This window comes from Mobula birostris, chromosome 29 (genome assembly GCF_030028105.1).
Source record: "Mobula birostris isolate sMobBir1 chromosome 29, sMobBir1.hap1, whole genome shotgun sequence".
In the NCBI taxonomy this organism is placed as follows: domain Eukaryota; kingdom Metazoa; phylum Chordata; class Chondrichthyes; order Myliobatiformes; family Myliobatidae; genus Mobula; species Mobula birostris.
The window spans coordinates 35,563,019-35,707,197 of NC_092398.1; the positions used below are offsets into that span (position 1 = coordinate 35,563,019).

Below are 144,179 nucleotides of genomic sequence, written 5' to 3' on the forward strand. Positions count from 1 at the left end.
GTAATGCCACCCCTCCTCCTCTGGCACGTCTAAAACAATGGAATCCTGGAATATTGAGCTGCCAGTCCTGCCCCTCCTGCAACCAAGTCTCACTAATGGCTACAATATCATAATTCCAGTGTTGATCCATGCCCCGAGCTCATCCTACGATACTTCTTGCTTTGAAATATACAGGACACGAATTGCACCATGCTCAACCTTTGATCCCTGACTTTGTCTGTGGTCTTACCAATATCTGTCCTCACAACCTCTTCACTAACTGTTCTGACACTCTAGTTTATATCCCACTGCAAATGTAGTCTAAACCCTAGCAAACCTTCCCACTAGGATATTAGTTCCCTTCCCGTTCAGATGCAAGCTCTCTCTTCTGTACAGGTCCTGCCTTCCCTGAAAGAGAGTCCAATCATCCAAGAATCTTATGCCCTTCCTCCTACATCAACTCCTTAGCCACGTGTTAAACTGTAATCTTCCTTTTTCTGGCCTTACTAGCACGTGGCATGGATGTCAATCCTGAGATCAAAACCTTGGAGGTCCTGTCCTTTAAGTTAACACCCAACTCCCTGAATTTCCTTTGCAGAACCTTGTCTCTTTTCCTACCCATGTCATTAGTACCTATGTGAACCACAACCTCACCCTTTCACTGAAGAATGCTGTGGACCTGATCTGAGATGAACTGGACCATGGCACCCAGGAGGCAACATACCCATCTGGGAATCTAGTCTTCGCCCACGGAACCTCCTTTCTGTTTCCCTAACTAACGAAACTCCTACCACCACAGCTCGCCTCTTCTCCCCCCTCCCCCTCACCTTCCCTTCTGAATCGCAGAGTTAGACTCAGTACCAGAGACTTGAGACTCGACTGCTGTAACTTTCCTCTGCTAGGTCATTCCCCCCGCCCCCCATAATATCCAAAGTGATATACCTGTTGGTGAGGGGGTTCTCTGCACTGGATCCTTAATCCTTTTCCCCTCCCTGAGTGTGACTGTCACCCAGTTTCCTGTGTCCTGCACCTTGGGTGCAATTGCCCCTCTCTATGTCTTACCTATCACTCACTCAACCTCCTGCATGATCTGGAGTTCATCCAGTTCCAGCTCCAGCTCCTTAACGTGGACTGTTTGAAGCTGCAACTGGATGTACCTCTTGCAGGTGTAGTCATCAGGGACTCTGAAGGTCTCCCTGCCTTCCCAAATCCTGCAACAGGAGCATCCCACCATCCTGCCTGGCATCTCTATTGTTCTAACTGCGCAAATGTAATGGAGAAGGGGAACTCGACCCACAGCCCTTTTTTTTTTACCTTCTATCACACAAACCTCTCCTTGCTGAAGCCCAGAGAGCAAACACCTCAAAATCTTCACTCTAACTCTGACCATTCCAATGTTGGCTGTTGCGATGATGTCTCAACCTTATTTCGATTCGTTTTTGCTGATCAGTCTTGAATGGTGATTGGCCACTATTCAAATCTCGAAAACTGTTGTGAGCCACTGCCTTTTCTACTCAATTGGCGAAGCTAAGTGAACTACATCTCCTTGGGCTTCCAATCTCTCTGATGGGCTGCTGCTCAAAGCTCCATGCAGATCTGTCGGCCAGAAGAAATTACAGTCTGCTGTTAGTGGATTTAATGAGTCAAGGACAGGAGGAGCAGACAAACCAAATGTCTTTGTTCTCCCTCACCCCACCCCCATTTTCTGGCCTCTGAATTGATTCTTGCCCTGGGATAAACTAATTAGAGCATTTGAATGTGGTCATAAGGAGCTTCAGGTAATGACTTGCTAAACCTAGGAATATTCTCAGATTAGCTATTTATTATGTAAAATACCACACCTACCAAGGAATAATTTGTTATCTCATTAGACTTTGGCATTCATTTCTAGAGCAATAGAGTATAGGAGCAGGGATATGATGTTGAGGCTCTATAAGGTACTGGTGAGACCTCACTTGGAGTACCGGGGGCAGTTTTGGGCTCCTTATTTAATAAAGGATGTGCTGACGTTGGAGAGGGTACAGAGAAGATTCACCAGAATGATTCCGGGAATGAGAGGGTTAACATATGAGGAACGTTTGTCCGCTCTTGGACTGTATTCCTTGGAGTTTAGAAGAATGAGGGGAGACCTCATAGAAACATTTCGAATGTTGAAAGGCATGGACAGAGTGGATGTGGCAAGGTCGTTTCCCATGATTGGGGAGTCTAGTACGAGAGGGCATGATTTAAGGATTGAAGGGCGCCCATTCAGAACAGAAATGCGAAGAAATTTTTTTAGTCAGAGGGTGGTGAATCTATGGAATTTGTTGCCATGGGCGGCAGTGGAGGCCAAGTCACTGGGTGTATTTAAGGCAGAGATTGATAGGTATCTGAGTAGCCAGGGCATCAAAGGTTATGGTGAGAAGGCGGGAGAGTGGGACTAAATTGGAGAATGGATCAGCTCATGATAAAATGGCGGAGCAGATTCGATGGGCCGAATGGCTGACTTCTGCTCCTTTGTCTTATGGTCTTATGGCCTCTGTCTGGGTCACCTCATTTAACTGGTTTGGACCACTCAGAGTTGAAAGACACAAATACACAAGGCTGGGATGGGCAGAACGATGAGACAATGGTGGTTGTAACCCTGGACTAGAACCAGTAAGAAGGTGATCCAGGTAGGTCAGGTGACCTTGAGCCAGTGGGATGCAGATCCACCAGTTCAACTGATGAGTTAGCACTACAAGAGTTAGGAACTCCAAATACCTAATGGCAATAACTCCCCAGCAACCGGAGACCAGCCATCGCCGATGAGGAGGACTCCACAGACACATGGAGACCAGGACCACAAGGAACGCCTGGTCAATGTAGGATCCTTTCCTGGGCAGATGGAGTTCAACCCAGATAAGTGTGAGGTGTAGGTCAAATATGATGGCAGGATACAGCATTAATGGTAAGACTCTTGGCAGTGTGGAGGATCAGAGGGATCTTGGGGTCCGAGTCCATAAGACGCTCAAAGCAGCTGCGCAGGTTGACTCTGTGGTTAAGAAGGCATACGGTGTATTGGCCTTTGTTGATCATGGGATTAAGTTTAGGAGCCAAGAGGTAATGTTGCAGCTATATAGGACCCTGGTCAGAGTCCACTTGGACTACTGTGCTCAATTCTGGTCACCTCATTACAGGAAGGTCGTGGAAACCATAGAAAGGGTGCAGAGGAGATTTACAAGGATGTTGCCTGGATTGGGGAGCATGCCTTATGAGTATAGGTTGAGTGAACTCGACCTTTTCACCTTGGAGTGATGGAGGATAAGAGGTGACCTGATAGAAGTGTACAAGATAATGAGAGGCATTGATCCTGTGGATAGTCAGAGACTTTTCATAGAACATAGAATAGTACATCACAGTATAGGCCCTTCGGCCCACAATGTTGTGCCGACCCTCAAACCCTGCCTCCCATATAAGCCCCACCTTAAATTCCTCCATATACCTGTCCAGTAGTCTCTTAAACTTCACTAGTGTATCTGCCTCCCCAGGGCTGAAATGGCTAGCACTAGAGGGCATAGTCTTAAGGTGCTTGGAAGTAGGTACAGAGGAGATGTCAGGGGTAAGTTTTTTTACGCAGAGAGTGGTGAGTGCATGGAATGGGCTGCCAGCGGCGATGGTGGAGGCAGATACGATAGAGACTCCTGGATGGCTACATGGAGCTTAGAAAAATGGAGTTTATGGGAAAAGCCTAAGTAGTTCTAAGGTAGGGACATGTTCGGCACAGCTTTGTGGGCTAAAGGGCCTGTATTGTGCTGTAGGTTTTCTATGGTTCTATGTTTCCATGTAATACCTTTCTCTTCATTGACTGTTCATGGAGGGTCAGGGATTCGAGTGGGTGTGCACACAGGCAATTAGTTTCTGAACCCACGTGCTTTTTAGTTGAGTCGATAAAGGTTACTTGTCAGTAAATACAGATTCTCTGTGCCTCACTGATCAGTATAAACAGGAGTGATCCATAATTCCTTGAAAGTGTTCGGGTAGGTAAGGTCATAAAGAAAGCCTTTGGCACATTGGCCTTCATAAATCCAAGTATTGAGTACAGGAGTATTAGTCTGGGAAAAATCTCTGGCTGTCCACTCAATCTACACTTCGTATCATTTTGTACACCTCTATCAAGTCACCTCTCATCCTTCTCTCCAAAGGAGAAAAGCCCCAGCTCACTCAACCCCTCCTCATAAGACATGCTCTCCAATCCAGGCAGCATCCTGGTCAATATCCTCTGCACCCTTGCTAAACCTTCCGTATCCTTCCTATATTGAAGCGACCAGAACTGACCACAATATTCCAAGTGCTGTCTAAGCAGGGTTTTATAGAGCTGCAACATTACCTCACAGCTCTTGAACTCAGTCCCCCCGACTAGAGAAGGCCGAGAGGAATGAGGTTTATTACCATTGACTTATATGTCATGAAATTTGTTGTTTTTTGGCAGCAAAACAGTGGAAAGACATAAATTACAAAAAACACAAAGGAAAATTATTAATGAGGTGGGTTTGTGGGTTCATGGACCATTCAGAATTCTGGTCACAGAGGGGAAGAAGCTGTTCCTGAATCATTGGACTCCTGTAATGAAGAAAGAGTGTCTCCTGGGTGCTGAAGGTCCTTAATGATTGCCGTTGCCTTCTTGAAAAGGTAGCTGGGGTTAGGGCGGGTCCTTTTGGGGTAATGTCCACATGGGGGGAGTCATAAATGATTACTTCTCATATGTGCTCACCAAGCAGATCAGGGTAGGATTACAGGGCTGATCCAGTTGGAGGCCAGTATTAAGAGGAGGAAGTGTTGGGTTGATAAACCCCTGGAGCCCAATGTGATATATCCTCAGTTTCTACCTAAAGCAAAGGAAAAGATAGCTGGGAAGATATTTTTCAAGGAATACTGTAACGTGTACATGAGCCATACCGCCCCAGCTACTACCAACAGAATCTCACTGAGACGGATTAACTCTACCAATGAATATAGGCCGACTCTTGGATTTTACACCCTACACAGAGGGAATAGACTTCACCCAAGGAGAAATACGTCCAGCAAATTGACTCACATTGAGAGAGACCATGGCAGAATGGATTACGACACTGTACCAAATAGCTGAGCTGACTGAGATTTACCAGGATGCTGCCTGGTCTAGTGAGCATGTCCAATGAGGATAGGCTGAGTGAACTGGGGCTTTTGTCTTTGCACTGAAGGAGGATGAGAGGTGACTTGATAGAGAAGTGTACAAGAAGGTAAGAGACATGGAGTGGACAGCTGGAGGCTTCATTATTCCAGGGCAGAAATGGCTAACACAAGGGGGCATAATGTTAAGGTGACTGGAGGAAAGTATAAGTGGGGGGAGGAGGTTAAGTCAGAGTTAAACTCTTTATACAGACAGTAATGGATACATGGAAGGCCCTGCCTAGAGTAGGTACATTCGGGGCATTAAGAAACATGAATGAAAGATGGAGGGCTATGTGGGAATGGCTTAGAGTAGATTGAAGGTTGACACAACATTGTTGGCCACAGGGCCTGCAAGTGCTGTAATATTTTATGTTAAATGAATGAAAAACAAAATCCCAAACACGAGGAAATCTGACGATGCTGGAAATTCAAGCAAAACACACAAAATGCTGGTGGAACGCAGCAGGCCAGGCAGCATCTCTAGGAAGAGGTACAGTTGACGTTTCGGGCCGAGACCCTTCGTCAGGACTAACTGAAGGAAGAGTTAGTAAGAGATTTGAAAGTGGGAGGGGGAGGGGGAGATCCAAAATGATAGGAGAAGACAGGACGGAGAAGGGATGGAGCTAAGAGCTGGAAAGTTGATTGGCAAAAGGGATACGAGGCTGGAGAAGGGCGAGGATCATGGGACGGGAGGCCTAGGGAGAAAGAAAGGGGAAGGGGAGCACCAGAGGAAGATATAATGAGAGGGACAGAGGTGGAGAAAAGGGGGGGGGAGGAGAAATAATAAACAAACAAACAAACAAACAAACAAATAAATAAATAAATAAGGGATGGGGTAAGAAGAGGAGGAGGGGCATTAACAGAAGTTAGAGAAGTCAATGTTCATGCCATCAGGTTGGAGGCTACCCAGACAGAATACAAGGTGTTGTTCCTTCAACCTGAGTGTGGCCTCATCTTTACAGTAGAGGAGGCCATGGATGGACATATCAGAATGGGAATGGGACGTGGAATTAAAATGAGTGGCCACTGGGAGATCCTGCTTTCTCTGGTGGACAGAGCGTAGGTCTGTCAAAACAAAATCCACTGACTTTGAAGAAAAACTTGAAAACTCTGGAAATACGTGGGTATTTCAGGGACCATCTGTACAAATAAAAACAGTAACATTTCGGACGGAAGGTCCTTGTCAGAATGTTCCCTTCCTTCAGACACTGCCTGACATTCTGAGTATTCCAACATTCCAAGTTTTTGTTTCAGACTTCCAGCATTTTCACGCGTGACCCTCAGTGAAGAGAAAATACAGGAAGTTTGTCATCAAAATAGAGTGCCAATTCCTAAACCCTGCCCTTCATTTTACTTCATTTCAATTTATTTAGAGATACAGTGTGGAGCAGGTGCTTCTACCCTTATGACCAACAAGTCCAGCAACCCACTCGTTCAACACAAGCCTCATCCCAGAACAATTTACAATGACTAACCAAACGGCACATTTTTGGATGGTGTGAGGAAGCTGGAGGACCTAGGGGAAAGATCCATGCGTTCTATGGAGAGGGCATTCTTGCCTTGTCTTGCCTTGCACCTTTAACTCCTGGTGGAGTCATCGGGGCACTGTCTTGACAAGCTTTGCACCAGTCTGTTCCCTCTGTCGCGGTTGTGTGCCAGAGCCTGGCTCACCACAAAAGTTTTCCCTGTCTATTCTTTAATGTTGTCCACCCATCTTTTCCTCTCTCTACCTCTCCTTCTTTTCCCCTCCACAGTTCCTTGTAGAACAGTCTTTGCAAGGCCACTGGATCTTGTTACGTGGCCGTACCATCTCAGCTTTCTTTTCTTCACTGTTGTGAGAAGGTCTTCACGGGGGCCAATGTGGTGCTGGATGGTCTTGCAGACCTGCTCGTTTGTGATGTGGTCCAAGTATGAGATGCCCAAGATGTTGCGATAGCATCTCACTTCCAATGCCTGTATCTTCCTCTGTAGCTCTGCTGCGAGGGCCCATGTCTCACATGCGTACAGGAAGATGGAGAGTACCAATGCACGCATTCTTACAGAACTCTAAACTCTGGAACTCCCTGAGGAGAGAAGGGGGAGAAGGGGCAGTGGGATTAGTTTGGGGACCGACACAGGGCTGTGGGGAGAGAGTGGGACAGTGGGATTAGTTTGGGGACAAACCCACAGGGCTGTGGGGAGAGAGTGGGACAGTGGGATTAGTTTGGGGACAAACCCACAGGGCTGTGGCGAGAGAGTGGGACAGTGGGATTAGTTTGGGGCCAAACACAGGGCTGTGGGGAGAGAGTCAGGCAGTGGGATTAGTTGAGGGACTGATGCCTGAAAGATGTGTATCTTTCACTGTCACTCTGCGTTCAGGAGTTAGAGCTGGAACTGGATCATTTGGGAGGTTGAAGGGGTGATGGACACGACATATAGAGGTAGTTACAGCCAAGGTGTGGGACTCAAGAGACTGGGAGACAGTCAGAAAGGGAAAAGGTATTAAACAGTCAGTACAGGATACCCCTGAGGCCATCCATCTCAACAACAGTTTGAATATTGTTGTGGGGGGAATGACCTCTCTAGCTCTGTGACTCAGATAGGAAGGGAGGGAGAAGAGGCGAGTTGTGGTGATAGGGGATTCGTTAGTTAGGGAAACAGAAATGAGACTCTGTGGACAACAATGAGATTCCTAAATGGCACGTTGCTTACCGGATACCAGGTCTGGGACATTTCAGATCGAGTCTTCAGTATTCTTAAGTGGAAAGGTGAGCAGCCAAAAGTTGCAGTTCACGTAGGTACCAATGACACAGGTAGGGAGAGTGATGAGATGCTGGAGAGTGAGTTCAGGGAGTTAGGTGCCAAGACAGGACTTCCAGGGCTGTGATCTCAGCATCGCTACCTGTGCCACGTGCTAGTGAGGCCAGAAATAGGAAGATCATACAGTTTAGCACGTGTCTCATAAGTTAGTGTAGGAGGGAGGGCATTAGGTTTTTGGATCATTGGGCTCTCTTCCAGGGAAGGTGGGGCCTGTACAGAAGAGATGGTTTGCACCGGAACTGGAGGGGGTCTGATGCCCTAGCAGGAAGGTTTGCTCGTGCTGCTTGGGGGTGTGGGGGGCGGTAAACTAGAGCTGCATGGAGATAGGACCAAACTGCCAGACAGATAGTAGAGAGGTTGTGCAGACAGATGTTGATAAGAAATCTAGGACAAACCACAGGGCCTAAGGGTCTTTTAAGAGAATCTTAGAAGAGAATCATGTACATGGAACTTAGGAACAAGAGAATCATGTACATGGAACTTAGGAAAATAGAGGGCTATGCAATAGGGAAATCCTAGACAGTTTCTAGAGTAGGTTACATGGTCAGCACAACAGTGTGGGCTGAAGGGCCTGTAATGTGCTGTAGATTTCTATGTCTACACCAGGGTAGGTCTTACACAGTAAATGGTAGGGCGCTGAAAAGTATGGTAAAACAAAGGGATCTGGTAATGCAGGTCCATAATTCATTGTAAGTGGTGACACAGGTAGATGGGGTCATTAAACCTTTTGGTACATTAGCCTTCATAAATCAAAGTACTGAATACAGGAGATGGGATGTTACGGTGAAGGTGTCCAAGACATTGGTGAGTCCTAATTTGGAGTACTGTGTGCAGTTTTGGTCACCTACCACATGAAAAATAGAAATAATATTGAAAGACTACAGAGAAAATGGACAAGGAGGTTGCCGGGTTTGGGGGAACTGAGTTATAAGGCAAGGTTGAATAGGATGTGGCTGTATTCCCCGGAATGTAGAAGATTGAGAGGAGGTTTGATAGCGGTGTCCAAAATTATGAGGAGTATAGGTAGGGTAAATGCAAGTAGGCTTTTTCCACTGTGGTTGGGTGGGACTACAACTAGAGGTCATCGGTTAAGGATGAAAGGTGAAAAGTTTAAGGGGAACATGAGGGAAAACTTCTTTCACTCAGAGGGTTGTGAGAGTGTGGAACAAGTTGCCAGCACAAATCAGTGCATAAGAGCTTGAATTCAATGTTTAAGAGAAGTTTGGATAGGTACATGGATGGCAGGGGTAAGGAGGGCTATGGTCCCAGTGCAGGTTGATGGGACTGGGCAGTTTAAATGGTTTGGCATAGAAAAGATGGGCCGAAGGGCATGTTTCCATGCTGTACTTTTCTATGACCATATGACAGAGCTGTAGAGTGTGGAGCTATGGGATCAGTTTGTAGAGGGTTTCGGGAGAGAGCAGAGCAGCGTGGTTTGGTGGCTGACACAGGGCTGTGGGGAATGAATGGGGCAGTGGGATTATTTCTGAGACAGACACAGGGCTATGGGGAAAGAACTGCAAAGAAGGATTAGTTCGGGGACTAACACGGTTGTGGGATTTGTTTGGGGACTGATGCAGTGCTGTGAGGAGAGAGTAGGACAGTGAGATTACTTTTGCGACTGACACGTTCCTAGTGAGAGACTGGGGACTGGCACATAGCTTTGGGGAAAGAGTGGGGCAGTGGGATTACTTCATGAAGTGACAGGGTTGTGAGGAGAGATCAGGGCAGTGGGATGAGTTCGGTAACTACAACAGGGCTGGAAGGAGAGAGTGGGCAGTGTGGTCTGCTTTCGGAGTGACACAAGGTGTAGCAAGTTCAAGGAATGACACGGGGCTGTGCAGAGAGAGTAAACCAGTGGGATTAGTTTAGGGACTGAAACATGGCTCCAGGAAGAGGTCAGGCATTGAAGTTTGTTCAAGAACTGACACAGGCCTGTGGGGAAGTATGGTGCAATGGGATTAGTTTGGGACTGATACAGGGGTACGGGAAGAGCAGGGGTCAGTGGGATTAGTTAGGGAATGATGCTGGGTTGTTAGGAGAGAGCAGTATCGTCTGGTTTGTTTCGGGAGTGCAGAGGCCTGTGGCAAGAGTGGGGCGGTAGAATTAGTTCAGGGACAAACATGGGCTAGGGGGAGACAGCAGGGCAGTGGGTTTAGTTTAGGGACTGACAGAGGGCTGTGGGAGAGATTGGAACAACTGGATTAGTTTGGGGACTGACACTGGGCCGTTGGGAGAGAATGGGGCAGCGTGGTTTGTTGGGGGGTGATACTGGCCTATGGCAGTACGATTAGTTTCGGGACAGACATGGGGGCGTGAGGAGACAGTGGGGCAGTGGATTAGTTTAGGGTCTGAAACAGGGCCCTGAGTAGAGAATGGGACATCTCCTCCTGCTTGAGCAATTCAGGTTCAAAGTTGATGACCTGGAATTTAAGCTTTAATAGTGTGATGCATCAGAGTGGGGAGAGATACTTGGATACCGTGTTTCAGGAGGCAGTTACACCATTAGGATCAATTATTTAAAATTGCTGTGTGGCTAATGATACAAAGTGTGACTGCGAGTGAGGTGGGTCTGAGTTTGTCGTTCATCCAAGGATGAGAGTGGGAATCCTGTAGGGATGTAGACTCAAAATTCTCAACAACAGTGTTGGCAAATTATGTAGAACAGTTTCTATTATGAACAATATATGTCATCTGTCACCCATTCCATTAGCTGACACACATACTACCAGACTCAAGGACAGCTTCTTATCTTGGATCATAGAGTCTTCGAGAGTCAGAGTAATCCAACAGGAATAGGACCTACAGCCCAGCAAATCCATGCCAGCCACGGTGCCAACTCAGCTTTTCCCAATTCCCTGTATTAACCATAGAAACCATAGAAACTACAGCACAGAAACAGGCCTTTTGGCCCTTCTTGGCTGTGCTGAATCATTTTCTGCCTAGTCCCACTGACCTGCACATGGACCATATCCCTCCATACACCTCCCATCCATGTATCTGTCCAATTTATTCTTAAATGTTAAATAAGAACCCGCATTTACCACCTCGTCTGGCAGCTCATTCCATACTTCCACCACTCTCTGTGTGAAGAAGCCCCCCCAATGTTCCCTTTAAACTTTTCCCCCCCTCACCCTTAACCCATGTGTAGCCCCCCTGGCCACCCTCAGGGTTGCTCGGCTCGCTGTCGTCTAGGGAAACAGCCTCGGCCCCGCCAAACTGGGTAATTAGTTTGTGTGGATGCTGTGTGATGTACCCCACCCCGCCCAAATAACAGACAACACACCAGATGCAATTAAATGATTTACAGTTTATAGATATTACTGGAACTATATAATTAAGAGAGAATAAAATATAAAAGGAAAATAAAAGGCGCCACACTTATCAAAGTTCAATCTCTTCGTGCACAAACAGTTGGAGCTCAAGAACCTTCTTCTTCACCCTGCGACCCCCTCGGACCACCTCGACCGGCCGCCTGGGACCAACAACGGTGGTCGACCAGACGCTCCACACGAGTCCGTCTCCGTCTCCTCGCCGAACGTCCCGCTCGGGGTCCAACCCCGTTAGCGGACTCACAGCACCTCGTCCATCCTCTGTCTCGCTCTCCCGCCTTCTCCCCCCAAAACCCCGCGCATACAGTATCTTCAAATAAACCAAAAACATAACAACTATCCCAATTGGTTAATACATGTTTCTTATCACACACTAAACCAAAACAAACTGCTAGCGCAAACCTTCTCAGCGCTTAACACAACAAAGCCGCATTCCCCAGATTAACATAACAAAGACGCCATTTTAATTAGCCTCCGCAGTAACATAAAAGTTGAAACCCCCTTACACTCTCCCCCCACCAAATAAAGTCATGTCCTCATGACTTCTAAATAACTCGCCAACCAGTCCTGCAGACACACAACACACACATACACAGATACACACAGTGACAGTGCTCCCCAAAATGTGGACCTTACTCCCATCCCACGGGCGCTACATAGGCCAACCTATCTGGGAGCTTCTTAACCCTCCGAAACCTCCGTACCCCCTCACCTAAACCCAAAAGGCTCAGACACCACTAGGGATACCTCGGGCCTGCTTGCCAACTCCTCTCTCACTCAGGCCACCACTACAGCTTGGAGCCCCCTGTCCCGTGTCCGGGGCCCTGCCTCTCCTCCTTCCTGATCCTGCCGTGCCCACAGCTAGCCCTCCCCACTACACCTGACTCAGTGGGAGAAGGGCCAAAGGTCTCTTCCTCAATCACAGGGAAGTTAGCGAAAGGCAGCATATACCACATGTGCAGCACATCATCCTTCGAATCCGTATCCTTCCTCATTCCTTCGATCGGTAGCTGCTGTTCCAGTTTCTCCAGCCTCCTGCAGTCGAGACGTCAGCTTCTTCGGGGACTCCTTCAAATCTCGCCGCAACCTCAGCAGTTCTGACTCAGGGTTCCTGGCCATCTCAATCTGGGACGCAGTTACCCCACCAGCTTCTTCCACCCTGACCTGAAAAGCAGCAGTTAAAGAATGTTCAGCCTCCGGTTGTTTCTTCCTGAGGACGTCTTCCAGGTCAACTTTCAGTCTTTCCACTTCATTTAAACTCGCGATAGTCACCTTCAGGTTCCTTTCAAGCGCCCGCCTCCCTTTTCCGAGATCTGTCCTCCATTTCTTCACCTCCTCGGGAGTGTAGTCAAACTCCCCTCCCTGGGCTCTCGGTTTTCTGTTGACCTTAGTCAGAACACTTCCTTGATCTTCCCCAACTTGTAAGTCTTCCAATCTGTTCTGAATGGACATCTTGAGTTTCTGCTGATCCTTTCGAAGGTGGGTTTCTTCTCGCTGGATTAATTCATCAGTATATGACCGCAGTGCGGTTCAAATCCCCTCTCTTCCCTGTGTCTCATTCAGATTGACGACCTGGGTTTCTATCCCCCGGTCCACCACCGTCTGTCCCAAAACCAGGAAGTTCAAGTGGTATGTCGGGTCATTTTTCTCACATTGCACCAAACTCCTCCGGCCAAAAACTCCTCCACATTTGACACTTCGCTTCGTTCGCCCAGGCTCAGCCACTCGCCTCGCCTCATAGTCCCCCCAGGCGAATCCAAGCTCTAGGCGGTCATCCACATATGTCAAAGCTCCACATACCTTCACTTCCCCCCTGGTCTTCCTCATGCCCCGCGGGAAGGATGCAGGGGCTCCGGATATGCCCTTGGGCATCTTTTCGGATCGGAATAATCCCAGGGAACTAGTAACGGCCGTCTTCGGCTCAACAGCCGCACTCCTCAGGATCTGGCAACATCCACCCCTCAGATGCAGCACATTAAACCACATCGCATCATCCCCACACACGCTGCCTTCATCTTCCACGCCGCCAGGGTCCAGTTGCCGCAACCTCTCTCTCACTGAGGTGTCTTCAGCGGTCAACTTCCCTCCCTCGTGGTGGTTCGGAACGTCTACTAAGAGAGTCTCACCCTCAGCTACTTTCCCCAAGCCGTACCACCGCCAGGTCTTGTTTAAATTCGGTACCGGCTCAAGGCTGCTACACACGTCCTCAGAAGCAACTCGACAGGCTGGGTGCCCAGAAAATGCCTCCATGAACTCCAGGGTCATTAACCAATCATCGTCTTCTGGATAACTCTTGCCACTAGTACCCAAAGTCTCCGGTGCCCTTGCAGTTGTCAAGGGTAAATGCTTCAGACACCGGTTGTAAAACGAACTGTACAACAACTTGACCTGCACCCCGGGGTCGAGGATAGCTTTAGCATCGCTTCCCTCTATCCATAGCGACACCCTGGGGCGCAGCCCCTCTAAGCCTTCAGGAATAGGGTCTTTTCCTTTCGGAAGTTCATCGGTACATTGCTGGGAACGTGCGTCCCCTGAGACCCCAAGCCGTTCCCCCACTGGGCCTCCACTAAGTTTCCCGACACCTCTCTGATCAGCTGACAACTGAAGGAGGGCTGACCCCCCGGCACTGCAAGCAATTTAGCTGCCCTCCTCGCCAGAGAAGACACTACGGTGTAAGTGAACCTGACAGCTCTAACACCGTCACCAGCCCGCCTACTCAAACTTTCAACCAATCCCTGTCGCTCTCCCTCAACCAAGCACTGCCACTCATCTAACAACTGAGAGATCCGCTCCGCCCACGTCTCACACGCCTCCGCCCCTCTTGGTGTGGACACTATCCCAAGTGCCAGGCAGAGCCTGCCAGAGCTAGAACATTTATTCGCAGACCCTACCTCCAAATCAGACCACTCTTTCCACTCTCTCCCAACCGCATGGACAGCCCCGAGTGCCACCTCCAACTCGTCAATGCTAGTCTGAACTCGAACGAAGACCTCACCCACCACACATACAGCACTCACCAGCAAATAACCCACAGAGACACACATTACAGATTTAAACAGGGCACCCACACAGCATACCAGCAGACTCAATCCCGGACGAGCCCCCACAATGTAGCCCCCCCGGCCACCCTCAGGGTCGCTTGGCTCGTGGTCGTCTAGGGAAACAGCTTCAACCCCGCCAAACTGGATAATTCATTTGTGTGGATGCTGTGTGATGTACTCCACCCCGCCCAAGTAACAGACAATACCCCAGATGCAATTAAATGATTTACAGTTTATAGATATTACTGGAACTATATAATTAAGAGAGAATAAAATATAAAAGGAAAATAAAAGGCGCCACACTTATCAAAGTTCAATCTCTTTGTGCACAAAACAGTTGGAGCTCAAGGACCTTCTTCTTCACCCTGCGACCCCTCGGACCACCTCGATCGGCCGCCTGGGACCAACAACGGTGGTCGACCAGACGCTCCACACGAGTCTGTCTCTTCTCCTCGCCGAACGCCCTCCTCGGGGTCCAACCCCGTTAGCGGACATCACAGCACCTCGTCCATCCTCTGTCTCGCTCTCCTGCCTTCTGCCCCCAAAACCCCGCGCATACAGTATCTTCAAATAAACCAAAAACGTAACAACTATCCCAATTGGTTAATACATATTTCTTATCACACACTAAACCAAAACAAGCTGCTAGCGCAAACTTTCTCAGCGTTTAACACAACAAAGCCACATTCCCCAGATTAACATAACAAAGACGCCATTTTAATTAGCTTCCGCAGTAACATAAAAGTCGAAACCCCCTTACACATGTCCTCTGGTTTTTCTCTCCCCTTGCCTCAGTGGAAAAAGCCTGCTTGCATTCACTCTATCTATACCCATCATAATTTTATATATCTCTATCAAATCTCCCCTCATTATTCTACACTCCAGGGAATAAAGTCCTAACCTATTCAACCTTCCTCTGTAACTGAGTTTCTCAAGTCCTGGCAACATCCTTGTAAACCTTCTCTGCACTCTTTCAACCTTATTTATATCCTTCCTGTAATTTGGTGACCAAAACTGAACACAATACTCCAGATTCGGCCTCACCAATGCCTTATACAACCTCATCATAACATTCCAGCTCTTATACTCAATACTTTGATTAATAAAGGCCAATGTACCAAAAGCTCTCTTTACGACCCTATCTACCTGTGACACCACTTTTAGGGAATTTTGTATCTGTATTCCCAGATCCCTCCATTCCACTGCACTCCTCAGTGCCTTACCATTAACCCTGTATGTTCTACCTTGGTTTGTCCTTCCAACGTGCAATACCTCACACTTGTCTGTATTAAACTCCATCTGCCATTTTTCAGCCCATTTTTCCAGCTGGTCCAAGTCCCTCTGCAGGCTCTGAAAACCTTCCTCACTGTCTACTACACCTCCAATCTTTGTATCATCAGCAAATTTGCTGATACAATTTACCACATTATCATCCAGATCATTGATATAGATGACAAATAACAATGGACCCAGCACTGATCCCTGTGGCACACCACTAGTCACAGGCCTCCACTCAGAGAAGCAATTCTCTACTACCACTCTTTGGCTTCTTCCATTGAGCCAACGGCTAATCCAATTTACCACCTCTCCATGTATACCTAGTAACTGAATTTTCCTAACTAACCTCCCATGTGGGACCTTGTCAAAGGCCTTACTGAAGTCCATGTAGACAATATCCACTGCCTTCCGTTCATCCACTTTCCTGGTAACCTCCTCGAAAAACTCCAATAGGTTGGTCAAACATGACCTACCACGCACAAAGCCATGTTGACTCTCCCTAATAAGCCCCTGTCTATCCAAATGCTTGTAGATTCTGTCTCTTAGTACTCCCTCCAATAACTTACCTACTACCGACGTTAAACTTACTGTCCTATAATTTCCCGGATTACTTTTCGATCCTTTTTTAAACAACGGAACAACATGAGCCACTCTCCAATCCTCCGGCACCTCACCCGTAGACAGTGACATTTTAAATATTTCTGCCAGGGCCTCCGCAATTTCAACACCAGTCTCCTTCAAGGTCCGAGGGAACACCCTGTCAGGTCCCGGGGATTTATCCACTTTAATTTTCCTCAAGACAGCAAGCACCTCCTCCTTTTCAATCTGTACAGTTTCCATGATCTCACTACTTGATTCCCTTAATTCCATAGATTTCATGCCAGTTTCCTTAGTAAATACAGACGCAAAAAACCTATTTAAGATCTCCCCCATTTCCTTTGGTTCCGCACATAGCTGACCACTCTGATCTTCAAGAGGACCAATTTTTCCCCTTACAATCCTTTTGCTCTTAATATACCTGTAAAAGCTCTTTGGATTATCCTTCACTTTGACTGCCAAGGCAAACTCATGTCTTCTTTTAGCCCTCCTGATTACTTTCTTAAGTATTTTCTTGCACTTCTTATACTCCTCAAGCACCTGATTTACTCCCTGTTTCCTATACATTTCATACAACTCCCTCTTCTTCTTTATCAGAGTTGCAATATCCCTTGAGAACCAAGGTTCCTTATACCTATTTTTATTTTATTCCTCACCATCCCAATGACATACAAGACCATAATGCATAGCGGCAGGATTAGGCCACTCAGCCCATTGAGTCTGCTCTGCCATTCCACCATGGCTGTATTATTATCCTCTCAGTCCCTTTCTCTTGCCCCATAACCTTTAATGCCCCGATCGAGGACCTATCAAACTGTGCTTTAAGTATTCTCTAAGATTTGGCCTCCACAGCCATCCGTGGCAATGAATTCTGCAGATTCACCATCCTCTGGCTAAAGAAATTACTTCTCTGATTTAAATGGACATCTCCCTATTCTGAGGTTGTGCCCTTTGGTCCTAGATTCACCCGCTATAGGAAACATCCTCTCCACATCCACTCTATCCAGGCCTTTCAATACTTGATAGGTTTCAAATGAGATCTCCCTTCATTTTACTGAACTCCAGTGAGTACAGGCGCTCCGCATATGTTGTGACACGCTCCTCATACGTTAACCCTTTCATTCTCATAAACCTCATCCGGACCCTCTCCAATACCAGCTCCTTATTGTGAGCCCAAAACTGCTCACAATACTCTAAGTTTGGTCAATGCCTTATAAAACTTCTTCACCCAGAGAGTGGAGAATCTGTGGAATTCTCTGCCACAGGAAACAGCTGAGGCCAGTTCATTGGCTATATTTAAGAGGGAGTTAGTTATGGCCCTTGTGGCTAAAGGGATCGGGGGTTATGGAGAGAAGGCAGGTACAGGGTTCTGAGTTGGATGATCAGCCATGATCATACTGAATGGCGGTGCAGGCTCGAAGGGCCGAATGGCCTACTCCTGCACCTATTTTCTATGTTTCTAAAACCTCAGCATCACATCCTCGCTCTTGTATACTCTTGAAATGAATGTTAATATTGTATTTGCCTTTCCTACCACCAACTCAACCTGCAAGTTAACCTTTAGGAGATCCTGCACAAGAATTCCCAAGTCCCTTTGCACCTCAGATTTTTGCATTTCCTCCCCGCTTAGAAAATCATCTGTGCCTTTCTGCCTCCGCGACCATACACTTCCCTACACTGTATCCCATCTGCCACTTGTTTGCCCATGCCCTCCAATCTGCCCAAATCCTTCTGCAGACTCCCTACTACCTCAACACTATCTAACCCACCACCTACTTTTGTATTGAGGAATTATATGCAAAATTCAAAAGGCTACAACCTAACTGGCTTATTGGCAGCTTGACAAGTCGTTCTGTGAGAATAATGTGTGAACAAAGAAGGAATGTGTGAACAAATTTTTTCACGGGAAAGCTTCTTGCTCTACCCTTATCTGCATGTGATAACAATGTACAACAGCAGCTCCACGCAGTATTCTGGGCTCACTTGGCTACAGATTTTCTCAAGTTCCGTGAGCAGACATTCTGTGTTACCAGCTGAGAATGCAAGCATGCTAACAAACAGTATGTACTTTTAAGTAAACTGTGTTTGACAATTATTTCCTGGGTCTGGTAGTGAGGCAGATTGACATCTTTGGCACTGCGAGCGGGGTCCCAATTATGTGGTAGACCCCACGCCAAAATTGAATAAGAGGACGGACGGACCGTTGGGGTGAATCAGAGATGAACGGGCCCACAAGGTAAGCTTTAACCTTGGTCCCTCTCTGCTCTCTGACGACTCTGTTCTCTCATTTTGGCAGGGAAAATCCACTGACGGGACCCAAAGTTAATAGTAAGTTAAGACGGGTTGTTCGAGTCCTTCGGAATAGTGAATCAAGACGAACGTTTCGAGTCCCCCGGAATAGTAAGTTAAGATGAACGGTTCGAGTCCACCGTAATAGTGAATCAAGATGGGTGGTGGTTCGAGTCCCCCAGAATACGATGGAATATGAATAATAGACAAATATCCAGACAATGAAAAGAAACTGAGACAAACATCTGGGAAAAGACAATTGGCCTGCAGGAGGTACATTTGCTTTAAATTTAATTCGGCAGGCAGAACAGGGACTATGGAAAGGGAAGGCAGGGAAAGAGTATGGTCGCCTGATTGGCCTATGGTGACAAGAGATAGAAATAAAAGAAGACAGACATAAATTAAATTGTTGGACCGATAACGCTAGGCGAAGAGTGATAGACATACGTGATAAAAGAGGCAAGAGTTGAGAACAATTTGTGAAGAATGGGCTAGGGGACAGAAACAGACAAAGTAGACAGGGAAAAAAATTGTATCAGAGACAAAACGTACTGGCCATGGAAGAACGAATAAAGGGAAACGGAAACTAAAAATAATTCTGGGGTACTCCGCCTCTATCCAGACATACCGACCGATTCCTCAAGTGATACTGATAATGATTGGGAATGGGTAAGGCGACCTAATAATAGAACATAGGACATAGAATAGTACAGCTCAGTACAGGCTCTTCAGCCCACAATGTTGTGCTGACCCTTAAACCCTGCCTCCCATATAAACCCCCACCTTAAATTCCTCCATATACCTGTTTAGTAGTCTCTTAAACTTCACTAGTGTATCTGCCTCCACCACTGACTCAGGCAGTGCATTCCACACACCAACCACTCTGAGTGAAAAACCTTCCTCTAATATCCCCCTTGAACTTCCCACCCCTTACCTTAAAGCCATGTCCTCTTGTATTGAGCAGTGGTGCCCTGGGGAAGAGGTGCTGGCTATCCACTCTATCTATTCCTCTTAATATCTTGTATGCCTCTATCATGTCTCCTCTCATCTTCCTTCTCTCCAAAAAGTAAAGTCCTAGCTCTCTTAATCTCTGATCATAATGCATACTCTCTAAACCAGGCAGCATCCTGGTAAACCTCCTCTGTATCCTTTCCAATGCTTCCACATCCTTCCTATAGTGAGGCGACCAGAACTGGACACAGTACTCCAAGTGTGGCCTAACCAGAGTTTTATAGAGCTGCATCATTACAATCGTGACTCTTAAACTCTATCCCTCGACTTATGAAACCTAACACCCCATAAGTTTTCTTAACTACCCTATCTACCTGTGAGGCAACCTTCAGGGATCTGTGGACATGTACCCCGAGATCCCTCTGCTCCTCCACACTACCAAGTATCCTGCCATTTACTTTGTACTCTGCCTTGGAGTTTGTCCTTCCAAAGTGTACCACCTCACACTTCTCGGGGTTGAACTCCATCTGCCACTTCTCAGCCCACTTCTGTATCCTATCAATGTCTCTCTGCGATCTTCGACAATCCTCTACACTATCTACAACACCACCAACCTTTGTGTCGTCTGCAATCTTGCTAACCCAACCCACCCCACATCCAGGTTGTTAATAAAAATCACGAAAAGTAGAGGTCCCAGAACTGATCCTTCTGGGACACCACTAGTCACAACCCTCCAATCCGAATGTACTCCCTCCACCACCACCCTCTGCCTTTTGCTGGCAAGCCAATTCTGAATCCACCTGGCCAAACTTCCCTGGACGCCATGCCTTCTGACTTTCTGAATAAGCCTATCGTGTGGAACCTTCTCAAATGCCTTACTAAAATCCATATAGATCACATCCACTGCACTACCCTCATCTGTATGCCTGGTCACCTCCTCAAAGAACTCTATCAGGCTTGTTAGACACGATCTGCCCATAATCCCGCCATACTATCCACAGCAGTGTTGGCGCCTGTTTTACCACGGTCGGGTTCCCCACCCCCACATGCTTCTCGCCCTGGTGCCTCGGTCGCCCGCAAGACAGGCATTGCATCGCCATTGACTGATGCAGTTCCTTTAGAATGGTTGGGAAGCCCGTTTCTGCCCGCACGCACGGTCAGTTTGAGCCTCTCCCGGACTGAACCCCGAAACAAGGACCATTGGTTTCACCGGGACCGATACAGACCCGATATCAATTACCCATAGCCGGAGTGGCGGAGTGATGGAGTGCCCATAGCATTCCTAACCCACAAGCCGGAGTGGCGGGAAAAGCCTACTTACTATGCAACTCCATAAGCCTTCCGAACTCTGTGGTTACTGAATGCTGCCCCTGTCACAAAGGTCGATCCCCAAAGCTCCTGTAGTTATTTAAGAACATTCCTGACTATTTATTCTGCCAGCTCCCGAGATCTGTTCCCTCTGGCTAAGGCTGCACTTACTCCTACTGGTCAGACACGATTCACCACTCGGCTGGGACATAGCAATTACGACCAGCAAATCACGACCGGGCAAACAAATCCGCGGATGATTGAAAATATATCGGACACCTTGTCCCCCTCCGTAGATGTAACTAAAGTCTTAGAGTACAAATCCAGGAAGCATCCTCTGGGCTTTTTCCCCCCCCTCCCCCTTTTCTTTCTCCCTTGGCCTTTCTCTCTCTCTCCTTATTCTCCTCTGTCCCTCTCACTATACCCCTTGCCCATCCTCTGGGCTTCCCCTCTCCCCCTTTCTTTCTCCCTAGGCCTCCTGTCCCATGATCCTCTTATATCCCTTTTGCCAATCACCTGTCCAGCTCTTGGCTCCATCCCTCCCCCTCCTGTCTTCTCCTATCATTTCAGATCTCCCCCTCCCTCTCCCACTTTCAAATTCCTTACTAGCTCTTCCTTCAGTTAGTCCTGACGAAGGGTCTCGGCCCGAAACGTCGACTGTACCTCTTCCTAGAGATGCTGCCCGGCCTGCTGCGTTCCACCAGCAACTTTTACGTGTGTTAAGATGAGACCCTTGATGATTTCCTAGAACGCTTTAATGCCGTTTATTCTGCACATTCGGGAGATCAGCTGTACGCAACAGCAAACCAGTCCCCACGGTACTGTGTTCTCCTCCTCCAAGTCTCACCCAGCAAAGTGGCCGACAAGGTTAAAGTCAACAACATGAACTGTCCAGCATCCACTCAAGCTTCAGAAAGCCACTTAAAACTAGTTTGTAGTTCACAAAGACAAAGTATTTCTAGGAAAGCTGTAAATCAGATAAAGACATTCATTTAAATTTTCAGTGGGTGGCTCGAGCAATCTTCTATATTTTAATATTTGTTTTCTTTCCTTGTGAGGAAAGGTTAATTTTTGATTTTGTCCAATTCTAAGCAATATAAGGACACCACATTATACTTTCTTTAAAAAAAATCTAGTGTGTTAGTCTGTCAGAAAAAAAAGATTTGTTTTTAAAAGGTTTAGTTATCAAATGTGGCACCAATATACTGCAGATGTTAATAGCCCAGAAGGTACCAGGTTCAGCCCTTGACCTCTGCTAATTTAAGGCTGATTTATACTTGTGCGTCAACACGACGCCATAACCTACGCAAATGGCCTACGTGCGTTGTGAGCATTTATATTTGTGCGTTGGTGTGTCTGCGTCGCTCGGCAATTCGGGCACGTCGCGCATACGCACACACCCGCCCGCGCAAGGCTTCATGGTCATGGTAGTTGACGCACAAGTATAAATCAGCCTTTTCTTGCGGTAAACAAGTTTAAAACCAGAGTCCTTTTTTGTAAAAGCGAAATGTGTCCTCCATAATTTCGGAGGTCTGTAAAGCTTTATGGAAAGCATTGCAGCCAGAGTTCCTTCCCTGCCCTTCAGTCGCCCAATGGGAAGCCATTGCAGTGTAGGAGGAAATGCGATGCTACCAAGTGGACCAATCACAGTTGTTGCGGTCTGCGTTGCTGCGACGCGTAGTTACATTTTGGGAGAGGTGCACGTCAGGCTACAGCGTAGGGATCCGCGTCGGCTCTGCAACACACATAAAAGTTGCTGGTGAACACAGCAGGCCAGGCAGCATCTCTAGGAAGAGGTACAGTCGACGTTTCAGGCCGAGACCCTTCGTCAGGACTAACTGAAGGAAGAGATAGTAAGAGATTTGAAAGTGGGAGAGGGAGGGGAGATCCAAAATGATAGGAGAAGACAGGAGGGGGAGGGATGGAGCCAAGAGCTGGACAGGTGATTGGCAAAAGGAATATGAGAGGATCATGGGACAGGAGGCCTAGGGAGAAAGAAAAGGGGGAGGGGGGATAAAGCCCAGAGGATGGGCAAGGGGTATAGTGAAAGGGACGGAGGAAGAAAAAGGAGAGAGAGAAAAAGAATATGTGTATAAAAATAAATAACGGATGGGGTACGAGGGGGAGGTGGGGCAGTAGTGAAAGTTTGAGGAGTCAAGGCTCTGCGTAGGATTCGCGGTGACGCTGCACCTACAGCGTCGAGTTGACGCAGAAGTATAAATCAGCCTTAACCCCATTGTTAATACACTACACAGACTCAGATGCATAAATTGCTGGGCCTTGTCATTTCCACCGCACTAGATATGACATCCTTCTCCTACAGAAACCCCTTCTACTGTGAACCCAGTCGCCTTTTTAAAATGCCCACCTGAGCGTCTAGATTCACCGCCCCATGATTGTGCAACAATAAATCACCAGTTGGCAGAAGTCCGACCTGAAATGACTGACGCCCCCTCGCTAACCCGGATTTAGTCTTCTATGTAGATGGGAGCTCCTTTATAGACAACCAAGCTGTTGCTTCCGGTATAGAAACCGCGGAGTCTGCTTCCTTTCTTCCTCCTCACTTGGCGTAGCAAGCTGAGCACTCACTAGAGCATGCACCCTAGCCACTGGGAAATAGGCCAATATTTTTACAGATTCTAGATAAGCCTTTGGAGTCTCTCATGTCTTCAGCCAACTTTGGAAAGCTAGGGGTTAGTCCACCTTCTCTGGTGTGCCCACCACTAATAAAATTTACATCGACAACCATCTGTCTCCCTTCACAATTGGCCGTTATTAAATGCTCTGCACACTCTAACAGTACTTACTGAGACTGACTGTGGAGACAACAGAGCTGATTCAGCTGTGAAACAAGCTGCCCTTACTGGAGCGCTGATTGTTCCCCAAATGACGAATCGCTGGGGGAAACTGAATCCCCGTTTCCGAATCAAAGGGTACGCCAGGAATTGAAGATGAGCGTGTTTTACAGGGGGATGCCTCTGAAACAGAGAAGGCCACCTGGGAATCAGCTGGATGTTTTTACTCAGTGACCGAGGACCTCTGGTCTGCGTACCTGAACCTATACTGGGCTCTATTGTAGATTTTGTGCATACCAATACTCACCTTGGCAAGGAGGGAATGGTAAGGCAATGTTTGGAATCGTGGTGGAGCCCGGACCTGGAGAAAGAAGTAGAGAACATTGCTAGACAATGCCTGATATGCCAGGAACATAATCCAGGAAAAGGCAGCCCATGCCCAAAGGGATAACCCCAGTGCCAAGATACCCTTTCTGCCAACTACAACTCGATTTTATCAAATTACCGGGCATGCACTGTTATAAGTATTGTCTTGTAATTCTTGATGTTTTTAGTAGATAGATTGAAGCATATCCCACCACAGATAACAAAGCCAATACTGTGGTGCGTATTTTGTTGAAAGAAACCATTCCCAGATTTGGGGTTCTGGAGCAAGTTGTATTTGACAATGGCCTTCATTTTGTGGATGAGATTAATACCCAACTATGCCAGGCTCTGGGTATTAAACAGGCATTCATTGCCCCCACAGACCGCAGGCCGCCAGCCTGATTGAAAGGGCTAACGGAATGGCGAAAAACCAAATTGGCCAATTAGGACACGAAACCTGTCAAAATTGGCTCAAAGTGCTACTGTTAATCTTGTTCCAGGTGAGAACTCATGATCAGACCAAACATGGTCTGTCAGCAGCTGAAATAGTATACGGCAGTCCATTAAGAACCCCCTGGGTTGCCTTGCCAACCCCGAAATTACCTGAGATGGACCTGAATCAAATGGCGAATGAAATTATAGGGTATATCCTGGCACTAACCAAATCTCTCCAGGTGTTGCATTCTCAGGTGAAGGAGGCTCACAGGGAAAGAAAGGAACCGGAAATTGAAGATCCAGTTCGCCCAGGGGACTTTGTTCTTGTAAAGAACCATCTTAGAAAGAAGCTTCAGCCTCTTTGGAAAGGACCCTGCCAAGTGTTACTGACCATTCCGGCAGCAATCACACTACAAGGACTTTGAAATGGACGTATCTAGGACACGTCAAATGTGTGCATTCATGACTAAGCTATTACTGTCTATACTTAAGCACTTGTATTGCAGTAACCAAGCCAAATGCCTTCCTGTTGCTTTGCCATGGTTATGCCAGGAAAACTAACTCATCTGCCTGCTGGGTGCATGCAGTTATTCCTCCCCATGGGAAGATAGGGGTTCCTCTAATAGCCATTCCGCTGAACAGCAATGAACAACAGTCAGTCTGGGCCTTTTCTAATGCCTCTCAGACGAGTGAGTCCCAAAATTTTACCAGTGGTGTGATTAGAGACTGCGGGTGCCACTGCTTTGATGGTTGGTACATTTGTTCCCCCCCCCCCAGAAGAAGCCATCCAGTGGGGGAGGTCAGACATCATGGCCCTCCACCATTGTCAGATCTGACCAACCAGCAAATACTACCTACTGTAATTTCAAAGGTAAGGGGACTTACTCTCTGGGCAATAGCCGGACCACCACGCCCCCTGAACGGAACTCAGTGGGTTTGTGGGGAAAGAGCCAACTTGTGGCTCCCAGGAGAGACTATCTGATGGGACACCCAACAAGAGAGCAGGAATTGGATGGGGTGCTGCTTCCTGGCTTACCCTGTACCCCACATGCGAATGCTGAAAACCCTGGACCAGCGCCCTTCCCTCCCATGGCAAAAGTGAGGAATCTCACAAACGGAGTGCTTCTGGATGATAGCTTTCCCCTTCTATGGGGCGGCCCACAATTCAAGGGAAATCATTAACCCGGCTGCAGGTTTGGAGGAGCAGCTCAACAGCACCGCTAAGGCCGTGGATGGTGTCCAGGATCAGGTGAGGGCCATCTCCGCTGAAATGATGGCACTCTACGACAGACGGTTTTACAGAACTGAACGGCCCTCGATTTTGTTCTGGCTGAAAAAGGAGGTGCATGTGTCGTTATAGGACAAGAACGCTGCACCTACATCCCAGATGAATCAGAGAACATTACCTCTCTCTCCGTTCACATTCAAAAGGGGGTAAATAAAATCTGGGAAATCGGGACTGACCTACATGGCTTTTTTTTTTTTTTTTTATTTCAAAATATACTTTATTCAAAAATAAATATATACAATAAACCATTCAATAACTTTTCATCCTTTACATACGTTTCCATTATACTCAGTAAAATACCCGTGTTTATAGCCACCCACGTGGCACTCCAGTAGTTCAGCTTAGCATCTCATTGTTGAGGGGTATACTCCCCTCCCACCGACCCCTCCCACTCCCACGGGTGGAGAAACCTATACTGTGGTCCTTCCCCACCGGGCCCTTGCGGTGGCTGCACCGAGTTTCAGTGCGTCCCTCAGCACGTACTCCTGCAGCCGAGAGTGTGCCAGTCGGCAGCATTCTCCCACAGACATCTCCATGTGCTGGTCTTTCACCGAGTTGATGATCTGCCAGCAGCACCGGATGTTGGTCTCCGTGTGCGTCCCCGGGAACAGCCCGTAGATCAGAGAGTCCTCTGTCACGCAGCTGCTGGGGATGAAACGTGACACTAGCCCGTCCATCCTCCTCCATACCCTCTTTGCGAACTGGCAGTGTGCAAAGAGGTGGGTCACAGACTCCTCCTCACTGCAGTCCTCCCGTGGGCAGTGGGGTGCGGAGACGACGTTCCGGGCGTACAGGAGGGCTCTGACTGGGAGGGCCCCTCTCACCGCCAGCCAGGCGAGGTCTTGGTGCCTGTTGGTGAGATCTGGCGATGAGGCATTTTGCCAGATGAACTGGACAGTCTGCTCAGGGAACCACCCCACTGTGTCCATCACGTCCTTCTCCTGCAGTGCCTGCAGGACACTTCGTGCCGACCACTGCCTGATGGCCTTGTGGTCAAAGGCGTTCTCCTGGAAGAACTTTGCTACGTGGGATAGGTATGCCGGCAACGACCAGCTGACTGGGGCGTTGCGCGGGAGTGGGGCCAGACCCATCCTTCGCAGCCAGGGCGACAAGTAGAACCTGGGCACATAGTGGTACTTGGTGCCCACATACCTGGGCTCTACACACAACCTGATGCAGCCACATACGAAGCTGGCCATCAGGGTGAGGGCGACATTGGGGACGTTCTTGCCCCCGTTGTCCAGGGACTTGTGCATGGCGGTCCGTCTCACCCGCTCCATCTTGGATCCCCAGACGAATCTGAAGACAGCCCGGGTGATTTCCGAGCTGTAGGAGCGGGGAACGGGCCAGACCTGCGCCAAGTACAGCAGCCCTGAGAGCACCTCACACCTGATGACCAGGTTCTTGCCCGTTATCGACAGGGAGCGCCCTCCCCACAGTCCCAGTTTCTGTTTCACCTTGGCAGTCCGCTCCTGCCAGTTCTTGTTGCACGCCTCCGCCCCTCCGAACCAGATCCCCAACACCTTCACGTGGTCAGACCTGATGGTGAAGGGGACGCTGGATCGGTCGGGCCAGTTGCCAAAGAGCATGGCTTCGCTCTTCGTGCGGTTGACCCTGGCCCCCGACGCTAGCTCGAACTGTTCGCAGGTGCCAATCAACCTGCGAACTGACCTCGGATCAGAGCAGAAGACGGTGACGTCGTCCATGTACAGGGAGGTTTTCACTTGGGTCCCTCCACTGCCTGGCAGCGTCACCCCTCTTATGCCCTCATCCCTCCTGATGGCTTCCACAAAGGGTTCTATGCAGCAGACAAACAAGACAGGGGAGAGGGGGCAGCCCTGCCTGACTCCAGACCTGATGGGGAAGCTGTCTGTTTCCCACCCGTTGACCTGGACTGCACTACGGATGTCTGTGTAGAGCAGTCTGATCCAATTCCGGATTCCCTCCCCAAATCCCATTTTGGAGAGCACGTCCGCCATGTACGTGTGCGATATCCTGTCGAAGGCTTTCTCCTGGTCCAAGCTGACCAGGCAGGCGTCCACCCCCCTGTCCTGCACGTAGGCGATGGTGTCCCTCAGCAGCGCGAGGCTGTCTGAGATCTTCCTGCCCGGTACAGCACAGGTTTGGTCCGGGTGGATCACCTGTCCCAGAGCAGACTTGACCCTGTTGGCGATAGCCTTGGACAGGATCTTGTAGTCCACATTCAGGAGAGAGATGGGTCTCCAATTCCTAATGTCCTCCCTTTCCCCCTTCTGCTTGTAGATGAGGGTGATGATGCCCTTCCTCATGGACTCAGACATACTGCCGGCCAGAAGCATAGCGTTGTACACTTCCAGCAGGTCTGGGCCCATCCAGTTCCACAGAGCCGAGTACAACTCGGCCGGTAAGCCGTCGCTTCCGGGAGTCTTACCCGACCCGAAGGAACGGATGGAGCCTGTCAGCTCGTCCAGGGTCAGTGGCTGATCCAGACTCTCCCGCTTGCCGTCGTCTAAGACCTGCGTGATAGACGACAGGAAGTTGTGGGAGGCTGTGGATTCTGTGGCCTTTTCCTCGTACAGACCGGCATAGAAGGACTTGCAGATCCTCAGTATGTCGGTCTGCGAGGACGCGACTGAGCCGTCCTCTTCCTTAAGGTTGTGGATCACAGAGCTCCCCCTGTGCACCTTTTGGAAGAAGAAGCGTGAGCACGTCTCGTCCTGCTCCACGGTTTGGACCCTTGATCGGAAGATGATCTTGGAGGATTCCGCGGCGAGGTGCTGGGCTTGCCGGCCCTTCACCTCTCGCAGTTCCTCCCTGACATCCACCCCCTTCGACTGCAGAAGGAGAAGTTGCTGCAACTCTGTCTGGAGTTTACGCAGTTCCCTCTGCTCCTGCCTTGCCTTCTGAATACCCTTGCGGATGAAGAACCTCTTAATGTTCTCCTTGGTGGCTTCCCACCAGTGAACCGGGGAATCAAAGAAGGCTTTCAAGGTTCTCCAACCTGTGTACTCCCTCTCTAGTTCCTCGATGTTCTCTGGGGTCAGCAGCTTTACGTTCAGCTTCCACGTCCCCCTGCCTGCCTTCTGGTCCTCCCGTAAGTGACAGGTGGCTCTCAGAAGGCAGTGGTCAGAGAAGAACACCGGCGTGACGTCGGTGGACCTGACCGTGAGGGACTCAGACAGGAAGAGGAAGTCGATCCGGGAGCGGGCTGAGCCGTCCGATCGTGTCCAGGTGGCTTGCGGCTGTGCTCCACCTGTGGGGGTGCCAAAGGCGTCGCGCAGCTTGGCTGTCTTCACTATTTCCCTCAGGAGTCTAGAGGTACTGTCTAGCCTGCCGTCGGCACTGCCGGGTCCTCCAGCCGCATCAATGGTGCAATTGAAGTCTCCGGCCAGAACGACCGGCTGGGTCGTCACCAGCAGCCGTGGGAGCTGCTCGAAGACGGCCAGCCGCTCGCTCCGCACGGGGGAGGCGTACATGTTGATCAGCCGGAGCGGAGTGCCCCGGTATTTGACGTCTGCTACCAGGAGGCGCCCCGCAACCACCTCTTTAACTTGGGTGATTGAGAAGTTGCCTGTGGTCCTTCAGTAGCATCTTTGCAAGATGGAGCGGTATATTGCTACATTACACTATCATCATTGCAGGACCACCTACCGAACTTTTCCAATTTTTATGGCCCCTCGTCAGCCGGTGCTTTTGCCCTACACCCACAAGATATTTATACAAGGAGTCCCCCTAGGAGGACAGGAGCCCTGAGAAAGAGTGAGGTGTAAATGATGAGAATGGAGACTATGATAATGTGGAAAGCCCTTTGGCCTATCCCAAGGGTTACTATCCACCCTTCCTACACGGATATGAAATTAAGATGTGCAACAACCACAACATTGATAATCCTAGTTGTCATGGAATGACAAAAGGAGGGAATGGGGAACTATATGCAGAACTAAAAGGGCTAGAACCTAACTGACTTACTGGCAGCTTAACAAGTCGTTCTGTGAGAACAAAGAAGCCTTTTTGCATGGAAAAGCTTCTTGGTTTACCCTTACCTGTATGTGATAACAATATATAACAGCAGCTCCATGCAGTGTTCTGGGCTCACTTGGCTGCAGATTTTCTCAAGCTCGGTGAGCAGAGACTCTGTGTTCCCAACTGAGAATGCAAGCTGATTAATAAACAGTTTGTACTTTTAAGTAAACTATGTTTGACGGTTGTTCCCTGGGTCTGAACCTAAAGACCTCTGGTAGAGAAGCAGATTATTGATTTTTTATCATTATTACTTTATTTTGTTTTTTTCCCCTTCTATATCATGTATTGCATTGAATTGCTGCTGCTAAGTTAACAATTTTCACATCACATGCTGGTGATAATAAACCTGATTCAGATCCTGAACTGGAATTACATCTTTAGAAAGAGGTAACGTAAGTTCAGGGAATGTTGAATCTTTGTGGGTGGAGTAAGAGACTGCAAGGGTAAAAAAAAACCTCTTATGGGATTAGTATACAGACCTCCAAATAGTAGCCAAGATGTGTAATTGAAATTGCAAAGGAAGCCGGAAAAGGCATGTAATAAGGCTAATGTCACAATTGTACTTGGAGACTTCAAGGGCTTTAAGAAAATCAGGTTGGTGTTCGATTGCAAGAGAGGGAATTTGTTGAATGCCTACAAGATGGCTTTTTAGAGCAGCTTGTGCTTGAGCCTACCCGAGGAAAGGCCATCTTAGATAGGGTGTTGTGTAATAACTCAGATCTTACTAGGGAGCTTAATGTAAAGGAACCTATAGGAAGCAGTGATCATAATATGATTGAATTCATACTGCAATTTGAGAGGGAATACTATAAGTCACATGTATTAGTATCGGAGCGGAATAAAGGGAATTATAGGGGCATGAGAGAGGAGCTTGCCCAGGCGGATTGGAGGAGGACACTGGTGGATATGACTGCAGAGCAGAGATGGCTGAAGTTACTGGCAATAGTTCACAAGGCGCCGGACAGATATGTCCCACAGAAGAAATTCTCAAGTGGAAGGTATAGGTGACTGTGGCTGACAAGGGAAGTTAAGGACTGCATAAAAGCCAAGGAAATGGCATATAAGGTAGCAAAAGTGAGTGAGGAGATGGATGATTGGGAAGCATTTAAAGTCCAACAGAAGACAACTAAAAAGTGATATGAAAGGATAATATGAGGGCAAATTAGCCGACAACATAAAGCAGGATGCTAAAAGTCTTTTCAGTTATATAAAGAGTAACAGGGAGGTGAGAGTTGATATTAGACCACTGGAAAATGATGCTGGTGAGATAATAATTGGGGACAAAAAATGGCAAATGAACTTAATGAGTACTTTGCATCAGTCTTCACTGTGGAAGACACTAGCAGTGTCCCAGAGGTCTGTGAGTGTCTGGGAGCAGGAGTGAGTGCCATTGCTATTACAAAGGAAAAAAATGCTAGACATATTCAAAGGTCTTAGGGTGGGTAAGTCACCTGGGCCAGATGGATTACATCCCAGAGTCCTTAGAGACGTTGCCGAAAAGATAATGGATGCACTTGTCATGATCTGTCAAGAATCACTTGATTCCGCATGGTACCAGAAGACCGGAAAATTGCAAATGTCACTCCACTCTTTAAGAAGGGAGGAAGGCAAAAGAAAGGAAATTATAGGCCATTTAGCCTAAACTCAGTGGTTGGGGAAGTGTTGGAGCCTATTATTAAGGATGAGGTTTCGAGGTACTTGGAGGCTTATGATAAGTCAAAGTCAGCATGGTTTCTGTAAAGAGAAACCTTGCCTGACAAATCTGTTAGAGTCCTTTGAGGAAGTAACAAGCAGGGTGGACAAAGGAGAGGCAGTGGATGTCATTTACTTGGATTTTCAGAAGGCATTTGATGAGGTTCTACGCATGAGGCTGCTTAACAAGATAAAATCCTACCATGTTACAGGAAAATTGCTGGCATGGATAGAGGAATGGCTGACAGGCAGGAGGCAATGAGTGGGAATAAAGGCAGCCTCATCTTCAAGCAGTCCTATATCCCCACTCACAGCTCTCTTTTACTTATTACGTTCTTGAAAAAACTTTTACTATCCACTCTGATATTGTTTGCTAGCTTGTTTTCATATTTTGTCTTTACCCTTCTAATGATTCTTTTAGTTGCTCTCTGTAGGTTTATAAAAGCTTCCCAATCCTTAATGCTCCATTTTTGCTTGTTGTATGCCCTCTCTTTTGCTTTTACGTTAGCTCTAACTTCCCTTATCAGCCATGGTTGTACTATTTTACCATTTGAGTAGTTCTTCATTTTTGGAATACACATCCTGCACCTTCCTCATTCTTCTCAGAAACCCACACCATTGCTGCTCTGCTGTCATCTCTGCCAGCAGCTCCTTCCAATTTACTTTGGTCAACTCTTCTCTCATACCATTGTGATTTCCCTTACTCCACTGAAATACTGCTACGTCTGACCTTCCCCCTTTCAAATTTCAAGTTGCACTCTATCATATTGTGACCACTGCCTCCTAAGGGCTCTTTTTCCTTCAGCTCCCTAATCGCCTCCGGTTCTTTACATAACACCCAATCCTATATGGCTGATTCCCTAGCAGGCTCAATGACAAACTGCTCTTAAAAGCCAACTCATAGGCATTCAACAAACTCTCTCTCTTGAGATCCATTATCAGCTTGATTTTCCCAATGGACCTGCATGTTAAAATCAACCATGACTGTCATAACATTGCCCTCTGGACTTGCCTTTTCTATTTCCTGTTGCAGTCTGTGGTCCACATCTCAGCAACTGTTAGGAGGCCTATAACTGCTGTCAGGGTCCTTTACCCTTGCAGTTTCTTAACTCAACCCACAAGGATTCAACATCTTCCGATCCTATGTCACCACTTTGTACAGGCATAGATCAAGTGGCTATCCACTCGATATCATCTTGTACACCTCTATCAAGTCATCTCTCATCTTCCTTCAATCCACAAAGAAAAACTCTAGCTTGCTTAACCTTTCTGCATAAGACAAGTCCTCTAATCCAGGTAGCATCTTGATAAATCTCCTCTGCACACTCTCTGAAGCATCCACATCCTTCCTATAATGAAGCAACCGGACTCAACACGATACTGGTCCAACCTACTTTTGATGAGGGAATTCACATCTGGAAGGCACAGCTTCAGTGTAAAGTATTGCTAATTTAGAATGGAAATGTGGAACTGTTTTCTAGAGGATTGTGAATCTTTGCTCTCCAGAAAGCTAGGATCCCCAGCCATTGAATATATTAATCTATAGATAGATTCTTTAATCTATAGGTGAGTCTTGAGTTTGTATCACATGCAGGAAATCAAGAAAAAAATCAGTTGTTTTGGATGATAGTAGTTGGATAAATATTGGATGCCATATCTTGAGAAAAATTCCCCTGCTCTTTACGTGGAGTGTATAATGTCTGATGATGTCTCACCCAAAATTAAAGCACCTTCGACATTGCTCAATGAGTGCACAGCAGGCACTCACTATATACAAACGTACATGCACAACCACACTGTCCCACACTATCTATGTGAGGCAAGCTCTGACTCTGGGTACATGGCAAGATCCCACTCAACGGTCACACAAGATCCTAACCGTCCCATGCACGATGAAAACAAGCTAGCATAGGTTTCAGGTCAAACGGAGTTTTTACTAGGGATCTGAGTGATACATTTTATTTTCTTACACAGAGAATGGCTGATATCTAGAATGAGCTGCCAGAGGAGGCTGTGGAAACGGATGCGTCACTGCTTTTAAAATGCATTTGGACACACTTAAATAGGCAAGGTACAGAATGAAGTGTGTGAAGATAAGTCTTCACCAAGCACCATAAGGTATAGGAGCTGAATTAGGTCATTTGTCTAAGTCCTTCTGTAGTCTCTCTGCTTCCTCAAAACTACCTACCCTTCCACCTATCTTTGTATCATCCGCAAATTGAACCACAAAGCCACCAATTCATTCATCCAAATCATCCACATACAATAACTATGAATTAGATGAACTATGAAAGGAAGCTAGCAAATAATATCGAAGAGGATACTAAGAGCTTTTTCAAGTATATACAGAGTAAAAGACTGGTGAGAGTAGATACAGGACCGATAGAAAATGATGCTGGAGAAATTGTAATGGGAGATGAGGAGATGGCGGAGGAAATGAACAAGTATTTTGCATCAGTCTTCACTGAGGAAGACAGCAGGGTACCGGACACTTAAGGGTGGCAGGGAAGAGAAGTGTGCGCAGTCAAAATTACGACAGAGAAAGTACTCAGGAAGCTGAATAGGCTAAAGGTCGATAAATCTCCTGGACCAGATGGAATGCACCCTCGTGTTCTGAAGAAAGTAGCTGTGGAGATTGCGGAGGCAGTAGCAATGATCTTTCAAAAGTTGACAGATTCTGGCATGGTTCCGGAGGACTGGAAGATTGCAAATGTCACTCCGCTATTTAAGAAGGGGTCAAGGAAGCAAAAAGGAAATTATAGACCTGTTAGCTTGATGTCGGTGGTTGGGAAGTTGTTGGAGTCAATTGTCAGGGATGAGGTTACGGAGTACCTGGAGGCATATGACAAGATAGGCAGAACTCAGCATGGATTCCTTAAAGGAAAATCCTGCCTGACAAACCTATTACAATTTTTTGAGGAAATTACCAGTAGGCTAGACAAGGGAGATGTAGTGGATGTTGTATATTTGGATTTTCAGAAGGCCTTTGACAAGGTGCCACACATGAAGTTACTTAACAAGATAAGAGCCCATGGAATTACGGGAAAGTTACATACGTGGATAGAGCATTGGCTGATTGGCAGGAAACAGAGAGTGGGAATAAAGGGATCCTATTCTAGTTGGCTGCCGGTTACCAGTGGTGTCCCACAGGGGTCCGTGTTGGGTCTGCTTCTTTTTACATTGTACATCAACGATTTGGATTATGGAATAGAGGGCTTTGTGGCTAAATTTGCTGACGATACGAAGATAGGTGGAGGGGCCGGTAGTGCTGAGGAAACGGAGAGTCTGCAGAGAGACTTGGATAGATTGGAAGAATGGGCAGAGAAGTGGCAAATGAAGTACAATGTTGGAAAGTGTATGGTTATGCACTTTGGCAGAAAAAATAAACGGGCAGGCTATTATTTAAATGGGGAAAGAATTCAAAGTTCTGAGATGCAACGGGACTTGGGAGTCCTTGTACAGGATACCCTTAAGGTTAACTTCCAGGTTGAGTCGGTGGTGAAGGTGGCGAATGCAATGTTGGCATTCATTTCTAGAGGAATAGAGTATAGGAGCAGGGATGTGATGTTGAGGCTCTGTAAGGCGCTGGTGAGACCTCACTTGGAGTACTGTGGGCAGTTTTGGTCTCCTTATTTAAGAAAGGATGTGCTGATGTTGGAGAGGGTACAGAGAAGATTCACTAGAATGATTCTGGGAATGAGAGGGTTAACATATGAGGAACGTTTGTCCGCTCTTGGACTGTATTCCTTGGAGTTTAGAAGAATGAGGGGAGACCTCATAGAAATATTTCGAATGTTAAAAGGCATGGACAGGGTGGATGTGGCAAAGTTGTTTCCCATGATGGGGGAGTCTAGTACGAGAGGGCATGACTTAAGGATTGAAGGGCAGCCTTTCAGAACAGAAATACGAAGAAATTTTTTTAGTCAGAGGGTGGTGAATCTATGGAATTTGTTGCCACGGGCAGCAGTGGAGGTCAAGTCATTGGGTGTATTTAAGGCAGAGATTGATAGGTATCTGAGTAGCCAGGGCATCAAAGGTTATGGTGAGAAGGCAGGGGAGTGGGATTAAATAGGAGAAAATGGATCAGCTCATGATAAAATAGCGGGGCAGACTCGATGGGCCAAATGGCCTACTTCTGCTCCTTTGTCTTATGGTCTTATGGTCTAATATAAAAGGAATCAGTCCGAATACAGACCCCTGTGGAACATTATTAGTCACCAGCAGCCAACGACAAAAGGTTCCCTTGATTCCCGCTCTGCCTCATGCCAATCAGCCAGTGCTTTATCCATGCTAGTATCTTTCCTGTAATACCATGGCATCTTAACTTGTTAAGCTGCCTCACATGTGACACCCTGACAAAGGCCTTCTGAAAATCCAGATACACAACATCTATCCTCTGTCTATCCTGCTTGGTATTTCCTTAAGAATTCCAATAGATTTGTTTGCTGACTTTGGCTCATGTGCCTTCAAGTACCCCAAAACCACAACCTTAACAATCATCTTGAATATCTTCCCAACCACTGAGGTCAGAGTAGTGGGCTTATAAATTCCCTTCTTCTGCCTTATTCCCTTCTTGAAGAGTGGCCTGATATTTTAATTTTCCAGTCCTCCAGAACCATCATTGCTAATGTCTCCCCAATCTCTTCAGCCACCTCTTTCAGAACCCTGGGGTTCAGACCATCTGGTCCAGGTGATCTACCTTCTCACTTTTCAGTTTCCCAAGCAACTTCACCCCAGTAGTGGCAACTTTACTCTCTTCTGACCCCTTAACACTCTCGAACTTCTGGCATACTGCGTGCAAATACTTATTCAGTTCATCCATCATTTCACCCATTATTACCTCTCCAGCACTGTGTTCTGTGCTCCGATATTTCATCTCACCTCTCTTTTACAATTTATTCACAAGAAACTTCTGTTATCTTCTATAATATTATTTGTTAGTTTACCTTTGGTATTTCATCTTTTGCTTCTTTTAGACTTATTTAGTTGCCTTCAGTTTGTCTTTAAAAGTTTCCTAATCCTCTAATCTTCCCACTAAATACTGCTGCTTCTTTGGGATGCATCTATCCTGCACCTTCTGAGTTGCTCCCAGAAATTCCAGTGATTGCTGCTTTGCTGTCATCCCTGCCAGTGTGTCCTACCAATCAATTTTGGCAAGCTCCCCGCTCATGTCTCTGTAATTCCCTTTACTCCATTCTAATACTGATATATCTGACTTTAGCTTCCCCTTCTCAAATTTCAGGATAATTGAGCATATTATGATCATTTTCCCCTAAGGGTTCTTTTACCTTAAGCTCTTTAATCAATTCTGGTTCATTGCACAACACCCAATCCAGAATAGCTGATCCGTTGGTGGGCTCAATCATGAGCTGCTCTAAAAAGCCATCGCATAGGCATTGAGAAATTCCCCCTCTTGGGATCCAGCACCAACCTGCAGATTTACCAATTTACCTGCATATTTAAATCCCTTATGACTGTCAAAACAATGCCCCTTTGACCTACATTTTCTATTTCTCGCTGTAGTTTGTAGTCCACATAAGACCATAAGACAAAGGAGCAGAAGTAGGCCATTCGGCCCATCAAGTCTGCTCCGCCATTTTATCATGAGCTGATCCATTTTATCCTATTTAGTCCCACTGCCCCGCCTTCTTACCATAACCTTTGATGCCCTGGCTACTCAGATACCTATCAATCTCTGCCTTAAATACACTCAATGACTTGGCCTCCATTGCTGCCCGTGGCAACAAATTCCATAGATTCACCACCCTCTGACTAAAAAAATTTCTTCGCATTTCTGTTCTGAAAGGGCGCCCTTCAATCCTGAAGTTATGCCCTCTCGTACTAGACTCCCCCATCATGGGAAACAACTTTGCTACTATTCAGAGGTCTGTATATAACTCCCATCAGGGTCTTTTCACCCTTGCAGATTTTTAACTCTACCAACAACTCTACGCTTTCTGACCCTATATCATCTCTTTCTAATGATTTGATTTCATTTTTTACCAACAGAGGCACCTCACCCCCTCTGCCCACCTGCCTGTCCTTTTGCCTTGGACGTTAAGCTCCCAGCTATAATCTTCTTTCAGCCATGATTCAGTGATGCCCACAAGGTCCTACATTCCAATCTGTAACTGTATTAAAAGTTCATCTACCTTATTCAGCACACTCTGTGTATTCAAATATACTTTTTCAATTTTGTCCCCCTTTTTCATTGCAATTCATCCTGTTGACTGTAATTTTGCTCTATCATCAATCTGTCCTTGCTAGCAGTCTCACTACACTACTGCCTCTTTTGTAAACTAACTGCCCCATTCTCAACCCTAACACTCTGATTCCCATCCCTCTGCCAAATTAGTGTAAACTCCCTCCAACGCTCCAGCAAACCTGACCGTAAGGATATTGTGCCCCCTCCCCCCCCGCCCCCAGGTTCTGGTGAACCCGTCCCTTTTGTACAGGTCATACCTTCCCCAGAAGAGATCCTAATGATCCAGAAATCTGAATCCCCATCCCCGTTCCTCAGCCATGCATTTGTCTGCCAAATGCTTCTTATTCTTACCTTCACTGGCACCGGAGATTACTACCCTGGAGGTCCTGCTTTTTAGCTTTCTGCCTAGCTCCCTAAAATCTCTTTTCACGATCTCCTCACCTTTCCTACCCATGTCAAGAATTCTAGCTGATCACCCTCCCACTTTAGACTGCTGTGGACCTGATACAAGGCATTCATGACCCTGGCACCTGGGAGGCAACATACCATCCCGCTGTCTGTAACACACCATAGAATCTTGTCTCCATTCCTCTAACTGTGGAATCTCCTATCAATAGGAGACAGATTTGATGGAGACAGACGTGAAAGCACAGAGGAACATCTGGAGAAACTTCTGAAATGCCCGTTTGCTGCTACTGTCACTGTGCAATCGAGAATCTTCCGGAGGGAAGGCCCCAAAATCCCCGGCTTTGCCTGCTGCTGGCGACCGAGATTGAGGTTGAATCGTTCGGATAGAGATGGTGCTCGGTACTTGGTGTCGGAGGGCTGATCAGAGACTCAAGTTTTCGGACGACTCAGAGTTGGACTGTGGTCAGGCATGGCAGGGAGAGTTTTCTTCCTTCTCCCATCTGCATGAGATGTGGGACTTTTGAGAAACTTTGAGCTCTTTTACTGTGCCCATGGCCTGTCCTTCATCAAGTTATAGTATTATTGCACCGTTGTAACTATATGTTGTAATTATGTGGTTTTGTTAGTTTTTTCAGTCTTGGTCTGTCCTGTGTTTTGTAATATCACACCGGAGGAATATTGTATCATTTCTTAATGCATGCATTACTAAATGACAACAAAAGAGGACTGCGTGTCCTCATAATGTAATCTAATCTAATACTGCAGTCCTCTTCACCTCTCTTCTCTTCTGAGCCAAAGCACCAGGTTAAGTACCAGAGGCCTGGTCGCTGTGGCTACCCCCTTGGTAGGCTGTCCCCCTCAACAGTATCCAAATGGTGTACTTATCATCGAGGAATACTCTACACCAGCTGCCTCTTTCCCTTCCTTCTCCTGACAGTCACCCAATTACCTGCCTCCTGCAATGTAGGAGTGACTACCTCCCTGTAGCTCCAATCTATCACTTCCTTGGTCTCCGATATGAGCCGAAGGCCATCAAGCTAACATGTTCTCTGAGGAGCTGCAGCTCGATGCACCCGGTGCAGATGTGGTTATCTCGGAGTCTGGAGGTCTCCCAGAATTCCCACATCTCATACAAAGAACATAAAGTTGCCCCTGGGGACATTCGCACTGCACTAACTGTGCCCTGGCCAATGAGAAATGAAGAGTACAGAAGAAGAAACTTACCAGATACTTACCTCACTCAAGCCTGATGAGGCAAAGCCACTCCAACAACTAGCCCACTCATACAATCAGCGCTCCGCTTGCCCCTGACTTATTTTTGTTTGCCCTTTCTAATGCCCTGTTCACTGACTGGGTGCAGTCCAACTCCAAAAAGTGCCAAGAAGCATTGCTCCACGGGATGAGTGTAGATGAGTGAAAATGTCAGCGAGTACACTATGAGCCAAAGAGCCCGTTTGTGTTACACAACTCTATAACCCCCATCCAGTCTGTGCCCGGCAAACATCCGTGCAACGTGGGCAAAGTACAATTAGACAAATTCCCATAGCATGGCCCCCGCCCAGCAGGAGCACAACGAGGTCCCATCCAACAAGAAAGATCCTCCCACCCTCCAGGAGAGGAGAACAGGGGATGGGAGAGGGGAGGGAGGAACAGAGGGAAAGGAGGTGGGTGGGTGGGAGGGAGAGGGAAGGAAGGAAGGAGGAGAAGGGAGGGAAGGAGGAGATGGGGAGTGGGGAGGGAGGAACAGAGGGAAAGGAGGTGGGTGGGTGGGAGGGAGAGGGAAGGAAGGAAGGAGGAGAAGGGAGGGATGAGGAGAAAGGAGGAAGAGGGACAGAAGGAAAGGAGGCATATGGAGGAATGGGAGGGAGGGAAAGACGGAATGGTGGAGGGTGGGAGAGGGGGAAGTGGAGAATAGGGGGTTGGGAAGGAAAGGAGGAAGGGGAGAACAGAAGGAAGTTGGAGAGAGGGAGGGGGACGAGAATGTGGGAAGAGAGGGAGTCAGTGCAAGCAGAGTGAGCAGGAGAGGGAGAGGGGGTTTGAAGGTAACTGGTGCGGAGTGAAGGGACAGTGTGGTGAGGGTATGGATGGATTGGGAAGTGAGTGAACTGTGGGGCAATGGGCTGACTATCTCAGCTTGCATTGGGATCTGGACCAGCTGGAAAAATTGGCTGAAAATGGGAGATGGAATTTTATGCAGACAAGTGTGAGGTGTTGCACTTCCAGAGTAGGTCTTACAGAGTGAACAGCAGGCACTGTGGAATGTGACAGATCAAAGGGATCCGGGAATACAGGTCCATAATTCGAGTGGCACTAAAAACAGTGTTTTTTTTAATGGCAGATGAGTTCCCATTCCTGAAACTTCTCGAGATGTCGGATTCCACAGATGGTAGTTTGCTTCCCACATGCCAAGGTCCAAGATGTTTTTGGGTATGTCCACAATATCCTGAAAAGGGAGAGTGAGCAGCCAGAAGTCATGGTACATATTGTTACACAGGAAGGAAAAGGGAGGAGGTGCGGAAAAAAGAATACAGGGAGTTAGGAAGGAAGCTGAGAAGCAGGACCTCAAGGGGAGTAATCTTGGGATTGCTGCCCCGTGCCATGCATCAGTGAGGATAGGAGTAGAATGAGGTGGCAGATAAATGTGTAGCTGAAGAGTTGGAGCAGGGGGCCAGGGATTCAGATTTCTGGATATTGGGAACCTGTACTGGGGCAGGTAGCGCCTATACAAAAGGGACAGGTTGCACTTGAATCTGAGGGGGACCAATATTCAAGTGGGCAAATTTACTAGAGCTGTTGGGAGTGGGAAGTTGGATGATTCAGAAGCTTTTAAAATCCAGCAAAAGGCAACTAAAAAAGCTCTAAGAAGGGAAAAGATGAAATATGAGGACAGACTAGCCAATAATATAGAGCAGGATAACGGAAGTTTGTTCAGTTATATAAAAAGTAAAGGGAGGTGAAAGTTGGTATTGGACCACTGGAAAATGAAGCTGGTGAGGTAGTAATGGGGGAAAAGGAAATGGCAGATGAACTTAATGGGTACTTTGCTTCTATCTTCACTGTGGAAGACACTAGCAGTGTGCCTGAAGTCCATGAGTGTCAGGGAGCAGGAATGAGTGCCATTGCTACTACAAAGGAAAAAGTGCCAGGCAAACTCAAAGATCTTAAGGTGGATAAGTCACCTGGACCAGATGGACTACATCCCAGAGTCCTGAGGGAGGTTGGTTAGAGATAATGGATGCATTAGTCACAATCTTTCAAGAATCACTTGATTCTAGCGTGGTCCTGGAGGACTGGAAGATTGCAAATAGTACTCCACTCTTTAAGAAGGGATGAAGGAAAAAGAAATGAAATTATAGACCAGTTAGCCCAACCTTAATGGTTAGGAAAGTGTTGGAGTCTATTATTAAGGATGAAGTTTCAAGGTACTTGTAGACTAATGATAAACTAAGTCAAATTCAACATGATTTCTGTGAAGGGAAATCTTGACTGACAAATCTGTTAGAGTTCTTCGAGGAAGTAACAAGCGGGGTGGACAAAGGAGAGGCAGTGGATGTCATTTGCTTGGATTTTCAGAAGGCATTTGATAAGGTGCCACACATGAGGCTGCTTAACAAGATAAATTCTTATCATGTTAAGGAAAGGTACTGACATGGATAGCAGAATAGCTGACAAGCAGGAGGCAGTGGGTGGGAATAAAAGGGGCATCTCATAGTTGGCTGCCCATGACTAGTGGCATTCTTCATGGGTCAATATTGGGACCACTATTTTTCACATTGTTGGTCAATAATTTGGATAATGGAATTGATGGCTTTGTGGCAAAGTTTGTGGAGGAGTAGGTAGTGCTGAGGAAGCAATGTGATTGTAGCAGAAACTGGAAGAATGGGCAAAAATTGGCAGATGGAATACAGTGTTGGGAAATGTATGGTAATGCATTTTGGTAAAAGGAACAATAGTGCAGACTATTATCTAAATGGGGAGAAAGTTCAAACATCAGAGGTGCAGAGGGACTTAGGAGTCCTTGTGTAAGACTCCCAGAAGATTAATTTACAGGTTGAATCTGTGGTAAAGAAGGGAAATGCAAAGTTGGCATTTATTTCAAGGGGAATAGAATATAAAAGCAAGGAGCTGAGCCTTTATAAGACACTAGTCAGGCCACACTTAGAGTATTGTCAACAGTTTTGGGTCCAACATCTCAGAAAGGATGTGTTTTCATTGGAGACGGTCCAGAGGAGGTTCATGAGCATGTTTCTGGGAATGAAGGAGTTAATATATGAGGAGCGTTTGGCAGCTTTGGGCCTGTTCTCAATGGAATTTAGATGAATGCGGGGGGGGGGGATCTCATTGAAATCTGCCGAATGTTGAAAGAACTAGATAAGGTGGATGTGGAAAGGATGTTTCCTATGGTGGGGGTGTCTAGGACTATAGGGCATAGGCTCAAAATCAAGTGGCGACCTTTTAGAACAGAGGTAAGGAGTAATTTTTTTAGCCAGAGAGTAGTAAATCTGTGGAATGCTTTGCTACAGACTGGGGTGAAGGCCAAGTCCATGTGTATATTTAATGCTGAAGTTGATCGTTTCCTGATATGACGGGGCATCAAAAGATATGGCGAGTGGGGCTGAGTGGGATCCAGGATCAGCCATGATGGAACGGTGGAGAAGATTAGATGGGCTGAATAGCCTAATTCTACTCCTTTGTCTTATGGTCTTAGGTTCTTGCTGCCTCCTACCAACCAATGCTCTAACCACGCCAGTAACTTTCCAGTAATACCATGGGCTCTTAACTTGGTAAGAAGCCTCATGTGTGGCACCCTGTCAAAGGTCTTCTGAAAATCCAGATGTACAACATCCACCGCATCCCCTTTATCTATCCTACTTATAATTTCATCAAAGAATTCCAACAGGTTTGTCAGGCATTTTTTCCCTTAAGGAATCCTTGCTGACTTTGTCCTATCCTGTGTCCATAACCTCATCCTTAACAATTGACTCTAACATCTTCCCAACCACTGAGGCCAGGCTAACTGGAATATAATTTCCTTCCTGCCGCCTCCCTCCTTTCTTAAAGAGTGGAGTGACATTTGCAATTTTCCAGTTCTTTTCCAGTTCTGAAACCATGCCAAAGTCCAAGGATTCTTGAAAGATCATGACTAACGTCTCTATAATCTCTATCACTGCCTCTTTCAGAGCCCTAACGTGCAGTTCATCTGGACCGAGCGTCTTATGTATCTTCAGGTCTTTCAGCTTTTTGGTCACCTCTCCCTTTTAATAGTAACTTCACTCACTTCTCTTCCTTCACACCCTTCAACACCTGACAAACTTCTGGTTGTCTTCCACTGTGAAGACTGATGCAAAATATTTAGTTCATCTGCCATCTCCTTGTCCCCCATTATTTCTCCAGCTTCATTTTCTAGTGGTTCTTTATCGACTCCCATCTCTCTTTTATTTTTTATATACTTGAAAAAGCTCTTTCTAGCTATCTAGATATTGTTTGCTAACTTGCTTTAATATTTAATCTTTTCCTTCCTGATGATTCTTTTAGTTGCTTTCTGTAGGTTTTTAAAAGCTTTCCAATTCTCTATCTTCCCGTTAATTTTTGCTTTTACATTAGCTTGGATTTCCCTTGTCAGCCAAAGTTATACTATTTTTCTATTTCTTTGTTTTTGGAACACATCCATCCTGCACCTTCCTCATTTTTCTCAAGTCATTGCTGCTGTGCTGGCATCCCTGCCAGCATCTTCTTCCAATTTACTTTGGCTGGCTCCTCTCTCATACCACTGTAATTTCATATACTCTACTGAAATACTGCTACATCAGACTTTACTTTCTCCCTATAAAACTTCAAGTTGAACTCAATCATACTGTGATCACTGCCTCCTAAGGGTTCCTTTACCTTAAGCTCCCTAATCACCTCTAGTTCATTACATAACACCCAGTCCAGTATAGCTGATTCCCTAGTAGGCTCAACAACAAACTGCTCTAAAAAAGCCATCTCGGAGGCATGCAACAAATTTTGGGATCCATTACCAACCTAATTTTCCCAATCTACCTGCATGTTAAAATCTCCCATAACATCATAATATTGTCCTTATGACAGGTATGGATACGGTTAATGCAAGCAGGCCTTTTCCATTGAGTTTTCCATTGAAATCCTGGGATTTACACGCACACTACTCTCTAGAGTTTACAGAGAATGGTGTGAAAAAGCAAATAAATAAATCTAGTAAGCGGCAGTTCTGTTAGCAAAAGCACCTTTTAACGAGAGGTCAGCAGCAGACAGTTTTCACCCTACAGTTCTTGAGATGTTGGGTTGCGTTGATAAGGTTCCCTATGCAAGGCTCATTCATAAAGTAAGGAGGCATGGGTTCCAAGGAGACCTTGCTTTGTGGATCCAGAATTGGCTTGCCCACAGAAGGCAAAGGGTGGTTGAAGATGGTTCATATTCTGCATGAAGGTCAGTGACCAGTGGTGTTCCACAGGGATCTGTTCTGGGATGAAGAAGTAGTAGGTTAGATTAGTAAGTTTGCTGATGACACAAAGGTTGGGGGTGTTGTGGAGGGTTGTCAGAGGTTACAGCGGGACATCGATAGGATGCAGAACTGGGCTAAGAAGTGGCAGATGGACATCAACCCAGAGAAGTGTGAAGTGGTTCATTTTGGTAAGTCAAATTTGAAGACAGAATATAGTATTAATGGTAAGGCTCTTAGCAGTGTGGAGGATCAGAGAGATCTTGGGGTCCATGTCCATAGGACACTCAAAGCTGTTGCACAAGTTGACAGTGTTGTTAAGAAGGCGTATGGTGTATCAACCATGGGATTGAGCTCAAGAGCCATGAGGTAATGTTACAGCTATATAAAACCTTGGTCAGACCCCACTTGGAGTACTGTGTTCAGTTCTGGTCACCTCATTAAAGGAAGGATGTGGATAGGAAAGAGAAAATACTAAGGAGATTTACAAGGATGTTGCCTGGATAGGAGAGTTTATGAGAATAGGTTGAGTGTACTTGGCATTTTCTCCTTGGAGTGATGGAGGATGAGAGGTGACTTGATAATGGTGTATCAGATGACAAGAGGCAATGATCCTGTGGACAGTCAGAGGTTTTTTTCCCAAGGCTGAAATGGCTAACACGAGGGGACATAGTCTTAAGGTGCTTGGAAGTAGCAGAGGGGACATCTGGGGTAAGTTTTTCACACAGAGAGTGGTGGGTGTGTGGAATGCACTGCCGGAGATGGTGGTGGAGGTGGATACAATAGGGTCTTTTAAGAGACTCTAAGAGTACATGGAGCTTAGATAAATAGAAGGCAGGGAATTTCTATGGTAGAGAAATTCTAGGCAGTTTCCAGAGTAGGTCACATGGTTGGCACAACACTGTGGGCTGAAGGGCCTGTAATGTGCTGTAGATTTCTATGTTCTGTGTTCTGTACATAGAGGGTGTGAGAGTTTAAAAGAAGTGAGCAGAGGCATTCAGCACATTTTGTGAGCCACAGTTCCTGAGGACACATTGCATTGTGCATAATTATGCACTTGGTAATGTCCAATTAGAAGAAATTAGGTTTAAGCAGTGTGGTCATTACATGAGTTGACCAGTGTAAGACCATAAGGGTAGGGAGATGAAGAGGCGAGCTGTAGTGGTTAGGGGAAAAGAAAGGAGGTTCTTTGAAGAAGAATGAGATTCCCAGATGATGTGTTGCCTCCAGGGTGTGAGGTCAGGGACATTCCAGATCCAGTCCAAAGATTTCTTTAGTGGGATGGTGAGCAGCCAGAGATCGTGGTCCACCTTGGTACCAGTGACATGGGTAAGAAGGGTCCTTCAAGGTGATTTCAGGCGCTAATTTAAAGGACAGGACCTCCAGGGTTTGATCTCAGCATTGCTACCCATGCCGAGCGTTAGTGAGACCAGAAATATGAAGATCATGCTATTTAACATGTAAAGATGGTGCAGGGGAGAGTGGAGCAGATATCTGGATCATTGGGCTCTCTTCCAGGGACAGGTCCCACAGAACAGTCAGTTTGCATCTTAGCTAATGCTGCATGGTGGAGTGGGGGTTGGGGGTCAAACTAGAATTGCAGGGCAATGAGAACCAGATACCAGAGTAGATAATGGTGTCATTGTGGAGAAAATCATGACATTTTGATGGTAGCAGTTTGTATTTTAATGTCAGAATAAAAGGCATGAGGCAAGGTTGAGGGAACCTTGGTTTTTGAGAGATATTGAGGCCCTAGGTTGAAATAGATAGAGATGCATCCCAGGTATAAACAGGCAGGAACAAATGAGGTAGTTGAGGAGTATAAGTTTAGCCCCCTGGTAAGCCTCAGGCTCGCTCAGCTCGCTTTCGTCTGGGGGAGCAGTCTTCGGCCCCGCCAAACTGGGTAATCAAGTTTGTGTAGATGCTGTGTGATGTACTCCATCTCGCCAAATAACAGACAGTACACCATATGCGATTAAATGCTTATACTTTATAGATCTTACTGGAACTATGTAATTAATAGAGATACAATATAAAAGGAAAGTAAAAGGCACCAAACTTATCAAAGTTCAACCACTTCATGCACAACCGTTGGAGCTCAATAAATGGAGCCTTCTTTCCACCATTCGATCCCCTCTGACCTCCTTGACCCACCGGCTGGGACCAACCATGGTGGTCGAGCGGAGCATGTCCAGCATGTCCTTCCTCTTTGGTTCTCCTCCAGAAAAGCTCTCGATCTTGGACTCCCTCTTGGGTCCAATCCTCACCCATCTTACAGCATCTCTCTCATTGCGTCCTCTCTCTCTCTCTGTCCCCATCACGCCTTCTCCCCAAAGCCCGCGAAAATGATAGCTTACAGACACACAAGAAAGAATAACATCTATCCCAATTGGTTAGCAAATGAATACAATTCTCGTTATCAGTAATTATAACCCAAACAAGCTGCTACCGTTAACTCAGCAGTTAACATTACAGAGTAGCCATTTTATTAGCCTTAGCAGTAACATAAAAGAAGAAACCCCTTACGTAAGAAATACAAGAGAACACTTAAGAAGGAAATCAGGAAGGCTGAAAGAAGACATGATTTTTCTCTAACAGACAAAGTGAAGGAGCAAAGGGAAAGCGAGGGACAAAATTGGTCCTCTGGAAGATCGGAGTGGTGATCTATATGTGGAGCTGAAAGAGATGGAGGAGATCATAAATGGATTTTTTGTATCTGTATTTATTCAAGAGACAGTCTATAGAGGTGATTCAAAGCCGCAGTGAGGTCATGGACTCTGTACAGATCACAGAGAAGGAGGTGTTTGCTGTCTTGAAGCATTCCCTCAGACCCTGTGGGAGGGTTGTGGGGAAATTGCCCTAGCAGAAATATTTGAATCATCCTTAGTCATGGGTAAGGTACCGAAGGATTGGAGGATAGCTAATGTTGTTCTGCTGTTTAAGAAAAGCTCTAAAAGTAAACCAGGAAGTTATAAGACAGTAGCCCGACATCATTAGTGGGAAATGAGAAAATCTGCAGATGCTAGAAATCCAAGCAACACACACAAAATGCTGGAGGAACTCAGCAGGCCAGGCAGTGTCGATGGAAAAAAGTACAGTCAATGTTTCAGGCCGAGACCCTTCATCAGGAATGGAAGAAAAAAAAAGATGAGGAGCAGATTCAAGAGGTGGGGGAGGGGAGAGAGAAATACAAGGTGTTCCATGCTCTATCCCCCTGAGATCTCTCTTGGATCTCTTGGCTCCAAGCCATAGATACTGACTGTCAGGGTCTCACCCATACTGAATCTGGCACTGTGATTCAGAAGGGAGAAGAGGACTGCGGTAGTGATAGGGGATTCAGTGGTTGAAGGAGTAGACACGAGATCTGTGGACGTGATAGAGGCATCTGGATGGCGTGTTGCCTTTCAGGTGCCTGGGTCAGGAATGTCTCATATTGGGCTCACGTCATTCTAAGGGGGGAGGGTGAGCAGCTAGAAGTCCTGATATATATTGACACCAATGACATAGGTAGGAAAAGGGAGAATCCCATGAAGAGAGAATTTAGGGAGCTTGGTAGAAAGGTGAAAAAGAGGCCCTTCAATGTTTAAATCTCTGGATTGCTGCCGGTGCCCAGTGCCTGTGAGCGTAAGAATAGAATGATTTGCAGATGAACGTGTGGCTAAGGAACTGGTGCAGGAGGCAGGGCTTTGGATTTCTAGGTTATTGGGAATTTCTGGAACTTCTGGGGAAGGTATGACCTGTACAAAAAGGACGAGCTACACCTGAACTCGAGGGGGACCGATATCCTTGCAGACAGGTTTGCTAGAACTGTTGGGGTGGGTTTAAACGAATTTGGCAGGGAGGGTAGGAAACAGTGATAGGGCTGAGAATGGGTCAGTTGGTTTACAAATGAAGGCAGAGACTGAAAAAGGGACAGGTAGACAATAGGGCAAAACTTCAGTCAGTGGGATGAGTTGCAGTATGACAGGGACACAATTGGAAAGGGTGATGAACATCGGACTAAAGATAGTATATTTGCCCTGTATTTATGGGGAGGGGAACTGAGTTTGGAGATTCTAAGGGACTGTAAACAGCTGGAAAAGGAGAATATTTCCGATGTCTTGGTGGGCTGAACATTCAGTAAATCCCTGTGACTGATGAGACATGCACTCAGTTTATGAGGTAGACCTGCTCATTAATGCGAATATTTATTTATTGAGGTACAGAGGAGAATAGACCCTTTTGCTCCTTCGAGCCCAGCAACCCTCTGATTTAATTCTAGACTAATCACGGGACAATTTACAATGGCCAATTATCCTACCAACTGGTACGTCTTTGGACTGGGAGGAAACCAAAGCACCCCGAGGAAACCAACATGGTCACAAGGACAAACTCCCTACATTCAGCAGTGGGAATTGAACCCGTGGCGCCTGCCTGTGCTAACCATTACGCTACCATGCCAGCCCAATATCTAATCAGCCAATTACGTGGCAGCAACTCAATGCACAAAAGTGTGCAGATCTGGTTGAGAGTTTCAGTTGTTATTCAAACCAAACATCAGTATGGGGAAGAAATGTGATCTATGTGACTTTAACCTTCGAATCATTGTTGGCACCATTCGGGGTGATGAGTATCTCAGAAACCGCTGATCTCTTGGGATTTTCACACACAACAGTCTCTAGAGCTTACAGAGAATAGTGCGAAAAACAAAGACAAGAAAACTTCCAGTGAGAGGCAGTTCTGTGGGCAAACCACCTTAGAACATAGAACAGTACGGCCCACAATGTCGTGCCGAACCGGCTGAGAAGTACATCAAATGCCTTCTAAAACAAATCCCTCCTATCTACACAATGTCAATATCCATCCATTTCTCTCCTATGCATATGCCTAGCTAAACGTTTCTCTTAAGTTTTGTAATGTATTTGCCTCTATCACCGTACCTGGCAGTGCAATCCAGGCATCCAGCATTTTCTGACTAAAAGAACTTACTCCTCATATCCCTTTTGAACATACCCCTCTCATCTTCAATGTGTGCCCCCTGGTATTGGACATTCCTACCCTCGGAAAACTATTCTCCCTGTCTACGCTATCTACGCCTCTCATAATTATATAAACCTCTATCAGATCTCCCCTGAGCCAATGTGGCTCCAGAGATAACTACCCGAGTTTATCCGGCCTCTCGTGACAGCACATACCCTCTAAACCAGACAGCATCCCAGTAAACCTCTTCTGCACCGTCTCCGAAGCCTCAGTGTCCTTCTGGGGCAACCAGGACTGTATGCAATAATCCAGATGTGTCCCAACCAGCGTTTCATAAAGTTGCAACATAACTTCTTGACTTTTAGAAACATAGAAACATAGAAAATAGGTGCAGCAGTAGGCCATTCGGCCCTTCGAACCTGCACCGCCATTCAGTATGATCATGGCTGATCATCCAACTTAGAACCCTGTACCTACCTTCCCTCCATACCCCCGATCCCTTTAGCCACAAGGGCAATATCTAACTCCCTCTTAAATATAGCCAATGAACTGGCTTCAACTGTTTTCCGTGGCAGAGAATTCCACAGATTCACCACTCCCTGTGTGAAGAAGGTTTTGCTCATCTCGGTCCTAAAAGGCTTCCCCTTTATCCTCAAACTGTGACCCCTCGTTCTGGACTTCCCCAACATCGGGAACAATCTTCCTGCATCTCAATGCCTTGAGTAATAAAAGCAAGCATTCCATATACCCGTAAGGGGTTTCTTCTTTTATGTTACAGCGTAGGCTAATTAAAGCGGCTTCTTTGTTATGTTAACTGCTGAGAAAATTTGGGTTATATTATTGATAAGAGAACGAACGAACCAATTGGGATAGATGTTATTCTTTCTTGTGTGTCTGTAAGCTATTGTGACGCGCGGATTTTTGGGGGCAGAAGGCGCGATGGGGAGAGGGAGAGAGTGGACGCGGTGCTGTGAGCTGGCTAACGGGGTCGGACCCCGAGCAGGAGTCCGAGGGCCAGGGTCTTCGGCGAGGAGAGGAGACGGAGACAGACTCGTGTGGAGCGTCTGGTCAACCACCGTGGTTGGTCTCAGGCGGCAGGTCGAGGTGGTCAGAGCGGACAGAATGGTGAAGAGAGGACCCTTACTAGAGCTCCAACTGTTTGTGCTTGAAGAGGTTGAACTTTGATAAGTGTGGCGCCTTTTATTTTCCTTTTATATTTTATCTCTATTAATTACATAGTTCCAGTAAGATTTATAAAGTGTAATCATTTAATCGCATATGGTGTATTGTCTGTTATTTGGGCGGGGTGGGGTACCTCACACAGCATCCACACAAACTTAATTACCCAGTTTGGCGGGGCCCAGGGCTGTTTCCCCTGGACGACAGCGAGTTGAGCGAGCCTGAGGCTTTCCAGGGAGCTGCATACCTCTTTAACCACCCTATCGACCTATGCAGCCACTTTCAGTAGCTTTGAACTTGGACCTCAAGGTCACTCTGCTCAGCAGCAGTTGCCCTTGCATTACCAAGGCTCCTTTAATGTCTGCCCAGTGACATGCCAGAGTGTATGGCGAGGATCTGACGCCAGGTTCAGCGCTCCCCAACCCAATAATCTTCCGACACAAATTATGTAGAATTTCGCACGATGGTAGTGTGTGTGGTATTCCAGCGAAATTTATTTTCCAATCAGCAAGTTTCCACGTGTAAATCTGTGAAAAGATTATCGGTTCGAATATAACATTTATCGTTGGAGCCAATACTTTATACTTTATTGTCGCCAAACAATTGGTACTAGAACGTAAATCATCACAGCGATATTTGATTCTGCGCTTCACACTCCCTGGATTACAGATACTAAATGTTAAAAATATTTAAAATAGTTAAAATTATTAAATATTAAAAATTTAAATTATAAATCATAAATAGAAAATAGAAAAAATGGAAGTATGGTATTTCAAGAAAAGCCGAGAGGCAGGTCCGGATATTTGGAGGGTACGGCCCAGATCCGGGTCAGGATCCGTTCAGCAGTCTTATCACAGTTGGAAAGAAGCTGTTCCCAAATCTGGCCGTACGAGTCTTCAAGCTCCTGAGCCTTCTCCCGGAGGGAAGAGGGACGAAAAGTGTGTTGGCTGGGTGGGTCGTGTCCTTGATTATCCTGGCAGCACTGCTCCGACAGCGTGCGGTGTAAAATGAGTCCACGGACGGAAGATTGGTTTGTGTGATGTGCTGCACCGTGTTCACGATCTTCTGCAGCTTCTTTCGGTCTTGGACAGGACAACTTCCATACCACGTTGTGATGCACCCTAGAAGAATGCTTTCTACGGTGCATCTATAAAAATTAGTGAGGGTTTTAGGGGACAGGCCAAATTTCTTTAGTTTTCTCAGGAAGTAAAGGTGCTGGTGGGCCTTCTTGGCAGTGGACTCTGCTTGGTTGGACCAAGTCAGGTCATTTGTGATATTGACCCCGAGGAACTTAAAGCTTTTGACCTGTTCCACTTGCGCACCGCCGATGTAAATTGGGTCGTGCGGTCCGCTACTCCTTCTGAAATCAACAACCAATTCCTTCGTCTTGCTGACGTTGAGGGTTAGGTTATTGTCTTCGCACCATGCCACCAGGTTCTTAATTTCCTCTCTGTACTCAAACTCATCATTACCCGAGATACAGCCTACAATTGTTGTGTCATCAGCAAACTTATTTATTGAGTTTGATGGAAACTTGGCTACACAATCATGAGTGTACAGTGAGTACAGCAGGGGGCTGAGTACACAGTCTTGTGGGGCACCGGTGCTCAGAGTGACTGTAGAGGAGAGCTTGACCCCTATTTTTACAGCCTGGGTCCTGTCCATGATGAAGTTGAGGATCCAGCTGCAGATCTGAGTGCTAAGGCTCAGGTTCCGGAGCTTAGGAATCAGTTTATTTGGGATGATGGTATTAAAGGCAGAGCTGTAGTCAATGAAAAGGAGCCTTACGTATGCATCAATAGTTAAGTTCACCTAACCTGAGCAATTACTAACTGACCAATTGAGATAACTGGATATTTTATTGCGTTGTTAAGCTGCTCCCGGAATTTTGATTGGGTCGCGGCATAAATGAAGGTGTTCGTGCAGCAACTTAATGTCAGCATCATATACGCGACCTGCTGAAATAGGAACGTAGACTCGGTATCGTTATCGGGGTCGACCTGCGCGATGTGGTAGTACAAGAAGTTAATGACGTAGGGTAACCACAGAAGAAGGAAGTTTCCGGTTACTGCAAAGAGTAAAATGACAGACTTCCTTCTGCTCTCCATCTCCGGGTCGCTCCGGTCTTTTACTGTCCGCTGGCCCCTCAGTCTCTTACGGATCTGACTGGCCACTAAAATGTGCCTGACAGTCAACGCATTGAGCAGGAGGATGAGAGCGAATGGCAACAGCGGTTTCGAAACCTTGTCAAGCCAGTCAAATGCCACCCATCCGCTCTCGGTGTAATACCCTGGTTTTCTTGGGCACCCCCACGGGATATTGTCGATGAACTCTTCAGGTTCAAGCGTAAAGTAGATAGGTATATTTTTAATGCCACACACTGCGCTGACAGTGGCGAGAACCGCAGCGGCCATGTTAACGGTACAATACTTTACTTTCAATTTATCGCAACAAATCGCGATAAAACGATCGAATGAGAAAGCGACAGTGAACCAGACTGAGGAGTCTGTGATGGCTCCAAAACTCCCGGCGATTGTGCTGCACACGGGGGTTACCTCGATGAAAGATCCGGGAAAGTAATGGAAAACGAGCCGCCACAAGAGCACCGCGACTGCCAGAACGAGCTGGTCCACCGCTGCCAGGGCCACCAGGTACCGAGAGGTGCAGGCGGAGAGGCCGCATTTCCCCCGGGACAGGACTACAATCCCCAGGAGGTTAACTGTAAACAAAAAGGCAAATACATATGATAGTCGCGGTATCTGTAGTTTCCCCATTGGTGTTGAAATCGCTCACGGTGCCTACTCTCTTTACTAAACCACGGGCAAATTAAAGGAGGCGAGTAAAATGATGGCCATTTTATTTGACTTTTCCATCGTGTTTCTGGGCGCAGAGAGAGAAAGAGACAATCTCCCGATCTCCCACAGAATGCCGCGCTAACTATCGCCTGAGTTTCGCGACAAAACGAAACCCCCTCGTCCACGCCGCTCTATTCTCTGGTCCTGAACTACTTCACCGTAGGGAATATCCTCTCCGTGGAGTTCCTCAGCATTTAAGACCATAAAATGTAGGAGCAAAATTCGGCCATTCCGCTCATCGAGACTGATACAATTTTCCGCTCAGCCACAATCTCCTGCCTTCTCCCGCTATCCCTTCATGCCCCGGCCAATCAAAAATCTATCAGCTTCTGCATAAAGAATGTGGCAACGAATTCCACAGATCTGGCTAAAGACATTCTTCCTTATCTCCATTCTAAACGGACGCCCTTCCATTCTGAGGCCGTGTCCTCTGGTGCGAGACTCTCCCACCTGAGGAAACATCCTCTCCATATCCACTCTATCGATGTCTTTCACCATTCGATAGGTTTCAATTAGTCACGCCTCATTCTTCTGAATGACTTACTGTCCGCGTCCTCTCCATCCAGGCCTTTCACTATCGGTTCGGTTTCATCCCCGGGATCATTCTCAAAACCTTCTGCAATGCCAGCCATGGTAACTGCAGAAAACGTGATCTTCCTTCATTCAATCACGTAGGAGTCATTTACTGGCAATGAATTTCACAGATTCACTACTCTCGGGCTAAAGAAATTTCGTCCTCATGTCTCTTCCAAAGGAATATCTTTCTATTCTGAGGCTGTGCTCTCTGCTCCTAGACTCCCCCACTGCAGCAGAAATCCTCTCCACGTCACATTCTCTAAGCATTCCAATATTCGATATGTTTTCATAGAACCATAGAAACTACAGCACAGAAACAGGCCCTTTGGCCCTCCTTGGCTGTGCCGAACCATTTTCTGCCTAGTCCCACTGACCTGCACACGGACCATATCCGTCCATACACCTCCCATCCATGTATCTGTCCAATTTATTCTTAAATGTTAAAAAAGAACCCGCACTTACCACCTGGTCTGGCAGCTCATTCCATACTCCCACCACTCTCTGCGTGAAGAAGCCCCCCCTAATGTTCCCTTTAAACTTCCCCCCTGTCACCCTTAACCCATGTCCTCTGGTTTTTTTCTCCCCTTGCCTCAGTGGAAAAAGCCTGCTTGCATTCACTCTATACCCATCATAATTTTATATACCTCTATCAAATCTCCCCTCATTCTTCTACGCTCAGTGAGATTCTCCCTCATTCTTCTAAAACTCAATGATACAAGCCCGGATCCATTGAACACTTCTCGTACATTCACCCCTTCTTCCTGGGATCACAGCCCTCTGGACTCTCTCCGATGCCAGCGCACCCTTTCGTGTACAAAGAGACCAAAACTGCTCGCAACACTTCAAGTGCGATCTGACCAACAGCCTCGGCATTACATCCTTGATTATACATTCTCGTCCTCTCGGAATGAATGCTAAATGCTTTGGAATGCTAATATTTGAGGGCTATCAAAACTTGCAGCCGGATCTCGACCAGCTGGAAAAGAAGATGTGCCGAATGACGGCAGATGGGTTGAACGCAGGGAAGCGTGAGGTTCTAGAAGTGTGCAGAGGACACACCAGGGTAAGAATTACGCATTCGGAGGCTGAGGAGTGCAGTAGAACAGAGGGATCTAGGAATACCAACCCATAATACCCGAAAAGAGGCATCACAGGTGGATAGATGGGTATGACACTAGGCTGGGTCTAGTCTACTTAGAGCTATCGAGACTAAGGGGACGGGGGCGATAATCGTGCTCAGAATGATGAGGACAGACAAAGGGTGGAGAGAGGGGAATTTTTCCCTGCGGCCTCTAATCCCAGCGGGTGGCTTTAGAGAGGATGAGGGAGACGCTTTTTCACCCGGGGGGAGGGAAGGTGGGGTTAGAATCTGGAAAGCACTGCCTGACGGGACGATGGAGGTAGAGTTAACAACCAAGGAATATATTTTTTAAATTAATGAGACAGAGCGCGGAATCTATCTGGCCACACGCCGTCCGGCAACCTCCGATTCAACCCTAGCCTAATGACGGACAATTTACAATGACCAACCGTTACGTCTTTGGACTGTGGCGGGAGTCCACGCGTACACACTCCTTGCAGGCAGCGGCGGGAAATAAACCCGGGTCGTTGGCACTGTGAAGCGCTGCGCTACCGAGCCTCCGCAAGCATTTCGAGTTGGACTGGGAATGGGAGTTGGTTTATTATTGTCACGTGTACCGGGAAACATATTGTTCAACGGATCAAATCGGTACACAGTGCAATGAGGCTGACAAAGTAAAGCGATATCCCACATCAGGAAAGTGACCGGAGCACCATTTCTACTCGTTCTGCAAATATTGCGTTTATTTCGGAGCAGTGATATCGAAAAACGATTTCACGCCTTTATATCGAATGGACTAGATTTCTGCAATGCGCAGTGCAGAAAACCTCACGTTCCTTCACTCAGCTACCCAGGAGTCTTTTATTGGCGAGCTTCCCAGAGTATTAAGGCCTAATTCTTGGAGTTATGTGGAAATACTTGCTTTGTCGTGAAAGCGCGCCATGAAATTTCAACAATTATACCGTCGATGGTCGGTAGTGAATGGGAGCCCACTTACTGACCGAGACCCTGCTAAATCTCTTATCACAGCAGATGAACGTAAGATAATCACAAATTAAAAGTCTCACTTCAATGTTGATACTCACTCACCAGGGATACCAATGATTGCGAGGAGAATGTAATACGTGTTCTCAATCTCGGCAAATGTTCCCGCCATTTTCTTTGCAAAAGGATTCTGTCGACTCCGTAGTTAGTCTCTCTGAATGAATATTTCAGGCGATGTCTTACTGGAGCCTGTAATTTATGCAGTACAAATACCCCCGTGGGAAACTCGGGTGGAGTGTGTTCTGAACTGCGTCAAAGCGCAGAGATTGCGACATCAGAGAGAATGCGCGGATTGAAGAGAGTATATTTAGAAATGATTTTGGATACGATTGAGGAGGCATCCTCACATGCCGCGTCACTGCTCAGTACTGCAGCCGCTCGACAGCCCAGTAATCAAAAGCGCCCAACACATCACCCACACCAGCTGACCCGCCATCAAGAACATGTTGAAAGGTGCCGAAAAGAGGCCAGTGAAGGATCCCACCCTTCCCGGTCAATGACTGTTTGTCCCATTCCCATCAGGGCGGAGGCTACGTACTGTACTGTGCAAAAGTCTTAGGCACCCGCAGCTATATAGACAGTTTGTACCTTAAACTTTTGCACAGTACTGAACGTTCACTTAAGATGTTTTGAAAGTTCAAAGTAAATTTCTTTTATCAAAGTACATATATGCCACCATATACTGCTCATTTTCTTGCGGGCGTTCACAGTAGAACAAAGAAATACAAATGAATCAATGAAAAACTACACACAAAGACTGACAAAACGAAGAACAAAATACACTACTTTTACTACTAATAATATATAAACCAATAGATAAATTAGGTAGATAGAAAGAGCAAATTCGGAATCAAACGGCCAACTGAACTAATCTCTTCTTACTACGTCATGTCCATGTCATTCCATTTTCGTCACATTCATGAACCTATCGAAACTATGGTGGGTGCACTCTGCAGTCCTCGCTGAGCACAGCTCTCAGTCTGATACTCAGATACGTCTCGCCCCTCAGTCTGATACTCAGATACGTCTCGCCCCTCAGTCTGATACTCAGATATGCCCCCCCCGCCACCACGCCAGTGTGAAGCTTGGATATGCCCCGCTCCAAAGTGTAATGCTCGGATGCACCCCGCCCGCACAGCAGAAGGCTGCGATACGAGGGGTAACTGATAACTTCGTGGCCTAAGGTAGAAGGAGTCAATTTTAGAAAACTTAGCACATCCACTTTTCCACATAGCCCCCTCCTACATGTACACACTTATGGAGCATACGGATCCCTTCTTTGTGGAAGTAGTCCACAGCAGGGGTGATTGATAAGTTCGTGGCCCAAGGTAGAAGGAGATGAGTTATTAACTTCAAACTTTCTGCATTATCACTGAAAGAGTTGAACCGCACTTGCATGTAACGAGAGCGTCTTGGACCTCCAGGTGGTCCACAGCAGGGGTGATTGATAAGTTCGTGGGCTAAGGTAGAAGATGAGTTATACAGCTCTCGTTACATGTTCAACTCTTTGAGTGAAAATGCAGAAAGTTTGATGTTAATAACTCATTTCCTTCCACCTTAGGCCACGAACTTATCAATCACCCCTCGGATGTCACACCCCTCGGTGCAAATCTCGGACACCATATAAGATATAGGTATGGAATGAAACGTTAGTGGAATGGTATAGACATTATATAGTAAGAATAGGTTAGTTCAGTTGGCTGATAAGATATAGGAGCAGAATTAGGCCATTTGGCCCATCGACTCTGCTCCGCCATTTCATCACGGCTGATCCAATTTTCCTTTCTTGCCTTCTCCCCGTATCCCTCCATGCCCCGACCAATCAAGAATCTATCAGCCTTTGCCTTAAATATTTACACAGACTAGGCCTCCGCATTTGCCTGTGGGGCAACGAACTCCATGGATCCACCACTCTCTGGCGAAAGAAATTCCTCCTCACCTCCGTTTTAAAAGGACGCCCCTCTATTTTAAGGTTATGTCTTGTGGACTTAGACTCTCCCATCAAGGAAACATCTCCACATCCACTCTCTCTATCGAGGTCTTTCACCATTCGAGGTCACCCCTCATTCTTCTGAATTCTAGTGAATACAGGCCCAGAGCCATCAGACACACAGTTCAAACCTGGATACCAACCCCCCCCCCCCCACCCCGCCCGCTCATGTAATGGTCGAATGTGCCCGTCCCCCAGTGCAGGATTCGGGCGTACGCCGCCCTTCGCAGTGTATGCCTGCGATATGCCCCGCACCCACAGTGCATGGAGTGGATTCGCCCCGCCCGTTTCAATGTAAGGCTCGGCAATGCCCCACATGCTGTAACATTTTCACACGCAAAAACCGCATTTCCTCTCACAAACAAAAGAAAGTCTTCAGATGCTGGAAATCCGAGCAACACACGCAAAATACCAGAGGAACGCAGCAGGTCAGGCAGCATTAGGGTTAGGGTTAGGGCCGCATTAGGGTTAGGGTCACATTAGGGTTAGGGTCGCATTAGGGTTAGGGTTAGGGCCGCATTAGGGTTAGGGTTAGGGCCGCATTAGGGTTAGGGTCACATTAGGGTTAGGGTCGCATTAGGGTTAGGGTTAGGACCGCATTAGGGTTAGGGTCACATTAGGGTTAGGGTCGCATTAGGGTTAGTGTTAGGGTTAGGGTTAGGTTTAGAGTTAGGGCCTAACCCTTCCCTGACGTCAACTGTACGCTTTTCCTAGACGCTGCCTGGCCTCCTGAGTTCCTCCGGCATTTTGTGCGCGTTGACCGAATTTCCTCTCCTTTCTTTCCCCTGTCAGCTACTTCCTTGTTGTCTGTTTTATCTCCTAGCATCTGGAACCCGTGTCTTCCTTTCCCGTTCTGCTTGGACTTTCACATCGAGGCTGTCCGCGTCCCTGCCACTTCCTGGTTTACCGCAGGTGACCGACGATCCTGCCGAGCTGCAGCGTCCCGAACAACTGACAGCCCCTGCCTCCGACCCTGACGCTCCTGGAGCCAATCCTGTCAGTGAGCCTCCGACAGCAACAGTGCCCCGCTCCAGGACGAGCTGGGATTTCCTCTGCCCGCCATGGGCGATGAGCCAAAGCCGTGTGCGCCTTTCCGGAAGGGGGAAGAGACTGCGAACGTCCCTCCAGACTCTGTCGCATCCATCCCGTCTGTGCCAGCGGCGGAGGAGGAGGCGGCCACTGACCCAGGGTCCCCCGGGGGCACCACCCCCGCACCGGCTACTGACTTCTCTCATCTGTACCCGCCACTCCCGCGCGGGAAGTTTTCCCCCATCGTTGTCCCCCCGTCCGTCAGCCACGGCGCCCGCGACGAGTTTTTCGCCTTACGGGTGAGTCTGCATCGCGCGTTGTTGGGAGGTAGGTCTGAAGTCCTGCGGGGCCCCCTGGGCCTCACCGATGTAATGTGATGGTGTGGATTGACTTGGGATCTGCTCTGTGTCTGGGTCCTGTGGTCTGGTGTGGATTTGGCATCCTGCAGTGCGTATGGGCAGCATCTCAGAGGCACCTGAGGGAGAAGAAGGTCTGAGATCTTGCTGCGCATGAGGAATATTTCTGCAGAGTTGGATCTAGGATCTTCTGAATCTGAATATTACAATGACCTATGCTGAGGAGGTAGAGACAGTGATGGAATCTTGCTGTGTACCTGGGTAATATTTCAGATGCACCTTTAAGGGTGTCCTGCTGTGCACCCGGGCATCGTTTCTGTGTGGCATGTTCTCTCTATCTCTATCTTTCTCCTGGGGAGGGGAGTATCTCTGTGTTCTGAGTGAATGGTTATGGTCTCTGCCTCTTCCTCAGCCAGGGACATTGCAAACAGCGATCAGCGAGACTGAGAAAAAACTGACGGACGAAGACGGAAAAGTGGAGAGCGCCTGGCTTCTGGTAGAGTGAGTGAAGCCCAGATCTCACTGGAGCCGAGGGGGGAGGATGTGTCTGGTTTTGACTGAGGGAGACAAGTCTGGGTGTAAGTGGAGAGTGGGCGAGTGAGGAGAGGGGCTGGGAGATTAGGTGGGGAATGAAAGAAATGGTAGAATGGAGAGGAGACTGAGAGGAGTTGGAGGGGAGAGAGTGTAGAGGGAGGATGAGGAAGGGGGCGGGTAGATACACAGTCGGGACCTGGGGAGTGCTATGGATGGAGGAGCCTCTGGGAATGTCCAATAATCCACAAAGGAGGCAAAGTTGGCGAAGGGGTTAGATGGTATACCAACCTTCATATGCCCATTGACATAGGAACAGAGTTAGGCCATTCACCCAATTGAGTCTGTTCCATTTTGGCTGATTTATTTTCCCCCTCAACTGCATTCTCCTGCCTTGTCCCCATAACCTATAATGCCCTTATTACTTAAATACCAATTAGCATTAGCGTTAAATATATCCAATGACTTCACCTCTACAACAGCCTGCAACAATGAATTCCACAGATGCACAACCCTCCGTCTAAGGAAGTTGCTCCGCCTCAAAAGGTCTGTCCTTCTATTCTGAGGCTGCACCCTTGTTTCTAGGCTCTCCCACCACTGGAAACATACACTGCATGTGCAATCCAACCAGGTCTTTCAATATTCGATAGACTTCAATGAGATTTCTTTGCATTTTTCTAAACTCCAGCAAGTAGAGCCCCAGAGCCATCGAACACTCGCCATATGTTAACACATTTGTTCTCGAGTTCGTTCTTGTAAACCACCCCAGGCACTCTCGTTTCTTACTTTCTTCCTTGGGCACTTAGCTGCCAGTGGAGCATGGGCCATCGAAGACCTCCGGTGTCCAACGTCTTTAAAGTCGATGGTATGGTTGGAGTACATCAACGCTTCTACAATCCATTGCATCCCCTTTACAGGGGATTATTTGCAGATCCCAAAACTGCTCACTTTGCTCCTAGTGTGGTCTCACCAATGCCAGATAAAGCTTCAGCGTTACATCCTTGCTTTTATATTCTAGTGCCTGGAAATGAATGCCAACATTGCATTTGCCTTCCTTACTATTGACTCAACCTGCAAGTTGACACTTAAGGAATTCTAAGCTAGAGCTCCCTTTGCATTTCTGATCTCTGAATTTGCTCCCTGTTTAGAAAATAGTCTTTGCCTTTATTCCTTTTACCAAAGTGAATGGCCATATACCACCCTACGCTCTACAAAGCTGAGCTTGCACTTGCCTTCATTGCATTAGAAGTCCAGCTGTGGGGTCAATGCTGGAAGTAGGTGGAAGTTCAAAGTTCAAAGTAAATTTATTAGCAAAGTATATACTTATACAACTCTGAGATTCAACCTGGTGGGCATCACAGTAAATACAAAGTATAGAACCACCCACAACAATATGGACAAAGAGCCAATGTGAAAAGATAAAAAAAACTATACAAATGCAAAGAGAAAAATAAAACAAAGTATTAATAATAATAGATAATTAAGCAATAAATATCATGAACATGAGATGAAAAGTCCTAGAAAGAAAGTCCATAGTTTGTGGGAACAGCTCAGTGTGTGGGTGGGTGAAGTTGTCCTCTCTGGTTCAGTTAGGCTGCAGGCAGGAGTCGGGAGTGGGTGAGGATGCGGCTCAGTTTTCAGTGGATGTTTAGGCTGTGTCTGGAGGTTGTATGCAGTGGCAGGCAGCTTCACCCCACTGCAAAGCTCCATCTTCAGGGAGCAACAGTGGTCCACACATTTTCATCTTCTTGCCCCATCCAGAGTGGACCACTGGAACCGGGAGATCGAGCGACTGGTGCTGCTGACGCCTCGGGTCTTGCTGGTGTGTCACTATGACTTTGTGGGCCTGTACTGTCACCTGATGCTCCGGATCCCCCTTCACTACATCGACAGCATCACGGTTGGGCCATTCCAGTTCCCGGCAAAGTCCTTCAGCAGGTGAGGAAAGGCGAGGGGTCTGCAGCAGCCCTGCCACTGTGAAGGGTATGATCCTGTGGGCTTTGCAAGGGAAAAGCAAATGTCTGAACAGTGATCAGGGGCCAGACTTAGGCTGAGGATTAGCCCTCTATCCATAGTTCGATGCCCTCCATTGATCTGGGGCAACCATGAACGTTGCATCCCACCTGCCCATGTTGATAAAGCAAGGCAGGGCAGTACAGTATGGAGAGGAGGTTGTTGCCCATGCAGCAGGCTCCCTTTCTCCACACGGCCGGTGAACTCAGAGGAATTCCAGAGACCAATAAATTTGGCAAAAGACTACCTTAGCCACTCCAGCTCTGGATTTTTCCCTCGGGGGTTTATTTCCAAAGCCTTTCCCATTAGTGGATGTAGCCACTCGGCAATGGAAGTTTGAGATCAGAGTTTTCCTTCCAGATGAGCTGCCAACCACAGCTGGTGAGCTACATCTGCCTGGAGTGACTGTTTTTAAGGCACCATTAACCCACTTTTCCCTTCCACCAGTCAGCAGAAATGGTTCTGTTGTAGTTAGCAGCTAAGGCACATGTGAACTTGGTTGTCAGAGGCTATTGGAGACATATGCAATTGAGAGCATTTAATACCTAGTAGGAGCTTATCTGCACTACATCCCCACCTCTACCAAAGCCCCCCACTCCCCAAACACCCTGGCTGTAACAACCTTAGGGAACCAAACTTTTGGTCATAGATCTGGATTCATGAGGAAGAAGCTTGTTTACACAATTCCCACCCACCACAGGTGCAAAGGCGAGGAGGGGCTCAGCCCCTCTTCCATTAAACCAGAGGTCAGGGGACATGTACCAGGAGCAAAGCAGACTGATTTAATACCCACCCCTACCACACTTCCTGCTTCCTGAACCCGAGATCCATGGACAGAAAATAGCTCCTGGAACACAGATGGATTGGAATATTGAAAGACCTAGGTACAGTGGAGAAGATGTTTCCAATTCTGCGTGAGTCTAGGTCCAGAAGGAACAGCCTCAGAATAGTAGAACATAGATGTGGAGGAATTTCTTCAGGTAGAGGGTGACAAATGTGTGGAATTTGTTGCCATGGAATGCTGTGGAGGCCAGGTTACTGAGTATTTTTAGAGTGGAGGTGATAGTCAGTGCATCAATGTGGCAGGGAGAAGGCAGGAGAATGGGGTTGAGAGTGATAATGAATGTTGTTGTGATGGAAGATTTTAACTTTCCTAATATTGACTGACATCTCCTTAGTGCAAGGGGTTTGGATGTGGTGGAGTTTGTTAGGTGTGTTCAGGAAGGTCTCCTGATACAATATGTTGATAAGACAACTAGAGGAGAGGTTGTACTTGATCAGGTATTGGAAAATGAACCTGGTCAGGTGTCAGATCTCTCGGTAGGATAGAGGTAGTGACCACAACTCTATCTCCTTCACCATAACGTTGATGAGGGATAGGAGCAGACAGTTTGGGAAAACATTTAATTGGGGTGGGGGGGAAATATGATGCTATCAGGCAGGAACTTGGGGGCAGAAGTTCTCAGGGAACTGCACTGCAGAAACGTGGCAAATGTTCAGAGAACATTTGCATGGAGTTCTACGTAGGTAGAACTCCACTGAGGCAGGGGAAAGATGGTAGAGTTATAAAACCATGGTGTACAAGGTATGTTGAAAATCTGGTTAAGAAGAAAAGAAAAGCTTATGAAAGGTTAAGAAACTAGGTACTGCTAGAGCTCTAGAAAATTACAAGATTGCTAGGAAGGAGTTTAAGAATGGAGTTAGAAGGGGCCAGAAGGCCTTGGTGGGCAGGATTAAGGAAAATCCCAAGGCATTCTACAAGTATGTGAAGAGCAAGAGGATGAGACTTGTGAGAATAGAACCAATCAGGTGTGATAGTGGAAATGTGTGCATGGAGTTGGAGGAGGTAGCAGAGATACTTAATGAATACTTTGTTTCAGTATTCACCAGGGAAAAAGACATTGGCAATTGTGGGGATGACCAGCAATTGAAATGCTTGAGCATGTAGATATTAAGAAAGAGGATGTGCTGGAGCTTTTGGAAAGCATCAAGTTAGATAAGTCACTGGGACTGGATGAGATGTATCCCAGGCTACTGTGGGAAGCAAGGGAGAAGATTGATGAGCCTCTGGTGATGATCTTTGCGTCATCAATAGGGACGGGAGGAGTACCAGAGGATTGGAGAGTTGCAAATTCTGTTCCCTTGTTCAAGAAAGGGAATGGAGAAAACCTAGCAAATTATAGACCAGTGAGTCTGACTTCAGTGGTGGGAAATTTGTTGAAGAAGATCCCGCGAGGCAGAATTTTTGAGCATTTGGAGAGACATTATCTGATTAGGGATAGTCAGCATGGCTTTATCAAGGGCAGGTTGTGCCTTATGAGTCTGGTTGAATTCTTTGAGGATGCAATAAAACACATTGATGAAGACAGAGCAGTGGATGTAGTGTATATGGATTTCAGTAGTACATTTGATAAGGTTCCCCATGCAAGGCTCCTTCAGAAAGTAAGGAGGCATGGGATCCAAGGAGACCTTACTTTGTGGATCCAGAATTGGCTTACCCACAGAAGGCAAAGGGTGGTTGTAGATGGTTAGTATTCTGCATGGAGGTCGGTGACCAGTGGTGCTCCTCAGGGATCTGTTCTGGGACCTCTCCCCTTCATGATTTTTATAAATGATCTGGATGAGGAAGTGGAAGGATGGGTTAGTAAGTTTGCTGATGACACAAAAGTTGGGGTGTTGTGGATAGTCTGGAGGGTTGTCAAAGGTTACAGTGGGACATCAATAGGATGCAGAACTGGGCTGAGAAGTGGCAGATGGATTTCAACCCAAATAACTCTGAAGTGGTTCATTTTGGTAGGTCCAATTTGAAGACAGAATATAATATAAATAGGCGAAGGATCTGAGAGATCTTGGGGTCCATGTCCATAGGACATTCAAAGCTGCTGCACAGGTTGACAGTGTTGTTAAGAAGGCATATGGTGTGTTGACCTTCATCAACTATGGGACTGAGTTCAAGAGCCGTGAGGTAATGTTACAGCTTTTCAAGACCTTGGGCAGACCCCTCTTAGAGTATTGTGTTCAGTTCTGGTCACCTCACTACAGGAAGGATGTGGATTCTATAGAGAGAGTGCAGGGGAGATTTACAAGGATGCTGCCTGGATTGGAGGGTGTATCTTATGAGAATAGGTTGAGTGAACTTGGCCTTTTCTCCTTGGAGTGACGGAGGATGAGAGGTGACCTGATAGAGGTGTATAAGAAGATGAGAGGCATTGATCGTGTGGATAGTCAGAGGCTTTTCACTGGGGTTGAAATGGCTAACACAAGGGGGCATAGTTTTAAGCTGCTTGGAAGTAGATGCAGAGGAGACGTCAGGGGTAAGTTTTTCCACACAGAGAGTGGTGGGTGTGTGGAATGCACTGCTGGTGGTGGTGGTGGAAGCGGATACAATAGGGTCTTCTAAGAGCCTCTTAGATAAGTACATGGAGCTGAGAAAAATAGAGGGCTACGAGGGGTGATTGATAGGTTCGTGGCCTAAGGTAGAAGGAGATGAGTTATACAGATCTTGTTACATGCACGGGCAGTTCAACTCTTTGAGTGATTATGCAGAAAGTTCAAAGTTAATAACTCATCTAACTTATCAATCACCCCTCATATGTGCTAGAGGAATTCTAGGCAGTCTCTGGGGTAGGTCACATGGTCGGCACAACATTGTGGGCCGAAGGGCCTGTAATGTGCTGTAGGTTTCTATGTTCTATGTTTTCTGTGCTGTGCATCAGCCTTGGTGGAATGGTGGAGCAGAGCAGGGGGCTGAATGGCTGAAATCTGCTCCTGATGCCCTGATCGATTCACCGCCTCATGAATCCCGGCATCAGCATTTCAGGAGTACGGGCCCTGGATGGTTAACCCCTTCACTTCTGAACTCAAGTGTTCTGGGGCAGGAACACAGGCCGACTTCATCCCTGACCATAACATGCTGGACAGGGATTGGAAGGAGGTTCTCGGGCAGAAACCCGTGCAGACCTTCCTAACACGGAGGTCAGGAGACAGGAATCCGGAGCAGGAAGTTTTACTGATCCGCCTTCCTCCCTTTCTTTCTCTGGAGTCGGAAGCAGGAAATGAGCTGATCTCCCCTTCCCCATCCGTCAGAATCTGCCTGTCTATGTAGCAGACTTCCCACGTGAATTCTGGGCATGGACTGAGCGCTGGTTCACCTCCTCGCTCATTGAGTGGGGATTGTGGGAGGAGAGGGGAGGGGTTGCATCAGGGTGAACTGGTGAGGTTTCGTGCCTCACCAATTTCCCTTCTCCGAAGATCGTGGTAGAGTGGGTTGAGAGTTCCTGAGATCCCGGGAGTGATGCAGTCTTGAGGTCGGGGGGGGGGGGGTGGAGATTCTGGACAAAGGGTGATCCAGCCAGGAGTTCCATGATGGATATGGTGAAAGATGAGGGCACATTACAACAGCTGTGGAGGTGGAGGAAGGTTACAGCTGTAGTCCCTGGTCATCACCGGACCCTGACCCTCACCACAAAGACTGTGTGGTGGCTGTCCATGTGGGAGTCTGCCCACGTCACGCACAGGAGCATTCCATTAAAGGATTAATATTGTGAGAATATAACTTCCGACTCGAGTGATTGCACTACTGTCTACGTAAAGCGGGTGTGTGTGTGTGAGGGAGAGAGCGAGAGAGGAGACAGACAGGCACACGTTGCGTGTGCGGTGTTGAAGTATATCTAGGGTATGGGAGTGATGTGTAGAAGGCACAAGGTTACAAGTGAGTGCGAGGGGTACCTTGAATGTCAGCTGATTGTGCTGCCCTTTGACCCCAGGCGTTCCGGTGTCGGCTTGCGGATCCAATGGGACAAACTGCGGGAGCCCTCCTTCCGTTCCCGGTGGAATCCATGGTCGCGGGATCTGCCGTTCGTCATTCTAACAGAACATCCCGGGGCAGAGAGGAAGCACGAGCTGTCCTCCTTCTGCGAGGTGAGGTGGGGCGTGGGTGGGGGAAATATCGCAGAAGAGGAGGGAGGCAGGAATGGCATTGAACGGGGGGAAGAGGAAGAAGAAGGTAGGAGTGAGGAAAGAGGGTGGAGGGAGGGGTGATGGATAGGAAAGTGAACGGTGTAATTGGGTGATGGGGCAGGGAGGACAAATGGAGAGAAGGGAGAGAAGAGCAGGTGGAGATGAGAGGGGAATGCATCAAAGTGACAGAGGGACGTTGAGAAGATGGAGGCAGGGGGACTGGGGAGTGAGAGTATCTAGTCAGCGTGAAGTGAGGGAGGGAAGGGGCCTCGGGAGGACAGAAGGAAGGAGGGCTAGAAATTGTGGATGTGGCAGAGGGAGGATGGTGGGAGCAGATGGAGAATTATCCGGAGGAGAGAGGGTATGTGGACTGTGTCGGGGGCGTGGAGAGAAGCAGAGTTGAGAGGGATGTTATAGGAGAGAACGCAGTGGGAGGGAGTTGGTGGGCTGGGAGAAGAGAGAAGGAGGTTGCACAGAAGGTGAGCTGAGAGCAGAGTCCTCTCAATCCTGATCTACCTCTCAATCCTGAACCACTTTAAACTACGTTAAGCTTTGTATCCACTCAGTGGCCACCTTATTCGTTATCTTCTGCACCAAGTGTGTGTTTGTGGTCATTTGCAGCTGTATTCCATCCCCTTCCAGCTTCTTCTGCACAACGCTGTTGTAATACGGTACATCGCTACGCACACCGCTCACTGTAACACTCAGACACTCTCATACACGCTGCGCTATGAGGCCTTACTCCGTACCACTCACTCTAACACTCCCTCTTCCCAGCACCCCTCTCACCACAGCATCAATCTTCAGCCTTCAATCTCTCGCCTTCGTTTTCCACACCCAACTTAGCCCTCGCTCTTTTTCTCTTTCCTCCGACCTCACTCCCTTTCACCTCCGCCCTACCCCAACTTTCCTCCATGCTGTTAAAATCCTGCACCTCCTTATATCTCATGGCCTCTCTGATCTCACTAGGCCTTACCAGCTTGACCACCCCTTGGCCTAGCCACTCTCCAGCACCCGTACGCCCCTCCCTTCCATCTAACCCTCAGCTGGCCACCCCTCCCTTTTCTCTATCCCCAGCTGGGTTTCCCGCCACTCTCTTCCACCATTGGCCTCCCCTCCCCTTCTCCCGCCCTCCCACCACCCCTCCCCACCCAGTCTCCAATCCACCTGGACCACCAGACACCTCCCATTCTCACATCTCCTCTGGCAGCAACTACCCATCCCTCTCTCCTCACAGCATCCTCTGCCTCCTACTTGCCTACTCCATCCCCATACACTCCCCCTTCTCCCTTTCCACCTCTTACCCTCCAAGAGCTCCTCACACTCTACCAATCCCCATTCTCTCCCTCACCCTTCCCTCCTTCCATCACGCCCCATCTCACTCTCCTCATCTCCTACCCCGCAGATGCAGCGCTTCCGCACCGAGCTGACGAGCCTGGCACTGACTGCGCACCAGAATCAGCCCCTCCCCGGCCGTGCCAACGGCCCCCTTCTGCTGGAGAAACCGATCCAGATGGAGACCTTTCTCGGTCTGGTATCTGCCTTCAGCAACTGGTCACAGCTGGGTTACTCCAAACCCCGTGGGCTCTTTGGCTTTTAGGAGTCACGGCAGCCCGCTGTCAGCACCAAAGTATAGCCGGTGGGCTCCTTATTAACTCATAAAGTGGACACCGAGCTTGTGTTCATGGTCTTCTGCTGCCACAGCGCATCCACTTCAAGGTTAGGCGTGCTGTGTGTTTAGAGATGCTCTTCAACACAACATTGTTGTAGTCAGTGTTTATCTGAGTAACTGTTGGCTTCCTGTCAGCCTGAACCAGTCTGGCCACTCTCCTCTGACCTGTTTCATTAACAAGGCGGTTTTGCCCGTAGAACACCTGCCCTCTGGACGTGTTGGTTTGTTTGTTTTCCGCACCATTCTCTGTAACCTTTGGAGACAGGGGATCAGATTTTCCTTGTACTGTATTTTGTATACCTGTATTGTATTTCTGCATCCATTAATAAATAAAATGAAAAGGAATCTGATTTTTCAATTTTCATTCTAAATATTTATAATATGCATACTGTATTACAAAAAACATTAGCAGTGGCGCAGAGCAATAACTCTAAGCTGTAAATCAATGTTAGAGTGGACGTTGATTCTGGTTCAGCTTGCAAGACAAGTTGATCACTGTTCAGAATCTGGAATAGAACCATAGAACCGTAGAACACTACAGTACAGAAAACAGGCCATTTGGCCCTTCTAGTCTTGTGCCGAAACTTTATTCCACTAGTCCCATTGACCTGTACCCAGTCCATAGCCCTCCACCACTGATAAGCTAACTCCAAATGGAATTCCACGTCCTGCTTCACTGCTCCCCTGGAACCAACCTCTGATGTTCTCAACAGATGCTCCGATTTCCACTTACATCCCAAGAGTGTGCGGGATAATTGTCCCTGGTCCGTGATGGAGAGGTACGGAACGCTGATAGGAACACTGTAAGACCATAAGATACAGGAGCAGAATTAGACCAATTGGCCCATCCAGTGTGTGCCATTCCATCATGGCTGACTTATTATCCCTCTCAACCCCATTCTCTTGCCTTAGGGTCATAGTGTCATAGAAAATGGAAAAAGGCCCCTCATACGGCCTAGTCCATGCAGAATTGTTTAAACTTCCTGGTCCTATTGACCCGCACCAGGACCATATCCCTCCATTCTCATTCCATCCATGTACCTATCCAAACTCTCTCAAACTTTGAAAACAAAATCGCATTCACCACTTATGCTGACAGCTTGTACTACACTCTCACTTGCATCTGAGTAAAGAAGTTCCCCTTAAACATCTCACGTTTCACCTTTAACCCATGAGGTTGAAGGTGTGACTAGTTGTAGCCTCACCTAACCTTAGTGCAAAAGCCTATTTGCATTTACCTCGTCTGCACCGCTCACAATTTTGTATAGCTCTGTCAAAACTCCCCTTAATCTTCCATGTTGCCTTCCACAGGGTCTGAGGCAACACCTTGTCAGGGAATAAAGTTTTAAAATATTCAGTCTTTCCTTATAACTCAGAATCTCAGGTTCCAGCAACCTCCTCGTAAATTTTCTCCGTACTCCTTCAATCTTATTTACATTTCCTAGATGTACAGAGTCTGTCAAGATGGTTTTCTCACCAATGAGTCCAGTGGCTGTTCGGGAGCGACATGAGCTGTATCCCTATAGAGATGCCTAATAAAGAGCGGTCTCACCTAATTTGATGTATTGTGTGCAGTTTTGGTCACCTATCTACAGGAAATATAAGACTAAAAAACAGAGGAGCAGAATTAGGCCATTCAGCCCATCGAGTCTGCTCTGCCATTCCATCATGGCTGATCCCGGGTCCCACTCAACCCCATACACCTGCCTTCTCACCATATCCTTTGATGCCCTGACCGATCAGGAAACGATCAACTTCCGCCTTAAATATACTCACAGAAGTTGATCATTCGCCCCTCGTTAACAGCCACTGGACTCATCCGTGAGAAAACCAGCTTTAGACTCTGTACGTCTAGGCTTGGTAATACTTGGGTCCCACCAAAACTGGGAAGTTGGGATGTCTCACTCACTCGAATCCGATCTGTGAGAATACTGTGTAAATACTGCCCCCATGCAATTAACCGTTGTCAAGAAATAACACTGCATACAATTATAAAGAAAGTATATTTACAAATGTCAGCTTTATTGAACGGTTAGTAGGAAAAAAGAAAAGGAAAAAATTGAAAAGGGCCCATTGCAGTTAATCCAGTCCGAAGTGCAGATTAGTTGGAGCTCATTTTAAAGTTGTCATTAACTTGAGCGCTGGTCTGTGTGAAAGCACATACCACCTTCCGAATGTCACCTGAAATCCATCTTCAACAAATGGGCTTCCCCATTTGGGACAATTGGTCCTTCCTCCTGTCATCAGGACCGGAAAGGACGGGGAGAAGTCAAAGTAAAAAAGTGGATGGAGGCAAGGGAAAAGTACGAGGTGGCAGCTGAAACTGGGAGAGGGGGAGGAGGTGAGGCAAAGAGCTGGGAGGTTGAAAGGTGAAAGAGATAAAGGGCTGGAGAAGGGGGAATCTGGTAGGAGAGGACAGAAGGCCATGGATGTCAGGGAAGAGGGAGGAGGAACAGAGGGAGGTGACGGGTGGGTAAGGATATAAGGTGAGAGATGGAAACAGGAATGGTGAAGGAAGTGGGGGGGGGCGGAATTACTGGAAGTTAGCGAAGTCAATGTTCGTGCCATCAGGTTGGAGACTACCCAGATGGAATACAAGGTGTTGCTCCTCTAACCTGAATGAAGAGTCTTGGTCTGAGATGTTGACTGTTTACTTTTATCCATAGATGCTGCCTGACCTGCTGAGTCCCTCCTGCATTTTGTGTGTGTTGCTTAGATTTTCAGCATCTGAAGGTTTTCTCTTGCTCATCTACTGCCACTCTCCAGCTTCTCTCACACTGCCAATGTCTAATCCAGTTTACTACCTCATCTTGAATGCACAGTGACTTAAGCTTCCTGACCAACCTCCCATGCGGGACCTTGTCAAATGTTTTGCTGAAGTCATGTAAACAAAATCGACTGAGTTGCCTTCAACAGCTTTCCTGGGAATTTCCTCAAGAAACACCAAGATTGATTAGACATGACCTACCACGAACAACGCCGTGCTGACTATCCTTAATCAGTCCCTGTCTATGTAAATACTCACATATCCGTTCCCCTACAACACCTTCCAATAACTTTCCCAGTACTGATGTCAGACTCACTGATCTATAATTTCCTGGTTTATTCCTAGAGCCAATCATAAAGAGCGGAACAACATTAGCTATCCTCCAATCCTCCGGCACCTCGCCTGTCACTAAGGATGATGGCGTATCTCTGCTAGGGCCCCTGCAATGTCTGCACTTGCCTCCAACAGGGTCTGAGAAGCACCTTGTCAGGCACTGGGGATTTCTCCACTCTAAGTTGCCTCAATACCGCAAACACCTCCTCTGCTGTGATCTGTACAGGACCCAGGACCTCCCTGCCACTTTGCCTCACTTTTATAAAATCTGGGTCCATCTCCCGAGTAAGTACAGATGCCAAAAAAAGTAAGATCTCCCTATCTCTTTTGGATCCATGCATAGATTATCATTCTGATCTCCCAAAGGACCAATTTTGTCTCTTGCAATCCTTTTGCACTGACCATCTGTAGAAGCCCTTAGAATTCTTCCTCACCTTGTCTGCCACAAAAACATCATGTTCTCTCCCCTTTCCTTTGACACCCTGACTCATCAAGAACATATCAACCTCCGCTTTAAATATATCCAATGACTTGGCCTCCACAGCAATGAATCCCACATGTTCAGTACCCTCTGGCTAAAGAAATTCCTCCTTATTTCTGTTCTAAATTGATGTCCCTCTATTCTGAGGTTGTGCCCTCTGTCCTAGACGTACCCACTGTAAGAAGCATCCATTTTTTTTAGGTCTTTCAATATTCCATTAGTTTCAATGAAATCCCCCCCCCACAAATCTTCTAAACTTCAATGAGTACATCAAACAATCCTCACATGTTAACCTGTTCACTCCCAGGATCATTTTTTGTGAACAATATAATTGTTACTTTAGATTGGAGGCATCACACACAAACAAAAGCACAAAGATAAAGAACACAATAATAAAAAAAACACGATGAGTACAAGTTTACAAGTATACAATATATACATAGATTCATTGTTGTACATAAAGCGATGCTGGGTACAGGGGTGTTCACACGAGGTGACTCTGATAGGAAATGATAAAGTGGTGGTGGTGGGATGTGCTGGGATGGGTTAGTGCTTGGAAGTTTTGACTGGCCTTACTGCTTAGGGAAAGTAACTGTTCCTGATTCTGGTGACCCTGGTGTGGATGGTACGTCACCTCCTACCTGATGGGAGTGGGGCAAACAGTCTACGGGCAGTGTTATGTAACCATATAACAATTGCAGCACGGAAACAGGCCATCTCGGCCCTTCTAGTCTGTGCTGAACTCTTACTCTCACCTAGTCCCACCGACCTGCACTCAGCCCATAACCCTCCATTCCTTTCCTGTCCATATATCTATCCAATTTAACCTTAAACGACAACATCAAACCTGCCTCAACCACTTCTGCTGGAAGCTCATTCCACACAGCTACCACTCTCTGAGTAAAGAAGTTCCCCCTCATGTTACCCCTAACTTTTGTCCTTTAACTCTCAACTCATGTCCTCTTGTTTGAATCTCCCCCACTTTCAATGGAAAAAGCCTATCCACGTCAACTTTATCAATCCTCCTCATAATTTTAAATACCTCTGTCAAGTCCCCCCCTCAACCTTCTACGCCCCAAAGAATAAAGACCTAACTTGTTCAACCCTTCTCTGTAACTTAGGAGATGAAACCCAGGCAACATTTTAGTAAACCTCCTCTGTACTCTCTCAATTTTATTGACACCTTTCCTATAGTTCGCTGACCAGAACTGTACACAATACTCCAAATTTGGCCTCACCAATGCCTTATACAATTTCAACCTAACATCCCAACTCCTATACTCAATGCTCTGATTAATAAAGGCCAGCATACCAAAAGCTTCCTTCACCAACCTATCCACATGAGATTCCACCTTCAGGGAACTATGCACCATTATTCCTAGATCCCTCTGTTCTACAGCATTCTTCAATGCCCTACCATTTACCATGTATGTCCTATTTTGATCAGTCCTGCCAAAGTGTAGCACCTCACATTTTTCAGCATTGGTTGGCGGGATCTTTTACAATGTTGCTGGCCCTTTCTGTGTGTATGTCCTTGATGGTGGATGGCTAGTGCTGGTGATGCATCGGGCGGTTTTGGCTACCCATTATAGAGACTTGTGTTCACCACAGTGCAGTTTCTGTACTTTTGCTGTGGTTTTGGATAAGACAATCACCATCTTTTTGAACTGGAAAGCTGACACTCGTCTCAGGACACATCTCACATGCTTTCTTTATTAATCACTGTAGCAACTGAGGTGAGTGGATATTTCACTGACGTTTATGACCTGCTCTCTGCACTGAGACTGTCACCTATAGCTGGGTCACTGTGGAGTCACCGGAGTGTAAACTCACAAACTCCTCCTGGTCCCTATAGCTGGGTCACTGTGGAGTCACCGGAGTGTAAACTCACAAACTCCTCCTGGTCCCTATAGCTCGGTCACTGTGGAGTCACCGGAGTGTAAACTCACAGACTCCTCCTGGTCCCTATAGCTGGGTCACTGTGGAGTCACCGGAGTGTAAACTCACAGACTCCTCCTGGTCCCTATAGCTCGGTCACTGTGGAGTCACCGGAGTGTAAACTCACAGACTCCTCCTGGTCCCTATAGCTGGGTCACTGTGGAGTCACCGGAGTGTAAACTCACAGACTCCTCCTGGTCCCTATAGCTGGGTCACTGTGGAGTCACCGGAGTGTAAACTCACAAACTCCTCCTGGTCCCTATAGCTGGGTCACTGCGGTTCTCCCACAGGCCCTTCTGGGTGTGATTGGCCACTGAAGTATTCCTGACTGTCAGAGTGTTCAGCAGTAGAATTAATATGTTATTATTAATGGTACGGTGTATGAAGGGTATTCTGCCAGCGAAATGCCACCCACCTGGGATCCATATTGTATCTCGGTTTTGGAAAACTGTCCCAACGATCGGCTTCCCATTTGACCATGTTTATTTTTACTTATTTGGAGCAGGGTTTCGAAACCCTTTTTATGCCTTGGTGCTATACCATTAAACAAGGGGTCCGTAAGCACCAGGTTGGGAATCCCCGATTCGGAGGTTCTGCACAGGAACGGGCCTCACCAGCCCAACGAGCCAACTATACACACATGACCAATGAGCCAACACCACTGCCACTGGCCGAAGCAAAGGTGGTGACGGATCAGCATATAGGAGAGAGATTGACCTTCTGGCCGAACGGTGCCACATGACAACAATGTCTCAGTCAATGTCAGCAGGACCAGAATGGTTGATTATTGACTTCAGTAAGAGAAAACTGGAGGTCTGTGAGCCAGCCCCCCGTAGGAGGATCAGAGGTGAGGTGGATCAGCAACTTGACATTCTTTGGTGTATCATTTCTGCCCTGGGCCCAGCATGTAACTACAATTATGAAGAAAGCACTACAGTGCCTCTACCTTCCTTGAAGGTTTGGGAAGATTCGACAAGACATCTAAAATTTTGACAAATAAGGGTCTCTGAAAAGCAAAGGGTAGGTAGTGCTGAGGAAGCAATGCGATTGTAGAAGGACTTAGACAAACTGGAAGAATGGGCAAAAAAGTTGCAGATGGAATACAGTGTTGGGAAATGTATGGTAATGCATTTTGGTAAAAGGAACAAAAGTCCAGACTATTATCTAAATGGGGAGAAATTCAAACATCAGAGGTGCAGAGGGACTCAGGAGTCCTCCTGCAAGACTCCCAGAACGTTAATTTACGGGTTGAGTCTGTGGTAAAGAAGGAATTGTAATGTTGCCATTCATTTCAAGGGGAATAGAAGGTATAAACACAGAGATAATGCTGAGACTTTATAAGACACTAGTTAAGCCGCACTTGGAGTATTGTCAACAGTTCTGGGTCCTGTATCTGAGAGAAGATGTGTTCTTATTAGAGAGACTCCAGAGGAGGTTCATGGCAATGATCCTGGGAATGAAGGGGCATTCATATGAGGAGCGTTTGGCAGCTTTGGGCCTGTACTCACTGTAATTCGGAAGAATGCCGAGGGTGGGGGGGGGGAAGGAATTTTATTCAAAACTACCGAATGTTGAAAGGACTCGATAAGGTGGATTTGGCGAGGGTGCTTCCTTGGTGGGGTGTCCAGAACCAGAGGAGACAGCCTCAAAATTGAGGAACGACCCTTTAAAACAGAGGTAAGGCGGATTTTTTTTAAAAGCTGGAGGATGGTGAATCTGTGGAATGCTCTGCCATGGACACCGTGGAGGCCAGGACTGTGGGTATGTTTAAAACGAAAATCGGTCAGGGCATCAAAGGTTATGGCAAGAAGGCAGGCGTATGGGGTTGTGGGATCCAGGATCAGCCATGATCGAATGGCGGAGCAGATTCGATGGGCTGAATGGCCTAATTCTGCTCCTGTGTCTTTTGGTCTTATGGTCTTCCGTCCCAATGCCCAACCAGCCCAGCAACCCACTTGTTCAACTCTAGCCTAACCACAGCACAATTTTCAATGACTCATTAACCAACTATAAGTAGCCTTTTGGAATATGGGAGGAAATCGGAGCACCCATCGGAAACACACGAGGTTACGGGGAGAACTGAATCCACAGCAGTAAGGCATTGCGCTACCGTTGCGCCCTTTTTGGATCACCACATTAGACAAATGGTAACCAATGTGGGCAAGTGGTTAAGGCATTGGACTAGCGATCTGAAGGTCGTGAGTTCGAGCCCCAGCCGAGGCAGTGTGTTGTGTCCTTGAGCAAGGCACTTAACCACACATTGCTCTGTGATGACACCGGTGCCAAGCTGTATCGGCCCTAGTGCCCTTCCCTTGGACAACATCGGTGGCGTGGAGAGGGGAGACTTACAGCATGGGCAACTGCCGGTCTTCCATACAACCATAGAGGAGGAGGAGAAGATGGTGGCATGACGCAGCATGCACGGCCACTTCAGTGGTGATGTCTGTTATTCGTCAAGTAGGGGACCGTGTACAATTCTGATTTGATGGAGATGGACGTGACAGCACAGAGGAACCTCTGGAGAAACTTCTGAAACGCCCGCTTCGCTGCCACTGTTACCGTGTGGTAACCGGAATCTCCGGAGCAGAAGGCCCCGAATCCTCAGCTTTGCTTGTTTCGATGGCTGGGTGAGGTCGAAGGCGCTCGGCAGAGGATGGCACTCAGGAGGCTGTATCAGAGAGGCTGGTCGGAGGCTCGAAGTTTTCAGATGGACGGACTCAGTGTCGGCTGTGGTCAGGTGCTTCCAATGCATCGGCAAGTTGTCAGTGCCTGCAGGATTATGGCAGGGAGTTTCTCCCTTTGTCGCTTCCTGTCGGGGACTCAGAAGTCGATCGATTTGGCACATTGAGACTTTTTTTTTACCGTGCCCATGGTCTGTTCTTTATCAAATTATGGTATTATTTTGCACTGCTGTAACTATACTTTACAATTATGTGGTTCTGTCAGTGTTAGTCTTTGGTTTGTCCCGTTTTTCTGTGATATCACTCTGGAGGAACATTGAATCATTTCTTAATGCATGCATGCATTTCTAAATGACAACAAATGAGGACTGTGTGTTCTCATAATCTAACCTTGCCCAGGCCTGCACCCTGGAGAGTGAAGACTTTCCGGGCGCAGATCCATGGTCTCGCCAGACTAACGCAAACAATGTTGCATTTGTGTTCTAAAAACAAGCGGCTATGCTCAGTTACTTTTTAATTTATTGATCAATTGAATAATTTTGGACACTGGATATTTCAACGAGCTCTTCAGCTCCTCCCTGAACTTAGACTGCGTCACCCCATAGATAAATGTATTCGTACAGCAACTTAAATTCCGCATCATATATGCAACGTGCTTAAAGACGTCCGCACCGTAGCCGTAGTCACCCGGAGCTTTACCGGTAATGTTGTAATATAAGAAATTTATAACAGATGGCATCCAAAGAATTATAAAGCAACCAGATATGGTGAAGAGCAAGACCACAGACTTTTTTCTGCTTTCCACCTCTGGGTCTCGTCGGTTCTCTCCGGTCGCTTGACCTTTGAGTCCCTGTCGAATCCTGCTGGCGATCAGAATGTGCCTGACGGTCAGAACATTGAGCAGGATCACCGAATGGAAAGGGAGCAGCGGGGTTAGGATCTTGTCGAGCCAGTCGAAGCCCACCCAGTGGGGATCGGTGAAGTACCTGGCCTTATAGTTGCAGCCCCACGGCACGCCGCCGATCGTCTCGCGGGGTTCACGGGAAAAGTAGAAGGGGACGTTTTTAAAGCAAAGCGGGATAGAGGTCATCACGAGAACCAGGGCCGCTGTTTCCTTGGTGCAATATTTTATTTTTAGTCTTTGACAACAAATAGCAACAAACCGGTCAAAGGTGAAGACGACGGTGAACCACACGGAACAGTCCAACGAGGCGTGCCGCAGGACCAGGACTGCACTGCACACGCGGCTGAGGTCCAGGAAGGACGTGGGCAAGTAATAGTAGTTGAGCCGCCACAGCATCACCTCAAAGATAATGACGAGGAAATCCGACGCCGCCATCCACAAGAGGTAGCGAGTGGTGCAGGGAGAGAGGCCACACTTGCCCCGGGCGAGGATCACAATCGCCGCTAAATTCACTGCAACGAAGAGAGCGGGGAAAGACTTTTGCGATAATTTGAGTCATAAAGTCACAGCGTACTACTGCACGGACACAGGCCCTTCGCCCCATCTAGTCCGTGCCGAACTACTATCCTGCTTAGTCCTATTGAGCTGCATCTGGACCATAGCCCTCCATATCCTTCCCATCAATGTACCTATCCAAACTTATCTTAAATGTTGAAACTGAACTCGCACCCAACAATTCTGCTGCCACCTCGTCCCATTCCGTCACCACTTTCTGCGAAAAGACGCTTCTTCTTTGTGTTCCGCTCAAATATTTCACCTTCCACCCTTAATCCATGACCTCTCCTTCTAGTTTCATCCAACCTCGGGGGGGGGGGGGGGGACCGACTTGCATTTACCTTACCTATAACCCTCATAATTTTTGTATGTCTCAAACCAATCCCCCCTCGTTCTCCTAGCTCCAGGGAATAAACCTTTTCAAAAGTTCCTTAAATCCTCGAACCCTGGCAACATCCTTGTAATCTTTTTCTGCACTCCTTCAAACTTATTGGCAATCTCGAAATGTCAAGAGCGTTTCCACCCGAATGGTTTCCACCGAATAATATGCCTATCTATCTGTCTGTTTATCTATCCATTCTTCACTGTCTGTATATTTTATGCATAATATATACTTTGCGTGTCATCCGTACCTGCGTGCTTGCAATACCACTGTAATCAAGGCATTCATTGTACCCGTGTCCCTCCGTATTCGTGCACGTGGCAATAAACTCGATTTGACTTGACTTGACCGTCCCTGCAGCCGTCCATTTTGTTCGGTTATCTTTTGAGACGCCACTGTACCCGTTTCAATCACTTCGTCTAGCAATAACACGCACAACATTCTGGGGAACTCAGCAGGTCAGGCAGCATCTATCAATGGGACATTTTTCGGGCTTTATGATTTTGAAGCTCCACTGCGAAGTGCCTTCGATGCACGTCTGCCCCGAGAGAAGTTAAATGTTCTTTTCGACGGGAGTTGAGTGAGATCCTTTCTCACTGCTGCCTCTCTGTGTCGTCTGCAGCTCTTGGATTCTTCGCTTCCGCACTCTTTCTTTCCGGTCAGATGAACAGTTTCGGCCCGACCCGCTGAGCACCTCCAAAATATGGTGTGTGTTACTCTGGATTTCTAGTATCTGCAGAATGTGTTTATGGTTTCCTCTGGCAGCCAGTCTCATGTACGCGTCGCCCTCTCTGTAAGAAGATACCACCCCCACACCCGCCCCGCCGGCCCCTTTCTAACGTTTCCATGTTAAACCCAAGCTCTCCAGTTTTTGATTTTCTTTACCTGGGGAAAAGACAGTAACCTCTGAGCCTGAATGGGTAAAGGTCGTGCCGAGGTCAGGGGGTAAAGAAATGAAACATGGCAGATAGACAGACAAACGGATGGATTGATAGGTCGATAGATAGATAGACAGATAGACAGATAAATAGATCGGCAGACGGACGGGTAGATGAATAGTTCTCCTTTAGAGTTAGAAAACATACAGGTGCTGAGGCCAGTTCTCCCAATCCAGCCAGCGGCACACAGTGGGTGGTAAGTAGTAAACCGCGGTAATTAGCTACACGAATAGAGGATCATTCCACTGTATCACAGCTCTTGGAAGGACACATTGGTAGAGAAATCTGTTACTACTATCACTGTATTTGCATTTGTACCTTGCATTGATTATTTGCTTCACTGGCTGATTTATTATCCCTATCAACCCCACTCTCCAGCCTTCTCCCCGTAAGTTTTGTCTAAATATAATCGGCCTTAACAGTGGTCTGTGACAATATATTCCACAAATTCACCACCCTCAAGGCATAGAAAGTCCTCCCCATCTCTGCTGTAAAGACACGTCCTTCTATTGTGAGGCTGTTCCTTCTGGTACTGGACTCCCCTACTATTGGAAACATCCTCTCCATCTTCACTCTGTCTAGTTACTTGATGAGATCCACTCCTCACTCCCTCCAGTGAGTACAGACCCGGAGCCACCAACCACGCCTTATACATTAACCCTTTCATTCTCACAAATCTGCTCGGGACCATCTCCAGTGCCAACTCGAATCCTCTCTTAGGTAAGAGACCCAAAGCAGCTCATCATACTCCAAATGCGAGCTGTCCACTGCTTTCTTTATACCAAACATTTAGCAAACGTTCAGACACATGGAAAGCTTCTTGTCACATACCTGGCACACCAGCAATTGTGAGGGCCAGGTAGAACATTTCTCTGAAGTCGTTAAATACTTCTCTCATTTTCTTGGTGAAGCGATGTGCAATTTTGGTGCCGCGCAAGATCTCTCTAAGTGAAGCAATGGCACGGTGCACCGACAGAAAGAGGGAATTATATGTGTGTCAGTTCCTCGGGGACACCGAGATTGCACCATTCTTAAATGTATATGTGTTTACAAGTTCAGCAAAGAAAATCCAATTAGGCACGGGAGTAATTAGGAATACTTCGGGCTGACAGTGAACTGGAAAACTATTTAATTAAAAGTAAGTCAAGTGTGTGTGCGTGTGTGTGTGTGTGTGTGTGTATCTGTGTGTGTGTATGCGCGCGCGTGTGTAAGTGCGTGTGTGTGTGTGTGTGTGTGTGTGTGTGTGTGTGTGTGTGTGTGTATGAGGCGAGAACAGAGAAAGTTTGATTAACTGCTAGATAAATGTAAATGAATGCTTCATAATTGCAGGAGACGAGCTGGGCAGAATTAATCAGTTAAATATAAATTATTTGTCTATGTGTACGTGTATGAGTGGAGAACAATGAATAATTGTTAGATTAATGGGCACCACGGGGCGTAGTGGATAGCACGACGCAATTACAGTTCTGGACGTTGTACGTTCTTCCCGTGACGGCGTGGGTTTCCGTTTTCCTCCAATAACTTTTCTGTGATTAGGCTAGAGGTGGGTGGGTTGCTGGGCGTAGCGGCTCGTTGGGCCGGAATGTACTGTTCTGCGCTGAACCCCGTCAATAAAATGCTTAATAAATGCAACTGTAAATTAGTTGAATGTTTCGATTTTGACGTCGACTCAGTGTGCAAAAGGCCTCTGAACTAAGTGAGTCGCTGTGTGGCACAATGACTGACCAATGGTAATACAATGATTTATATTATTTTGAGTAACCGTAAAGATATACAGCTGCTGAAAAATACACTCCATGGCATTCCAACGGCAGCTTAAACTCCTGAATGAACTCCTAAAATCTCAGAGAATTATTTGCCACCTAGCCCATTCGAAGGAAAACAACCGGTTAGATTGCCACACATCTCCACGCACCGACTGCCAGGTGAACTATCCACAAAATTCACGCGAGCTTTGTTCGCCCGGGTATCTTCACAACGTGGACCAAGCGCAAGACCTAGGCCAGGACTCGAAACAGTGGGTTATGGAGAGAGGTTGAGCAGAATAGGAAGTTTTTACTGGAGTTCAGGAGACTGAAGGACAACCTTTAGTAGAGATGTGCAGTATCGTGTAAAGGCCTTAAGGACGTGTAAAAAGAAATCTGTAAAGCGAAGAAGTTTTCAAAAATAACGGAATAAAACGTGTCGAAATATAGAAAATATATTAAGAGCAGCAAATAGTAACATAAATAAATCAAACTAGTATTTGGTGTGACCACCCGTTGTCTTTAAACTGCATCTATTTTCTTAGGCTCACTGACATGCAGTTGTATAAGAAAATCGGTCGGTTGGTAGCTCCAAGCATCTTGGAAAACTTGCCACAGTTCTCCTGTGGACTTTGGCTTGCTCCTGTCTCTCCAGGTAATCCCAGCCTCGATGATATTGAGATTAGGGCTCGGTGGAGGCCCTATCATCTGAAATCGTAGAATAAAACCTAGGGGGCCTAAGAGCATTGCACAGTACTGTATGAAACCACGAGGGGCATAGGTAGGGTGAATGCGCAGTGTTTTGGCAAAGTTAGGGAAGAAAGATGGTACAGTTATGAGGTAAGAGGGGAGATATTTAATAGGAACTTGATAAGCACAGGGAGTGATGGGTGTGAGATATATGGTGGGAAAAGGGTGAATGGTGACATATTTAAAGGGAATATGAAGAGGAGTTTCTTCACTCAGAGGGTGGTGAGGGTGTGGAACGAGCTGCCAGCGCGGGTGGTGGAAGCGGGTTCGATCTCAACTTGTAAGTGAAATTTGGCTAGGCACACGGATGGGAAGGGCAGAAGGCTACGACCCGGGTGCGGGTCAATGTGATTAAGCAGAATATTTGTTCGGCACAGAGTAGATGGGCCGAATAGCCGGTTGCAATGTTGTAGCGTCCTATGCCTGTCATACGGTGGTAGAAGCTGTGCTTGAGCTTGGTTTCAGGTTTTGCATCTCCGCCCGATGGGAGAGGGAGAAGTCCGGTATGGGCTGAGTCTTTGTATGTTACGTTTGCTTTACTGAAGCAGCGAGGAGCATAGACAGAGACCATAGAAGGAAGCCTGATTTCCTGTTTTCACCTTTCACCCTTAACCTATAACCTTTAGTTCTAGACTCACCCGACCGCGGTGAAAAATGGTTGCTTGAATTTACCCTATGTATACCCCTCATCATTTTGTGTGCCTGCATCAAATCTCCCGTCATTCAGCCCTATCCTATTCAACCTCTCTGTATAACTCAGGTCCTCAAGTCCCGGCAACACCCAACCCCCTGCCACTCTTTCGGTCTTTCCTGTAGGTGGTAGACCAGAAGTATTTTTGATATTGGTATTGTTTTATCATTTTCACACGTACCGAGATACAGTGAAAATCTCGTCTTGCATACTGTTCATAGAGTCATAGGGTTATAGAAAAGTACAGCACAGAAATAGGCCCTTTGGCCCATCTACTGCCACCGATCTGCACCGGAACCACAGCCCTATATATTCCTACCATCTGTGTACCTGTCAAAACTACTCTTAAACATTGAAATCGAGCTTGCGTGCAGCATTTGTGCCGGCAGCTTTTCCAAACTCTTACACCGTCTGAGCGAAGAAGTTTCCCGTCATATCCCCTTTTCACCTTTCACCCTTAACCTTGGCATTTCATGCGTAGAGTATTGAGGTAGAACAAGATAAAATAATAACAGTGCTTTACAGTGCCGGTAAGCATCCAATGAGCTGGGCTGAATCATGAAACATGGATCTGGGCTGTGTCGAACATGTCCTTACCTTAGAAATACCCATAGCCCTCTAATTTTCTGAGCTCCACGTACCTGTCCAGGAGTCTCTTAACAGACCCTATCGTATTCGCCTCCACCACCGTCGCCGGCAGCTCATTCCACGCACTCACCACTCTGCGTAAAAAACTTACCCCTGACATCTCCTCTGTACCTACTTCCAAGCACTTTAAAACTGTGCCCTCTCGTGCTAGCCACTTCAGCCCTGGGAAAAAGCCTCTGACTATCCACACGATCAATGCCTGTCATTATCTTATACACCCCTATCAGGTCACCTCTCATTCTCCGTCGCTCCAACGAGAAAAGGCCAAGTTCACTCAACATATTCTCGTAAGGCATGCCCCCCAATCCAGGCAACTTCCTTCAAGCTTCCTAATCAAATCCAGTTCATTACACAACACCCAAACCGGAACGAACCTGATTTTCCTAATCTATCTAAATATTGAAATTCCCTATGACTGCAGTAACATTCCCCTTTGACACGTCTTTTCGATCTCACGTTGTAATTTGTAGCCCACATCCCGGCTACTGTTCGGAGCCCATCACGGTGTTTTTACCCTTGCAGTTTCTTAACTCTACCCATAGGGATTCTTCGTATCATATGTCACCTCTTTCTAAGGATTTGATTTCATTCTTTTTAACCCAACAGATCCACGCTAACCCCTCTGCCTGTCTGCCTGCCCTTTCCTTACAATGTGGATCCTTGGATGCTAAGCTCTTTCAGCCAAGACTCAACCTGCCAATCTCCAATTGCGCTAGAAGATCGCTTTCTTCATTCCGTATACTTCGTGTAATGAAATATAACATCTCCAATCCTGTATCCGTCAGTTTTCCCGATTTTGTGAATGCCTCCACAATCTCATCAGTTAACTCTTTCACAGCCATGGGTGTAATCCATCTGGTCCAGGTAACTTATCCACCTTCAGACCTTTCAGTTCCCGAGGACTCTCACCTTAGTAAGAGAAGCTGCCCCCTGACACTCTCGAACTTCTAGCGTACTGTTAGTGTCTTCCACAGTATATTATCCCACTGAGTGCAATTTTGCCTATCGTCTGCCTGTCCTTCCTGACAGTCTCAAAACACACTGCCTCTGCTTGTAAATCTATCCTCAGCCATATCGCTCTGGTTACCATCTCCTTGCCAAGTTAGTGTAAACCTGCCCCAACAGCTCTAGGAAACCTGGCCGCAAGGACATGCGCTCATGATGAGTCGAGTATGATGGTCTCCTAAGGGAATGTCTATTGTTGGTTCTTGGGTCCTGCAGAGGCCGATCTCGATCCACAGAACCGGGATATTAGGCTGAAATCCCTTAAAAGAGAACGCCTGTACGTGACTTTGCTTTACGTGGGGAGGTTGACACACGGGCAGCCACCACACGGTCCTTGGCAGAGCGGGGTCAGGGTTCAGTGGCGCGGATTGCAACATGACTGGGGACCCTCCGCTGCTGCAGCCTCCCTCCGCCCTCACTGCCGTTGTGATGTGTGATCACCTTCCGCCAGCTTCACCCCTGGGGTCTTGTTCGGAACGCTCTTGTCTGGAACCTCCGCCTTGACCTTTACAGCCATAGGTGTCCCGGCCAGGAGCCAAGCTCCAGAGGGCATAGCTCTCGGGATTTCAGGAACACGCAGCCAGTTCACCACGTCAAGATGACTATCCTCGGAGAAGAATGTCCTTTATCCGTATGCGTATGGTCCACTCCCCTCCTTTCCTCGCCTACCCTTCTGTCTATATGACGGCCTTTGAACGCCAATATCCAATCTGCTACCACTGCTTCTGCAGCTCGTTCCAGGCACTAACATAGTCTGGAGACTGAGGAAGGCAATCAAAAATTATAGGGCAAACCTTGATCATCTGAGTAAGTGGGCCAAGGAATGGCAAGTGGATTTTAATTTTCGATAAACACCCATAAATTATTGTGTTCATTTGAGGGGCTGTGTTAGCTTGTTGTCTTCTGAAGACGTATAGAAGTGTTTCGCCTTAACAGCAGAATTGCTTTAAAATGTTGCGTCGCGCTGTGTGTGTGTGTGTGTGTGTGTGTGTGTCTGCGTGTGTGTGTCTGTGTGCACATGTATGTGTGTTTTTGTCTGTGTGCGCGCGTGTCTGTGTGCGTGTATGAGAGAGACACCTCTGTTTGTGAGAGGGCGAGCCCCTGCGTGTTTGTGTGTCTGCGTTTGTGTGCGTGTCTGCATGTGTGTGTGTCTGTGTGTGTTTTTGCTTGCGCGCGCGCGTGTCTGTGTGTATGAGAGAGACCTCTGTTTGTGAGAGGGCGAGCCCCTGTGTGTGTGTGTGTGTGTGTGTGTGTGTGTGTGTGTGTGTGTGTGTGTGTGCGTGTGTGTGTGTGCGCGTGTGTGTGCGCGCGTGTGTGCGCGCGCGCACGTGGCAATGCTTACGGACGTGATGCATTTAATATTTTTTTGGGTAACGACTCTGAACCTTCTCCGAGGATCGTCACGTTGTCGCGCTGTGGGAGGCTTGCGTGTTCTTGAGATCCGAGTGTGAAGGCGCCAGGAGCTAAGCTCTCGGTGGGGTACCAAAGGCGATATGGTCAGGGCGGGAGGGTGGCTCCAGAGAAAGAGCGATCCAACCAAGGCTCGATGGTAGGACATCGCAACGGTATGAAGGCAGAGGGAAGCTGCATCAGCGACCAGTCGCCTAGCATTTCACTCCACTTGTCCCTGACACCGATCAGTCAGGGGCTCCACCGGACCCTGACCCCAGTTTGTCTGGAACAGATGTGGAGCATCACCAGCCCGTGCATCACACTCCCCGCGTTAAATAACAAGAATATCCGCTTTGGAGAACATCATGCTGGACCAGAGAGATTGCACTACATTCACGACGACGCCGGAACCAGATTAAACAGCGTAAATGACCAGAGCCCAGTGTATCAAAAACTATCAGGGTCTGGATTGGCGCTGGTGTAAACAACAGCAAAGATAATACCAACTCCACTCATTAAATTATAGGAGATTTCCAACTAATTCTCAGCGATAAATAGCAGTGACTCATCTTGGCTGTTACCTCTCCATTCCAGTTAAAATCAAAAAATCATTTGAACATCAGTTCTACTCGCAGTCCCCGTGGAGATTTCGCAACATCTGATGTACTGCGAGCGCTCAGAATTCTAATTACGGGGGCTGACTGCAACACCAGCAGCGCGGGGCTTATTAAAGCAAGTGCCTAGAAGATATTTTACACTATTCTTGCACTCTTTGGTGTTCCCAGTAAGTGATCATGATCATTAATGTCTGTAGTCTTTTAGCATTTACTGTATTTACTGGTTTATGCATTGGTCGCATTTTCACTGGAATTTGGTCTATAAAATGTCTTTAAAGCCACGCGATCATGGGGTTAAAATCTCCTTACAGAAAAGCGGGGGTCGAACCCTGGGTCGCTGGTTCTGTATTATCGTTACTGTAAGCACTAGGCTACCGCCGATGGATGCAAAACTTAGTCCACCACCGGACCTTTGACAAATTTGGCGAAGAAAACGCTCGGCACGCTGGCCGTAATCATTCACCGCAGAGAGTATCTAAGTTGTTACGTACGTGCAAGACGCTGGCGAGGCTGCATTTGGAGGATATTGTCCAGATTTGAACAACCTGGCATATGAAAGATGTAACTAAACTACAAAGATACACCAAGATGTTGCCAGTACTTGAGAGATTGCGTTTTGTGGAGAGATTGAGCGGGAAGGGACTTCATTTATTCTAGAGTAGAGACTGAGGGGTGGTTTTATATACAAAATTATGAAATCATGAGGAGTGAATGCAGAATCTATTTCCCCGCGTTGGAAGATCAAGAACTAGAGGGCGTGGGTTTAAGGTAAGTGGGCAGTGCCGTACAGAAACGGGAGGAGCAAGAATTTGTGGCAACGAGCTGGCAGCGTTACGGGAAGACTGAAAGTATATACAGTGAGTCCCTCCATTGGCTGAGGTCGGTCATGGATATAGCGTCCTAGCTGCCCACAGTACAATGCAAAGTCTCTGGCACCGTAGAACTTTTAAATACAAATTGTGTTTTAGATATTCTTTGTCTTTTGTTTTAGTGTGTCAGTAGTAAAGAGCAAATTATAGATTTTCAAACATTGATTTTCGCAAAAAATTAAATGTTACAGAGATTTTTTGTCTTTCGTTAAAGAAGGTAACATATTAAGTAACAGATCAATTTTCAAATTAGAAAAAAAAACTTGATTACTTTTTAGGTATATAGCCCAGTGCACGATTACTAGCACAGATCATGACATGATGAATTGAATGAACTAAACTGAGGAACTGAAACAGATAACTTAATTAACTAGGTGTAGAAGGAATCAAACTGGGCGAAGTACAAACAAACTACAAACGTTGTAAAAAGTGAGGGAGATGTGACAGATTGCCCTAAAATCATCAATTCTTGCACCGCAGGAAAAAATGAGCAAGACAAGTTCTCTAATATGCCTGGGCCAACCTTCCAGCCAATTTTCTGATAAAACTGCACGATAGTTATACATGAGATTATTGATGCAGTTTTAAAGGCAAAGGGTAGTGACACCAACATAGAAAATAGAACATAGAAATCTACAGCACATTACAGGTCCTTCAATCCACAATGTCGTGTCGACCATGTACTCTAGGAACTGCCTAGAATTTCCCCACCACATAGCCCTCTATTTTTCTAAGCTCCATGTACCTATCTAAGAGTCTCTTTAAAGACTCGATTATATTCACCTTCACCGCTGTCGCCGGCATTGCATTGCACGCACTCACCACTCTCTGTGAGAAAAACCCACCCCTGACATCCCCTCTGTACCTACTTCCAAGCATCTTAAAACTATGCCTCTCATTATCTTACATACCTCTAACAGGTCACTTTTAATCCTTCGTCAAGGAGAAAAGACCAAGTTCAGTCAACCTCCTATCATAAGGCACGTTCTCCAATCTAGGCAACATCCTTGTAAATCTGCTCTGCACTCTCTCTATAGTATCCACATCCTTCCTGCAGTGAGGTGACCAGAACTGAGCACAGTACTCCAACCCGGGTCTGACCAAGGCAGTAACATTACCTCACAGCTTTTGAACTCAATCCCACGGTAGATGAATGCCAACACACCATACGCCTCCTTAACAACACAGTCAACCTGCAAAGTGGCTTTGAGTGTCCTATCGACGCGGACCCCAAGATCTCTCTGATTCTCTACACTGCCAAGAGTCTTACCATTAATACTATATTCTGGCTTCAAATTTGACCTACCAAAATCAACCACTCCACATTCATCTGGACTGAACTCCATCTGCCACTTTCCAGCCCAGTTCTGCATCCTATCATTGTCCCGGTGTAACTTCTGACAACCCTCTTAACAACATACCACACCCCCAACTTTTGTGTCATCAGCAAACTTACTAATCCAGCCTTCCGTTTCTTCATTCGGGTCATTTATAAAGAAATCACAAAGCGGAGGGGTCCCAGAAAAGATCCCCCGGAACACCAAATATTGATTTGGTTTAGTTTTTAGTGCTTACTTCTCTTTATAATTTTTTTTTTATTTAGATACTTTTAATTTTCTTATGTTTAAAGCATCTTCGAATTAGCTATGTGCCGGAGACGTCTGCATAGTTCGGGGCAGTAAGACATGGAGAGCAAGCTGTGGCCTACCTTACCCATGCTGCGGGCTCCCCTCTCCACGTAGCTGACGAATACACAAGAAAGGCAAAGGCAGATGCAGTTGGGCATCAGCTACGTCGCGGAAAATTTCAGTTGTATTGAACTCAGCGTAGGACTACTGCCTTAGGGACTCCAGCGCTGGACTTTTCCTCGGAGTTTACACCGACAGTCCTCCCCGCCAGTGGGTATAACTGAAAGGGGTGTATGGGGTGTTAGGGAGAGGTAGCACCCCTGGTGGGGGAACATGTCGCGTCTTTCTCAGAGCGGTTTGTCCACCTTTGGTCCACAGCTGGAACTCAGCTCTCACCCGTGGCTCCCCGTAGCTGTTTGCATGCGACAGCGGCCACACCCCGGGCAATGGCTTCGACAAGCCGGCTAAACCAGGTGAGGGTAGCCGACGGGTCTCAAACCCTCGGTGAGATAGGGAGTTGTCTATCCCAGCATGTGAAGACAGACTCCGGCGGATTGAGCGGACGAGACCAATGGAAGATCCAACGGTCAAGAAGGCGGTCTCTGCAAGTGTCGTGGAACGTGTAGAGCAGGACTAGACACAGAAGACGTCCTGGTCATCCACTGCGCCTAGTCCCATCTTCAGCCATCTCGACTCTGTCTTGCCACTGGATCCAGATGGGAATTGGGAAGAGAGAGTGAGGCTGACGCTGCGCAACTCTCCCTCATTTAAATCCAAGTCAAGCTCTAGTCTCGACACCATCATAACGGTGTCGAGGTCTTCATCGACGCGATGGACGGACAACATTGCTGAAAGAGTGGAGATTTGAGATCAGAGTCTCCATTCTGTCAAATGAGCTGCCAACCACAATTGACGAGCCCCATTTGCCCGAAGCAACTGACGTTAAGCCGCCAGTAACCCGCTTTTGGCCTTGTTCCTGTTAATAGAAACGGTTCCGCCAGGCTTAGAAGCTAAGTCACACGTGAAGGCCAGGAGCTGGCCTTGGTTGTCAGAGGCCATTTGAGACGCGTGCCATTGGGAGCATTTAATAGGTAGCGGGAGCTTATCCCCACCACCCACTACACCGACCGCCCCCCGAGCTCAGACAACCTTAGGGAACTATGATGGCGTGAAATTAGTTGTTCAGTAGCAACATTAAAATACAAAAACAAAATCTCTGTAAACGTTGGAAATAACCAAGCAGTGAAACAATAAGTAGTGGGGGGAGGGAGGTGTTTCTTTGACCTTTTTGACGACTCTCCCGAGGCAGTGAGAACTGTAGACAAGGTCAATACGGTGGTGGGGGATTTGTTTGTCTGATGTGTCTTTGCTTTGCGCGGGGAGGTTGATACACGTGAAGCCACCACACGGTCCTTGACAGATCGGGATCAGGGTTCAGCAGCATGGACTACCGAGGATCCTTCACTGCCACTGGATCGCACTTTGACCTTTACCCCCATAGGTGACCCGACCAGGCGCTAAGCTCCAGATGATATCACTCTCGGGATCTCTGGATCACGTAGCCTCTCCAGCACGATAAGGTGACAATTCTCGGAGAGAAATGTTCCGTGATCCACGTCCGCATGGTCCACACCCTCCGTTCCTTTTGAACGCCAATATCCAAACTCCTTTCACTGCACCTGCAGCTCGTTCCAGGCACTAACATAGGCTGGAGACTGAGGAAGGTTATCTAAAAATACAGGAGAAATCTTGCTCATTTGAATAAGTGGGCCGAGGAATAGCAAATACAGTTTAAATCGGAATCCAGATTACCTGAATGTGTTCTTTTGAAGATCTGTGTTAGCTTGTTATCTCTTGAAGATTTTGTACCTAGAAAGCTTAGAAGTGTTTCGGCTGAACAGCAGAATTGCTTTAAAATGCCGCATCGCTCTGTGTGAGTGTGAGTGTGTGTGTGTGTGTGTGTGTGTGTGTGTGTGTGTGTGTGTGTGTGTGTGTGTGTGTGTGTGTGTGTGTTGTGTATGTGTTGGATTGTTTGTGGTTTTTTTTTGGCATGTTATGCATATATCGTCTTGGATTTGTTGGTCTTTATTACGTATTTTGATCATTTTTGTGTTAACCTCAAGGAACTCCTCTGTTTCTGGGAAAAGGTCTCCAAATCTGAGCTTTGTGTTCGGTAGTGATAATTTCTTATGGCGATTGAACATTTTATTATTGTTATCGTCTATCGTCATCATCATGACCATTATCATCACCTCCATCATCATGAAGAGCCTTGGCACAATAGCAGAGAGAAGAGTTCCTCACCCAGCCCAGGGGTTCCTCGTCCTGTGCTGGATCGTTCCCATCTGTATCCTCGGCAGTCATCCCGGCCCTTCGTCCTAGAAAGGGTCCCGGCCCTGCGCTCCGAGGAGGAGTCCCGGCCCCGTACCCAAGAGTCTAAGCAAGCCGAGCCAAAACCTAGTCCAAGAGCCACGTTGGAAGTTCTAGCTAACGGCCTTGTTGGCCTAGAGCTTAGTGATTCTTTTATTGAAAACATTGTAACACTGTTTTCTGAGTGTTTATTTAAGTGTGCTTTTATTGCGCATCAAGTGTTTATTCAGGTGTTTACTGTGCCTTTGCTATGCATTGTGTCTGTTATTGAGTGTGTGGGGGATTCCTATGGGATTTCACTATCTAACCATTGATTTATTAGCTGACATGATAAGGCTTGGGTTCGGACTCCGAGCAGAGACTGGACAAGGACCCAGAACCTGGGTCTCGACTCGGGCTCGGACCCCGGAACTAGTCGAGGACCTGACGTGGCTACAGGACTGGACATGGCTTGGGTACTTCATGGAACCTCGGAACCTTGGACTTGGGACGACGGGAACGTAGAACACAGAGCCTTGGTCTTGGAGATGACAGGAACACAGAGCCTTGGCTAGAGCACGGGAATACGGAGCCTTGGACTTGAGAGTGTTACGTAACCAGCAACAATGAATATCAATCAAGTCAGGTTATATAAAAACAACCAAACATTTATTAAACGCGGATAAACAATAAAAAAAACAAACGAAAACCTTAACTGGAAGTTAACCGCTACGCGGCCATTCAACAACGCCACTCGGTGCTGGTTCTTAAAGCAATAAATGCGAAAACAGTTCTTAAAGCGGTAAAGTCAAATACAGTTCTTAAAATGGTGAATTCGAAAGTCCAACAGATTTATACATTCAATTAGGAGAGACTTCTCTGGAGAAGGATTTCTTCATAGACGCGACTTTCCTGCTGGTTCTGTCCAAAAGGATTCACGATAGAAATAAACGGCTTAAAACAACTGACCTTTCTTCTGGCGAGCAAATCCTGCATGAACTACCTTGCTCTTTTGGCAGGAGTTATCCTCGATGCAGGTCGCTACTTCAACGAAGACTCAATAAGGTCGATCCTTTATTAAGCTGCCGAACATTACCGACTTCTCTTAATCCTTCATATCCTGTACTTCGATAAAGTTTTCACTCTCCAATACTACTGAAAAGGTATATCAACAAATCTGGCAGAAATGGGTAAACTGACAGTCCAGAGCTATTGTACCTTGCAATAGAACGTAACACCCAGTTTTAAAAATGAAACTGCGTTATAAAACAAATACGCAACGGAACGGAGACACTGACTAATGTTCTAGCTGGAAAACTAACTGCGTCACCAGGGGTCTTCTCTTTTATACCCGTGGTGAACATGTCATCACGTGACCTCACATCGGTGGGAAAATTACATCAGGTGACCTCCAAAAGACCATTACATAATTCTCACAAGAAAGTCACAAGATCTCCTTGAGGTATGTAACAAAAGACAGGAATACAGGGACACGGAGCACAGAGCCAGGACCCCTCCTTTGGAACGGGACATGAGGCCGGGGCTCTACACAGAATGCTGAACACGACGAGACGGATTCCAACACTAAGTAGCGGCAAACGGCTGGACCTACCTAGCGAAGGCGTGGACACAGAGGGACAGTTCCAAACAACGATAGACAGTTCCTTATCTAGACGCAGCAAGGCTCCGGTCTTTCTCCGGCGGTAGAACTTGACAAGGTGGCAGGCAAGGCTCCAGACACAGGTTGCAGGCAAGGCTTCAGAAGGAAGGGGAAGGGAAGGGAACAGTCCAGCCTCAGGGTAACGGCAAAGACGGCCTGGCTTACCCAACGGAGGCAAGGACAGGAAGGGACAGATCCAACCACAGGGCAACGGCAAAGACCGCCTGACTTACCCCACGGAGGCGAGGATGGGATACCACCGAGACGAACCAGCAACCACACAGGGCCATTATATTCCAGGCCCCAAGACGAGCATCAGGTGCCTATGACTAAGCCCAACTGAAACAAGGGACAGCCGGAAGACCTGGAGTCCGGAGTCGACGGAATGGCCTGTGAACTGGAACGTGGAGTTCACGGACTGGACTATGACAATAGGCCTCCAAAGAGTAGCCAAGATGTGGGGTTGAAATTACAAAGGGAGCTGGAAAAAGCATGTAATAAGGGTAATGACACAGTTAGGATGGGGGACTTCAATATGCAAGGGGATTCGGAAAATCATACTGTTATCGGATCACAATGTTCAAGATCCCACATCACTGGTGACATACCCCACCTTATATCCCAAAGCCCAGAGTAACAGCGCACCTCAGAGTACTGAAGAAGTCACCATGGTTTGCAGGGTGACAGACATCATCGTTTCTTATGTGATGGGATCACCACTGATATATCAGATTGAAGAAATATTCTATCCTACCATCTCAGTCACGTAATATTAAGACAGATGTTATCGTCAGCTCTGTTATCATGCTAAATTCCCTTCTACTGCGGGACTTCTTTCTCCGGATGTGATTCTTAATGCTAACTGTTGTATTACTAACCCTCCTCAAAATGTGCGTTGTTTTAAATTTCTATAATGTTCTTCCGTGCTCTTTGATATCTCCGCGGTGTTATTGCGCTTCGTTGCCTGCAGGAACTGCACTGCATAAGACATGTCCATACGACCATAGAGTATAGGAGCAGAATCAGGCCATTTGGCCCGTTTTCATCCTGGCTGCTCTAATTTTCCTCTCAGCCCAAATCTCCTGCCTTTCCCCCGTAACCCTTCGTGCTCTGACCAATCAAGAATCTATCAACCTCTGCCTTAAATACACATAACGATTTGTCTTCACAGCTTCCACAGCTGCTGGTGACAAAGAATTTTACAGATTCGCTACTCTCTGACTAAAGAAATTCTTCTTCATTTCCGTTTTAAAAGGACACTCCATTATTCTGAGGCTGTGTCCTCTGGTCTTAGACTCTCCCACTATAGGAAACACCCTCTCCATATCCACTCTTTCAAAGCCTTTCACTATTCGGTAGGTTTCAATGAGGTCACCTCTCATTCTTCTGAATTCCAACGCTCTGAGGCTTTTCATATGTCGAGCTATTCAACCCTGGCATCATTTTCATGAACCTTTTTTGAACCCTCTCCAGTTTCAGCACATCGTTTCTAAGCTAAGGGGCCCTGATCCGTTCATAGATCTCCAGGGAAGCCTCAACAGGGCGTTATATACCCATGTAACGAGCCGTGTTTTGGCATTATGAGGCTAGTTGTGAGTTTATGCTGTGGAATATTGGCAACAATATGTTTTCAGAAATCAATGAGGAGGCAGTTCTGTGGTCAGTGTAGAGCAAACCACAAATATGCTAAATGAAAACCACACAAAATCCCAATGTTGGGTTTCAGTCCGAAATATCGGCCGTTTATTCCATTGATGTTACCCAACTTGCTGATTTTTTAAAATATAATTTTGTGTGTGTTGCTCAAGATTTTCAGGATCTGTTGTGTTTATGGTCTCATTTAGCGGCGTATTTACATCACGAGTTTCAGTCATCTTCGCTCAGCAGAATTATAATTTCAGTATTAAATCTCTATTAATTTTTGTTTGTTCTGTTTTCCAAAATATCACCAACCCAGAAGATGTCAGTCCGCTGTTTCTGTGATGCCTCTGCTAATATCGTAGTCTTTATATAAAATCGAGTCACATAGTCGTAAATTTACACTGGAACCACGTCCTTTGGCCGCACTCTTTCCACCTGCCCCTTCGTCTATCCAGTGCAGCCCCATCCGCCTGTGTTTGATCCGGATCCTCCTAAACACGTTACGCACCCACCCGTCTATGATTCTTTGAACATGTTCGTTGTAAACCAATCCAGCACTTCAGCTGACATCTCATTCCAAGTTACCACCAACTCCAATGGGGAAATGTTTCCCTTCATACGTCGTTTAAATCTTTTCCCGCTCATCTTAAATGAATGCCCCCCCCAACAATGGGTTAAAACAGATTGTAATTATGTCCAGCTCCGTCCCTTGTGATTTTATATAACGTCGCCCTCACCCTCCCACTCAGTTTGGAGCACAGTCCCAGCCTACACACTCACTCTTGATGAATCCATTTTTAGGGTCACCATCACCCTCTCCCCCCCCACCCCGAAACGTTCCTGCATGCTTTCCAGTTTAGTAACATCCTTCCTATAGCTGGACGACCAGATCTGCAAACAATATCGAAGATCGAACAGATACGATCCATTGAGGGGAGTTCCCTTTAAAATTGGTCACCGACGGTTGTCATGTCCGTATGCTCCGTATCGATTAAATCAAGCCCAATAATATAAATATTTTAAAAATATAGAATAGACAGTATTATAGTGGGCACATAGTCAAGTGGTTAAGGCATTCGACTAGTGATCTGAAGGTCACTAGTTCGAGCCTCAGCTGTGACAGCGTGTTGTGTCCTTGAGCAAGGCACTTAACCACACAGTGCTCTGCGATGACACCGGTGCCAGCTGTATGGGTCCCAATGGCCTTCCCTTGGACAACATCGGTGGCATGGAGAGGGGAGACTTGCAGCATGGGCAACTGCCGGTCTTCCATACAACCTTGCCCAGGCCTGCGCCCTGGAGAGTGAAGACTTTATTAATAGACAGCATTGATATTGGCGCTGTACGATTTGGGGAGATGCGTTCTCCGGCGTTTATATTTATGAGTTAAACCTGGTGTTGCCAATGCAAGGGAAGAATGCTGCTATCGATCGGGAATCATCTGCTAAAGAGGAAGGAATCAAAGACCCCAAAATAAAATGAAAGCAAGATATGCGGGAAATACTCAGTGTGTTCGGCAGACTTGCAGGCCGAAGTTTTAGTGAAGACAGGTGAAAAATATTGTTTCACGTTGAGAGCGTTTGAGGGACACATAGGTCGAACTCGTTATCTAGACAGGGGTGAGCAGTGGTTCCATGAGTGTAGTTCGTCGGGTGTTATTAACCAGCAGGTGATTAACATTCATAAGGAGAGAAAAGATGAAGGTCTTCTTCACCAATAATAAAAAGAGGGTACCAAGTGCCCCCCCCCGCCACCCACCCGCCAGGAGAGGCAAGAGTGGAAAATGACGCTGGAGTGGTAGCAATGCAGCGCAAGGAGATGGTGGATGAATTGAACAATTATTTCCTGTCAACACACATAAAGGTTGCTGGTGAACACAGCAGGCCAGGCAGCATCTCTAGGAAGAGGTACAGTCGACGTTTCGGGCCGAGACCCTTCGTCAGGACTAACTGAAAGAAGAGCTAGGAAGAGATTTGAAAGTGGGAGGGGGAGGGGGAGATCCGAAATGATAGGAGAAGACAGGAGGGGGAGGGATGGAGCCAAGAGCTGGACAGATGATTGGCAAAAGGGATATGAGAGGATCGTGGGACAGGAGGCCTAGGGAGAAAGAAAAGGGGGAGGGGTGAAGCCCAGAGGATGGGCAAGGGGTATAGTGAGAGGGACAGAGGGAGAAAAAGGAGAGAGAGAAAAAGAAAGTGTGTATATAAATAAATAAATAACGGATGGGGTACCAGGGGGAGGTGGGGCATTAGCGGAAGTTAGAGAAGTCAATATTCATGCCATCAGGTTGGAGGCTACCCAGATGGAATATAAGGTGTTGTTCCTCCAACCTGAGTGTGGCTTCATCTTTACAGTACAGGAGGCCGTGGATAGACATATCAGAATGGGAATGGGACACGGAATTAAAATGTGAGGCCACTGGGAGATCCTGATTTCTCTAGCGGACAGAGTGTAGGTGTTCAGCGAAACAACCTCCCAGTCTGCGTTGGGTCTCGCCAATGTATAGAAGGCCACGTTGGGTGCACTGGACGCAGTATATCACCCCAGCCGACTCACAGGTGAAGTGTCGCCTCACCTGGAAGGACTGTCTGGGGCCCTGAATGGTAGTGAGGGAGGAAGTGTAAGGGCATGTGTAGCACTTGTTCCGCTTACAAGGATAAGTGCCAGGAGGGAGATCGGTGGGGAGGGATGGGGGGGCAAATGGACAAGGGAGTCGCGTAGGGAGCGATCTCTGCGGAAAGCGGGGGGGGGAGATGTGCTTAGTGGTGGGATCCCGTTGGAGGTGGCGTAAGTTACAGAGAATTATATGTTGGGCCTGGAAGCTGGTGGGGTGGTAGGTGAGGACAAGGGGAACCCTATCCCTAGTGGGGTGGCGGGAGGATGGAGTGAGGGTAGACGTGCGTGAAATGGGGGAGATGCATTTGAGAGCAGAGTTGATGGTGGAGAAAGGGAAGCCCCTTTCTTTAAAAAAGGACATCTCCTTTGTCCTGTAATGAAAAGCCTCATCCTGATGGCAGATGCGGCGGAGACGGAGGAATTTCAAGAAGGGGATGGCATTTTTGCAAGAGACAGGGTGAGAACAGGAATAGTCCAGATAGCTGTGACTTATAGTAGACATCAGTAGATAAGCTGTCTCCAGAGATAGAGACAGAAAGATCTAGAAAGGGGAGGGACGTGTCGGAAATGGACCAGGTACGTAAATGTGACCCAAGGTTCTAGTTACCTTCTACTTTAATTCTCCATTGCTCCCATTCTGACCTTGTCAATCTATCCAGTCCTATTGCAGTAAAGCTCGAGGAGCAGCACTTCACCTTCGCAATAGGCCTGTTACATTGTCCATTCTACTTATCTGTTGATTTAGAGGTACACTGCGGAATAGGCTCTCTCAGCCCAGTGAGCTGCACCACCCAGCCATCCACCTATTTCAACAGTAGCTTTACAATAACCAATTAACCTGCTAACCAGTACATCTTTGGACTGTGGGAGGAAACCGGAGGACCTGCAGGAAACCCATGCGGTCATGGGGAGAACGTACAAACTCCTTAGAGATGAACTCCGAACTCCAAAGCCCCAAACTATAATACCGTCGTATTAATTGCTATGCTAACTTGGCTCAATACTGATTGCAGCAATTTCAAATAATCATCAATTCTGCCATTTTATTTTTGGTCTTACACTGTCATTTAATCTTGTTCTGTCTTAAACACCATACTTCATCTCCTCTTCTGTTCTGTCCAGCCTTAACCCTTTCAGTTTTGACGACCTTTATTTGAACTTGTTTCTTCCTCTACTAGTGTTGCCTGCATGGCTGAGTATTTGCCCCTGTGAATATCAGTATGAAAGAATTTGCAGACATTACATTGATGGTGAGAATGGGATGCTACTGTCTACAGGAAAGTATTTTGGTATGAAGACATTCGAGAATGTGGTTCCCTAGAATATTCAACTACTGCTCATGTTCAAGCTGCAACTTAAAGCCCTGTCATACTCAAAACTACAAATAATTCATGTAATAAACAATTATATGACAAATAGATTAAATTTCAGTTTGAGACATGTCTTTTGAATAATCCTGACGAAGGGTCTTGGCCCAAAACGTCGACTGTGCTTCTGCAGACTTCCTCGTGTTTGCATTTTGAATAATCTGTAAGTCATCACAAGTGACCTGTAAGTGGTGTAAGTTTTGTAGCGTTAAACTGGGAATGAAATTCTGGCATCACATTTTACAACATGTATGACCCTAACAAGTAAGCTAACACTTTCCCAACATTGTAAATCGATAATACTTAAAGAAAAAAACTTGTTAGCCAGGTTTCTCTGACCCAGAACCCATTTTTCAACTCTAGATTTAATGACCCTTGATATGCCATTCCCATACTGCAACTGAAGAACTTTATAAACAATCTATAGGTCCATAAATGTGTTTACAAAGTGTTAACTATTATTCTGATAAACTCCTCCTAGATGGTACCACTTACCCGCACACTAGAGGTAATTTATAGTGGCAAATTTGCCGTCTCTAGGATGTGGGAGGAAACAAGAACACCCAGAGGAAATTCATGTTGTGACAGGGAGAGTGTACAGAGAGGACCTGAGGCTCTACTAGCTGTGCCAACATTTAATGAATAAATGAGTTTAATAACTAGAAATTCAGTATCAATCAGTACAGGTCGAGCTTGACTAATCCGGCACCACTGGGACCTCAGGAGTGCCGGATTAGTGAAAATGCTGAATTACAGAAGGATCACATTAAGCATAATCAGTGCCGCATTATCGAAGGAACCGGATTACAGATAGTCAGATTAGTGAAGGTCGACCTGTAGTGCTAAATAGAAACAATGCTTCTAAAATTCAGATCCATTGATTTCTCCTCCAAAGGGAGGGAGGTGCGAGAGAAGAAAATTTATAAGACCATTAGACACGGGAGCAGAATTAGGGCCTTTGATTGCTCAAGGCCCCTCTGCCATCACTGAGTCGCGGCTAAAAGATTACAGTTGGGAGCTTAACATCTAAGGATACATATTGTATCAAAAGGACAGGCAGGTAGGCAGAGGGACCTGTGTAGCTCTGCTGGTAAAATTCATAGAAAGAGGATAGAGTTAAAAAACTACTAAGATGAAAAGACCCAAGTGGGAGTTATATACAGGCAACTGAACAGTAGCCAGGATGTAGGATACAAATTACAATAGGAGTTAAAAACGTAATGTCAAAGAGGCACGATTCCAATAATCATGGGGGGATTTCAATATGCAGGTAGATTGGGAAGATCAGGTGGGTACTGGATCCTAGCAGAGAGAATTTGTAGAATTCCTTCAAAATAGCTTTTTAGGCAACTTGTGGTTGAGACTATGGGGATCAGCTGTTCTGGATTGGGTACGTGTAATGAACCGGGATATGATTAGGGAGCTGAAGGTGAAGGAACCCTTAGGAGCCAGTGATCACAACATGATAGAATTCACCCTGCAACTTGAGAGGGAGGAGTTAAAATCAGTATTTGAAGTTTAAATGTTTAAAGATCAAAGTACATTTATTATCAAAGTATATCTACATTATACTTGAACTGGAGCTGCAGCTCGATGACCTTCGTCTGGTCAGGGAGAGTGAGGAGGTGATAGAGAGGAGTTACAGGCAGGTGGTCACGCCAGGGCCACGGGAGGCAGACAAGTGGGTCACAGTTAGGAGGGGTAAGGGAAAGAGTCAGGTAATAGGGAGTACCCCGGTGGCTGTGCCCCTTAACAATAGGTACTCCTGTTTGAGTACTGTTGCGGGGGACAGCTTACCCGGGGGAAGCGACAGTGGCCGTGCCTCCGGCACAGAGTCTGGCCCTGTAGCTCAGAAGGGTAGGGCAAGGAAGAGGAGGGCAGTTGTGATAGGGGACTCGATAGTAAGGGGGTCAGATAGGCGATTCTGTGGACGCAGTCCAGAGACCCGGATGGTAGTTTGCCTCCCTGGTGCCAGGGTCCGGGATATTTCTGATCGTGTCCAAGATATCCTGAAGTGGGAGGGTGAGGAGCCAGAGGTCGTGGTACATATAGGTACCAATGACATAGGTAGGAAAAGGGAAGAGGTCCTGAAAGGAGAATATAAGGAGTTAGGAAGGGAGTTGAGAAGAAGGACCGCAAAGGTAGTAATCTCGGGATCACTGCCTGTGCCACGCGACAGTGAGAGTAGGAATGCGATGAGGTGGAGGATAAATGCGTGGCTGAGGGATTGGAGCAGGGGGCAGGGATTCAAGTTTTTGGATCATTGGGACCTCTTTTGGCGCAGGCGTGACCTGTACAAAAAGGACGGGTTACACTTGAATCCTAGGGGGACCAATATCCTGGCAGGGAGATTAGCGAGGGCTACTGAGGTGACTTTAAACTAGAATGGTTGGGGGGTGGGAATCAAATTAAAGAGGCTAGGCGTGAGGAGGTTAGTTCACAACAGGGGGATAGGAACCAGTGCAGAGAGACAGAGGGGTGTAAAGTGAGGGTAGAAGCAAAAAGTACTATGGAGAAAAGTAAAAGTGGCAGGCCGACAAATCCAGGGCAAACATTAAAAAGGGCCACTTTTCAGCATAATTGTATAAGGGCTAAGAGAGTTGTAAAAGAGCGCCTGAAGGCTTTGTGTGTCAATGCAAGGAGCGTTCGTAATAAAGTGGATGAATTGAAAGTGCAGATTATTATTAATGATTATGATATAGTTGGGATCACAGAGACATGGCTCCAGGGTGACCAGGAATGGGAGCTCAACGTTCAGGGATATTCAATATTCAGGAGGGATAGACATGAAGGAAGGGGAGGTGGGGTGGCATTGCTGGTTAAAGAAGAGATTAACGCAATAGAAAGGAAGGACATAAGCCGGGAAGATGTGGAATCGATATGGGTAGAGCTGCGTAACACTAAGGGGCAGAAGACGCTGGTGGGAGTTGTGTACAGGCCACCTAACAGTAGTAGTGAGGTCGGAGATGGTATTAAACAGGAAATTAGAAATGTGTGCAATAAAGGAACAGCAGTTATAATGTGTGACTTCAATCTACATGTAGATTGGGTGAACCAAATTGGTAAAGGTGCTGAGGAAGAGGATTTCTTGGAATGTATGCGGGATGGTTTTTTGAACCAACATGTCGAGGAACCAACTAGAGAGCAGGCTATTCTGGACTGGGTTTTGAGCAATGAGGAAGGGTTAATTAGCAATCTTGTCGTGAGAGGCCCCTTGGGTAAGAGTGACTATAATATGGTGGAATTCTTCATTAAGATGGAGAGTGACATAGTTAATTCAGAAACAAAGGTTCTGAACTTAAAGAGGGGTAACTTTGAAGGTATGAGATGTGAATTAGCTAAGATAGACTGGCAAATGACACTTAAAGGATTGACGGTGGATATGCAATGGCAAGCATTTAAAGGTTGCATGGATGAACTACAACAATTGTTCATCCCAGTTTGGCAAAAGAATAAATCAAGGAAGGTAGTGCACCTGTGGCTGACAAGAGAAATTAGGGATAGTATCAATTCCAAAGAAGAAGCATACAAATTAGCCAGAGAAAGTGGCTCACCTGAGGACTGGGAGAAATTCAGAGTTCAGCAGAGGAGGACAAAGGGCTTAATTAGGAAGGGGAAAAAAAGATTATGAGAGAAAACTGGCAGGGAACATAAAAACTGACTGTAAAAGCTTTTATAGATATGTAAAAAGGAAAAGACTGGTAAAAACAAATGTAGGTCCCCTACAGACAGAAACAGGTGAATTGATTATGGGGAGCAAGGATATGGCAGACCAATTGAATAATTACTTTGGTTCTGTCTTCACTAAGGAGGACATAAATAATCTTCCAGAAATAGTAGGGGACAGAGGGTCCAGTGAGATGGAGGAACTGAGCGAAATACATGTTAGTAGGGAAGTGGTGTTAGGTAAATTGAAGGGATTGAAGGCAGATAAATCCCCAGGGCCAGATGGTCTGCATCCTAGAGTGCTTAAGGAAGTAGCCCAAGAAATAGTGGATGCATTAGTGATAATTTTTCAAAACTTGTTAGATTCTGGACTAGTTCCTGAGGATTGGAGGGTGGCTAATGTAACCCCACTTTTTAAAAGAGGAGGGAGAGAGAAACCGGGAAATTATAGACCGGTTAGCCTAACGTCGGTGGTGGGCAAACTGCTGGAGTCAGTTATCAAAGATGTGATAACAGCACATTTGGAAAGCAGTGAAATCATCGGACAAAGTCAGCATGGACTTGTGAAAGGAAAATCATGTCTGACGAATCTCATAGAATTTTTGGAGGATGTAACTAGTAGAGTGGATAGGGGAGAACCAGTGGATGTGGTATATTTGGATTTTCAAAAGGCTTTTGACGAGGTCCCACACAGGAGATTAGTGTGCAAACTTAAAGCACACGGTATTGGGGGTAAGGTATTGATGTGGACAGAGAATTGGTTAGCAGACAAGAAGCAAAGAGTGGGAATAAACGGGACCTTTTCAGAATGGCAGGCGGTGACTAGTGGGGTACCGCAAGGCTCAGTGCTGGGACCCCAGTTGTTTACAATATATATTAATGACTTGGATGAAGGAATTAAATGCAGCATCTCCAAGTTTGCGGATGACACGAAGCTGGGTGGCAGTGTTAGCTGTGAGGAGGATGCTAAGAGGATGCAGAGTGACTTGGATAGGTTGGGTGAGTGGGCAAATTCATGGCAGATGCAATTTAATGTGGATAAATGTGAAGTTATCCACTTTGGTGGCAAAAATAGGAAAACAGATTATTATCTGAATGGTGGCCGATTAGGAAAAGGGGAGGTGCAATGAGACCTGGGTGTCATTATACACCAGTCATTGAAAGTGGGCATGCAGGTACAGCAGGCGGTGAAAAAGGCGAATGGTATGCTGGCATTTATAGCGCGAGGATTCGAGTACAGGAGCAGGGAGGTACTACTGCACTTGTACAGGGCCTTGGTGAGACCACACCTGGAGTATTGTGTGCAGTTTTGGTCCCCTAATCTGAGGAAAGACATCCTTGCCATAGAGGGAGTACAAAGAAGGTTCACCAGATTGATTCCTGGGATGGCAGGACTTTCATATGAAGAAAGACTGGATGAACTGGGCTTGTACTCGTTGGAATTTAGAAGATTGAGGGGGGATCTGATTGAAACGTATAAAATCCTAAAGGGATTGGACAGGCTAGATGCAGGAAGATTGCTCCCGATGTTGGGGAAGTCCAGAACAAGGGGTCACAGTTTGAGGATAAAGGGGAAGCCTTTTAGGACCGAGATTAGGAAAAACTTCTTCACACAGAGAGTGGTGAATCTGTGGAATTCTCTGCCACAGGAAACAGTTGCGGCCAGTTCATTGGCTATATTTAAGAGGAAGTTAGATATGGCCCTTGTGGCTACGGGGATCAGAGGGTATGGAGGGAAGGCTGGGGCGGGGTTCTGAGTTGGATGATCAGCCATGATCATAATAAATGGCAGTGCAGGCTCGAAGGGCCAAATGGCCTACTCCTGCACCTATTTTCTATGTTTCTATACAGCCTTGAGATCCATCTCCTTACAAGCAACCACTAAACAAAGAAAGCTCAAAAGAACCCATAAAAAAGATCGTTCAATACCCAATGCACAAAATGGGAGAAAAAAGTGCAAACAATAGAAGTAAGGAAATAGCTTCAGAACTGAAACTTTATGAAAGCCACAAAGCCAGTCATCACTGCAGCTGGGGCTTGCCACAGCAGAGCTGAGAAAAGGTCACGAAGCAGCAAGCAGAACTGAGCAAACCTGGCTGAGGTGACCCATCCCTCAGCTACGGCCCTGACAACCTGAGCGTTTCAATCTGGCCCAGCATTTAAACCCATCAGACGTCTGGACTCTACTCACTCTCGGGGACGCCATGACTCTGCTTCGACCTCGCCTCCACCTCTGTCTCCGCTTTCTCGACCATTTGTTGCCTCCACCTCTGCCTTCACCACCACTCATTTCTCCATTGTTAGCATTGATCATTATAATGAAGTGTTATTTAGTAGTTTTCTTTGTTTTGTTTTTTTCCAATAATCCGTAGTTGTTGGGCATATGACCATTAAACACAGGAGCAGAATTAGGCCATTCAGTCCATCAAGTCTGCTCTGCCATTCCATCATGGCTGATCCCAGATCCTACTCAACCCCATACACCTGCCTTCTCACCATATCCTTTGATGCCCCCCTGATTCATGAGGAAACTATCAACTTCTGCCTTAAATATAGCCAATAACTTGGCCTCCACCGCAGTCTGTGGCAGAGCATTCCACCGATTCACTACTCTCTGGCTAAAAAAATTCCTCCTTACCTCTGTTCTAAAAGGTCACCCCTCAATTTTGAGGCTGCACCCTCTAGTTCTGGATACCCCCACGATCAGAAACATCCTCTCCACATCCACCCTATCTAGTCCTTTCAATATTCGGTAGGTTTCAATGAAGATCCCGCCGCATACTTCTAAATTCCAGTGAGTACAGGTCCAAAGCTGCCAAATGCAACTCATTCCTGGAATTATCCTTGTGAATCTCCTCTGACTCTCTCTAATGACAACACACCCTTTCTGAAATATGGGACTCAAAACTGCAGACAATACTCCAAGTGCGGCCTGACTAGTGTCTTATAAAACCTCAGCATTAACTTCTATTCCCCTTAAAATAAATGCCAACATTGCATCACCAATGCCTTCTTACACCTTATTGTAGTGTAAAAAAGGAAATTACAGAGGCATGAGAGATCTGGCCAAAGTTGATTGGAAGAGCACACTAGCAGGGATGACAGCAGATCAGCAATGGCTGGAGATCCTGGCAGCAACTTGGAAGACGCAGGATAGATACATCCCGAAGAAGTATTCTAAAGGTAGGATGATGCAACCGTGACTGACAAAGTAATTCAAAGCCAACATAAAAGCAAAAAGAGAGGGCATATAATAGAACAAAAATTAGAGGGAACTTAAGGGATTGGAAAATTCTTAAAATCTAACAGAAGGTAAAGAAAATGCCATGGGGGAGGATATCAAAGAGCATACAAAAAGTTTTTCAGATATATAGAGAGTAAAAGAGAGGCTAGAGTAGCTATTGGAATGCTGGAAAATGATGCTGGAGAGGTAATATTGGGGGGAAGAAAGGGAGGATGAACTGAATAAGTATTTTGCATCAGTCTTTACTGTCGAACACACTAGCAGTACTGTTAACGGTGATCAACCTGATGTAATGAAACAAGTACCACAGTTGATTCGTTTCCACCTTTATTAGTAGTAAGCTACGAGACAGAACCTTCCTTCTGCACTCCCACGGAAGTCTCTCTGTCACAGGGGTACAGAGTTTTTATACCATCTTTGTCACGTATGCAGAAAACAATTTCTAACTCACCCCCACAGTCACATGTTCAGTAACAGTGATAGCCCGAGAAAAAGACCACTTAATCACCTCAAAAAAACAGATATTCCAGTCAAGAAAGTGGATTATTGATACAAAAGGACAATCAGTTTGATAGACACTCCAGCCACTTCAATTAAGAAAGGAATGCCCTACCTGGTTTGTTGGAGCCAAAACTTAAGTACAAAGATAGAACATCCACCAATTTTTATGCTTTAATAAAGAAAGGAATGTCCTGTCTAATCTCCATCAGCAACCGCCTTTTGTTGGAACCAAGAGGTTGTGAGAAGTCAGGAGACATCCTTTCGTGGGCTTTGTGAGCTTTTAAACATATCTCACTTCAAAGAGCTCAAACATACTGCAGCCATTCTCCAACCAGAATACACAGACTCAGCCTTAACCATTATTTACAGGAATCTGAGAATCCCCTTAAGCCTTTATCATTATGCCAGAGGTTCAAGAGTGTCAGTCGGCAGAAGAGAGTGCAGTTGATATTACTAGCCAGAGGGTGCTTGGGAAATTGACAGGTCTGAAAGTAGATAAGTCGCCTGGACCAGATGGACTACACGCCAAGGTTCTGAAAGAGGTAGCTGAAGAGATTGTGGTGTCATTAGTAATGAACCTTCAATAATCATTGAATTCTCGAATGGTTGCAAAGGATTCAAAAATTGAAAATGTCACTCCACTCTTCCAAAAGGGAAATCTTGACTGACAAATCTGTTACAGTTCCTCAAGGAAGTAATGAGCAGGGTGGACAAAGGAGAGGCAATGGATGTCATTGACTTGGATTTTCAGAGGTCGTTTGATAAGGTGCCACACATGAGGCTGCTTAACAAGATAAAATCCTGTGGTGTTACAGGAAAGATACTGACATGGATAGTGGAATGGCTGACAGGCAGGAGGCAGTGAGTGGGAATAAACAGGGCCTTATCTGTTTGGCTGCTGGTGACTAGTGGTGTTCCTCAGGGATCAGTATTGGGACCGCTGCTTTTCATGTTGTTTGTCAATGATTTAGATAATGGAATTGATGGTTTTGTGGCAAAGTTTGGTGATGATACGAAGAGCATAGGTAGTGCTGAGGAAGCAATGTGATTGCAGCAGGAAATTGGAAGAATGGGCAAAAAAGTGGCAGATGGAATTTTTTTAGCCAGAGAGAAAATCTGTGGAACGCTCTGCCACAGACTGTATTGGGCAGGTCAGTGTGTATATTTAAGGCAGAAGTTGATTGGCCAGGGCATCAAAGGTTATGTCGAGAAGGCAGGTGTATGGGGTTGAGTGTCCGGAATCAGCCATGATGGAATGGTGGAACACACTCGATGGGCTGAATAGCCTAATTCTGCTCCTATGTCTTATGATCTTATATTAGAGTCGATTGCTAAGGGTGTGGTTTCGGGGTACTTGGAGGCACATGATAAAGTATGCTCAAGTCAGGATAGTTTTCTTAAAGGAAATTCTTTACTAACAAATCTGTTGGAATTCTTTGAAGAATTAACAAGCAGGATAGACAAAGGTGGATGTTGTGTACTTGGATTTTCAGAAGGTCTTTAACAAAGTGTTGCACATAAGGATGCTTAACAAGTTACGAACCCATGGTATTGCAGGAAAGATACTAACATGGATAGAGCATTGGCTGACTGGCAGGAGACAAAGAGTGGGAATAAAGGGACTCTTTTCTGTTTGGCTGCTAGTAACTAGTGGTATTCTGCAGTGGTCGGTGTTGGGGCCACTTCTTTTTATGTTATATGTCAGTAATTTGGAAAATGGAATTGATGGATTTATGGCCAGAGTTGTGGATGATATGAAGATAGGTGGAGGTGCAGATAGTGTTGAGGACGCAGGAAGGCAGCAGAATGTCTTGGGCAAATTAGGAGAATGGGCGAAGAAGTGGCAGATGGGCATGTGTCGCAGAGAAGGGGGCAACACTGGAATGGAGAGGTAGTGAAGGTGATAGCACCAACGAAAGAATATGACGAGTTAGAGATGAGATGGGGGTGGGTAGGAAGTAAGGGGCGAATCAGGGGTGGAGAGAAGGGGAGGGTAGCAACGCTGACAGGAGAACACGATGAGCCAGAAGTGAGAAGAGAGAAGGTCAGATGTGAGTGGGTAACCCAGGGGCAGAGAGAGGGGGTTAACTGCTGACACTGATGGGAAAATAGGACGGTAGAGATGGGATGGGGGTGGGTCAGGGAGAAGGGGGTACTCAGAGACAGAGAGGGGGAGGTGGTAACACCAATGGGAGAATAGAATGAAACAGTCAGATGCCAGTGGGTAGGAGGGAAAAAGGCGAGCCTGGGATGGAGAGAGGGGGGAAAAGTGGTAACACCAACAAGAGAACAGGATGAGACAGAGACGGGATGGTGGTGGGTAGGAGGGAAAGAGGTGTCTCAGGGACAGAATATGACAAGCCAGAGATGAGAAGTGAGAGTGTTGGATGGAAGGGTGACAGGGACAGAGAGAGGGGGGAGAGTGGTAACACTGATGGGAGAATAAGATGACCCGGAAGCGAGATGGGGTGGGTAAGAGGGTAGGGGCTGACTCAGGGACAGGGAGAGAGGGGGGAAAGTTGTAACACAGATGGGAGAATAGAGTGAGTCAGAGAGAGGATTAGGCAGAGTTGGAGGGAAGGGTTTGACTCAGGGACAGAGGGAGCTTGCGAAGTACTTACACCGAATGGAGAACGGTATGAACCAGAGATGGGATGAGTGTGGGTCAGAGGGAAGGTGTAGTCTCCAAGATGGAGAGAGGGGGAGGGTGCTGATACAGGTGGGAGAACAGGAAAAGCCCGAGACAGGATGATGGTGGGAAGGGGGCAACACTGGGATGGAGGGACGGTGAAGGTGGTAACACTGACAGGTGAATAGGATGAGTCAGAGACGGAATGGGATGGGCAGGAGAGCAGGAGGCGACTCACGTTTGGAGGGAGAGGAAACACAGACAAGAGAACAGGTCGAGAGGGAGGGTCACAGCAATGGAGAGGGGGAAAGAGGTGACACTGACGGCAGAAGAGGACAAGTCAGAGATGGGATGTGTGGAGGTAGGAGGGAAGGGGGTGACCCATGGACAGAAAGACAGGCAAAAGTTGTAACAGCGGGAGAATAGAACAACGCAGAAATGGTAGTGGGTAGGAGGGAAGGGAGCTCAGGTAGAGAGAGAGAGGAAAGGTGGTGATACAGACAGGAGATTAGGATGAACTGGCGATGGCATGAGGTGGGTCCCAGAGAAGGGGCCAACACAGAGACAGAAAGGGGAAGGTGGTAACTGTCAGCAACATGGTATGAGCCAGATGGAATGGTGGTGGATCAGAGGCAAGGGAGTGACTCAAAGCCGGATGCAAGCGGGTAGGAGGGTAGGGTGGAACTCAGGGACACGGGGGTGGGGGGGGAGAGTGGTAACGCTGATGGCAGAGATGGGATGGAATAGGTAGGAGGGAAGGGGGCGACAGAGCAGGAGAGACGAGGAAGGTGGTAGAACTAATCTGACAGTAAGATGGAAATGGGGCTGGCTGGAAAGGAAAGGGCGGCTCAGAGACAGAGAGGGGGGAAGCAAGGATGAGCTGGAGACAGCATGGGCTGGGTCGGAGAGAAATGGGCAACACCAGGACGGAGAGGAAAGTTAGAGCCAATGTTCTAACCAATGTTAAAGTTAACCAATGTTAGAATTGGATGAGCTAAAGAATGGGATGGGGGTGGGTTGACTCAGGGATGGAGGGGGGAAAAGTGGTAACACAGATGGGAGAATAAGACAAGACAGAACAGGGATAAGGGTGGGTGTGAGGGATAGGGGTGGGTAGGAAAGACGACTTGGGGATGGAGAAAGGGGGAAGGTAGTCACATCAACACGGGAATAGGGCGAGCCAGAGACAGGATGGGGGTCGGCAGGAAGGAAGAGTGCGACTCAGGACAGAGAGAGGGGGAAGGTGGTGATACAGACGTGAGATTAGGATGAGCCGGAGACAGCATGGGGTGGTTCAGAGAGAAGGGGGCAGCTCAGGGATGGAGTGAGGGCGATGGTGGAAGCACCAATAGGAGAATAGGATGACTTAGAGACGGGATGGCAGTGAGTCGGAGTGAAGGGGTGACTTGGAAAGAAAGAGGGAGCACTTCGTACCACCAATGAGAAAATGGGACAAGCTTAAGATGGTATGGTGGTGGGTCGGCAGGAACGAAGAGACTCAGGGTCAGATAGAGGGTTGAAGGTGGTAACACCAATGGGAGAATAGGATGAGACAGAGAAGAAATGGGACGGGTAGGAAGACTGTGACCCAAGGGTACAGAGAGGGGGATGGTGGTAATGCCAACCTCGAGAGCAGGATGAACGGGATGGGTAGGAAGGGAAAGGGGTGACTCAGAGATGGGGGGGGGGGAGGACGGGAGATTAGGATGAACTGGAGGCGTCATGGTGGGTCACAAAGAAGGGGCCAAGGACAGAGAGAAGGGGAAGATGGTAACGCCAACAGGAGAATAAGATGTGGTAGAGAGAGGATGCGGTGGATGTGAGAGAAGGGGGGAGACTTGGAGACAGGGAGAGGGGGAGGTGGTAACACCCTCGGGAGAATAGGACAAGGCAGAGACGGGATGGTGATGGGTCCAAGGGAAGGGTGGGATTCAGGAATGGAGAGAAGGGGAAAGTGGTAACACTGATGGGAGTATAGGATGAACCAGAGGGGATGATGAGTCAGAGGGACTGAACAGATGGAGATACAGACAGAAGGTGTTAACACTGAAGGGAGACAAGGATGAGTCAGAAACCAGATGCTAGTGGGTAGGAGGGAAGATAGCAACTCAAGGACAGAGATTGAGGATGGTAGTAACACTGACAGGAGAATAAGACAAGCTGGATATGGGATGGGTAAGGGAGAAGACTCAAACCTGCAGTGAGGGATGGAAGTTGTAACACCACAAGAGAACTGGACGAGGCAGAGACAGGATGGGGGTGGGAAGGGTACGACTCAGAGACGAAGAGAGGGGGAAGATTGTAACTAACCTGAGAGTAGGACAGGGCAGAGACAGAAACAGGGGTGGGTGGGAGGAAGAATGGATGAGGTGCAGGATTGGTGTGGAACCGGTTTCACTGAGAAGCATTCAGATCTTGATACTGTTTCATTCATTGCCACGCTCCCCTGGATCTGATTCCCTCCTCACCATATCGACACCGTACGCAAACCCACAGCCCACCAACCAGGCGCTGATCCCTGATGGTAGCAACGTCAGGGCAGCCGAGACGCGCTGCCATCAGGAAGCTGTACCTCAAGCCGGCAGTATCTATCGTTAAGGACCCAAATCCAGAACATAGTCTCTTCTCATCCGGGAGCAGGTACAAGACTCACCATCAATTTAGAAACAGTTTTGCCCCTCCGCCATCAGATTTCTGAATGGTCCATGAACACCATCTCACTATTCCCCTCTCGCAATATTTACTTATTTATTTTTGTGATAGAGTAATTATTTTATTTTTGGACTGTACTGTTGTAGGAAATTTTTAAAAAATTCACAACATATGTCGGTGATAATAAACCAGCTTCCGTGGCAATTGTTAACTGCCAAAATGGACCAGAATGTTGAAAAGAGCTGGAAATAAGAGTTCAAAGCCTCCCAGCTGTGATGATTAAGGGACAGGGGATATCCGAGATCCTGCTTCTTCTGTCTGCAGGAAGTCAGACAGGAAATTAAGGAACGTTCCCATCGTTGGGCAAGGTGTGCGGCTGTACAGAGCAAGCTCCTTGGAATAGCTCCTCTTTGGACAGCATGGACACCAAGGGCAGGAGCTGGCCATCAGGAGATAAAGATCTCGATGAAGTAGTGAGAAACACACACTTCCCATTGGACAGTAACTCTAACTAAAACTAACATCTAATTGGCTGCCTTAGATCAGATTAATGCAAGTAAATGAGTAACTTGCATGTAGTTTTGTTGGATTTTACTACCTGTAAGAATGTATCATGATTGGCATTCTACTTATGTAAAGAAGGGATTAGAAGCTACACAAGATATCAATTGGTCAATATCCACACAATATTGACAATTCTGGGCAGAAGTTTCAGAGCAGTTCAGTGACAGGGGCTGGACTGTTGCCCTTGGGCACAAGGAAATAAAGTTTGAAGGAAGAACGAGTGCAAGTTGTCACAGACCAGTTGATCACACTTTATCCAGAGTGCTGACCATTTGGAACCCGTCACTAGAGGGGCAGCTGGAGGTGAGCAGCAGGGATGGATTTAAGGACAAGCTGCGAGAACACAGACAGAAAAAAACACCACTACCGGGTGATGGGAGCAGACGGAACTAAAACACGGTGGGGACCAGAGAGGCTGACTGGCCTCTCTACTGTACATTGAGTGTGCTGCAGAGTCAGTAAGGACCTGAGACACGAGATTTAAAATAGAACTAATTTAACTCCAGTCCAATTAATGGCTAACATCATCAGAACAAACCCCTCCCGTACCCAGAGACCAGGGTGTTTCAGGTGCACTAACTGCAGCAACTGACACCAACAGTAACTCTTGAACTTACAAATGGATTTACCAAAGGTGATGGTCAAAAATTCAGCAAGAGTTATTTAAACTGTCTCCCCTGTGTGAACTCGGTGATTTGTCAGCAGGTGGGATGACCGAGGAAACCTCTCTGATCACACAGGACATGTGTGGAGCCTCTGAGTGTGAACTCGCGAATATACCTTCAGTTGCGATGACTGAGGAAATCTCTTCCCACAGACTTAGCAGGTGAATGGTCTCTCCCCAGCGTGAACACGCTGATGTACCTTCAGTTGAGATGACTGAGTGAACCTCTTCCCACAGGCAGAACAGATGAATGGCCTCTCTCCCGTGTGAATTCGCTGGTGTGCCAGTAGGTGAGACGATTGAGTGAATCCCTTCCCACAGTCTGAACAGGTGAACGGCCACTCCCCAGCGTGAACTCGCTGGTGCAGCTTTAGTTGAGACGACCGAGAAAATCTCTTACCACAGTCTGAGCACCTGAATGGCCTCTCCCCAGTATGAACTGACTGGTGTGTCTGTAGGCTAGATGACTGAGTGAATCCCTTCCCACACACAGAACAGGTAAATGGCCTCTCTCCAGTGTGAACTTGCTGATGTATCTTTAGTTGAGATGACCGAGTAAATCCCCTCCCACAGTCTGAGCAGATGAATGGCCTCTCCCCAGTGTGAACTCGCTGATGTACCTTCAGTTGAGATGATGAAGTGAATGCCTTCCAACAAGCTGAGCAGGTGAACGGTCTCTCCCCATTGTGAACTGACTGGTGTGTCAATAGGTCAGACGACCGAATGAATCCCTTCCCACAGTCTGAGCAGGTGAATGGCCTCTCCCCAGTGTGAACCGACTGGTGTGTCTGTAGGTGGGATGAGTGGGTGAATCCCTTCCCGCAGTCTGAGCAGGTGAATGGCCTCTCCCCAGTGTGGACTCGCTGGTGAGTTTGTAGGTGGGATGACTGAGTGAATCCCTTCCCACACACAGAGCAGATGAACGGCCTCTCCCCAGTGTGAACTCGCTGATGGACCTTCATTTGGTAGGACCGATTAAATGTCTTCCCACAGTCTGAACAGGTGAATGGCATCTCCCCGGTAAGAAGTTACTGGTGTGCCAAACAGGTCAGAGGATCGAGTGAATCCCTTCTCACAAGTCTGAGCAAGTGAATGGCCTCTTCCCAGTGTGAACTGACTGGTGTGTCTGTATTTGGGATGAGTGAATTAACCCCTTTCCACCTTCTGAGCAGGTGAACGGTCTCTCACCAGTGTGAGTTCGCTGTCAGATATCTGAGTGAATCTCCTCCCACACACACCACAAGTGAACGGTCCCTCTTCCTTGTGAACTCACTGGTGTGTCTGTGGGAGGGCTGAGTGAGTGAATCTCTTCAACATACAGAGCAGGTCAACGGCCTCTCCCCAGTGTGAATTTTCTGATGTATCTTCAGCTTGGATGATGGAATGAATCACTTCCCGCAGACAGAACAAGTGAACGATCTCACTATGGTGTGAGCTTGCTGATGTATCTCCAGGCTGGATGACTGAGTAGATCCCCTCTCAGACACAGAATGGCCTCTCCCAACGGTGAACTCACTGTTGTGTCTGTGGATCAGCTGAGTGAGTGAATCCATTCCCACACTGAGAGAAAGAGAATGATATTGCCATTATCTGGCAGTTCATCAAGTCAGACGTAGTGAATCCTTCACAAAATCAATGCAGGTGAAGACCTGATCTCTAGTGAACAAACGCTGGCGAGTTCTTAGCATTCGGGTTCCAATTGATTTCACTAAGTTACAACAGAAAAATTAATTTCAAACGCAAAGCACCTTTCCAGCTGGGATGAGATACTTCTTCATCTCTAAGAATCCAGAACAGGTACGTTGGTGTTACAAAGGAAATATCTGGTCGCACCTTAAGTATCTGGACAGAGGCAACAAGTCCGACATGTTATTGTTTGATATTCCCATACACAAGTTCTTTGCCGTTCTTAACCTGCAAAAAGATTTACAAAAGACATCAACGGGTGAAGGTCAGGATTTCGAATGAGATAATTGTAGTCGCTATGGTGAGCTCTGACATCACACTGTGACAGCGAGGTTCAACCCAAGTTGGCAGAACAACACCGCATCTTCTAACTAGGCATGGAACAAGCATCCAGACTGACCATCAAATTCTCTCACAGTCCTCCTGTCTGTTTCAGAATGGACCATTTCTGTCTGTATTCAATCTGTGTCTCGGCTCAGTTTGTTTCTCTCCATTAGTATTATTGTAATTTCTGGTCATATCCCACAGCATGAGAAAGATCCTGGAGACTTTCTCATTACCTTACCCCCTCACACCCCAACACGTGATTGACGGTGAGGGACTCATTGATGGCAAAGCCAATGATATGAAGGGGAGGGTAGTAGTCTTTCTCATTAGAGGGTGGCACTTTTGTGATGTGAAAGCTCCAGGTCACTTGTTACACGGGCCAAAGGTGCTTGATGTGATTAAGTACCCAGAGAGAACAGTACAAAACATGGGAGAAAGGGCCAGGACATGAGGAGGTAGAACAAAGGTGATTTTCTCAAGAACTAAAGCTGATGGAAGGATTTTGTTCTTTCTTTCCTTGCAACACTAACGGACATTTTCATTGACTGGAAGTTAGCGTCTTCGTCCGAGATTAACTCGGAATTATATTTTGGTTCCGAGTTTCCAGTCTTTGGATTTATATAGCTAGAGCATGGCAGTGTCTGGGAGGTCCATCTGCTCCCATTTCCTCTGCCTGTCCTCCCAAACACACCTTACAGACTGGTGGGAAAGCACTGGCAATGTCACCAATGGCTGCCCCAATACCCAGAAGCCCCACGAACGAGAGATCCGTCTATTCGTCACTGACTGTCCCAGCGCTGCGCATGCGCCACAAAATGGCGCCAGCACCTTCGCTCATCGGCGGGGCCTGGGGACGGATTGTGGGGCTGAGAGAGATGGAGATGACCGGGAACGTCCCGGGGTGCGGGACCACAGTGTGTCCGCAGCTCTCAGAAAACCCTTAGTCAGGGTGCGAACACCGGTGCTGATAAAGAAGTCACCCTGTAACCCCGCTCCTACCTGCGGCCGATTCTCACCAGATTTTTTTTGTCCACCGAGCGCATGCGCACTGCTGGGGACCGGCTGCGACCTTTACGCATGCGCATTTGATCGCTGGGTCACCGAGGGCGAATGCTGAAGCTCGTAATGGCAAGGCGCTGTTAATTGGGTCTGAATTCCCAGGTTCCTCACCAAGCAGAGTCCACTGCCAGGAAGGCCCACCAGCGCCTTTACTGCCTGAGAAAACTAAAGAAATTTGGCCTGTCCCCTAAAACCCTCACTAATTTTTATAGATGCACCGTAGAAAGCATTCTTCTAGGGTGCATCACAACCTGGTATGGAAGTTGTCCAGTCCAAGACTGGAAGAAGCTGCAGAAGATAGTGAACACAGCCCAGCACATCACACTAACCAATCTTCCGTCTGTGGACTCACTTTACACCGCACGCTGTCGGAGCAGTGCTGCCAGGATAATCAAGGACACGACCCACCCAGCCAACACACTTTTCGTCCCTCTTCCCTCCGGGAGAAGGCTCAGGAGCTTGAAGACTCGTACGGCCAGATTTGGGAACAGCTTCTTTCCAACTGTGATAAGACTGCTGAACGGATCCTGACCTGGATCTGGGCCGTACCCTCCAAATATCCGGACCTGCCTCTCGGTTTTACTTCCCATTTTTCTATTTTCTGTTTATGATTTATAATTTAAATTTTTAATATTTACTAATTTAAACTATTTTTAATATTTAATATCGGTAATCCAGGGAGTGTGAAGTGCAGAATCAAAATGCAGAATCTCCAGGCCTGGGCAAGGTTGTATGGAAGACCAGCAGTTGCCCATGCTGCAAGTCTCCCCTCTCCACAACACCAATGTTGTCCAAGGGAACGGCATTAGGACCCATAGAGCTTGGCACCAGTGTCGTCGCAGAGCAATGTGTGATTAATTGCCTTGCTCAAGGACACAACACGTTCCCTCAGCTGGGGCTCGAACTCACGACCTTCAGGTTGCTAGTCCAATGCTTTAACCACTTGGCCACATGCCCACGTCTCAATTATATACACAGTATATTATGTAATACAACTGCTATACAGACATCTACAACATAATAAATTTTAAATTATCCCATTCAGACCTGAAGATTTAATTGCCGTGGAGGATTCCTTACTTTTGTGGGATAACATCTTTCCTGACGAGGAAGGTCACGCTGCTGGCAGGTTTGACTTGTGGCTCTGAAAACAATTACAGGATCTAGGGCCTCCTCCATGGTGGTTATAGGAGTTGACTCTGAGACCATAAGACAATAAGATCTTGGAGCAGAAGTAGGCCATTCAGCTCATCGAGTCTGCTCCACCATTCAATCATGGGCTGATACACTTCATCCAGTCATCCCCACTCCCCTGCTTTCACCCCATACACTTTGATGCCCTGGCTAATCAAGAACCTATCTATCTCTGCCTTAAATACACTCAGTGACTTGGCCTCCACAGCTGCTCGTGGCAACAAATTCCACAGATTTACCACCCTCCGACTAAAGTAATTTCTCCGCATCTCAGTTCTAAAAGGACATCCTTCAATCCTGAAGTCATGTCTTCCAGTCCTCGAATCCCCTACCATGGGAAATAACTTTGCCATATCTAATCTGTTCAGGCCTTTTAGCATTCAGAATGTTTCTATGAGATCCTCCCTCATTCTCCTGAGCTCCAGGGAATATAGCCCAAGAGCTGCCAGACGTTCCTCATACAGTAACCCTTTCATTCCTGGAATCTTTCTCGTGAATCTTCTCTGAACCCTCTCCAATGTCAGTATATCCTTTCTAAAATAAGGAGCCCAAAACTGCACACAGTACTCCAAGTGTGGTCTCATGAGTGCCTTATAGAGCCTCAACATCACATCCCTGCTCTTATATTCTATACATCTAGAAATGAATGCCAACATTGCATTCACCTTCTTCACAACCCACTCAACCTGGAGGTTAACCTTTAGGGCATCTTGCACAAGGACTCCCAAGTCTCTTTGCATCTCAGCATTTTGAATTCTCTCCCCATCTAAATAATAGTCTGCCCATTTATTTCTTCCACCAAAGTGCATGACCATACACTTTCCAAGATTGTATTTCATTTGCCACTTCTTTGTCCATTCCGCTAAACTACCTAAGTCTCTCTGCAGGCTCTCTGTTTCCTCAACACTACCCACCCCTCCACCTATCTTTGTATTATCGGCAAATTTAGCCACAAATCCGTTAATACTGCAGTCCAAATCATTGACATACATCGTAAAAAGTAATGGTCCTAACACTGACCCCTGTGGAACTCTCAGCCAGCCAGAATAGGCTCCCTTATACCTACTCTCTGTTTTCTGCTGACCAGCCAATGCTCCACCCATGCTAGTAACTTCCCTGTAATTCCATGGGCTCTTATCTTGCTTGGCAGGCTCATGTGAGGCACCTTGTCAAACACCTTCTGAAAATCCATTTAGGCATCTCCTTTGTCTACCCTGCTTGTAATTTCCTCAAAAAATTGTAGTAGATTTGTCAGACAGGATTTTCTTTTCAGGAAACTGCAGGAAGTGGTTCTGACTGTGGTAGCCACTTTCCTTTTTCTTCCTTTTTATTCTTCTGGTATGTTCAGTTTGATCTTGGAAACGAGCATTAAGTTCACTGTATTATTCTCTTTATATCCTTCAATTGCTCCCTTTAGGATCTGCTCTCTCCTTTTGGTTTCCTCATCCACAACATGGTTTGAAGAATCCTCTGTTTTCATATCTTCATAGGCTCCTTTCTCTTCGGCCTTCCATTTATCCAGTTGGGATTTGGTCTTGGCATATACTTTTAAAAGCAGCTTTTTGTCTCCCACTTGAAGATCATGCAATAACTGTGCTGCACACAGAGTAGATTCTGGTTCTTTATATTCACAAAAGCCAAATACTTTCAATTGTCCTGATGCTCCTTGAACTCTCTTCCAACTTAAAGCTAAGCCACATTTTGCAAGTAGCTGCTTGATTTACATATCAGAGGCTTTCTCAGATATGTTGCCTACAAAAACTGTTGTAGTTGGGCCACTGCTTTTGACACTTTCATGAGCAGCATGAACCCTTCTTGGTCCAATATGATTTCCAATCAGAGACACAGAGATTGGCACCAACACCTGTTTGTTCTCTGTTCATGGTGGACAGCATGGAGACAGTTGTAGCATCATCCAGTACCCTTCTTAATTCACTTTCAGCTGACTTTATTGTAAGGGATGTGGATTCAAATTGTGGATGGATCTTCAATCAAGTTGTAGTTGTCTCAGCCAATCTCACCCCAACAATGCTGATCCTCCTGTTTTTACCACATAAAAGCATGAGGTGGCTTGTTGGTTGTTGTATTTCACAGTTATAAATGTCATTCTCACAGGAGTTATCTTGTTCTCCAGTATTAGTTGGATATCTGCAGAATTCAGATAGGTATCTTGGAAATACTGTTCAAGCTCATTTTGTGGAATGACTGAAACAGCTGAGCTGGTCTACAATTCCATTTTAATTAATTTGCCATACGCTTCTGAACATAAGCCATATTGGTTGTCTATTGTTAATTTTCACACTGTGAATTGCAAGGCTACACAGTCCTGTGTCACTCTTATCATTATCATATAGTTCACCTACAGCATACAGATTAGTGCTCTTTTAAAAACTGCACCTTGACATTTTAGCTTTTTCTCTTCCCTGTGCAGACCATTTACTTTTGTCTGTCCAATATGCTCTTTGTATGTGTCCTACTTTGTTGCATTTTCTGCAAACTTTGTTTTTAAACCTGCCAGTGGTTTCCATTGCTACAATGATTTTCACTGCTTTTTAAAATGTAATCTGTGCTTCAGTTAGGAGTCATTTTTGAATGCTTTCTTTTAAGATACCACAAACTAAATGATCTCTTATTGTATTTTTTTAAGATTATGAGGACACTCAGTCCTCATTTATTGTCATTTAGAAATGCATGCATTAAAAAATGATACAGTGTTCCTCCAGAATGATATCACAGAAACCCAGGACAAACCAAGACTAAAAACTGACAAAAAACATATAATTATAATATATAGTTACAACAGTGCAAAGCAATACCGTAATTTGATAAAGAGCAGACCATGGGCATGGTAAAAGAAAGTCTCAAAGTCCCGATAGCCCCATCATCTCACGCAGATGGAAGGAGGGAGAAGCTCTCCCTGCCATGAACCTCCAAGCGTCGACAACTTGCCGATGCATTGGAAGCACCCGACCACAGCCGACTCTGAGTCCGTCTGACAACTTCGAGCCTCCGACACCGAACACCATTTTCTGCCAAGCGCTTCGACCCCCCCCCCGGCCGCCGAACAACAAGCAAAGCCGAGGACGTGGGGCCTTCCCCTCCTATTAAGCCCATTACTGAACTGACAATGTTCAGACAATCTCTTCAATTCAGCTGCATCCGCTGAAATGGATTCCCCTTCTTTTTGATTCCACTTATGAAACCTAACGTCTTCTGCAATCAACAATGGCTTTGGTTCTAAGTGATCCTGCATCACTTTTACAATAGCAGCAAAGTTCATTTCTGATGGTTTGGTTGTATGCCTTTAAACCCAGTGGACTAAGCAAATTTGGCATTTGTTTCTCATTGGCTATTTCATTTCCTTCAAAATACTGTTTAATTACATGAATATCCATGAGTCAGTTATCTCTTGGGTAATCAAATGCATCAATCAATGAATTAAATGCAGTGTAGTCATTCATTTTTTGATTTTTTAATGATTATTATCACCCAGTACTCACTCTTTATAAACCCATGAATTCTTCCATTTTCTTACTTTCTTTTAAACAATCAATCATGTCTTCCGTTCTAAAAAAATGTGCTATTCATAACTCGACCATTCCTTCTGTGTTTTATTTTGTTTTGAACATCTTACTGCATTCTCAACAGGTCGGTAGCTGTCTCTGGTTTGTTTTAAAATACCTCATTGCCAATATTATGCTTTGTAACTTTCAAACATTAAACTAATCCAAGGAAGTCATGGGAGTATGAAATGCGGGTGTAACCTTGTCTTTTACTTTAAGTGAGGCGTGCACATGCAATTCATGTATTTATACGTACATATAATCCATAATGAATTACTTAAATAAAGAAGAATACTTAACTTCTTAACTAATATCATTTTTTTTTACAAGAAGAGGTTTGTGAACCCTTTGCAATTACCTGGTTTTCTGCATTAATTACTCATAAGCTGTGGTCTGATCATCTAAGTTAGAAGAGTTTAAACTAGTTTCGCAGAAGGCTTGGAACTGGAGCACCAGATCAGTAAGGGGTGGATTGGACCAGAAGGAAAACTGTTGAAAGACAAAATCAAAATAACTGTTATGATGAGTCGGATAGTTTGACATGTGTATATTTTAATGCTAGGAGTATTGTGGGTAAGGGCGGTGAACTTAGAGCACGGATCAGTACATGGAACTATGATGTTGTAGCCATTATTGACACTTGGTTGAGAGAGAGGCAGGCATGGGTGATTAATGTTCCAGGTTTTCAAAGTTTTAGGAAAAATAGAGGAGCAGGTAAGAGAGGGGGTGGAGTGCACTACTAATCAGGGACACTATCACAGCAGCACTCAGGGGAGACATAATGGAGGGGTCAGACACTGAGTCCATTTGGGTGGAACTGAGGAACAGGAAGGGTGCAATCACAGTGATGGGATTGTGCTACAGACCCCCTAATAACCACCAGAACACCGAGGAACAGATATGTAATCCGATTAAGGAAATGTGTAAAAATAATAGGGTTGTTGTCAGCTTCCCAAATACAAACTGGAACTTTCTTAGTGTAAGAGGTTTAGATGTGGCAGAATTTGTTAAGTATATCCAGGAAGGATGCAGTTAAATCAACATGTGTATGGTCCAATGAGAGAAGGGGCTGTGCTGGATAAAAAGCCTGGCCAGCTGATTGACCTTTTAATGGGTGAACAGTGAGGGAACAGTAACCACAACTCCTCAACTTTCAGGATAACCTTAGCTATGGACAGACGTGGTCCTTGTGGGAGAGTTTTAAAATGAAGTAGAGCAAATTGCCAGAGTATTAGGCAGGAACTAACAACACCATTTTTCTGGCAAGTCCATATCAGACATGTGGAGGGTGTTTAAAGATCAATTGTACAGAGTACAGGAAAGGTACGTTCCTGTTGCAAGGAGGAACCTTGGATGTCCAGGGAGGTGAAGAATTTAATCAAGAAGATAAAGGAAAAGTATGTAAATCTTCTGAAGTTAGGATCAAATGAGTATAAAGAAGCCAGGAAAGAACTAAAGTAGGGAATTAGAAAAGCCAGGAGGGGCCATGAAAAGTCCTTGGCAAGTAGGATTAGGGTAAATCCCAAGGCATTCTATAAATCAAGAGCAAGAGGATAATTAGGAAGACCACTCAAGGATAAAGGAGGAATATCTACTTGGATGCAGAGAATGTGAGTGAGGTACTTATTGAATAATTTGCTGCAGTATTTACCAAGGAGAAGGATTTGGAGGACCAGGAAATCAGTGCTGAGTGTATAAACACAATTAGGGCATTTAGAGGTCAGGCAAGAGGAAGTTTTGGACCTTCTAATGAGTATTAAGGTGGATAGGTCCCCTGGGCCTGATAGGATTTACGTCAGGCTATTGAATGAGGCATGAGATAAGATTGCTAGGCCCTTGACCAGTATCTTTGTGTCCTCTCTAACTATGGGTGAGGTCCCAGAGGATTGGTGAGTGCCTAATGCAGTACTTCTATTTAAGAACAAGAGATACATACCTGGCAACTATAGACTGGTGGGTCTCACTTCAGTTGTAGGGAAATTGCTGGAGAAAATTCTTAGGGATAGTGTATATGAGCATTTGGAAACCCATGGCCCAAGTAGGGAGACAGCATGGCTTTGTGCATGGCCTTACCAACTTGACTGAGTTTTTGGACAAGGTGCTGGGAAAGATTGATTAGGGTAGGGCAGTGGACGTTGTCTACATGCATTTGATAAGGGCCCTTGTGGGAGGCTAATCCAGAAGATTGAGATGCATGGGGCCTGAGGCAAATTGGCTGTTTGCATTCAGAACTGCGCATAGAGGACAGAGGATAGTGGTTGAAGGGGCTCATTTGAACTGGAGGTTTTTAATTAGTGGTGTTCCCCAGGGGTCTGTATTGGGACCTCTGTTGTTTGTGATGTATATAAACGACCTGTGTGAAAACGTACAGTGCCTAGAAAAAAGTATTCACCGCCCCCCTTGAAAATTTTCATGTTTTATTGTTTTACAATACTGAATCACAGTGGATTTAATTTGGCTTTTTTTTTGATACTGATCAACAATCTCTTTCATGCCAAAGTGAAAACAAATCTCAACAAAGTGATCTAAATTAATTAAAAATATAAAACTCAAAATAATTGATTGCATAAGTATTCACCCCCTTTAACATGACATGCCAAATCATCACTGGTGCAGCCAATTGGTTTTAGAAGTCACATAATTAGTTAAATAGAGATCACTGTGTGCAGTCAAGGTGTTTCAATTGATTGTAGTAAAGTACACCTGTGTCTGGAAGGCCAAACAGCTCGTGAGTCAGTGCCCTGGCAAAAACTATACCATGAAGTCAAATGAACACTTCAAGCAACTCTGTGAAAAGGTTATTGAAAAGCACAAGTCAGGAGATGGATACAAGAAAATTTCCAAGTCACTCAATATCCCTTGGAGTACAGTTAAGTCAATCATGAAGAAATGGTGTAAAATCTCCCTAGAGCAGGCCGTCCTCAAAAATTAAGCAACTGTGCAAGTAGTGAGGGAGGCCATGAAGAGACCTATGACAACTCCGGAGGAGATACAAGCTTGAGTGGCTGGGATGGGAGAGACTGCGCATACAACTGTTAACCAGGTGCTTCACCAGTCACAGCTTTATGGGATAGTGGCAAAGAGAAAGCCAATGTTGGAAAACAACTCACATGAAATTATGCTAGAGTTTGCCAGAAGGCATGTGAGAAACTCTGAAGTCAGCTGGAAGAAGGTTTATGGTCTGATTAAATGAAAGTTGAGCTTTTTTGTCCATCAGGCTAAACGCTATGCTTGACTTAAGCCAAACATCGCACATCATCAAAAACACACCATGCCCACTGTGAAGCGTGGTGGTGGTTACATCATGCTGTGGGGATGCTTCACTGTAGCAGGCCCTGGAAAGCTTGTGAAGGTAGAGGGTAAAATGAATACAGCAAAATACAGGGAAACCCAGGAGGAAAACCTGATGCAGTATGCAAGAGAATTGCAACTTGGGAGAAGATTTGTTTTCCAGTAAGAAAATACCCCCAAAGCTGCACAGGAATGGCATAAAGACAACAAAGTTAATGTCCTGGAGTAGCCAAATCAGAGCCCAGATCGCAATCCAATTGAGAATTTGTGGATGGACTTGTAAAGGCTGTTCACTCACGATCCCCATGCAATCTGACAGAGCTTGAGCAGTTTTGTAAAGAAGAATGGGGAAAAATTGCAGTGTCCATATGTACAAAGCTGATAGAGACCTATCCACACAGACTCAAGGCTGTAATTGCTGCCAAAGTTGCATCTACTAAATACTGACCTGAAGGGGGTGAATACTCATGCAGTCAATTATTTTGTGCTTTATAGAAACGTATATGTCATTAATTTAGAGGGCTATAAGTAACCCTAGGTAATTTCTAAAGTAAGTACATGTTTGGCACAGTATTGTGGGCCGAAGGGCCTGTATTGTGCTGTAGGTTTTCTATGTTTCTAAATGTAGAGAAAGCAGAAATGCTAGTGCATACTTATCTTAAAATACACAATTCTGACAATGAGTAATAAAGGAAAAAGGAGAAGAGAGGAAACACTATTCGAGGATTTGGAAGCTTTAAGTACAGAAGCATTCGAGGCAGATGGAAATTTTGAGGATACCTAATGTGATGTTCACCATGACAGAATTGAACAGTGTTCTTTGAAAGGCAAAGAAGATAAGTTACGTTATGTTAATAATTTGAGTAAAGGGATGGAAGTTATTTAACCATATCTAGGGAAATAGAAAAACTTCCTAAAGTGTGGAAAGAAGAAATCATAATTCCAATATGTAAAGCAGGAAAAAATCCTAACATTCTAGGTTATAGACCTTACATTTATGTAAAACCATAGAAAATGATATTAAGGAAGATGGGATATTTTCAAATATCGAAGTTGGTTTAGGACAGGAAAAGGAACAATGGATCCAGATTGATGCCTAGAATGTAAGGCATGGAGGGCTCAATTGAATGAGAAAGCAAGGTCACAAACAAGAGAAAATCTGCAGATGCTGGAGATCCAGACAACACACACAAATTGCTAAAGGAACTCAGCAGGCCAGGCAGCATTTATGACAAAGAGTACAGTTGACGCTACGAAGTAGCAGTCTTTTCTGAAGTAGAGGAAGCACATGATATGATGTGGAAGGAAGGCTTGACCATTAAATTATATAAGTCGGTAATTAGAGGTTGAATGCTGAATTAGATAAAATATTTTTTAATAGGTGAATCTATTAAGGTGTCATAAGTCAAGTAAACAAACTGTGGAAATTAGACCCCCTCGGGGAAGTATTGTTAGTCCATTATTATTTGCTATAATGGTAAGTTAAATATTTTCTAATTATATAGAAGTATCGGACTATCATCATTTGCGGATGATGGAGTGATGTGGAAAAGGGGTGGGAATGTGGAATTTATAATATGGAAACAACGATGAGATACAACATTGACAAATGTACGGTTGTACATTTTGGAAGAAGAAATAATCGGGCAGATTATTATTTAGATGGGGAGAAAATCCAAAAATCGGAAGTGCAAAGAGACTTGGGGGTCCTCGTGCAGGATACCCTAAAGATTAACCACCAAGTTGGATTGGTGGTAAGGAAAGCGAATGCTATGTTGGCATTCATTTCAAGAGGAATAGTGTATAAGAGTAAGGAGGTGTTGATGAGGCTCTATGGGGCACTGGTGAGACCTCATTTGGAATACTGTGTGCAGTTTTGGGCCCCCTATCTTAGAAAGGATGTACTGATGTTGGAGAGAGTTCAGAGAAGATTTAAGAGGATGATTCCTGGAATGCAGGGGCTAACATATGAGGAGCATTTGTCGGCTCTTGGATTGTATTCATTAGAGTATAGAAGAATAGTCATAGTCATAGTCATACTTTACTGATCCCGGGGGAAATTGGTTTTCGTTACAGTTGCAGCATAAATAATAAAGAGTAATAGAAATAGTAATACTATTAGTAAATAGTAATAGTCATGGAAATAATGAGTAGTAATAGAATAGTAATAAATAGTTAAATAGTAATATGTAAATTATGCCAGGAAATTATGAAATAAGTCCAGGACCAGCCTATCGGCTCAGGGTGTCTGACCCTCCAAAGGAGGAGTTGTAAAGTTTGATGGCCACAGGCAGGAATGAGAGGGGATCTCATAGAAACATTTCGAATGTTGAAAGGGTTGGACAGAGTAGATGTGGAAAGGTTGTTTCCCTTGGTGGGTGAGTCCAGGACAAGAGGCCATAGTCTTAGAATTAGAGGGTACCCAGTTAAAACAGAGATGAGGAGAAATTTTTTTAGCCAGAGGGTTGTGGATTTCTGGAATTCATTGCCACATACAGCTGTGGAGGCCCAATCATTGAGGGTGTTTAAGGAGGAGATTGACAGGTATCTAATTAGTCAGGGTATCAAGGGATATGAGGAAAAAGCCGGAAATTGGAACCAGATGGGTGAATAGTTTAGCTCATGGGGGAGCTGCGGAGCAGACTTGATGGGCCGAATGGTCTACTTCTGCTCCTTTGTCTTGTATCTTGTGAACTTCGACACAATAGTTAAGTATGTACAGAATATTGTATACATTTCTCTGAATTAAGTGTACCAATTGAAACCTATTAAGGTGGAAGATTGGGCATTAAAATAGGGATTCAGATTTTTAGCAGAGGATTCCAAAATAATGTTTTTCACTAGGAAGTGGAAAGATCAATACTTGAAATTCAAACTTTATGGTTCAGAATTAGAAAGTGTGGATACCCTTGAGATTTTAGGAATTTGGATTGATAAAAGACTCACATGGTCAGCACATAATAAGGAATTAATAACCAAAAGTAAGAAAGTGCTAAATGTTCTGAGGTGTTTAATAGAAAAGGAAGGGGGAGCTGATAGGGAATCCTCAAAAGATACATATTTCATAAGATCAATACTGGACTATGGAAGTGTGAGATATGGATCAGCATCACACAGTATTGTTGCAAAGTTTTTTGCAGATGATACAATGATAGGTGAAGGGGCAGGTAGTTTTAAGGAAGCAGAGAGGCTACAGAAGGACAGCTTAGGAGAATGGACAAAGAAATGACAGATGAAATACAGTGTCAGGAGGTCACTCACTTTGGTAGAAGCAATGAAAGGGTTGACTATTTTCTAAATGGAGAGAAAATACAAAAAACTACTTGTGAGTCCTTGCTCAGGGTTCCCTAAAGGTTAACTTTCAGGGTGAATCTGTGGTGAGGGAGGCAAATGCAATGTCAGTATTCATTTCGAGAGGACTAGAATATAAAAACAGGATGTAATGTTGAGACTTTATAAAGCACTGGTGAGGACTCACTTGGAGTATTGTCAACAGTTTTGTGCCTCTTATCTTAGAAAGAATAGAACATAGAATAGTACAGCACAGTACAGGCCCTTCGGCCCACAACGTTGTGCCAACCCTCAAACCCCGCCTCCCATATAAGCCCCCACCTTAAATTCCTCCATAAACCTGTCTAGTAGTCTCTTAAGCTTCACTAGTGTATCTGCCTCCACCACTGACTCAGGCAGTGCATTCCACGCACCAACCACTCTCTGAGTAAAAAACCTTCCTCTAATATCTCCTTTGAACTTCCCACCCCTTACCTTAAAGCCATGCCCTCTTGTATTGAGCAGTGGTGCCCTGGGGAAGAGGCGCTGGCTGTCCACTCTATCTATTCCTCTTAATATCTTGTACACCTCTATCAAAGAGTAAAGCCCGAGCTCCCTTAATCTCTGATCATAATCCATACTCTCTAAACCAGGCAGCATCCTGGTAAATCTCCTCTGTACCCTTTCCAATGCTTCCACATCCTTCCTATAGTGAGGCGACCAGAACTGGACACAGTACTCCAAATGTGGCCTAACCAGAGTTTTATAGAGCTGCATCATTACCTCACGACTCTTAAACTCTATCCCTCGACTTGTGAAACCTAACACCCCATAAGCTTTCTTAACTACCCTATCTACCTGTGAGGCAACTTTCAGGGATCTGTGGACATGTATCCCCAGATCCCTCTGCTCCTCCACATTACCAAGTATCCTGCCATTTACTTTGTACTCTGCCTTGGAGTTTGTCCTGCCAAAGTGTACCACCTCACACTTCTCCGGGTTGAACTCCATCTGCCACTTCTCAGCCCACTTCTGCATCCTATCAATGTCTCTCTGCAATCTTTGGCAATCCTCTACACTATCTACAACACCACCAACCTTTGTGTCGTCTGCAAACTTGCCAACCTACCCTTCTACCCCCACATCCAGGTCGTTAATAAAAATCACCAAAAGTACAGGTCCCAGAACAGATCCTTGTGGGACACCACTAGTCACAATCCTCCAATCTGAAAGTACTCCCTCCACCATGACCCTCTGCCTTCTGCAGGCAAGCCAATTCTGAATCCACTTGGCCAAACTTCCCTGGATCCCATGCCTTCTGACTTTCTGAATAAGCCTACCGTGTGGAACCTTGTCAAATGCCTTACTAAAATCCATATAGATCACATCCACTATACCACACTCATCTATATGCCTGGTCACCTCCTCAAAGAACTCTATCAGGCTTGTTAGACACGATCTGCCCTTCACAAAGCCATGCTGACTGTCCCGGATCAGACCATGATTCTCTAAATGCCCATAGATCCTATCTCTAAGAATCTTTTCCAACAGCTTTCCCACCACAGACACAGACGTAAGGCTCACTGGTCTATAATTACCCGGACTATCCCTACTACCTTTTTTGAACAAGGGGACAACATTAGCCTCCCTCCAATCCTCCGGTACTATTCCCGTGGACAACGAGGACATAAAGATCCTAGCCAGAGGCTCAGCAATCTCTTCCCTCACCTCGTGGAGCAGCCTGGGGAATATTCCGTCAGGCCCCGGGGACTTATCTGTCCTAATGTATTTTAATAATTCCAACACCTCCTCTCCCTTAATATCAACATGCTCCAGAACATCAACCTCACTCATACTGTCCTCATCGTCATCAAGTTCCCTCTCATTGGTGAATACCGAAAAGAAGTATTCACTGAGGACCTCACTCACTTCCACAGCCTCCAGGCACATCTTCCCACCTTTATCTCTAATCGGTCCTACCTTCACTCCTGTCATCCTTTTGTTCTTCGCATAATTGAAGAATGCCTTGGGGTTTTTCTTTACCCTACTTGCCAAGGCCTTCTCATGCCCCCTTCTTACTCTTCTCAGCCCCTTATTAAGCTCCTTTCTTGCTACCTTATATTCCTCAATAGACCGATCTGATCCTTGCTTCCTAAACCTCATGTATGCTGCCTTCTTCCACCTGACTAGGTTTTCCACCTCACTCATCACCCATGGTTCCTTCACCCTACCATTCTGTGTTGTTGAAACTGGAGAGGATTCAAAGGAGGTTCACAAAAATGATTCCAGGATTGAATGGCATGTCACATGAACAGCATTTGATAACTCTGGGTCTGGTATTCACTAGAATTCAGAAGAATGAGGGGTGACCTGATTGAAACCTATCAAATGGTGAAAGGCCTTGAGAGAGTGGAAGAAATGGTGGAGCAGACTTGATGGGCCAAATGACCTAATTCTGCTCATATATCTTATCATATTTTAATTCAAGGTCTTAGGGTCTCAATATCCTTGCCAGGAAGTTGGCTAATGCTATTTGGAAGAGTTTAAACTAGTTTTGAAGGGGCTGGGAACCGGAGCCGCAGGTCAGAAAGGGAAGGAGTGGACTATAAAATAGATGTCAGGGAAAGTATTGAAAGGCAAAATCAAAATAACAGACATGATGGGTTGGATAGTTTGAAGTGTGTATATTTTAATGCTAGGAGCATTGTAGGTAAGGGTGATGAATGTAGAGCATGGATCAGTATGATGTGATGGGCTGAAGGGTCTTTCTACGCTGTACAACTCTGACCGTGGCACTGCACCACCACAGTGGCTTTTCCTACCTGGGTTCTCAGCTCTGATCTTGTCTCACTGAACCCCTTGTCTTCTGGAATGAAACTTGGACCCTCCCTCTGAGACGAAGTTGTCAGCCATTTCTCCTAATATTACCCACAATGCCTCACCAACTTCCCACGTAAATTAGTGGACTGTTATTGGTGTGTCGTGGATGGGGTACTTTGATGCCCTTTTGTGGCATGTGGTTCATTGTATGATCATTAGCACTTCTGTCCAATAGAAACTTTCCCCCTTGGTTCTGAATTTCCAAGGATCCACATTTCCGAGGATCTCACCTGGTCCCTGAACTCCTCCATTCTCATCAAAAAGGGCCTTTATTTCCTGCGGAGCATCAAGAAAGCTCACCTCCGTCCCGGGATACTGACGGACTTTTACCGCATTACCATTGAGAGCATATTCACCAACTGCATTTCAGTGTGGTATGGCAATTGTCCTGTATCAGACCGCAAAGCACTCCAGCGTGTGGTGAAAACTGCCCAGCGGATTATTGGCACCCAATTGCCCACCGTTGAGAACATCTACCATAAACGCTGCCTGGGCAGTGTGAAAAGCATTATCAAGGATGCATCTCACCCTAACCATGAACTTTTTACTCTTCTCCCATCCCATAGGTGCTACAGGAGCCTCTGCTCCCGCACCAGCAGGCACAGGAAGAGCTTCTTCCCTGAGGCTGTGACCCAGCTGAACCTCACATCACAGCGCTAAGCAGTATTGCACCCATATTGTACTGTCTCAGTACTTTTATATTTGTGTACTGTAGCACTTACTTTTTACTCACAGTTATTTTGTAAATAACACTGTTCTTTGCATTTCTGGTTAGATGCTAACTGCATTTCATTGGCTTTATATCTGTACTTGGCACAATGACAATAAAGTTGAATCTAATCTAATCATTAAATACCTGCCTACACCACCCCTCCAGACTGTAACCTCCTTCCTTGTGAAATTGGAAACTCTTCCTCAGATCCTTCCAGAGCTGTCAATCCTCTCCTGAAACCTCTGTCTCATGATGTACACACATCTGACTGGAGTTAGTGTCTTCCTGCACAGAAAATATCCTTCATCCCATCCAATCCATGTCTACCTGAGGTAGTCCCATTTGCTTGCCATATTCCTCTGAACCAGCCCTATCCATGAACCTGTCTAATTGTCTTTTAAACCCAGTAATTGAACCCACCTCTACCTCTTTCTTTACCTCCACCACCGTCTGAGCAGAAAATGTTGTTCTTTGTCCACCCCCCCCAAAAGCCTTTTCTCCTCACCTTAAATCTATGCCCATTAGTTTTAGACTCCCCTGTGTCTGGAAAATTCTGTGTCCATTCACACTGTCTATGCCCCTCATGATCTAATGTCCTCTTTAAGTTAATCCCTCATCCTCTATGCACCAGGGTCAAGAAGGTCCAGCCTATGCCGTCTCCCCTTATAACTCAGTTCCTCCTTTCCCATAAGATAATGGTGAATCACCTCTCCAGTGCAATCATACACTTCCTATGGTGTGACACCAGAAGTGTGCACACACTGTTCCATCTGTAACCCCATGTATGTTTTTAAAAAGTCCTTCCAACACCTCTGTGCTGTGTTCCAGCTAATGGAGACAGGCCTTCTTCACTCAGATATATCTATCTGTTTCTACCACCTTCCGGGATCTCCGTACCTGTACATGAAGGTTCCTCTTTTCCTCAGTACTCCCTCAGGTTTCCCCATTCATGGAAAGTCCTATCCTTGTGTGTCCACTGAAGTTTTAAATATTTCATGGCCCCAGCAGTCTCCTCTGTTGTCATCAGATATCTAATCAGGTGCTGGGGATTCATCCACCTTTACCTCTGCTGAGACATTTAATACCCTCTTTTCTAACCTCCATATGCTCTGGAATTTCACTGCACCAACTGAAATCTCCAAATACAATGCCTTTCTCCTTGCTGAATACATCTAAGAGCTATTCATTTCAGAACCTGAAGCAACACACATCAAAGTTGCTGGTGAACGCAGCAGGCCAGGCAGCATCTCTAGGAAGAGGTGCAGTCGATGTTTCGGGCCGAGACCCTTCGTCAGGGCCCTTAGTCCTGACGAGGGCCTGCTGCGTTCACCAGCAACTTTGATGAGTGTTGCTTGAACTTCCAGCATCTGCAGAATTCCTCGTGTTTGCATTTCAGAACCTGCCCGCCTTCTCTGGACCCATACACAGATTGTCACTTTGCTCCACTACAGGACCTACTGATTCCCTGGCTACAGGCCTGTTCTTCATATACCTAAAACACTTAGTTATTTATTTATTTATGTTATTAATGTTTAGTGAGCATTCCCCTACTCTTAGCTGCCTCTGATCATTCGTGACTTGTTTTTGCCTTTCTAATTTCTCCTTTCAAACTCACTGCACATTCTCTTTACTGCTGGAGGGCCTCCCTGATCTTCAGTACTCTTTCTCTACCACGTGCTTCTCATTATTTCGGTTTGGAACAATGCAAATGTCACATATCCTGTGACGGGTTAAAGAACCAGCAGAGACAGAAAACACTTTGGAGACCGGTATTGCTATTAACTAATGGAATTTATTAGTAACTACGCAGTACAGTAATATAAATGCAGATATATAGAACAGGTTAGCAATGATTATATATAAGTAAGTGTGGAAATATATGAAAACCAAGCTTCTTCAAGTCTAGGGGTAAATAGATAGTCTTATGATGATGAGTAAAGTTCAGTTCAGTTCATGGTATTGAGTTGAGTAGTGATGAGGAGAGAGAGAGGGAGAGATTTGAGTCTTCAGGTGAGCTGATGCCGTTGATCTTCCCATTGTCCTCCGAAATCCTTCAGAAGTCACCGACTGTGACCACAACAAAGGGGACTGTTCTTCTGTGGTGGAATTATCAACCCAGGCGAGGGTCGGACACACAAACAACTCCCCACCGGTCACTCCCTTTTCACACTGCGTGGGCCACTGATCGATCCGCCTGATCGATCCTCCAAAACCCACTTTTTCTGTGGGCACAACAAAGCTCATTCAGTGTCCAAAACCATGTGTCTCCAGGTCTATCATCTGACCTTCTATTTATCTCCCCGTACTGAATACCAACTGTCTCTCAAACAGCTTCTCCCCTCTCTCAGTGTAAGAATACAGAAGATGAAACCAGTGTCCTTGTAAAAATGTAAACATGCTGCAGAAAACCCATATCATCATCCAAAGCTGTCTTTGTCTCTCTCTCTCTCTTAAAAACAATATGTCGATGTTAAATAACTCTCTCTCGGTTTTTTCAAAAGCACAGTTCATAGGAATAATTCAGGACCCCGTCACACAAGAGATACAATACACTCCTGGGAGTTTCAAATAGCCTAGAGTTTCCACTAATATGCTGCCGATGTAAAGAGGGGTGTGAGTAGTGTCAGTTCTCCTGAAGTCTATAACATCTCCTTTGTTTTGTTGACATTGAGGAAGAAGTTATTTGCCTGGCCGTCTCCTCATCGTTGGTGATGAGCCAACTACTGTTGTGTCATCGGCGACAATGTACTGTAATTACTTGGGTGTTTGGCGGTGCGGTTGTCTGTGATGGACATTGGGCTCAGCACACTGCCCTGGTGCCAGCTGGTGGTGTAGTGGCATCAGCTCTGGACTTTGGGGCGAGAGGTCCCGAGTTCAAATCCGGCCGGCTCCCTTGCATGCTCTCCATCGTGCCCGGTTTGAGTGTCGAGCTAACAACTCAACCTCGTAAAAAAATCCTGGAGAGGGTTGGCCTCTGCCAGGTTTCAGATGCCCAAGACATGCCATACGATGAACATACCAAAAAGCCTGGTGAGCACCCACATTGAGGATGGTGAGGAGCGAGGAGCGGATGTGCACCCTGACTACCTGAGGACCATCATTTAGGAATTCCAACACCAATGGTGTACTGAGACCACTGTGGGATAAAACTGTGTGAATGCGGAACTGAAGTCCAGAAGCAGCATTCTGACACACTGTAAGTGTCCTCGTTTCCCAGTTTAGTTTTGGTCACCCTGCGGCAGGACAGGTACCATTAAGCTGGAAAGAAAGCAGAGGAGATTTGTGAGGATATTGCTGGGTCTCAAACGACACATTTATGGAGAGAGGTTTGGATAATTTTCCTGGGAGTGACAGAGAGAATACATGGGGATATTATAGAGGTGTACAAAATTATGAGGGGGCAAAATAGAGTCAAAAAACTGTCTTTTACCAGGCTTGGGAAATCAAGAATTGGAGGGTACCAGTTTAAGATGAGAGAGAAGACATTTAATAGGAACCTGAAGGGTAATTTTTCTGGCTAGATGGTGGTCAGTGTATGGAATGATCTGCTAGCAGAAGAGGTTGAGGTCGGTACATTAACAAGATTAAAAAGTTACTTGGACGGGTAGAGGGCTATGTGGTAGGGAAATTCAAGGCAATTTCTAGAGTAGGTTGCATGGTCAGCACAACACTGTAATGTGTTGTAGATTTCTATGTTTTAAAAGGTTTTGAGGGATGCGGGGAAATTGGACAAGCTCAGATGGGAACTTTGGTCGGTATCGATAATTTGAACAACTGACTCAGTTTGATGACATTAAACTGTTTTAAACTACTTGTTATTTCTTTGTAGATCACAGATTGCAGCGCGTTGCCAACAGCAGATGAGAAGTTAACAGGATTACAGTTACCTTCTTTTCGTCTTTTACCCTTCAACAATGGAGCCATATTTGAGGTTGCCCAGTCCACTGGGACCTTCCTGGAACAGAGTGAGGTTTGACAAACTTTAACTATTGCCTCCGCTTTCTCTCCACACCCTAGAGTGCAGGTCATTTGGACCTTGTTAATTTTCCCAAGTAACGGTGAGTGTTACTGAGTTGCACAGTTTTGAAACGTCACCCATCAGATATCTATGGAATGTTTGCTGAGTTGCTACCATGAACACTGAACAAATTATTGACTGATTTTCAAAGTAAACTGTTGAGTTTACTTCAGTCTCTTACTGGTTCCTGAAATACTCTCAGTCCTCTGGACTACCACCAGCCCTTGCATCTTTATACGCTCTTTGATGCTGTTGGTTGACCACAGATGGTTTGTCTCTCTCCTGGATCTCTCTGTCAAATTGGGATCAATGTCTGCTGAGCATTATGAACCAGATGTTTAAACATCTGCCACTATTCATCCACTGACCTGTCCCGAGGCTGATTTACCCCGTCCACTCCAGAAAACTCCACCTTCACACCTGAGGAATTGCCTTTATTTAGATTGAGGACATTGGTTCTGGACTCGGGTGTTCATCTTCAAATTGTGTTTGGAATTCTCCCTTGTCATCACTTCTTCCTCAGGGATCCTTCACCACAATCTCTCTTATTGATGAGTCCTCCGTTGGTCAGGGTTGACCTTTGATGTTGTGTCCTAACTGTCTAGATACACAGGCCTGGGCAGTACAACATGGAGAGTAAGCTGTTGCCCATGTAGCAAGCTCCCCTTCTCCATACATCTGATGAATCCAAAGTAACAGCAGAAGCCCATACAGTTTGGTACAGGCAGTGTTGAGGGGCTGCCAGTCAGCATTGAACTCAACAGAGGACTGCCTTAGGGACTCCAGCTCCCCATGAGTGGGTATAGCCACGAGGCAGCAGAGGTTTGAGATCAGAGTGTTCCTGCTCCTAGATTAACTGCCAACCACAGCTGAGAAGCCCCATCCACCCAAAGCGACTGGTTTTAAGGTGCCAGTAACCAGCTTTTGTCCCTTCTGTCAGTAGAAGTGGTACCGTTGGGCTTAGTAGCTAAGGCAAATGTGAAGGCCAGGAGCTAGACTTTGTTGTCGGAGGCTATCTGAGGTGCACGCCATTGGGTGCTTTTAATAGGTAGTGGGAGCTTGTCCCCATTATCACCCCCAGCTATAACAGCCTTAAGAAATCTCTCTTATTAATCTGACCTCTACACAAAACCACATATGAAATAGCCTGTTCCTGGGTGGGTTCTGTAACATACTGCTGGAAAGAAGAGTCCCTGACCAATACACAAATTCCTCTTCCTTGTATCTTGTCAGTTTGATTAGTTTCATCAACCTACAGATTTAAATCACCCAAGACAATCACAGTTTCTTTCTTACCCCCACTTTGATAATTCCCCATTTGTGCTTTCTCATTGAGAGGCAGTACCTGGGGTTCTAGAGACCATTCCCACTCTCATCTTCTTTCTGTTGCTGTTCATTATTTCCTTTCACTGTCCCCACATCTATTACCCCCCCGCCAGCACCACATGAAGAACAAGACCTCCCTCCTCCTTTCCCTTTTGCTGAAATACTGAGTTCCCAGACTCAGACACCTGATAGATTTAGGTGTTCTTCTAGGTTCCAAGTTTCGTTTAGGAGTTAGGAACGAGATATAAAACCTGTTGCTTCATGATCATTTTATTTAAAAAAATGATAGAACAGGAACAGAACAGCGATAGGGGTCTACTACTTGAAGAAAAGAGAAACTAAAGATGGGATCTAGCATAAAACAGTCACTTTTATACCCAGAGATAAAAGAAATTCTATTCAAATCTGTAGATAACAATCCAATTAGGAAGTGCTTAATCAATACTGTAGTAAAAATTAACCAATGAGAAAATACTTTCTTAATGAAAGAACAAGGAAGCTTCTCAAGTCAGAGAAACTCGGAATAAAAAGTGATGCTGCAGAATGTAATATTGTAATAATGAGCTGTTTGTTGGTCTCCCCTCTCGCTAGGGAAGGAGTCTCACTCCTCTGCCCTTGTTATCGAGAGAGAGCCTGTGACATGCCAAATTGTTGGGCAAACAATGGGTTTTGTTGGACCGCAGATCATGGTCTCTTTTTGGGGGCTCGCTTGATGGGTGGTGGGTGCTGATGTTTCCCCATTAACTGCTAAGAGGAGATCTAATGCCATACAGTTTTGAAGGACGTCTTAAGCACAGCAACCATTTCTGTTGTAACCTTTCCCAAGGCCTCAGCAGTGTCATTGCTTACCCTTTTTAAGGCCGCAGCAACATTTTAATTGCTCTTATATTCCTTACAAATACATAAAATAGAAATACAATTGATGCAAAATGATCTTCTGAAATGTCTCATTTACTTTTAGACTCAGGAGATAAAGGAAAGATGTGCGTATGTCTAATGGGAGAAAAAACATACTTAAGGTAACAAGATCGTAACCAATTACCCATGGAGTAAGGGAGTAGGCTCTATTTCCACACAAAGTATGTATTGTTCCATGAACTTAGACTACTTCTTATTACTTGACAGGAGCTTTGTTGACTTACAATGTTTTTGATCATTAATAGCACAAATATACATTGAGTCATCTCAGTTGGTACACTGAGTAGGAAGAATGGGTAAAAAATATTAGAATACACTTCTTAATGGCCAGTAGTTGCTGATTGCTTGAGGTCTTCTGGCTGGTTAGTGTTTTGCTCACTGTAGCCCAGCAGTGCAGGCACTGTGACCAAAAGGTTACAGGTACATTAACCGCAGTGCTTATTGCCTTTGTTGGATACTTTAGTTTGTTTGCAGTGGCTGGTGTGAATCCACTTACTTTTACCTTCTACTATCCCCACTGAGTTGGTAATTAACAGCTCTTAATAAGGACTTCAATTACCAGCTCCCAGTGGCTTCTGAAGTGGGTTTTTAATCGGGATCCACTTGTCAGGAAACAGGAAGTTTTCTCCTTCTTTTGGGTGACTCCAAGCAGCAGAAACCTGTTGAGAAGCAAACTGGACATCTTGGGCTAATTTCACACAGTAATTAACAAAATTGTCTGCCATAATGTGTACATCAGAGATCGAGGGCTACTGTCAGTGACACAGGACACCCTGGTACCATCTCGAATGGACTTAGTTTAGTTTTCTTGTTTGGGGTTGCTCTGATGAGACCATAGAAAGAGCTATAGGTGATGATACTTCCTCAAGATACTTAGTCGTTTGATAATTCTGTTGATTTGTTCGATGTCAACTCTGGATGATATGGACAAAGAAAAGGAAACTCATTGTCCATCAGATGACATAATTCCTGACAAACTCCCAGTAAAGTATGTTCCTTTGTCAGAGTCGCTGTGGCACGGCAATCCCCATCTCATAATATAGTCCTTGATCAGATTTTTTGCTGTGTGAGTGGTAGTTGCTTTCCCCGCCGGGCTAGCTTCCATCTATCTCGAAAACTTGTCAGTTGTTACCAGTACATCTGAGTATCCTTGGCACTTTGGCAAAGAAATGTAGTCCGCTAAGTGTAAAAATTGACCAGATGGGGCAGGAGCACTTAATGACGGTGGCTTTTCTGACGCTCCGGGATTCATTTTCTGATATGTTTGTCGAGGTTTTCCCTGCACTTTGGATTTCACCGCCACTGGGAGAATCTGTGGATCATCTTTTGCACTCCAATGTGCCCCAGGGAGTGTACTTTTTGTGCCAGATAAGGAAGCAATGTAGTTGGAGCTACTAGTCTATGACTAGTGCCATATCCCCATGCTGCCTCATTGTTTAACCTCCCACCATTCTCCATCCAGAACCACTTTTCCTAGTTAGAGCATTGAGCCTGCATCTTTCAAATACCTTGTATGTCCATCTGTGATTGTAGACTTCAACTTTTGTTTCCATATTTACAATTGTCGGGTTTACTGCATACGTTATCTTTCATTCCTTCCCGTGCTGCCTTTTTGGAATTTATCTCGCAAATACATATCCACAGCTTTGCATTGTAGTCATTTTGGAGTGACTTTTACATTTCAATATGTCAACTTCTAAGTCCTTGTACAAGTTGGCTATTCTTGATTGGGGTTCCTTCAGCTGTAAGAAATTCTCTTTGTGTCTGTAAGTTTCCAAACTCATGGCCATCCCCAAAAGGACATGGAGAATCAGACTAGATATTAGCTGATCTTCCTTCTGCCAACTTACAGGTTTCAATAAAAACTTTTAGTTCTTCCTGTTGCACAGAGGTACCAAGAGCTATGCATCCTGATGACAGCACTTCAGTTCCAACAACCACCATTTGAATCCCGCTCTCAACCATTGAAGCACCATCAATGTGCAGAATCAGATCTCTGGCAAAGTGATAACCAGCAGATCGCAGTTCAGCTCCATGTTCTTGAATTAAGTCAGCCGTCACGTGCTTCTCATTTACATGCAAGTGCCAGGGATTCTTAATGCAGGTACAGTATACAATGTCATTTTTTTTTAAAATTTGAAATGCTTTCAGTTGTTCTTCATTAAGAATCATAGCGTTGTCTAAGAACCTGCTGTCTTTCAGCAAATTGTTGAGTGATTGAGGAATAGTCGCTGGATCTTCCACTAGTTTGTCAATACATTAATCAGCAATGCTTTTATCTCCAGTCCTGTGTCTTTACTCTCTTGGTCTTTATTGGAGCAAGCTGCAACATAGCTGTCAATGGTATTGTTTTTCACTGTCGCCCTTTCCTGAGTTGCTAGGGACCCCTGTAGAGTCCATTTCATGTCTAGCACAGGAGCAGGGCATTTGACTATAATGTTGTGCAGAACTAGCTGAAAAGCAAATGTAAAACACCCAAACACTAATCCCTTCTACATACACCACACATCTTCCTTGCGTCCATGTGTCTATCCAAATGTCTCTTAAAAGCCTCTGATGTAGTTGCCTCTACCACCATACCAGGCAGCACTCACAACACGCTGGAGGAACTCAGCAGGTCGGGCAGCATCCATGGAAACGATGAGTCAACGTTTCGGGCCAGAACCCTTCATCAGGACTGAAGGGGGAAGGAGCAGAGGCCCTATAAAGAAGGTGGGGGAGGGTGGGAAGCAGAAGGCTGGTAGGGTCCAGGTGAAAAACCAGTAAGGGGAAAGATAAAGGGGTGCGGGAGGGGAAGCAGGGAGGTGATAGGCAGGAAAGGTGAAGGAGGAATAGGGAAAAACACAATGGGTAGAAGGAGGCAGAACCATGCGGGAGGTGGTAGGCAGCTGGGGGAAGGGGCAGAGTGACATAGGGATAGGGGAAGGGAGGGGGAGGGAATTACTGGAAGTTGGAGAATTCTATGTTCATACCAAGGGGCTGGAGACTACCCAGACTGTATATGAGGTGTTGCTCCTCCATCCTGAGCTTAGCCTCATCATGGCAGTAGAGGAGGCCATGTATGGACATATCTGAATGGGAGTGGGAAGCAGAGTTGAAGTGGGTGGCTACCGGGAGATCCTGTCTGTTGTGGCGGACGGAGCGGAGGTGCTCGACGAAGCGGGCCCCCAATCTGTGTCGGGTTTCACTGATGTAGAGGAGGCTGCACCGGGAGCACTGGATGCAATAGACGACCCCAACAGACTCACAAGTGAAGTGTTTCCTCACCTGGAAGGACTGTCTGGGGCCCTGAATGGTGGCAAGAGAGGAGGTGTAGGGACAGGTGTAACACTTACGCTTACAGAGATAAGTGCTGGGTGGGAGATCCGTGGGGATGGACGTGTGGATCAGGGAGTCACGGAGGGACCGATCCCTGCAGAAGGCGGAGAGGGAAAGATGTGCTTAGTGGTGGGGTCCTGTTGAAGGTGGCGGAAGTTGCGAAGGATAATGTGCTGGATCCGGAGGCTGGTGGGGTGGTAGGTGAGGACAAGGGGAACTCTGTCCCTGTTGTGGTGGTGGGAGGATGGGGTGAGGAACGAAGTGCGGGAAATGGAGGAGATGCAGGTGAGGGCATCATTGATGATAGCAGAAGGGAAACCACGATCCTTAAAGAAAGAGGACATTTGAGATGTCCTGGAACAGAAAGCCTCATCCTGGGAGCAGGTGTGGTGGAGACGGAGGAACTGGGAATAGGGAATGGCATTTTTGCATGTGGCAGGGTGAGAAGAGGTATAGTTGAGGTAGTTATGAGAGTCCGTGGGCTTGTAGAAGATATCGAGAAGGGGGAGATAAGTGTCCGAGATAGACCAAGTGGATTTGAGGGCTGGATGGAAGTTAGAAGTAAAGTCGATGAAATTGACGAGCTCAGGATGGGTGCAGGAAGCAGCGCCAATGTAGTCGTCAATGTATCGAATGAAAAGTTAGGGAGCAGTACCAGAATAGGTTTGGAGCACAGACTGTTCCACATAACCAATGAAGAGGCAGGCATAGCTGGGGCCCATGCGAATTCCCATAGCTACACCCTTAGTCTGAAGAAAGTGGGAAGAGCCAAAAGAGAAGTTATTAAGTGTGAGTACCAGTTCCGCCAACTGGAGGAGGGTAGTGGTGGTGGGAAACTGGTGAGGTCTATTGTCCAGAAAGTAGTGGAGGGCTTTGAGGCCTTCTTGATGGGGATTGGAGGTGTATAGGGATTGGACATCCATAGTGAAAATGAAGCGGTCGGGACCGGGGAACTGGAAGTTATTGAAGTGGTGGAGGGCATGGGATGTAGATGGGGAGGGACTGAACTATGGGTGACAAAATGGAGTCCAGGTAGGCAGATACAAGTTCGGTGGGACAGGAGCAGGCAGAAACTATGGGTCTGCCGGGACAGTCAGGCTTGTGGATCTTGGGAAGGAGATAAAATCGAGCGGTACGGGGTGTGGGAATTATCAGTTTAGTGGCTGAGGATGGAAGGTCTCCAGAGTTGGTAAGGGTAGCGATGGTACGGGAGACAATGGTTTGATGTTTTTTGGTTGGGTCCTGTTTGAGGGGGAAGTAAGAGGTGGTGTCTAGAGAGCTGCCGTTTAGCCTCAGTGAGGTATAGATCCATCCGCCAGACTACTATGGCACCACCTTTGTCAGCGGGTTTGATGGTGAGGTTGGGATTAGTGCGGAGAGAGTGGAGGGCAGTGCGTTCAGAGGGAGTGAGGTTGGAACAGGAGAGAGGAGTGGTGAAGTTGAGACGGTTGATGTCTCGGTGACAGTTGGAGATGAAAAGATCGAGTGCAGATAGAAGGCCTGGGTGGAGTGTCCAGGAGGAGAAGAAGGGTTGAAGCCAGGAGAAGGGGTCATCAGTAGGGGGATACATATCTACTTTTACTTTAACAGTGATCCCGAAATTTTAACAGATTGTCCTGCAAGCCGAATTTATTTTTTTCCATGCTCTGATAATTTGCTTGAAATTTCTTACCTCCTCTGCTTGTATGAATTTAATTTTTAATGCTCTACTGACTTGTGTATTTAATTAGTGCTCTACAGGTTTGCACTATTTTACAACAGATGTTTTTAAAAGTAGCTATGCAGCAGCCCCCAATCCTGATTTCATCTGACAATGGAACTAGTTCTTTATTTCCTCAGACAATTTGGAACATATAAGGAAGTTCTTCACCCTTTTGTTTATGCGCTGAATATTCTTTCTTTGTCATGGATTATTCCAGGCTCTAAATCCTCCCAACTATGCCAAATGACGGCTTTTGGATTTAAATCCAATATTCTTTTAGAAGTCAGGAATGAGGCATAAACTTTTTGCTTCGCAATCATTTTATTAAACAATGACAGAACAGGAACAGTGCCAGGGGTCTTCTACTCGAAGAAGAGAAGCTAAAGATGGTATCTATCATAAAAAAGCCACTTTTATACCCAAAGATAAGAAATTTTCCATTCAATTCTATGATTACAATAATCCAATAAGTACTTTATCAATATTGCAGTAAAAATTAACCAATGTTGAAACACTACTCACTAAATGAAGTGCAAAGAAGCTCCAGAATTATACTTTGCACAATCACTAGAGGTAGAATAAACTTATGTATATAAAGGCTACTTAAAATACAAGCAGATAATTAATTGTTGAACTGCAAAGATAATTACAATTAAAATTGAACAATTGGTTCCAAGAGACTCTTGGGCAAATGCACATTCAATCTGCAGTGATAGTACATTCTGAAGATCAGATTTCTGGGTAAGAATGGTGCCATTGAAAGCACTGTCTCCCCTCTGCCAAATGCCACCAATTCAGTCAATATTTTAATGAGAACTCAGTTGGCAATCTCAGCAAGATCCCACTAGCAAAATAATGGCAACAGTCATAAGTGTTGTAGGGAACGGGGCGAACCCAAATGCAGCACACTGGCACGGAGATTCAGCTAGGATGCAGACCAGGGCGTGAGCGTGGCGGGGGCTGAACAGTGAACAGGAAAGCAGGAGGCTGGCAGAACTTATCTTGACACGGAGCGTAGAAAGGCAAGCGGTAGACAATGCTTTTCTTGACACGGAGAGATGGAGTTACACAAGTAAACCCCGGTACTGAAGTAAAACTTAGAATCCTTATCTTGACATGGAGAGACAGAGTTACACAGGTAAACCTCAGTTCTGAAGTAAAACTTAGAATCCTTATCTTGACACGGAGAGACAGAGCTACACAGGTAAACCTTGGTACTGAAGTAAAACTTAGAACACACAATCCTAGGCGGCCGGGAACGTTAATTACCACACTGGAAAAACCAACGGTCTAGCAATGAGTGGATGCAAAGCCGGGGTTTTATGGTGCAGGTCTTGATGAGAACCAGGTTTGTCGCCATCAAAGGCAATTAGGAGAAAATGGGGAACTAACAGTCGGGACCATGACAGTAAGTCAGTCAACCTAATTATATTCTATCACTCAGCTTCCATATGTTGCTACTCTTGTCATTCATTGCCACGCACCTGCTGTTCATCATTTGCTCTGACCCCTACCTTGGCGCAGAGCCCAAACTCTGCCCTATGCTGACCAGTCTCTGGTTTGTGACACTGCTCCATTGAACATCCAACTAATGGTTCTCTATTCTGCTTTCAGACTTCAGAGGACAGAGGTATATTGTAAGTGAAAATAACCCATAACATTGAAATGCACAGGGAATAAGGAGCTTATCTACTAATGTCACTCTTTCTTGGCCCAGAGATTTGAGGGATGAAGAATATGCCAGACATCACCTTCATCCGTCTGCAGAAAGTCATGCGGACAATTCAAGGGAAACCTCTTCACCCAGAGAGTGGTGACTGGGACCCATCACCACAGGGAGAGTGAGAAGAGAACAGCAGGGATGGATTTAGGAAGACTGTCGTGGAACAGAAACTCTGCAGGAACCACTTAGGCTGAGTTGACTCCCTACCGTAGTCTGGGTGTGTTGTAGATCAGCGGTCCCCAACCACCGGGCCGCAAGCATGCGCTACCGGGCCATGAGGAAACGATCTGATTTGGCGATAGGAGTCAGCTGCACCTTTCCTCATTCCCTATCACGCCCACTGTTGAGCCATTACGTATGCAAGGTCATTACCTACGCATCATCCATGTCAGCGCGGGAAGGAGATCAACTCCTCGAGCTTGCAAATGACGGCGGGCTGAAAAGTATGTTTGACATAACATCTCTGCCGGCATTCTGGATCAAAGTCAAGTCTAAATATCCTGAGACAGCCACGAAAGCACTGAAAAAAGTTGCTTCCAACATATTTCTGCGAGGCGGAGTTTTCTGCAATGAATGCAACGAAAACTAAATTGCGGAATAGACTGGACATAAGGAACCCCGTTCGAGTATCGCTGTCTCCCATCACCCCTCGATGGGACCGTCTTGTTACAGGG

At 46.3% G+C, this 144,179-nt stretch overlaps 3 protein-coding genes and 1 long non-coding RNA gene across 4 annotated transcripts; 1 reads left to right on the forward strand and 3 right to left on the reverse strand.

Annotated features, from left to right (window-relative positions):
* Positions 1-21,833: 21,833 nt before the first annotated feature.
* On the reverse strand, positions 21,834-56,240 carry LOC140190219 (uncharacterized). The gene is made up of 3 exons (XR_011883558.1): positions 56,137-56,240; positions 23,849-23,902; positions 21,834-22,481 (listed from the first exon to the last, which is right to left on the reverse strand). It is a non-coding gene; the product is annotated as an uncharacterized lncRNA (long non-coding RNA).
* Positions 56,241-58,870: 2,630 nt separating this feature from the next.
* Positions 58,871-68,975, forward strand: LOC140189984 (tumor protein p63-regulated gene 1-like protein). Its single transcript, XM_072246368.1, has 5 exons — positions 58,871-59,409; positions 59,879-59,967; positions 61,759-61,935; positions 66,777-66,930; positions 68,375-68,975. Exons 1-5 carry the CDS (start codon positions 59,143-59,145, stop codon positions 68,567-68,569), a joined length of 882 nt encoding a protein of 293 aa, XP_072102469.1. The 5' UTR covers positions 58,871-59,142; the 3' UTR covers positions 68,570-68,975.
* An 8,368-nt stretch (positions 68,976-77,343) lies between these two features.
* On the reverse strand, positions 77,344-85,012 carry LOC140190181 (probable G-protein coupled receptor 139). The gene is made up of 3 exons (XM_072246694.1): positions 84,879-85,012; positions 80,452-80,564; positions 77,344-78,257 (listed from the first exon to the last, which is right to left on the reverse strand). The coding sequence occupies exons 1-3, from the start codon at positions 85,010-85,012 to the stop codon at positions 77,344-77,346; spliced, it is 1,161 nt and encodes a 386-aa protein (XP_072102795.1).
* A 13,729-nt stretch (positions 85,013-98,741) lies between these two features.
* On the reverse strand, positions 98,742-114,427 carry LOC140190114 (uncharacterized). The gene is made up of 2 exons (XM_072246610.1): positions 112,635-114,427; positions 98,742-98,780 (listed from the first exon to the last, which is right to left on the reverse strand). Exon 1 carries the CDS (start codon positions 113,529-113,531, stop codon positions 112,674-112,676), a length of 858 nt encoding a protein of 285 aa, XP_072102711.1. The 5' UTR covers positions 113,532-114,427; the 3' UTR covers positions 98,742-98,780; positions 112,635-112,673.
* Between the last annotated feature and the right edge of the window lie 29,752 nt (positions 114,428-144,179).

What these genes read in the sequence shown, in the direction of transcription:
- LOC140190181 (XM_072246694.1), bottom strand. Translation starts at nt 85,012, where the DNA reads ATGCCCTCTGGAGCTTGGCTCCTGGCCGGGACACCTATGGCTGTAAAG. An exon ending in GATCACACATCACAACGGCA is followed by an intron (nt 80,565 to 84,878) that starts GTGAGGGCGGAG and finishes TGCTTCACTTAG; the next exon opens with AGAGATCTTGCGCGGCACCA. An exon ending in CACAATTGCTGGTGTGCCAG is followed by an intron (nt 78,258 to 80,451) that starts GTATGTGACAAG and finishes TCTTCGTTGCAG; the next exon opens with TGAATTTAGCGGCGATTGTG.
- LOC140190114 (XM_072246610.1), bottom strand. Translation starts at nt 113,531, where the DNA reads ATGCCATTCACCTGTTCAGACTGTGGGAAGACATTTAATCGGTCCTAC.
- LOC140189984 (XM_072246368.1), top strand. Translation starts at nt 59,143, where the DNA reads ATGGGCGATGAGCCAAAGCCGTGTGCGCCTTTCCGGAAGGGGGAAGAG. An exon ending in ACGAGTTTTTCGCCTTACGG is followed by an intron (nt 59,410 to 59,878) that starts GTGAGTCTGCAT and finishes CCTCTTCCTCAG; the next exon opens with CCAGGGACATTGCAAACAGC. An exon ending in AGCGCCTGGCTTCTGGTAGA is followed by an intron (nt 59,968 to 61,758) that starts GTGAGTGAAGCC and finishes TGCCCCATCCAG; the next exon opens with AGTGGACCACTGGAACCGGG.